At 36.0% G+C, this 144179-nt stretch overlaps 1 protein-coding gene across 1 annotated transcript; it reads left to right on the top strand.

Moving 5' to 3' along the window:
- Positions 1-14677: 14677 nt before the first annotated feature.
- Positions 14678-74820, top strand: LOC149560270 (uncharacterized). The gene is made up of 8 exons (XM_089824579.1): positions 14678-14941; positions 15025-15364; positions 52513-52572; positions 53346-53428; positions 53586-53650; positions 53767-53800; positions 54030-54100; positions 74374-74820. Exons 2-8 carry the CDS (start codon positions 15088-15090, stop codon positions 74462-74464), a joined length of 681 nt encoding a protein of 226 aa, XP_089680705.1. The 5' UTR covers positions 14678-14941; positions 15025-15087; the 3' UTR covers positions 74465-74820.
- Positions 74821-144179: the final 69359 nt, after the last annotated feature.

Raw genomic sequence — 144179 nt, forward strand, 5'->3', positions numbered from 1 at the left:
CGGTGGGTTTCGAACCAAGAAGTTAGTTTTTCGAAAAGGCATTTGTGAAAAGGTAAAGTGAGTCAGTGGGTCCCATCTTTCACTTGCAAAGCCAATTTTATATTTTCTGGAGGCTTAATGCAAAGTGATTAGGGCAGAGAAGGTAAAATGAGGGTACAAGTGAAAAACTAGAAATTGCCTTCTCCTCTGTAGGCTTTCTACCCTCGATAGCAATTTTTTGTAAGTAATAGAAAACAATTCCTGCAAGCATAATAATTATGTAAATTGATCATGGGGTGTTTTGCGAAAAATGTTTGAAGCAAATCGGTTGAGTTTGTGTAGGTATTTTAAATAGAATCCAGTCGGGCAGATTTCTTCCCATGGAGTACTCTATTTCTATTTCTTTGAAACAGGGTAAAAATGGGAAAGTAAGTCTGTAATTAAAGAAAGCTATCGTTGGGCCAACAGGAATAGTGAAAAGATAGGGAAAAATCTGTTAGAACCCTCACATTTACTAATTCAACGGATTTATTCTTAAATTTGCTCGTGTGGTGCGGATCACGAAAATCAATGGACAGATTAAGGGTTCTTATATAAAGACAAACATAAAAAAATTTCAAATTACCATTTTCTTTATTAAACTATTATGCCATTGTATTGAATAGTACTCTCAAAAAATTTCAGAGTTATAGGGTTTACTCTTGGCACTATTCGTAATTGTTGAGTTTCAGTTCGCCTCAATATCAGACAAGAGGGCCACAAGAATTTCTCGTTTTGATGGGCTAGGTGGAGTTAAGTCAACATGGAAAAATATCACAGACACTTCACTTTGTTTCTTTGACATGCAAGAGTTTCAAAGAAGACTAAGGATGGAGCCAATTAACCCCATAACGGAGAGACTTCAAGGAAGTGGATTAGTAGAGGCAGCTGAATTTTCAGTAGCAGTACAAGCTTCAGAGTTGATTATTGAATGCATAAATCATTACAATCTAGATACAAAACAAATCTTACTACTAGATCAAATAGTGCTAATCTCAATTGATAGGCAAGCAGTGGTGAATTGCCTACGAATTCTAGAATGAGAGGAGTTCTTTGAATTAACAATTGGAGGAGCTATGTCTAAATTATCTCAAAAGAAGATGGTGTCGTGAAAAGAGATCACGAGTTCTTGGTTCCAAAAGCCAAGGGGAGCTAAGAATAAGGTCCCTAAAACCCTTTTCGGTACTGATCTCAAGCCTGAGATCATGGACATTCTAGTCCTCTTGCATCGACTTAAAGGTGAGGTAGAAGCCTTTAATTTTGTAGAACAATATTTCTTTTTGGTGCAAATTATTTGGTCGAATACACAATATATTGATTGGGCATATGAGGTAAGTGAACATCTGTCTAGGGCTCTCAGTGTGGCTAAGTTCTACAATTCATTTTATATGGCTTCTTTCTTGATATATATGTTGGCTTCCCTAAAATTGTGGCCAGGAATTCCCAAATTAGAGAATTTCCCTAATGACATGAAAAGCTATGAATTTTATCCATGCCTACAATTGCAGAATAGTTATGTGGAGTATATCCGAGTAAATGATGCGTTCACAATGAGAATATCCAGGGAACTCCAAGGATGTCCAGAGCAGAGATTCAGTCTAGAAGCAATGGTGGTCATCAGTCAATTTGGTAGTTATTTCATTCAATTCTCATCTTTTTCTTATTTGTGTCTTGCAGCATTTGATGGATTTCCTCTAAAGCTACCTAGATACTCGAATGACATGATTGTACTAATTGAGATCATGAGGCAAGCTAAATACAGTGAAGGAGCTAGCTCGAGAGCACTCGAAGTGGCTCTTAAGATTCACTAATGTGCATGTTCCTAACCACGAAGAAATGATTCCAATTATAGTTGTTGCTAAAGCATATAGAGCGCAAACTGAAAAAGGAAAGAAGCTCAAGTGATTCAGTTGACTCCCCCTTTTCATTTTTTGTTGAAGTCTTTGCAAATTTTGTAAATTTTGTAATATGACAAACTGGCATCTTTCCATTTGTCATCCTCAGAAGATGAATTGATTAAAATTCCTATTGTAATGGTCATCTCTCAAACTCTATATGTATGAAGTTGAATGATTAATAAAAGGTTGACAAATTTTGGTATAGGATACTTGATGTTGCAAAGTCAATTGAAGAGTATTTTATGTCAATTATTTCCTATTCCAGTAAGTTGATAGTTGTTAATTAGTTGATTCTTTCTCTTAAACTAAGTTATAGTAGGAAGGAAAGGATTGTTCATTCCTTTGTTTTGAGGTTGTGAATAAGCCCAGTAGGATGTGCTGTGAAATATTTGGAGAATGACTCATTAGACCCTTTTTTATTATTCCATTTACATCTATGTTAATTGTTGTTATAGATTAGTTGAATGTTGAGTGTATGAATTCATAGGATTTGTGAGTTCTATCATTTGGTTCATAGACTATAAAGTTTACCCTGCCTGGATTAAGTTCTGCTTAGGTTTAATTCGGTTTTCCTCTTCTGCTCTCCGATTAAGAGCATACCCTATGTTAGTTTTAGGATCAAAACATAATTCATTGCATATTATTCCATAAGGGAGTTGTACCTACCAATTCAGAGAAAAGCCAATAATCAGAGAATGGCTTTTCAACTGTTGTAACTAGATATTGTTCACGATTTGGGCACTAAAAGTCATATTCTTAAGAAACAAGGAAAGAAAAATCTGTTTACCAACACTTAGAAAGGGGGTTGGGGGGCAAGTGGCTTAGCTTTGATGGGATGGTCTGGTTAGGTGGCTAAGTGAGGTTAGTATAGGTGAATGGGTTGGATTAGAGATAAAGGTTGGTCTTAGGGATGTTTTGGGAGTTTAGATATTTTATTAAATGATTTATTTAATAAAATGAGGGTATGGAATTAAATTAAATAGATTTGAGAATTTATTTAATTTAATAGAGGAATAGGGTTTTAATTGATAATTTGATTTTGGGTTATCATTTTATTTTATCAATTGGACTATAGTTAATTAATTAAATAAATAAACTAAGGAATGAAAATTAACTAATTAAATAATAAATATTCAACCAGTAATGTCCTAGGAGACAACTAAATACGATTACCTAGTGGTGTAATCAGATTTAGGTGTCTACACCTGAAAGCTCAGGACAACTCCAAAAAAGGGAGCAAATGTGCATGCACACTTCTTGGAAAGCTAGAAAGACCTGCTCTAATATGTATAAGTATTTACAATGCAAGAAATAGAACAAAGTAATTAACTAGCTTGTTGAAGTAGCTACCCCTCCTCACAAGTTGATTTCTCCTTCCATTCATGTGGGCAGCTAAAAACATCAACAAGCACAACAAACATGTTGTTGCATGGAGATCCTTCCCGCTACTAAAAACAATGAAGTTTTCCATCACTAGAGATGGATAGAAACCAATAGGAACTCAAACTTTTCTTGTTTAATAACAAAGAAACTAATAGGAACTCATCAATAGAGATAGACAAATAGGAAAACATAAATAAGTAGACATAGACATATATAAATCGAGTGAGGGAGAAAAAAGGGAGATACAACAAATATGAAGAACAAGAGAGGGAGATAAAGATTTATGAGAAGGGGAAGGGATAAAAGTATAGATATGAGTAAGAGAGTTAAGGAGATGCAGATACATATAGATGGGCATTACATAAATGGTTCGGTGGTCTTGTAACCACCTCCAAGAAAGGTACCTTGGCTATCTTCACCACTCAATAAGAATAATTTTTTTTAATGGTGCCAAGAGATGACTCTAGTTGGGTATGGAATGGGTTCCCTCGATTATTCTCTCCTACCATCTCTCTTATTCCCTCCCTCTCTCACACCCTCTCTCTCTTTTTGTATGAGTGGCCTTACTATGTACATTTCAATGATGTTCATTGTCAATATAAATAGGGGGGGAGTAGTAGGGAGGGAATGCCATACCCATCTGTCCTCATGTTTCTCATGAGCCACTTCCATGGGATACATTTGGTCATGGATTGGAGATTGTCAACTTAAAGGAATTTGTGGCTTAAATATGTGAGGAGAGAGAGAGAGAGAGAGAGAGAGAGAGAGAGAGAGAGAGAGAGAGAGAGAGAGAGAGAGAGAGAGAGAGAGAGAGAGAGAGAGAGAGAGAGAGAGAGCCTCAACCTTGTGTACTTAAGCCTTGCACCATCAACCCTAATCCTAAATCATACGTAGAGTGGGAGAGGGAGAGATATATAGGTGATGAGAGAGTAGAGGAGGAGAGGGGTAGGTTGAGGGAGAGGTAATTTTAGATGAAGCGATATAACTAGATGAGGGGTTGATAGAGAGACAAGAAGCCTATGAGGGGATGGAGCTATAGGATAGGTAAATAAGGAGAAAGAAGGTGATGTAGATGAGTAAGAGAATAAAGGAGAAGTGGATATGAATAGATAGAAGGCAAGAGTGAAACGGGGGAAAGAGGTGGGGAAGAAGGAGAGAGGGAAAGTTATTTGAGGAAGAGATATCACAACATTCATCTTCAAGTAAAAGAGATATGCATACCTCAACATGATTTCATTATGAATATGAAGGTCGGTATAAAATTAAATCTTGTAGCCACCCTACATATATCTCACCACTCTATCTCCTTATCTAGATCTCTCATGTCTCTCTCCCTATCAAACTTTTCTTGTTTAATAACAAAGAAACCAATAGGAACTCATCGTGAGAAATAGGTGGAACAAAAAACAATGTTCACTATAGAAGATAAAAATCTAGGATTGTATCATTGTTTAAACATGGATTATTTGCATGTAAGATATTAATGTTACCTTTAGAGTTTCCATATTATTTACCATGTTGTGATGTCAAATTATTAATATCTAGAAATAAAGATATACAATGAGTGTTACATGTAGAGATGAATCTCTTATGATAAGGGAAGAAATAGATTGAGACTATTATCCCCATTTATAGCATTTTTTCATTATTTCATTTATTATCGAAAGACCTCCTTAGAGAGCAAGCAAGTGATACCTCCTTTGAGCCAATGCAAAGCTTTCGTGATAAACCTATCTATGATGAAGACATGGATGCATGCTATTCACTTGAGAATCAACAAAATGATTCTAGACATACTTTTGAGAGAACTTTTACTCCCTTAGAAGATTCTTATGATGTTGTCTTACAAATTCTCCTTGCTATGAGCTCATCACATTGCCTAAATCCAACCCATATTGAAACCCATTCTTGGATATATATATAGTGCATTCTACTCAATTTCACTTAAGTGGGGGAGTTGGTGTAGTTAAATATTAACTAATTACCAGTTAATTAATCTCAATTAGGATAATTATTTGTATAGTAGTTCAAATATGATAAACATAGGAGTTTGTACCTATATTAAGTACATGGTGTAGGAGACTTCTATTTGATATGGGGATAGTTGTTATCATTCAAGACAAAGAGTTCTCTCTCTCCCCCAACTCTCTCCCATTACCCTTCTAGATACTCTCTTTTTCATCCTAGCTCCCTATGACCCCTTTTACACCATTTGAAAGAATAATGTATGTCTTAAGGTGTCCAAAGGCCCCTTAACACGTATATAATCATGTGAATGGGTTAAAAGAGATCATAAGGTACCTTATGACCCATTTTGACGTATTAGATCATATAATGTGCCTCTTAAGTGATCTTAGGACCCCTTAGCACATAAAATATGATTGAATTGGTCAAAGGGGGTCATAGTGGTTTGTTTAGCCTCATTTAACCCATTAAATCACATAATGTGTGTCCTAAGGGATCTAAGGACCCCTCAACACACATAATACAATCAAAATGTTTAAAAGGGGCCACAGGGGGGGAGAGTGAGAGAATGGGAGAAAGGTACTGGGAGAGAGAGAGAGAGGGAGAGGGAGAAATATGGGGGAGAATGATAGAGGGGGAAAGGTGGAGAATATAAAAGTAGAAATATTTATTTAAAATTAATTTTGTGTAGAAACAATTCTAAATTCTAATATTTATTAAAAATACATTTAAATATTAATTTTTTTACATTTTATTAAAAAAAAGATATAGAGAGGAGAACTGGGAGAAAGTGAGATAGTAGAAAATGATGAGAGATATAGATTGTGTGTGTGTGTGTGTGTGTGTGTGTGTGTGTGTGTGTGTGTGTGTATGAGAGAGAGAGAGAGAGAGAGAGAGAGAGAGAGAGAGAGAGAGAGAGAGAGATCTATACGGGGCACCTTATGTAGTTAATATAATATAGAGGCTGACCTTATGCATGATCAAGGATAATGAATTTTAAATAAATTTGAAAGTATTTGTGTAGTGAAAAGTGTAAGTATGGATGAAATAGAAGATGTATGACAATGTCCAAGAATAATGTATAAGATTAAGTGAATGAGTATGAGTGGAATCTATTATTGAGTCAAATGATGGGATATAGAAGAGCAAGATAGGTGTAAGTTTTTTTTGGGAGGGAGGTCTAGATGGAGGGAGATAAATATGGAGGGGGTAGATGGAGAAGGAAACTACATGGGTCTGTCCATCTCTTTCCCCCTTTCCTACTCTTTCCCTACTTTCCTTCTCTTCCTCTTCCCTGTCTCTTTCTCCCCCACTCCTTCTCCCCAACCTCCCTTCCTCTCTCATCCATCATCCTAAATCATACTCTCACTTTTATCTAAGATCCATTTCCCCTATTTCTTTCCTCCTCTCTCCCCTTCTCACTTTCTTCCCCCTTTCTCACTTTGTTCCTAATCTCCCCACCACTTTACTTTCTCTATCAACCAATTGTACCTTATATTGGCATAGATTATATATATATATAACTATTATGGGGGAGATAACCATGACCTTTTTTGACCCATTCAATCATATTATATGTGTAAGGGATCCTAAGATCATTGAAGAGACACATTATATGATCTAATGTGTCAAGATTGGTCATAAGGTACCTTATGACCTCTTTTAACCCATTCAAATGATTATATATGTGTTAAGGGGCCTTTGGATACCTTAAGACACACATGATGCTTTTGAATGGGTTAAAAGGGGTAATAAGATACCCTATGATTCCTTTTGACCCATTCAAACCATTATATGTGTGCTAATATGTTCTTAGACACTTTAAGACACGCATTATACTATCAAGTGGGTCAAAACAGGTCATAGGGTACCCTATGACCTCTTTTTACCTATTAGATCCATGATATGTGTGCTAAGGGGTTTGAGAACCCCTTAAGACACTTCAGAAGTTTTTAATTCTTCATTAGAGATAATAGATCTTCCTTCACTGGATCCATCAATCATTCTTTATTAGAAAATTTATCATTCTTCATTAATGTGAAAAAAAATTAAAATAAAAGTAATTATAAATAATGTTAGACATTATATAATGGTTAGATAGGGTTGTGGTTTGAGATTATTGTTTAGATTTTTTATAGGATTAGATTTTATACCATGGTTATGGTATACCTTCTGTCTAAGATTAGAGATTTAAGTTATGATAAGAATAATGTTAAGGTTTACAATAAGGATAAGGGTTTAAGGTTTATTGTTTTTGGTACACATATGATGAAGTATGTGACATATGATAAGGATGATAATTTGACCCCTTTTAACCCATTCGATGACAATATATGTCCATAGGGGTCCCATGACATATATTGCACATACCCACAACAAGACCTATTAGGACACATTAGAACATGTTAGAACCTAATATAGATTTTAGAGCTTATGGGTCTATAGTTTGGACATTAGGATTTAGGGTTGAAGGTTGAGGAAAAAGATATGGGAGAGAGGGAGCAAGATGGAGAGAGTGATGGAAGGGGAAAGAGAGAGAGAAAGTACGAGGGGGTATTGTAATTGAGAGAAATGGAGTGAGGAAGGGATATGAGGGAGAGAGGGGGAAGAGAGATGAGGAAAGGGAGAGAGGGGAAGGAACAAGAGGAAAGATGAAGATGAAGGAAATAGGGTATAGAGAGAGGGGGAAAGGGATAGAGGAAACTAAGGGAGGGGGGAAGAGAGAGTGTGAGAGGTGGGGGGGGGGGTGTGAGAAGATAGAGTAAGAGATCCCTTTCCCCTCTTTCTTTACCCATCTCTCACTTTCACCCCCATCATCCTACCCTACACTCACTCTTTCCTCGAAGGTATTTCTCGTGATTTGGGGCTTTCTCTTCTTTGGAACTTTCAACCAATGTCTTTAACTTGATCTCTTTATATTTATCATCTCTTTATTTTTATCTTTCCCTCTTTTTATTTGTATTTTGTCTATATCTTTCCATCTCTTTATTTGTATTTCTCTATATCTAAATATCTTTCCCTACATCTCTCTATCACTCCATAAATATCTTTATCTCTTCAGTATACTTTTCTATCTCTTTATATCATCCTCTCTCTCCTACTTTGTCTCATTTTCAATATATTAAGCTATCTTTCCCTTTATCCACCCCCATCTCCTCTCTCTCTCTCTCTCTCTCTCTCTCTCTCTCTCTCTCTCTCTCTCTCTCTCTCTCTCTCTCTCTCTCTAGATAAAATTATCAATAAATTTCTCATATTTATATATTCTTATTGTCTATTTCTAGATGCACTCAATGATAGGGTTTGGGGTTCAAGGTTGATGATAGGGCTTGGGGTTGAGAGTTCACTAATTCAAGATAGCATATAAATATTTCTCAATAGTAACACAAAGCCATCAAGACTTTGTATTTCAAATCCATAGGATGGTTATTCAAGACCTCTTTCTATTTTCAAGACCTCTTTCTCTTGTATTAAATGACAACATTCAACAATTTTGCCTACTTATTCAATAGAAAGGATGGCTAGGGAACCTTTCTTGGAGTCGGTTATGAGATATAGTTAGAAAAATGGGTATGTCATTCCCTCCATACTACTCCTCCCCTACTTCTATTCTCCACCTATTGATCATTCGTAGGGTCAGCCTCAATATTATGCCAATTACATAAGGTGTCCCCTATTAGACACACACATACACACCCTTCATATCTCTATCTGTCCTCATTTTCTACTATCTCACTCCCTTCCAATTCTCCTCTCTATCTCTTTTTTTAAAAATAAAATGTAAAAAATAATTAATATTTAAATGTATTTTTAATAAAGATTAGAATTTAGAATTGTTTCTACACAAATTTAAAATTTAAATATATACTCCTATTTTTATATTCTCCATATTTCCCCCTCTATCATTCTCCCCCACATCTCTCCCTCTCCCTCTCCCTCCCTCTCTCTCTCTCTCTCTCTCTCTCTCTCTCTCTCTCTCTCTCTCTCTCTCCCATTACCTTCTCCCCTTCTCTCACTCTCTCCCCCTATGACCCCTTTTAAACATTTTGATTGTATTATGTGAGCTAAGGGATCCTTAGATCCCTTAGGACACACATTATGTGTTTTAATGGGTTAAGGGAGGCTAAAGAAACCACTATGACCCCTTTTGACCCATTCAATCATATTATATGTACTAAGGGGTCCTAAGATCACCTAAGAGACACATTATATGATCTAATATGCCAAAATGGGTCGTAAGGTACCTTATGACCTCTTTTAACCCATTCAAATGCTTATATATGTGTTAAGGGGCTTTTGGACACCTTAAGACATACAATATACTTTCAAATGGGTTAAAATGGGTCATAGGGAGCTAGGATGAAAAAGAGAGTATCTAGAAGGGTAATGGAAGAGATTTGGGGAAGAGGGGGAACTCTTTGTCTTGAATGATAACAACTACCCCCTCATAAAATAGAACTCTCCTACACCATGTACTTAATATAGGTACAAACTCTTATGTGTATCATATTTGAACTACTATGAAATTAATTATCCCAATTAAGATTATTTAAATGGTAACTAGTTAATATTTAATTACACCAACTACCCCACTTGAGTGCAACTGAGTAGAATGCACAATATATATCCAAGAATGGGTTTCCATATGGGCTAGATTTAGGCATTGTGATGAGCTCATTAGCAAGGAGCATTGGTAAGACAACATCATAAGAATCTTCCAAGGGAGTAAATGTTCTCTCAAAAGTATGTCTAGAATCATTTTGTTGATTAAGTGAATAGCATGCATCCATGACTTCATCATAGATAGTTTTATCATGAAAGCTTTGCATAGGCTCAAAGGAGGCATCACTTGCTTGCTCTCTAAGGAGGTCTTTAGATCTAATAAATGAAATAATGAAAAAATGCTAGAAATGGGGATAATAGTCTCAATCTATTCCTTCCCTTATCATAAGAGATTCATCTCTATATGTAGCACTCATTGTATATCTTTATTTCTAGATATTATTGATAACTTGACATCACAACATGGTGAATAATATGGAAACTCTAAAGGTAACATTAATATCTTACACACAAATAATCCATGTTTAAACAATGATGCAATCCTAGATTTTGATCTTCTATAGTGAACATTGTTTTTTGTGTCACCTATTTCTCATGATGAGTTCCTATTGGTTTCTTTGTTATTAAACAAGAAAAGTTTGATAGGGAGAGAGACATGAGAGACCTAGATAGGGAGAGAGAGTGGTGAGATATATGTAGGGGGGCCAGAAGATTTAATTTTATACCAACCTCCATATTCACAATGAAATCATGTTGAGGTATCCATATCTCTTTTACTTGAAGATGAATGTTGTGATATCTCTTCCTCAAATAACTTTCCCTTTCTCCTTCTTCCCCACCTCTTTCCCTTGTTTCACTCTTGCCTTATATCTATCCACATCCACTTCTCCTTTATTATCTTACTCATCTACGTCACCTTTTTTCCCCTTATCTACCTATCCTGTAGCTCTATCCTCTTATAGGCTTCTTGTCTCCATATCAACCGCTCATCTAGTTATATCCCTTCATCTAAAATTACCTCTCCCTCAAACTACCCCTCTCCTCCTCTACTTCCTAATCACCCATATTCGAGGGGGTGGGTCTACTCGCATATTTAAGCCACAACTTCCTTCAAAGGGTGGTTGAGATGGGGAAAAATGAGAGAATGAGTGAGGTAAAAAGAATGGCAGGGCAAGGGAGAAATGACATATATTTTAGGGATTATGGTTATAGGGTTTAAAAGGTTTAGAGACGTGTGTGTGTGTATATATATATATATCTAATGCCTAAAACTTAAACCATAAAACCTAAAACTTAAAACTTAAATCTTATAACTATAAACCATAAATCCTTTCTCTTTTGGTCTTTTCCCCCTCTAATCCCCCTCTCCCACCACTATTTTCTTCTCTCCCCTATCTACTTACTCACTTTCTACTTTTATCTCCCTCCCTTTCCCCTTCTCTCTTTTTGCCCCTCACTTTCTCCCTATCTCCCTCTCCTTTGTCTTCCCCACCTCTCTCCTACTTTCTCCCTCTCAGCCCCCATTTATCTCCCTCTCTCCCCTCTCTCTCCTAGTCTCCGCCATCTCTTTCCCTTAACCCTAAATCCTGAAGGTCCTATGCCAAACCCAAAATTCTATAACCATAAAAATTAACCCTAAATCCTTTCTTTATTTCTCTCTTTCTCAACTCTCCCTCCCCCTTTCTCCCCCTCTCAATTTTTCATAATTCCCCCATCTCCTTCCACATTTTTCTTCTCTCCCCCTTAATTTTTAAGCCTTATGTAATCTTAGAACCCTAAAATCTATAAACATAACATCTTAACCCTGTACTAGCCCATAAACTCTAAATCCTTTCTTCTTTTCTCCCTCCTCCACCCCACTCGCCCTCTCATCCCTAAACAATAAACCCTAAAAAGGGAGAGACAATAAATATGGAGTGGAAGAAAGGGAGATAGAGATATACAGGAAAGGGGATATGTATATTCCTATCTCTTGTTATCTTCCTATAGAGGTAGAGCATGAATTAAAGATAATGACAAATGGGATAGACAAATATAAAGATGTAGAGAGAGAGAGGGGTAGGGGAGAGATGGGTAGATATATAAACAAAAAAGAAGTAGAGAAAGACAAATATAAATAGGGAGAGGGAGATGTTAAAAAAAGTGAGAGAATAAATATGAAGTTAAAGACAGGCAGAGATATTTTTGTGTGTGTGAGAGAGAGAGAGCTGAAAATATGCCTCATTATTATATTATACATATTATATACATTGATACATAATTATATCTAAATAAATTTATCATATATATGTATATTTATATATGGTAATATAAAATAGACATTAAAATATAAAATAATTTTGTATTATAATATACTATAATATTTATATTAGATTATTTAAAATTTTATATTAATCCTAACCTAAATTTGAACCATAAAAATAAGTCTTAATAGTAATCCCATGGCTAGTCCTAATCTCAACCCTAGAACAATGATGGAAACCCTAAAACTATATATTATTATTTGCATGAACATCATTGTCAAAAAAAACATTATTCTTGTCATAACCCTAAACTCTTATCTTAGCCAGAAGGTAAACCCTAACCATGGTGTAAAATCTAACCCTAAATTTTTTTTAAACAATAATCTTAAACCATAACCCTTTCCATATCTTATCCCTAATTCTGACCCTAACCTTTTTCGTATTCATATGCCAAACTCTTCACCTGACCATTATATAAAGTCTAACTTAATTTTGAATTATTTTGAATTTTAAATATTATTCACATTAATTACTTTTGTTTTATATTTAACGAAATACATATATATTTTCAAAAATATAATTAAACAAAATAACATAACAAAAACATCTCATACTATATATTACATTATATATTCCATATCTATATTTGTATATAAATAAATAAATAAATATAAAAATATAAAAAATTAAAAAATACTTAAAATGATAAAAATTGAACAAATAAAGTAAATTTTAAAAAATAAATATAAGAATGTTGAGTTAAAAAAAGTAATATGATAGATACATACAAAAATTGAAAATAAATAATACATACTATATTAATAAAAATAAAATTTCTTTTTAAAAAATTAGTCATATGTCAAACAAAAACAAAAATATATCAAAAGAGTGATAATCATTTAAAATTTAATCAAATGAATTATACCAAAACAATTAAAAACAATTTTGACAAAACGATATAACATTTTTTCATAAACTCTAACAAATCTTTCCATGGTCATCGTCACCGTTTCCATACTCATCCCCATTTACCTCCGTCTATAATGGAAAGTGATGGTAGCATGTATGGCTCATAGAAAAAATGTGGGATAAATAGGGGGAAGAGGCTTTTTGCTTCTTTGTTGGCTTTAAGAAAGCTTTCGTCACTGTCCCTAGGGATAAGTTATGGAATAGGATGGAAGAATTAGAGGTCCCAATAGAGTATAGAGCTATTGTTTATAAACTTTACGAACATGTTAAAACAAAAATCAGAACCAAAGTAGGCATGTCTGAACGCTTCGGTAGTGACATAGGGGTCAAACAGGGATGCTTGTTATCACCTACCTTGTTTGGCCTCTATATTGACAAGTTAGAGGAGTGGTTAAACAAAGCCAATGGAGAGGGAATTCAGTTGGTTGAATATGTGATCAAATTGCTTTTATATGCCGATGACCTCATTCTCATTACTAAAACAACACAAGGGCTGAGAGAACGTTTGAAGAACTTAGAAACTTTTTGCACGGAAGTAGGGATGGAGATCAACACTTCTAAGACCAAGATCATGGTCTTTTCCTCGAGGAAGAGAAAACAACAATGCACTTTCATATTTAATGACAAAGCGCTAGAAGTTGTAGAAGAATACAAGTATTTGGGGATAGATTTCAATTACCGGCTCAGTTGGGAAACATACAAATAAAAAAGGATACAAGGGGGATGAAAGACATCTTATCTTCTTCAAAATAGGTGCAGGACAATAGAGTTATGGGATTGGAAGACTAAGAAAACCCTCTTTGGGTTGCTGGTGATACCAGTTATTTTACATGGCAGTGAGGTATGGGGGAGCAGCGTATCAAACCATAAATAATGACAAATTGAAAGGATTCAGAAACATTTCATCACAACTAATCTCAAAATCAAATCCACAGTCCCATATGAGATTATTTTAGCGGAGGCAGGCATGTTCTTGGTGGAGGTCTCGACAATTGTTAGATTGCTGAGCTATCTAAAGAAGGTGAATAAAATGGATGCACATCATTGGTCTAGTAGGGTGGTTGACGGAGAATTGGCTCATTGAAAGAAGACATAGAAGAAACCAAATGATAAATGGTTTAATAAGTGGAACATTGACTACCAAGAATGCCCGAAAAATAATTCTGAAATTAAAAAATGGGTGGCAAGAAAAGTCAGATTTGTCATGTGAGCAAATTAATTATGTAGAAAAAAAACCTATTATGTCAAAGAATTTAATCCCACATGTGAACATGATGACAAAGAATATTTAGGAGCCGAGATTAAGAAAAGACAAAAATCTTAATCGCTCAATTAAGATCTGGTTCCCATCATTTCAGACGTGAAACTAGTAGATGAAAGGTTCCTAAAGAATAGTGGGAAGACAAAATTTGTAGATTTTGCAACGAGGGTGTGGTGGAAACAGAGTGGCACTATCTGAAAAATTGTATAACGTACGAAGACATTCGCAGCCAACACAAAGAAACATTAAAAGTGAACAACATAAAATACCTTTTCGAAAAACTAAGACTCCTCAAAGGAACCATTTTACTCATATAGATTCACAACAAAAGAGACACGCTGCACTATGAGTTATATGTGGGTCCCTGAACCTTGTTAAAAATCTTTCATTCATGCATTCATTCATGTTATTTTTGCTGTACGAAATGACCATCCGTGCAGCTTTTTGCGTCAGATGGCTCCGTGTTTTGGTGTTGAAAATATGGCGTTTTATTTTGCCGCGGAGCCATTGATCAACTTAGATTAAATGTGCACGATTGTTTTTTAAACTTGTCCGTTAACATGTATTCATCTTTTGTCTGTTAACATGTATTTATTTTCGTTGCCTGGTTCAGTCGAGAATTTCTCTGGGAGCTAAACATTAGGGTAAAAATTCTTATATTTCATTTTTTTTCTGGAATCTTAAGCTGCCATTAGAAAGGTATTAATTAATTGCCTTTATTCTTCAGGTTTTGTAATCTGAGGGATTAATATTGAGCAAATGGTTGTTTGTGAAAGGACTTAAAAGAAACATGGCAGGCAGAAGATGCATTGATCCGTTTCTTAAGTTAGAACTTTTTTCCAAAATGCCATCCATTTTACCTTATTCCAACATTCAGTTATCTCCTCTCCAAAATGTGATGAGGATGTTTACCGAACCCAGAATGAGATTAGGAGGAAACGTGAATTACAGAGTACAGTGCATGAGTTCGAAGATATCGGCAAGGTTAATGCAGGTGCACCAAGTGCTCGAAGAAGCTCAAGCACGAGCTGAACATGCAAATGAACCGGTGCCAAAATTGAGTTTAGGTACGTTAGATAACTCGATTTCACAGTAAGTTTATTTTAGGTTTGATCGAGTATTTAATTTTCTCTTTAAACATGTTAAACAGCCAGCGCCAGAAGTGATTCTGGGTAGTTTTAATTATTCTAGTCGACGGTACATTTTAAATTTGACCAATGTTTTACTCATTCTGTTGTGCTCTTTGTGAAGTAATGGAAAGGTTAAGCCCTAGTTTTCTAGGGCTTAAAGTGAGACACAATAGCGTACTATTAGGGGAACACAGAGAAATACTTTTTTCCATCTCACGTATATATTGTTCAATTTCTGTACCTAATTTAGGCCTCTTGATCAAATTTAGTAATATATGAACTTGCCACATAATTTACTCTAATTTGGCCGATGAATTGCATTGGAATTGTCTGTGGGACAGGTTGACCTTTTTTCTGCCTTACTTATGCTCAATGCAACCTCAAATCACGGTTTAGAATGTATTGCTTTTTGTATAATTTGTTTTTGGTAGATCCAGAATGATTTATGGTACTGGGCGAGAGGGAGCGCTACTATGTGTATCTTTCGTGAAATAATAGATTAGATATTTCAACTAAATAAAGTAAATTGCCTGGACTCATATGGGTAGCTTGCAAGACAACAATAATAACATTCCGAAAATGCCATAACACATTTTAATAATGTAACACCGTAAGTCCAAGATCTTCTGCTTAGTTTCTCCCCGAAGGACACTCTGAAATTAATTCAGAAGTTGACTCTGAGAAGATACGGGAGTGCTTTAGCAGGGAAATTCTCTAATGATGGATTATATTTTTATATGGATCATAATTTTATATTCCACTAATTTTGCTGCAACTTTTCAATAATAGTAGCTGCCATATGGCATTAAAATTTTCCAAACTTAAATGTGTGCGAAAGGATTTCAGTCATTGCTTGAACAAGCCTTCCAATATAAAATTTCTCTCCAATTTTCTTGCAAGGAAGTTCATTGTTTTTTCTGTAGCAGCTTGCACCAAATTTTTTCAAGACAGCAATCGCAATGAAATCCCAGAGTGGTAGCACATTCCGTTGAATCCTACCCATAGCCACTCTTTTGTTTTTCTCAGTTGTGCGGGACCGGGTACCGATACACATATCTACATACTGGGTACTCAGTGGAGAGCTTCATAGCTAACGACTTTGATTAAGATTTGTGGTTTTGTTTCAGTTTTTTGTTTGTGTATGAGCTTGCTGTTTTATCAAGCTTATTTCAAAATGTAATCACTGATCAGTTTGAAATTTTGATACAATGATTGTATGACATTTCAATTTGTGTACAGAATCGTCAAAGTTAATTTTAACAGTAAACTTTATCACTATTCTTGTTTTGAAAAGTTAATGTTCATATATTTCTAGATTTTCTATGAAATATTATATTATATATAGAAAAAAAAGTGATGTACCCAAGTTACCCATGTCTCCTTTTTGAAAAAAAAAAGCCATACCTATACTTATAATCATCTCTAATGTACCCAAGTACCCTCATCTCCATGCAGCCTTGTTTTTTCTCTACTGGAAATTCTTTCTTATTCATTTTTTTTGCATATACAGGATCTGATTCCTGCAAGCATTTATCTTGAGCTCCTAGCTTGTTAGGATTTTGATGTAGACAAGGATGTAATAATCCCCATTGGAGATGTCCAACCAAGCAACAAGAGTAAACAAAGGGAAGCAACAACACAAGGAATGAGAGAAACAACAAATTCAGTTGATTATATGCAGATCCAAGGCAATTTGCCTACAAAGATGCCAGGCAACAGGCCTACCCAGTTGCAGTCTTCAATTACAGACTAACTCCAATGCGCGATCAGAAATGCAGAAGAGCTTAACCTCTAGATCTTCCTATTATGTCACTACTTTGATACATCGTGAACATTACATACATAGCCATCATGAAATGTTGGTTGGCTCAGTAGAATCGCAATTTTCAATAATTAGGAAATGTGTTACACAAATAGGTCTGACCCTTAAAGATAAGAATCATAAGATTTGTTATCAAACCACAAAGTATATAAGGATGCGCAAGCCAAGATATAGATCCACACATGATCCGAGAATCGCTAAGAAAATTCGCAAATCATTGCGTGCAAAAGCAATCATCGCATAATCGAAATTTCGCACATCACTCAAGGAGCTAATGAAGAGCATGCTACTCAAGGATAAATGAATTGGAACTCGAAGGATACAAAACCATAAAATGTGTGATCATAGAATGATGATCTACGGTAGGGCTTCTTTGAGAAGCCATGATCACACACGCTGGAACACACAATCGAAGAATCACACACACAAACAAGTAGATAGGAAAACAAGAACAAAAATAGAAACAAAACATAATTGAATGATGCAAGATTGCAAAGAACCCAAGATGCTCCTGCATTAGGTGCTTGTTGCTATTAGAAAACTGATGTCCACATTAGAATCCCTGCACAACCTAAGTAAAACCAAAATGACCTAACTCAGACTGAGAAATCCAAGAATTGTTTTCACCTGGTTTATTTTTTTATTGAACTAAGTATTCCAAATAATCTTTTCCTATGGTACTCTTCCATTTGTGCTATCCAAAATCCTTTCAATCTCTGCTTCTTAGGATAATGTTGCTTTACAACTGAATCATCATCAGGTTCATGATACTCATACAAATTAGAAATGTTGAATATCGGTTGAATATCCATATCATCAGGCAACTCAACTTTCAAAGGATTACTAATGTCAAATTTCCTCAAGTTTCTACAAGGTCCAAATCTCTTCATCTTCAACTTGCTATATGTTCCAACAGGAAATCTGTTCTTCTTTAAATGAATCATAACTTCACCTAATGCAAAATTCTTACGTCTTGTATTTCAACCAGCTATATCCTTCTGTTTTTGATTACTATGCTATAAATTATACTTCATTTCATTATTCATGAAATTTGCAACCCTTTGCTTCAACACTTCTCTTCTCCCCTTGACCAAGACTCCTAAACATAGTAATCCCTCTAGGATGCATGCCAGTAACAATCTCAAAAAGTGATATCATATTTCCACAATCCATGATAATGAATTCTTGTTTTTGGGTTTGATTGTGTAACAATTTTTTACCATCAACCGTTCGGATCATACTACATGATTTGTCATCAAGATGCAAGAGAACCAAGGAAACCAAAAAGGTAGATTGCAGACCAAGCAAAGTATGTTTAAAAGCGGGATAAGAGAGTAGGATCTTCCTAGAACTTAATCCTTCTCTCTTTTATATCTTATGTTTAGGGAGTCATAACTCTTCACTACATGCCTCATGACCTTTCATCAAACTTAACTAGCTCATATATATATATATATATATATTTTCTTTTCTTAATATTTAATTATTATTAAATCCTATTTTTGAAAGGGGCTTTTCCTTGTCTTCGTATTCTCTTTTTCCCACTATAATGTAATTAAAGAGGAAATAGGCCTAAGATTCTTGTTTGCACATACGAGCTAGTGAACTTGTTTCTCTATATTGAAATACCATTAATCCTTCAATAGTCATATCACTTTTTTTTTGATTGGTGAAGCACAAGGATTTTGATCCTGGACCCATTGTAGGCGAGGCCACAAATAGGTGACTTCATCCTTGACATTAAGACTCAATCGTGTTGGTGTGTGTTTTATGACATAGACAACTGAGATGAAAATTCTAGGGGTATTTATCCTCTCTTGAACATAATCCTTTAATTTACTAAATAAACAAACTATGTGATCACAAAGACAACTCTAAGGTTCCAAATGCATGTGATTTTGCTATTCAAGATAGACTCACAAGGCAAGATGTTTATTGAAACCTCTTAGGGGACTTACGCTAGCTATTCGAGGATTTGTCAACTTTTTGGAGTTCAACACTTGCAAAGATTTCTAAAATAAAATGCAAAAGAAGAGGGTTTGAGCAGATCACTCTAACTCTAAATTAATTCTATAAACTGAACTTATAAAATCTGGAAACGAGGCTACAAAAGTGGAGTCTGAAACCTATCCTTGTTTTGCCAAATTCAAGAACTTCACAAGAATGGTGCACTCTTCTAAGGTATTCTAAGGAGTTTCACATCATAGACATTCATCACCATTCGAACAATGAATACAGTATTTGGAAGTTTAGTTTTTCTATCACAAATTCATACTAACATTGTGTTGATGTTAGTTTTGTACCACTAAATAACATATAGGAATTGAATACTTGATATGGAATATCAAACACTCAATCCTCTCTTGAAAAGTAAATATTCATGAAGAACATGAGAAAAACTCCCAAGGTTCCTTACACCTGTGGATACTAACTCAGTTATATTAATGTGATTTGCTAGTTAATCACGTAGGCGGGCTTATGTTGCTCTTTCAAAGATGTTGGACTTTTGCTGTTTTGGTGATGAAATCTAGCTTTGCAATATCTACTAGCGTCAAATAGTGTTGATGTTGATGAATGGGGGTATATCCACCAATAACACTCTGATTTTCTAACTTTTTTCTTGAATGAACTCCAAATACTGAACTACTTGCTGATTTACTTCTACTCCTATGAATGGAAAGATTAGCAAATGGACAGGGATCAAATCTGATGAAAGCTTACCAGTGGCGCTACCTCCATAGATACAATGATTCAAGGGAAAAAGGACTAGATTACCACGCAAGGCTTCCTAACAAGCCTCTAGGATGCTAGTGGCCTAGTTTATGGATCCCTATCTAATATCCACTAATATCACCGTACAACTATCCATCTATTCTTACTCTATACAACTTTCTTGAAATAAAATCTACTTTAACAACTTAAATGAAATTTAACTCTAACTATTGGAAGTAGAAACCATGCAATAACACCAAGTGTTCTTATCACCATGCAAGTCACAACAATGACAAGAGAAGCAATTTTGGTATTATCTTAAGCAACAATTTTCTTCAACCCTTTACAAATGAGAGCAAATGGCCTTATATAGGGGCCAAAATTACAACCAATGATCCAGATTAAGAGGCAAAATCAACGATTAGATCAAATCTCAGAAACCCTAGTTAGAGTTGCCACCCCATCGGCCAATGAGAAGATGCCACCTCATCAATAGACCAATGAAAAAAAAGGAAAAGTGGCAACCAATGAGAAGGCACCAAAATGGTAGCCAATCAGAATCAGATAGCTATCCTACCCAAGAAGAAAGGAGAATTTGCGACTTGGGCTTACATCAAATGATCCTCTAATATAATTCTACCCTTTTCTTTCATCTTTCTAGCCAAGGCAATGAACTTGGCTAGTTTTTCTTTGATTTCATGGGAGGGCAAGGCATGTTCTTCATCTTGAGCTCAGCTGAATTCATCATGTTGCTCGCTGCTTGTAGTGTCTTCTCATGATCCTTCTCATATTCTTTCGAAAATCCGATAAAGCCAATGAGGGAGGCAAGGGTGCTCAAATGCTTCTTCATGATGACAACCTTCCCCAATTCATCCAATCTCGATCCAAACTTTGTTTCATTGACGTCCTCCTCTTCGATATCTTCAAAATCAAGTGCAACCCCAATATCGCTCATCACGGTTGAAATGGAAGTGTCAACGCTTGGGTTGTGCTGTGCAATCTAATTTTGTATCTCCTCAAGTATCCTCAATTTGATGGTCAAGGCAACATACCAAGACTCCACCATACTCATTCCTCCATCCACCAACTTGGTTTTTTCCAAATATCTCTCGGGTAGCCCAATAAATGCTCGTAGCCTGAGAATGGCTAAATCCTTGACTGGAAGGAAATCCTTCCACTCCCCTTCAAATGTTATGAATTTGTCCCTAATAACCACCAATGACCCGAATGTTGAGATGAAGGAAGGCAAGACATTTCGCCCATCTTGAATTATATCATTGATCCAATCTTTGATTTCGTGCAGCTAAGCCGATATCTCTTCTATGTTGCTTCCATTGTCTTACAGAAGGGCTGCCTGCTGCAACTGTTGGATAGGTTGGCAATCTCTCTAATACTAGTTTTCAGCCTCCAACTTTACAATCCTCTCGTTTGCCTTCCTCAACCTTTCTCTAATTGAAACCATGCCTTCCTGGATATCCTCACACTCCATGTCATTTGTGATTCTTCCCAAGTTGTGCTCTACTATCTCATACTTCTGGGCTACAATCTCATCCATTGCCTTGCTAACCTTTGGTATAGCAATTTGAACTTTTCGGTGACCCTCATCATCGCTTCTAATTACTTTTGCCACCGTTTTTGCAATTTGTTTCTGTTTCTCACTATCTTCCTTTTCCACTAACCCTTGAATATCTTCAACTGTTCGGATAGTCACCACCTCGCCTCTTGGCATAAGCAGTTTCCTTAACCATAGTGGTGCAGTGCATCTCCCCAAATTCGGATTCGGTTCGACTAGCAAAACATAACCAATGGCCTTAGGCGCTTGGCTTACTTACTCAATATCAATTGGCCTATCTTCTTCTTCACTAGTGACTGTCATATCATCTCAATGTTGGTTCTTCAAGAGAGGAGAGTACTCGGTACTATCACTGTAATTACTTGATTCCGAATCAGAGATCAGCTCTACCGCGACCCTTTGTCCACTCATATTAACCCCTTGGCTCTTAGCCTCAATTATGCTCTCCCTTGACGGTGTTGCATTCTCTCTCTTTGTTGGAAGCTCTTATTGTTCTTTACTTTTCTTAACCTCCAAATTTCTCTTCTTGCTCTTAACTGCTCTTTGTTGTTGGCTACTGCCTCCACCTTTCTGTCCGACTGACTCTGTTGGACCTTCTTCCTCTGGTTTCATCTTCTCATGAGTAAGGCGTACCTTCCGACTTTGCAATTGCCTTAACTTCCCATTGTACCATGACTCAGTGTGCAGATCAACTGTCCTTGTAATTGCCTCTAAGGAAGGATTCTGATGATCATCCCAATCCACTGGACCCAACTCTGTTCCATCCACTGTATCATAATCTTCTCTTAGCACATTTTCATCATCTTCCAGTTGATCGGGAATATCAAGGCCTCTCCATTTGATTGCCCTTATCATGCCCATTGACAATCTTGAGAAAGCTAGCTTTCTTACATGAAAGGCATCCTGTGCATTGGCCCAAAAATCTTCAATAATAGGAATATGTTTGAATGTGTTTTCACGAGATGCCTTGGTAAGACCATTAGGATTGAATCCCTATCTTGCTCTATACCATTCTAGATGATACCATTCTAACTCCTAGCTGCAAAGGCGACAGGATTGGGGCAAGTATTATTGCCTATTCCAAATGAGAAGGTAATCCCTGTCTCACCTTTAAGTTTCATCATCTTGTCATAATGCTCAAGTTGCCTAACCAACTCCATCAAAACTATCTTGTCGGGTGGGTACCTTGGAAGTCTTTTGGGACAAAATGTACTTTCTGCTACTTTGATATATGTGAATTGTGAAAATTGGATGAACCAACTCCCATACTTCTTAACTTTTGCTTCCGCTTGCGATGAGAGCCTCCTAGCAGGTGTCCCTTGTAATATTCTTACTGTCTTCATGGCAAAGGCATCATAAAACATCTTATAATCTTTGGTGTTGTCCAAATGAAGTTGTGAATAACACTCATGCACCAAATATTGCCCCGGTCTATTGACAATCACCCCTAAGGTCTTAAGTCTAGGATTTCATATAGTCTCGCAATCAGATATAAAATATAGGATCCCATGTAGAATTGTTTTTGATTTTGCACTGTCCTGAGTTGCAACTCTAAATTTTCTCTTATAATTCTAGCCCAATCAAATTTTCTCTTTCCATTTTCAATTTCATCAATAAAATAGTACATCCAGCTCTCGAATTGCATACCTTGAGCCACGCCCATGATTCGGTTGAGAAGCACAATAAGGTCACCATATTTTGATTTGGAATCTGACTTGGTGAGCTTTGACGACTTGGTAACTCCCTTTTTGCCTTCGTCTAACCAATTCCGCTTTAGATGAATGAAGTAGGCCTCTTGATTATCCTGAAAGAACTTGGTTGTTTGATCCATCATTACCACTATCATGCCTTTATGATGGGGAATATTGAATACTTCTTCGACCACTTGTCCGTTGATGTTCGCCAACACTCTCTTCCCTTAATAAAAAATGATGGATTTGGTCACAATATCAAATTGGGATGCACACTTCATTACCAATTCTGGACAAGACAAGGTAGGAGGGAAAGGTGCCACGTGTACAATTCCGCTCTTGTAGATCTTCTTCACCATGGTAGATTGTCCTTCCTTCAATCTATCCTTCAACTGTACCATGTTCATCATGCCGATATTGGTATCACTTATTCGCCTCACTTTCGAGAAGAAGGTGGTCTTAGGCATCATGTCTTCCTTGTCCTTTTTGGTATTCGTTCCCTTTGGGTTATTGCTTGCACTAACATCCACCATCTTAAACACTTATTTCTGCCCCTTCGTTCTAAATGATATGGACTACACTTATCAATCTCCAAACTTCTTTCTATCGATGGAATCTAGCTTATTTTAGCCTCTCCAAATCCTATCTCTACACTTATCAATCTCCAAACTTCAATCCTTGGGGTGGGGCTACCACTTATTTTTGCCTCTTCGTTACCTTAGGATGGACTACACTTATATCTCTCAACTTCAATCCTAGGGTGGTTTAGCTTATTTTTGAGTAAATACATCTTTGCATTATCTCTGATTCAACATGGTATTGGTATTGGTTTAGCTCTCTATCTGGTAATGAGCCGGCAAATGATTGGGATCCCCATGAACACCCGACTCTCCAAATGTCCTATCATGAAATCTACACTTATATCTCCCAACTTCAGCCTATCAATGGAAATGATAAAGTGGTGGATGAATAGTGCAAGAAGGAAGATAAGGGAAACAAACCAAGCAAGAACAAGGAATAAAATCCGCCTTTAAAACCAATCTTCACCTCTAAAAATGAATTGGAATCTTACCTTAAATTTGCCTTCTACCAACAATTGGCCCTCTTCAAATTCAGATTTGCTCTCAAAAATTTCAATACTCCTCCAAAATGTGATGCCCTAGCAAATGAATTGCTTGCGAAAATCTGTTCCTTTCACCAAATTTTGACCTCCTTGCCAAAATTGCCCAACTTGAAGGAAAAATCGCTGCCCTAGGCCAGAAAAATTCTGCTCCAAATGAGAATTTCCTCCGTCTAAAATCACCCACACTTGCCAAAAAATCAGATCTCAAATCGCCTTGCCTCTTCACCAAATAAAATTGCCATAGCTGGAGGAAAAATTTGCTGCCAAAGAATGGAAAATCAGACCCCAAAATCGCTGCCAATCTTGCAAAAAAAATCAGATCTTCTCCTCCAAAAATCGCCCTAGGGCAGAAATCGCCCAACCAAGGAAGAAATTGCTGCCAAGGAGAAAAAAATCAGACTCCAAAAATTGCCTTAGGGCAGAAATTCATCCCTTTGGAAGAAAATCGCTCAAGCTCCAGCAAAGGAAGTGGAAAGAACGAGGAAATAAGAGGGGGGAAGCCCCTTCTTATATCCTCCAGTTGATCTCCAGAGTGGTCGGACATGCCTGGAGGGAAACAAAAAATTAAGTTAAACCCCCAAAGATGACCTAGTTTTAAATAAAACGTGAAAATAACCAAGCCCCATAGTGAAATTGGCCCATTTAATTGCTAGTTTGATTTGGAATTGCAAAATAGAAATAAGGTAAGCCTAGGATATGCCAAAATTTTATTTAACAACGTTTTGACCTAAGTTACTGGTTCGGGTTCGGTTCCAAGTTCAAAGTTCAAGAACCGGTTTGGAAGTTCGTCAAAATTTTGAAAGGGGTTTGGGTTCGTTAGTACAAAACGTATAAAAATTAAAAAAAATATATGTATATATACATATTTATGAAGTATAGTTAGAATTAGAATGTAGCATAGTAGAATAAACACATCTAAATAACAAAAACACCATAAACTTGTAATCATAGTGATCTTACCATCATATAGTCATAGTGCTCATACCATAAATTTTAATTTTTAAGCATAACAGAATTAAAAACCTCTTGTCTTAATATGGGAGGTATTGTGGATGAATTAAGCTATAATATGCTCAAAAAGAGAATAGATAAACTACACTATTGTCCTTAATCTTTTCCTTAATCTTTTGAATGAATGTAGTTAAATCTGAGTTCTCTCTTTGACAAACTTGCTTCAAACTTATAAATATCATACAAAAATAGCATATAACAAAGATAACATATTTTAAGTTTAATAGATGGTTTGCTTTCAGTTCCATGATAGAGCAGATGACAAAGAAAAGGATTCTAGAGTTTACTCAACGAAATAAACATGCATGCATTACAATCAATAGGGTAAGATCAGTAACCAGCATTGGAAATTTCAAATAATTGATATTGGATCCCTGAGAGTATTTGTAACTTGTAAGCATTCATTTATTCTTTAGTGGGGAATGCTTGAATCTTTAACACAACTTTCAAACAAGAGAGTCAAAATGTCCAAGCACATTTAATTAGATCATGCCAAGTGTACGTGCAGAATTCAATGTCTTCACCTAACTATTTTTCTCATTGGTTCATAAAAACGTTTTAATTTTCTTGTTCCTTCACAAGGTGGTGCCCAATTGTAATTGGCCAACATTTAATGCTTGTAGCTGTTAAGTAGATTAGGGCATTGTTGGATTAATCTTGGCCCTTGATTTTTAGTTAATCATGACCACTCATTGTATTTGGAACTACTATATAAGGCAAGGCATTACCATTCAGGCTTTTCATGAACTTTTATTAAAAACCCAAAACATTTTCAGCATCCGACTTTGAATTCCGGCGGGCATCCCCGCACTAAATAGCCTGTCAGCTAATTACTTGTTGGTGGTGAGGATTCGTGGTTCAGTAAGGATAACTGTTAACCATTGGTAACTGTGCACATTGTTGTTCATTCTCTATCTTTGTAGTTCGATCTCAGATGACAAGTCTTGGGATTTAATTTACCTATATTGTATGAAATCTTGGATGTAAACAGTAACTGTTCTGATTCACATCTGACAATTATATAGTAACAAGTTCATGGTAAAATACCATTTGCACATGTCATTTTAATCGTGCATCCCAACTTGGGTGAAATGAAGTGTGATTTTGGTAATATGCAGTTTTAGAATCCTGATTCATGGCCGCAATTTATGGCGATTTTTGCTTAAATCATATGAATCGCCGAGTTAGGCGATTTCTAGCGATTAATCGCTGGTCTGAGATACCGAGTCACCAAAACTTGGGAAGGTCGAATTGAATCATAAAATCGCCAGAATTTCCTGAATTGCTTCGATTTTGGGATCTCTAATACACACACACACACATACACACACATACAGATATATAGGTATATGTTATGCATACACAACACAATAAATGCTAAATGGTGAGATTGACAAGGTTGTCCTTTAAATTGGTAGAGGAAGATCACAATGAACACCCATGAATCTAGAATTGTTAGTTCTTTGCTTAGAACATGGATCAGAACACTAACCAAATGCAACGTGACCAAGGAAGATCAATTCTAACAATCCTATTGCATGACCTGATGACCAAGATACTTAGCTATGGATTCTTGCTCGCATGACATTTTTAACCTTCACCCATGCCTGTACCTTCCCTCCTTGATGATATTCTGTAAAGTTTCTTACCAGATTTCAATAAAAGGTTGACTGATGCACGATTTTGTTTGTAGGTTTAAGCACTAATGCCAATGAATTTGATTTGCTTCAAAATCTATATATATATTACCACAGAAATAACAAAGATGTTCTTGTACTTGTGATGCTTATGTTCCTTTGATATGCTTGCATTAATAGATTTCGATGCCTTGCAATATCAGGCAGATCAAGTATATATATAACAAGGAGAGGTGTGAGAGTGAACAGGCATGTCTCTGAATGGAGACATGACCATTCACTCACACCTATTCGGTGTTTGTTTGTCATACCCGTTTTGAGTTGGTTAGACTTAACACAAGTCTAAACACATAGTACTGATCATGATGAACTTGATTCATATGCAACCCGATAATGATATTTATGCAGATCGATAATGATCTTAAATCAAAGGGATCAGAATATGTTACGATCATGGCTGAGATATGATCGTAGATGAAATATATATACATTCATCGGTTTCAACTACATCGATCATTTGTAGAATGACATATGATGAGATTAAATATATATGTATGTATATGTATCAATATGTAAATCATACTGTTGATGTCAGTTTTGTACCACTACATAACATATAGCAATTGAACACTTGATATGGGATATCAAATTCTCAATTCCTCTTTTGAAAAGTTAATACTCATAAAGACATGAGAATAACTCCAATGTTACTTACACCTGTGGATACTAACTCAGTTATCGATGTGATTTGCTAGTAATCACATAGGTAGGCTTACGTTATTCATTCGAAGATAATTTGGTCTTTGGTGGAATGATGGTGATGGTGATGGTGATTCGGTGTGAATGCCAGATGATGTTGACGGAGAAGGTGATGAAGGGTGAATGTTCTTATGACTTACGCCTTTCTAACTTTCCTCTTCAAAACTCCAACTCCTAACTATTTGCTACTCTACTCTTACTCCTATGAATGGAAGATTGGCAAACGGACAGGGATCGAATCTAATGAAAGTTAACCGGCGGCTCCACCTCCATAGATGCAATGATTCAAAGGAAAATGAACTAGTTTACCACACAAGGCTTCCCAACAAGCTGCTAGGATGCTAGTGGCCTAGAATTGATCCCTATCAAACATCTACTAATGCTATTGTGCAACTATCCATCTACTTTACTCTTTACTTAACAACTTGAAATACAATCCACTTTAACAACTTGAAAAGAAATTTTACTCTTAACTATCTGGAAGTAGAAACCATGCAACAATACCAAAGGCTCTTAATCACCATGCAAGTCACAACAATGAGAAAGAAAAGCGATTTTTGGCATTATCTTATGCAACAATTTTCTCTGACCATTACAAATGAGAGCAAATGGCCTTATATAGAGGCCAAAATGTATAACCGACAATAGAGATAAAGAGGCAAAACCGACGATCCAGATTGAATTTTAGAAACCCTAATTAGGGTTGCCACCCCATCGGCCAATGAGAAGATGCCACCTCACCAATGGACCAATGAAAAAAGTGAAAAAGTAGCAACCAATGAGAAGGCACCAAAATGGTGGCCAATCAGAATTAGACACTTGTCCTATCCTAGAAGAAAGAGAAATTGCCACTTGGGCTTACATCAAATGATCTTCTAATATAAATCTCCCTTTTTCGTTCACTCTTTTAACTAAGGCAATGAACTTAGCTAGCCTTTGATTGACTTCCTCCATGGGAGGGCAAGGTGTATGTTTTATCTTGAGTTTAATCGATTTCATCATGCTGCCTGTTGCCTGTAGTGTCTTCTCATGGTCCTTCTCATACTCTTTTGCAAATCTGATAAAGGCATTGAGGGAGAAAGGGTGCCCAAATGTTCCTTCTTGATAGCAACCTTTCCTAACTCATCCAATCTTGACCCAAGTTTTGTCTCATCAATGCCCTCTTCTCTGATGTCTTCAAAATCAAGTGCCACCCCAACGTTGCTCATCATGGTTGAAATAGAAGTGTCGATGCTTGGGCTGTGATATGCAACTGCCTTCTGTATCTCCTCGAGTGTTCTCAATTTGGTAGTCAAGGCAACAAACCAAGACTCAACCATACTCAATCCTCTTTCATCAACCAACTTGGTCCTTTCCAAATATGCCTCCGATAGCCCAATGAACGCCTGTAGCCTGGGAATAGCTAAATCCTTGACTGGAAGGAAATCCTTCCACTCCTCTTCAAATACTCTGAACTTGTTTCTAACAGTCACTAATGATCGGAATGTCGAGACAAAGGAAGGCAAAAAATTTTGCCCATCTTGGATTGTATCATGGATCCAATCCCTGACTTCATGTAGCTGAGCCGATATCTCTTCTAGGTTGCTTCCACTGTCTTGAGGAAGGGCTTCCTGGTGCAACTGTTTGATAGGCTGGCAATCTCTCTAGTATTTGTTCTCGGCCTCCAACTTTATGATCCTTTCATTTGCCATCCTCAACCTTTCTCTGATTGAAGCTACACCCTCTTGGATCTCCTCACACTTCATGTCATTTGTGTTTCTTCCCAAATTATGCTCCGCTATCTCATATTCTTGGGCCAGAATCTCATCCAATGCCTTGTTGACTGTTGGTATAGCAATCTGAACCTTTCAATGACCATCATTGTCGCACCTGATTACCTTTGCCACCGTTTTTGCCATTTGTTTTTGGTTCTTGCTATCACCCTTTTCTATTAGTCCTTGGATGTCTTCAACTATTCGGGCAGTTACTACCTCACCCCTTGGCACAAGCATTTTCCTTAACCATATTGGTGTGGTGCATCTCCCCAAATCTGGATTCGGTTCATCTAACAGAGCATCACCAATGGCCTCGGGTGCCTGACTTACTGCCTCAATATCAATCGGTCCATCTCCTTCTTCACTAGTAACTGCCATGTCATCTCCACGTTGATTTTCTGAGAGAGGAGAGTACTCGGTGCTATTACTGTAACCACTTGACTCTAAATCAGAGCTCACTTCTACCGCAATCCTTTGTTCACTTGTGTTATCTTCTTGGCCTCTAGCCTCAATTATACTTTCCCTTAACAGTGCCACACACTGTCTCTTCGCTGGAGGTTCTAGATGTTCTTTGTTATTCTCAACCTCCAAAGCTTTCTTCTTGCTTCTAACTGTTTCTTGTTGTTGGCTATTTCCTTTACCCTTCTGTCCGACTGATTTTGCTGGACTTTCTTTTGGCTTCATCTTCTCATAAGTAAGGGGAATCCTTTGACTTTCTAGCTTCCTTAATCTTTCATTATACCATAACCCGGTATGCAAATCAACTACTCTTGTAACTGCCTCCAAGGAAGGATCCTAATGATCATTCCAATCTACTGGATTCAATTCTGTTCCTTCTACTGTATCATAATCTTCTCTCAACACATTTCCATCATCTTCTAGTTGATCGGGAATATCAAGGCCTCTCCATTTGATATCTCATCATGTCCACCATCAATCTTGAGAAAGCTAGCTTTCTCACATGAAAGGCATCCTTGGCATTGGCCCAAAAGTCTTCTATGGTGAGAATATGTTTAAATGCATTTCCGTGAGATAACTTAATAAGACTATTAGGATCGAATCCTTGCCTTGCTCTGTACCATCCTAGATGATACCATTCCAATTCCTTCTCCGCAGCTGCAAAGGCAACATGATTGGGGCAACTATCATTGCCAATTCCAAATGAGAAGGTAATCCCTAACTTACCCTCGAGTTTCATTATTTTGTCATAATGCTCAAGTTACCTTGTGAGTTCCATCAAAACTACCTTGTTGGGTGGGTACCTTGGAAGTCTCTTGGGACAAACTATACTCCCTGCTACTCTAATGTAGGTGAATTGCGAAAATTGGATAAACCAACTCCCATATTTCTTTATCTTTGCTTCTGCTTTCGATGAGAGTCGCCTAGCAGGTGTCCCTTGTAATATCCTTACTGTCTTCATGGCAAAGGCATCACAAAACATTTTGTAATCTTTGTTGTGCAAATGAAGCTGTGGATAGCATTCATGCACCAAATATTGTCCCGACCCACTGCAAATATCTCCTAAGGCCTTAAGTCCCAGACTCTTATACAATCTAGCAATTAGGTAAAATAGATAGGATCCCATGTAGAATTGCTTTTGGTTTTGTACGGTTCTAAGTTGCAACTCTAGATTCTCACTTATGATCTTAGCCCAATAAAATCTTCTTTTTCCTTTTTCAATTTCATCAATAAAGAAGCACATCTAGTTTTCGAATTGCATACCTTGTGCTAGGCCCATGATCCAGTTGAGAAGCACAATGAGATCGCCATATTCTAATTTGAAATTTGCCACTGTGAGCCTCGATGATCTGGTTACTCCTTTCTTTCCCTCATGTAGCCAATTCTATTTTAGATGCATGAAATAAACTTCTTGGTTATCTTGAAATGACTTGGCTGCCTGATCCATCATCGCCATTGTCATGTTCTTGTACTGGGGAATGTTAAATGCTTCTTCGATTACCTGTCCGCTAATGTTGGCCAACACTTTCTTCCCGTCATAAAAAATGATGGATTTACTGATTAGATCAAACCTAGATGCGCACTCCATAACCAATTCTGGACAAGGCAAGGTAGGAGGAAAAGCTGCTGTGTGTACAATCCCACTTTTGTATATTTTCTTTGCCATGGGGGATTGTCCTTCCTTTAGTTTGTCCTTTACCTGTATCATTTTTATTGTACAGTCATTGGTATCAGTTATTCGCCTCATTTTCGAGAAGAAAGTTGTTTTGGGCATCATATCCTTTTTGTCTTTCTTAGTTTTTGTTCCTGTAGGGTTTTTGATTGCACTAACATCTACCATCCTAAACACTTATTTCTGCCCCTTCGTTCTAAGTGATATGGACTACCCTTATTGATCTCCAACCTTTCTATCGATGGATTCTACACTTATTTCTGCCTCACCAAGTCTTATCACTGCACTTATCAATCTCCAATCTTCAACCTAGGATGAGACTAACACTTATTTCTGCCTTGCTATTACCTTAGGATGGACTACACTTATATCTCCCAACTTCAATTTAGGGTGGTCTCGCTTATTTTTGCCTCTTCAAATGTCCTATCATGGATTCTACCCTAATCAATCTCCAATCTTCAACCTAGGATGGGATGATGAAGTGGTGGAAGATGAATGCAAGAAGAACCAAGAGAAACAAAACTAGACAAGAACAAAAGAGCGAAATCTGCTTAAGGACCACTTTCAACTCTAAATGAATTGAATTTACCTTTACCAATGGCTGGGTCTTCTTTTGAATTTTGGATCGGATTTAAGAATTTCAAGCCCCTTGCAAATATTGATGCCCTAGATGAAGAAATCAGAATTCTGTCCACTTGAAATTGCCAATTCATGTGCCAAAAAATCAGACTTTATCACTTGTTTTCTTCACTAACAAAATCGTCCAATCTCTAGGAGAAAATCGCAACCTCTATTGAAAATCAAAATTTTGTCTTCCACAAAATTCGCCTTAGGGCAAGAAAAAATAATCAGATCTGCCTTCCAAAAGTTGCCAAGAATGGAAAATTCTGTCCTTAAACTAACTCGCCAAGCATGGAGGATGTTCTTCTAAATAAAATTTGCCAAATTTGGAAGAAAATCAGACTTAGACCATGATAAATCTGCCCTAGAAGAAATTTGCCAAGCAAGAAGAGTGCAGATCTGCTCTTATTAAATAAATCGCCAAGCATAAAGAGCAGCTCCAAGTTGCCTAAAAAAATTGCCAAACACAATGCCAATCTGCCCTTGCAAAAATCATCCAAGGAAGAAGAAATCTGCTCCTTTGCCAAAATCTCGCCAAACACAATGAAGAGGAAGATGGAGGAATGAGAAGATAAGGCGAAAGAGCTTTCTCTTATACCCATTTTACTTACTCTTCTTAGCTGGCCGACTTGCACCCTGGGAGCGAAAAAAACATTAATTAGAGCACAAATCTGGTCCCAATTAAATGTTTAGCCAAAAATTAATTTTGCCACAATGAGACTTGCATTTTTAAATTGCGGGTTAGACCAAAATTGCAAAAATAAAATAAATAAAGCCTTGGAGATGCTAAATGTTTCCATTTAATGACAATTTAGTAATTAAAATATCATTAAAAATCCGATTTGGCAAGCCAAGAGCAATTTTTTCAATTTTAAATTACTAATTTCTTTAAAGACTTAAAAATTTTAAGGCAAATTTAATCCATTTAATGCCAATTTTTGCAATTTAATCTAAATCTATTTTGCTATGCAATTTTAATTATTTTAACAAAAATAAAATCATTTCTCTAGAGTCTAAAATTGATTTTCTCATTTGATTTCACCATCACAAGATTAATTTTTTTCACTGAAAAAATTCAAGATTTTCCGAAAAACCCAAATCTAACAAAAATTCCATTTTTTGAAAATTACTCAAGTTTATACAATTATATCTAAATTAAAAAAAAAAAAATCGTCTAAGTACAAAATTTACAATTTCATTCTGCCAAGTGTTGTTCTTTGAAATTTGTTCGGCTCAAGGATAAAATTGGTCGTTCTGTAAAATCAAGCTTAAAACTGGGTGAAAATAAATTTAACCTCCTTCCTCTTGACCCGAAAGCGTCCAAGGCGTAAAATTTTCTAAAATCGGAACTTTTTGGACAACTTAAAAAAATTATTAAGGCGATAAAAAAAAGGGGGGTCCCCAAAATTTTTGGGGCGATGGTGTGAAAACCTCACAACACATATTGGTATATATATACATATGTATATAGATCTTTGATCATAGTCATTGTTTGACCGAAGCTACATGCTTTAACACTCCCTCTTAGCTGGGGAAGACAAAGTGCATATATATAAGTTCTCCTTATTTGAAAAGTGATATCACCTAGTTAGTGATATACTTAAGAAAATCAAGTCTCATGATATCTACCATAAGAGATTATGGTATATCAATGGATATTATGTCACATAATACCCACCATGATAAAATGAACATACCAATCTTCTACAAATATCACATCACATGATATCTATCAATATGCCCTTTTAACTATCATGACTTGTCCATGAATATCAAGTCACATGATAGTCATCATGATTGTAATCTAATCATTATAGAGTCGTTACCTTATAAGAGTCAACATTTCATTATAAAAGATTGTCACCTTTTAATAATGTACATAGAGTAGGCCCATAAGTCATAGAGTCACACATATGACAAAAGAGTTTATACTTTAAACATCTTTATTAAAAATAATACAAATTTACAAAGTTGAGAATCAATCTCATAAACCTACATTTCAACCATACCAAGTTTCTTTCTAGAATGATCAACCTTCACTTTAGGAAGAGGCTTGGTGAGAATGTCAGCTGTTTGATCACCTGTATTAATATATTACAACTGAATAGCTCTTCTTTCCACCATGTCTTTTACGTAGTGATAAGGAATTTCTATATGCTTGGATCTATCATGAATAATTGGATTCAAGGACAACTTGATACAACTTTGGTTATCATAGTGAGTAGTGGTAGGTTTCAGAGGCTCACAGAATAAACTAGAAAACAATTTTTGAAGCCACACTGCTTCACTTGTTCCCATTGCTGCTGCAATGTACTCTGCCTCGGTAGAACTTTGAGTGACTGAAGCTTGTTTCTTACCAATCCATGAGATCATAGCTGATCCTAAACTGAAACAACATCCTAATGTGCTTTTTTAGTCTCTTACACTTTTGGCCCACTCAAAATCAGTATATCCATGTAACTCCAAGATGGTATTCTCATATTTAAGCTCATACTCAATAGTGCCTTGAAGGTATCTTAATATATGCTTCAAAGCCACAAGACGTATTTCTCGAGGTTCACACATGAATTGATATAATGCATTCATTGCATAGCGAATATCTGATCAAGTATTCACAAGATACATTAGAGACCCAATTATTTGTCTGTATAAAGTGGGATCAATAAGTCTAGATTCAACACTTGCTTCCTTTAGCGTGTGTAAGTTGGTTTCCATAGGTGTTGACATAGGTTGACAACTCCACATTCCAAATCTTTTCAAAATATTGACAGTATACTTCTTTTGATGTAGGAAGATATTCCCAGACTTCTGATAAACTTCCAATCCAAGGAAGTAATGAAGAATCCCTAAGTCCTTCATGTCAAATTTAGAAGTCAATTCTTTCTTACACTGATTAATGAGATGGTCTTCTCCTGTAATTAGAAGGTCATCAACATAAAGGATTAGAATCAACATATCACCTTTAGTTATTTTAAAGTAAAGATTTGGATCAGCATCGTTCTTGGTGAATCCAAGACTTGGAAGATATTTAGAGTTCATATGAAAGAACCCAAAATTGGAATCAGATCGGAATCGACAAGGCCTACTCGAATCGTGAATCGCATATGAATTGCTTATGAATCGGCTACAAATCGGCAAGGTGAAAAAAGCCTTGAAATTCAAAGATTTTAAAATTGGTGATTTTTGGCAATTTTTTAGCAACTTGCCGATTTTGCCGATTTTTGGTATTTTTGACAAAAATCTCTGATTTAGGTGGTTCGGGCGATTTTTGTGCTTGGCACAAAAATCGGCGAGCTAATTCACCAACTCACCATGAATCGCATGCCTTAAGTTTGATCTTGAAATTGCGTGAATCGCCACGATTCACATTACTCTGGTCTATATAAAGCCTTTTTCAATTTACATACATAAGAGGCAACATCATGAGTCACAAATCCTTCTGGTTGTTCCAAGTATTCTTCTTCCTAAATCGTTCCATTTAGAAAAGCAATTTTTACATCCATTTGATGAATTTTCCAACCTTTAGTTGTTCCAATGGCTATTATAGTTCTAACTGAGGTATACCTGGCAACTGGTGCAAAAGTTTCTTCAAAGTCTATTCCTTCCTTTTGAGAGAATCCTCTAGCCACAAAACGAGCTTTATGCTTTTCAATACTACCATCTGCAACATACTTAACTTTGAAGAGCCATTTGGATGAAACAAAAGATTTTCGTCTAGGTCTAGGACCTATATCCCAAACATCATTTTTTAGTATCAACTGATATTTTTCCACCATTGCATCTTTCCAAACTTGATGTGTAAGAGCTTCTGAAGCATTAGAAGGTTCAGAGTTTGGAATCTCACACATGAATGCATTGTATGTTAATTTTCGAGGTCTTTTGCTTTCTCTGAATGTCCCTGAAGGTGTTGCAAATTCATCTCCTTCCTCTATAGTTTTTCTTGCCCAAAGTCGCCTTTTAGAATTATTGTCAAGACTCTCTTCTTGAGTCTCAAGAAGTATCTTATTTTCATTTGAAGTCTCTTCAGGGTACTCCCTCTGAATCTCAGGAGCAGGAGCCTCTTCTAGGGAACAGGATAAGTCATCCGTATCTAGTTCATTTGAAATTTTGGCTCTTTTGAAAGCAATATCTACTTCAAAGATGACATCTATGTTGAGTTCTATATGTTTCTATCCAGGGATGTAGATTTTGTAACCCTTTATTGTTTCACTAAAACCAATAAGAATTCCTTTCCTTCCAGTAGGTTTTAACTTTGTCCTTTTTTGCTTAGGTACATGAATATACATAGGATATCCAAATATCCTTAAATGGCTAATGTCAGGTTTCATTCTTGAAAATGCTTCTTCAAGAGTTTTGTTGTCCAAATGTGAGTGAGGACGTCTATTTTGAATATAGATTACTATATTAGATGCTTCAGACCTAAATGACATGCTCAAGTTTTGATCATATATAATAGCCCTAGCAGCTTCTACGATGGATCTATTTTTTCTTTCAGCAACTCCATTTTGTTGAGGGTTGTAGGGAACTGTAAACTCCCGCTTAATCTCAACAAGTTTGCAGAATTCTTTAAATATTGCAGAAGTGTATTCTTTCACATTATCTGTTCTAAGAATTTTAAATATTCTTTTTTGAGGAGCTTTTAGTGATAGTTTTAAATTCTTTAAATTTAGAAAGAATCTCTTCAGATTCTTTGGACTTAAGGAAGTATATCCATGTCTTCCTTGAAAATCATCAACAAATATCACATAGTACAAGAACCCTCCTATGGATGGTGTAGACATGGGTCCACATAGGTCATAGTGCACTAGTTCTAACACATCTTTAGTTTTGCTCAAACTATGAGGAAATGACTTTTTTGTGTTTTTCCCGAAGGCACAACCTTTGCAGGATTCATTGTGAATTTGACTTAATTTGGGCATTCCAGTGACCAACTTCCCCATAGATGTTAGAGCACGAAAGTTGATATGACCTAATCTTCTATGCTAGATTTCATTTGAATCTGAAGTCTCATGACAAGTGCAAGATTTGTCTTAGTGCAAAGCTCATATAATAGTCCTTGTCTTACTCCTATTGTTTGAGCCTTCTTTGTAGTTGAATTCTTTGCCCATGCTAGTACTTTGCCTTCCATGAATGTAATTCTATAGCCACCATCTTCAAGTGCTCATATAGATATTAAATTCCTTTTAATACCTGGTACATATAGAACTCCAGAAAGTTGAATAGATTTTCTGGATTTTAATTTGATGGTGTAGGTCCCAACTCCTTTTACAGAATGTGCAGAATCATCCCCAATTGTAACTTCTTCATCTATTTCTATTTGCATGCTTTCTAGGTTATCTTGATATCCAATGATGTGTCTTGAAGATCCACTGTCAATTATCCAAGTGTTGGACTTGGTTGATATTTGACTAGACAAGGCTGAGTAGAAGGCATATTTCTCATAATCTTGACCTTTGATTGATTTATCAGTTTTGGCAAATGATGCTTGAAGTTTTGATTGATCAGGACAATTTAGTGCATAATGTCCATATTGATCACATTTGAAACTTTGAATTTTAGACAAGTCTTTCTTCTATTTTGACTATCCTTTTCTATGAAAGTTTCTTTTCCTTTTTGTGTTCTTCGTCTTACCCTTCTTATGAGAGTTGGTGTTAAGAACATGAATGTCTTCATCTAAGGTTTTATGTTTTCCTTTAGTCATTAATCTTGACTCTTCTGGAAGACAATTAAATCTTAATTGATCTAGTTTTGGAATTTTAGATCTTTCACTTGTACAAATGACTCCCAAGAATTTGGTAGTCCTTCTAATGCTACTAGGGATAACTCTTGGTTGTCAATACCATAACTGATTGAAGATAGTTGATCTCTCAATTCTGTGATTCTCATGAAGAAGGCATTTACTGTTTCTCCTTTATTCATGCTAATATTATTCATTTGTCTTTTAAGAACAAGTTTTCTACCAGTGTTATTTACTATGAATGCATTTTCAAGAGCTTTAAATATGCAATATGCTGTTGCATGTTTTGCCACAATAGGCACTATGTGATCTCGAACAACATCCACTATTATTTCCATGGCCTTCTCATTATTCTCGATCCATAGAGTTTTCTTTGGATCATCTTTAGGTTCTTCCTTTTCTTCTTTTACAAAGTATTCTAATTTGTTCTCTTTTAATAGCATCATTATACGAATTTTCCAGTATTCAAAGTTGTCAACACTTGTAAGGTGGTGTTCGAATCTTAACATGTTTGTCATCTTGAAGAATAATGAGAGATTGCAACTTAATGTGAAATCTGATCTCTTAAACTTAATGAGATCTCTCCTTAACAACGCTCTGATACCATGTAAAGTTTCTTACCTGATTTCAATATAAGGCTAACTGATGCACGATTTTGTTTGCAAGTTTAAGCACTGATGCAAATGAATTTGATTGCTTCGGAATCTGTATATATTAACACAGAAATAACATAGATGTTCTTGTACTTGTAATGCTTACATTCCTTTGATATGCTTGCATTAATAGATTTCGATGCCTTGCAATATTGGGCAGATTGAGTATATATATAACAAGGAGGGGTGTGCGAGTGAATGGGCATGTCTCCGAATGGAGACATGACCATTCACAGTCACACCTATTCAGTGTTTGTTTGTCATACCCGTTTTGAGTTAGTTAGACTTAACACAAGTCTAAACATATATTACCTAAATTGCCGGTTCGGATTCTAGTTCGGATGTGGGTTTGACATTCGAGTTTGAAATTCGATCAAATTTTTTTGAGTTGGGTTCAGGTTCATTTTGGGTCTGTACAAGATTTAAAAATAAAAATTATATATATATATATATATATATATATATATATATATATGTAAAAATATGCTGCAGCAAACCAGTTCATACACAGTAATCTCTAAAGAAATTTAGCAAATTCAACCACCACATATATTAATGGTTTTGTTCGGATGGCATGACAAAATGTCAAAATACACCACCATATGAATGTTTCAATTCAAAAACTTTACAACAACAATGTCAACATTACCAATCAGTAATTAGTAATTAGTCATAGGCTTATGTGATCAAATATCAATGTATCATTAAAAACCATCAAAGAATTCATCATCATTAGGTAGTTGGTGATTGGAAGCACAATTAGTGTCACTAGAATCAACATTCTCAACCGTAGTCTCAGCCGTAGCCTCAGGATCACCATCTTCAACCGCACGTGCATCAAAGTGGACTTCTAACTCTGCGGCCTCTGGTTCAACATCCCATTGTTTTGTCTCCCTCTTTTTGTATGTATTCTCTTTGTGAATTGTGAGCCTCAAGTTGGAATGCACAAACACCAAGTTATCTGCTTTCTTGGAGTTTAGTTGGCTGCATTTTATTGAGTGGATGAAGGAGTATGTGCTCCAATTTCTTTTAGATGATGATGAACTAGCAACCTATTGAGATTTGCAAATTTACCAACAAGAAACTAGAAATTAGAATTTTGAATATTCACCAATAAGAAACTAGAAATCAGAATCTTAAGATTAAAAAACTTACTTGCAATAAAATTTTGATGGCAATGGGCTGCAAGTGTTGGTATTTTTGTCCATGGAAGTACCACCATTTATGAGCATCAACATTGTTCTTGTCTTCAAGAGTGTCAAGACCACAATAATCGGTGCTTGCAAAACTCATAATTCAGACTTCACTGCAGGCCGTAGGTGCTCAGGAAAAAATCTTCGAAGGGCTGTCTTGTACCCTTGAACAACTTCAGGATCTCTGTATGGGGGAACTCTAGTGGTACTCCTCTTGATGACCGATAGCTATAGAACCTGGGGCTCAATGCAAAGGCAAGGAGATGCAAAGGGGTAGTCATTTTGTTCCATCTCTCTACCATGATTACCTGTAGCTCCTTGAAGAACATTTCATCAGGATCTTGTGCTTTTTCATTTATGATATTTCTAATGTCCTCAATCATGGAGTCAATGCCATCATATAGCTCACCCAAGCAAGGCCTATCCATGCCAGTGTATCGAATCATGCTCAATATAGGCTCAGTGATCTTCAGAAGGTACTCAGCACAATCCCACCAAGATTCATTTAATATCAATCCCCTTATGGCAGTTGCCTTGGCACTATTAGGTTGCCTCTATACGCTCCAATTAGCACTAGTTACCATTCTAGTTAATGCTTCTTTAACCTTGATAAGGCACCTCAAAACAATAGTGTTCGAGGCAAAGCGGGTCTCAACAATCTATTTTAAAATAAATATAGTAATAGATTAAAAATTTGAAAACATAGAAAGTTTACTAAAGTGGCTAGATTTCTAAAACATGTTTAAATTTTAAACAATTCAATTTACCTTCAAGAGCTCCAATTTCAAGAATCGTTTGAATATGGCTTGTGTCATATGGTGGTTTGTGACAAACGTTTGGATCTCTTGTGCCTCTTCATACATTTTTTTATCCACTCAACCTTAGTGCCAATTTTTTGCAGCATTAGGTTGAGTAAGTACACCGCACAATGTGTCCAAAAAATGTGTTCATACCGCTCCTCAACCAAAATGCCGACAGCCTTACAATTCTTCACATTGTCAGTTATTACTTGAATAACATTTTGAGGGCCAACTTGCTTGATAGCTTGGATGAGAATGTTTGCAATGAAAGGGCCATTGTTTACCTCTCCTTCACAATCCATAACTTTTAGAAACATTGCACCTCTTGTAGACACTGCAAGAACATTCACTAAAGGACAGTTCCTTGCATCTTTCCATCCATCTAATACTATTGTCACACCTATTTCGACCAATCCATCCTTGATGGGCAACATGGCATTCTCTACACGGACCACCTCATCATCCAATAAAGTGGTGTATACCTTCTCATACCCAGGGCTCTTGAATCTATTTGGGGCCTCGTTAATTGCCCTCACCATGTATTGCCAATACTGAGCGAACAACATTAAATGACAATCCATTTGCATAAACGCATTTGGCTATGGCTTGATCAGCAATGTCTCTAGCTTCATTTTGGAATGATGATTCCAAGGGTCCCACTACTCTTTTACTTACAATTTGTTGTTGAGGAGGACGCAAGAATGGATGGCCCTCTGTAGGTGGTTCACTAGGAGTGGTAGTTGAAGACATAGATGATGTTTTTCTTTTTTTTAGAGGCCTACCACTTTCCAACGGATGTGAAGAATTTTCCCTCCCAACAGCTTCCTCTGCTTGCTTCTGTTCTTGAATATATTTGTTTACAATGTGATTTGGAAGAAATGTTTTAGGTAGCACTCCGTTTACTCTTGGCTTCCTGGTGCAAAATTTGATGCCTCTTTGAGGAATAAAGCACAAATGTGCTTTTACTCTACTGTAAGAGCTACTAAATTCTTTCTTGTAATGGCTACAAATCCACACATAACCTTCTCCACTCGGCATTGGTTGAATCATTTGAACACGTTTCCAAAGGAGGGAACATCTGTCGATTTTGAAGTGGGGGTTATTGGCTATAGAAGCACTGGCAGCCATGATAGAATCTACAAATAAATAAAAAAAGTTACAACGAGGAGATAATGCAATCACTTCAAATAGATAACAATGAGCAGAAATCGTCTAAAGACTAATACAAACAACAGTAATAGTGACCTCTCTAATACCTATATGCTATAGATAATGACAAGCACCTCAAATAGTCTAATAGATAACTGTTTCATTGAACACTAAATAGCAGAGAATTGAATAATCATAATTATAATATTATGATTATTAAATCCTTTGCTAATTAGTGTTTACTGTGATCATACATTTGAAGGCCTACATGATTATAATAAAATTTAAAAAAAAAAAAAAAAAAAAAAAAAAAACATTTGAATAGTACATACCTGTAGCAGTGTAGAGGCTGGCGACAAAAATGAGCCTTTGTAGGAAGCTTGCCAAATAACAAAGAAATACGGTGATTGACCCAAGGAAATATGGCTCAATTTGATAAAATGTGGATTTGCTAGACAAAGGAGTAGTAGTTCCTTCCAATGGGGACAAAGGAGTTGCAGGGAGTAGCAATTCCTTCCAATGGGGACAAAGGAGTAGCAGGGTTGCAATACGTGAAAATCAAAACCCTAAATTGCCGTTGTTGCTACCAAACGCGAGTCGTGGAATGCAAAAATGAAAAATCCCAAACGCGGGTTGTCTTATGCATCGTTTTAGGTTTTATCTTTCATTATGGCAAAGGTGAATAGTCAAAAAGATGACGTGGTTTGTAAATTTGTCTAAATTCGCTACGCATTCTTCTTGGGCTTCATTGACATCAATGACATTCGGTCAAAATTCCTACGCATTTGCCTAGGGTTTGAAAACATGAATTCACAAGGAATTTGGATAGCATTAGACGAATTCTCATCGACTTCAAATCCGAATGAATTGAATGTCGCATTTCGTGGTTTGTGAGTGAATTCAGTAACTTAGTATATTACTGATCATAATGAACTCGATTCATATACAGCCTGATAATGATATTTATACAGATCGATAATGATCTTAAATCAAAGGGATCAAAATATGTTATGATCATGGCTGAGATATGATCTTAGATAAAATATATATATGTTCATTGGTTTCAATTGCATCTATCATTTGCAGAATGACATATAATGAGATTATATATATATGTATGTATATATATCAGTATGTAAATCATATTGGTGTGTATATATATATATATATATATATATATATATATATATATACACACACGCACATATGCAAATAGATCTTTGATCACAATCATTGTCTGCTTGAAGCTACACGCTTTAACATATTCTCTCTGATACTCCTTTAATCCTCAAATACTTATAATACTTTATTCCATGCCTTTTTGACTATTCATTAAATTATAAAAAAATGTAATCATATTATATTATAATTTTTTTTCAGTATTTCTATTTATTATTAAATCTCATTTCAGAAAGGCTATATTATAGTCTGCCTTGCCCAAGATTGCTTCTCACTGAATTTTAATCTTGCCAACTAATTTGTTAGTGAAAATTGAGGTCCTAAACCACTTGTTGGAGTTCTAAAACTACCAAGCAATGAAAAAACTGATACCAAGATGCAAAGGAAAAATCTCAATCTAAGGGTTAGCTACTTCCTATATTCAACTGAGAATTCTTCATATCTGGACCCAACATTAACAGAATCACAAGGATTTTCTACACTTCAAGCTCTGCAGGGCTTAGGCGGGTGCACCTTAGGGGTGAAATGATTGGATGTTGATATTCTTTTCACAATTTACTCACTAATATTCTTTTTCTTCAAAAAATCGATCCCCTATAGCATAAAAGGTCACAATTCTTCTTGAATTTGCAAATAGCTCTTGATCACAACAGCTAACTATGACATACAGAGAACTATTCCAAATAAGTGCTGACCAACAGTTTTATCTTCAAACAGTAAAGTAAAAGTTGATTTGATTTTAATTTTATGCTTCATGCGACCCCATGATTTCTTCAATATGCAACTGAATAGATGATCAGTGCCCTATCCATTGGCATTCAGAGTCTACCCAGTAGAACTTTGACCTAATTAATTGCCTTACAATTAAATATATCAGCCAAAATTAACCCTAAACCCCATTCTTATAAATATCCTTCTTATATGACTAAAATCCTACCAATTTATTGAAGCATTTACTTAATTCCTTGAATTAAAAGCAACAACAAATTGATATACAACTTATCCTAGTTGCATTAAACTGCATGAACCTTGCTCATTCAATCCCAACATAACGAACACATAACAATGGAGACAAAATTTAGAGAAAACAGATATGGCAGAACATTCTTTTTGTATTAATTCTCCTTGAAAATCATACAATACTGGTATATACTCAGAAATACTTCAAGACATGAGAACTTATTATTCAATGTTCACTTGTATTCTCAGATATGCAGATGAATACATCACAAAAATTGACACAAAGATTGATTGGACCGAATGCAAAATAGCATAACTTTGAAACTTACATGGATTTCAGACTTGAACTCCACAAATTGGAAATCCTTTTATAGGAAGGATTGCAACAAGCTTCAGATGGGAGGACACATGTCAAAATCCTAATGGAAAGCAAAATACAAAGATATTTTCCATTTAGTTACATTCAAACATTCTTTATATCTGGATCAAAACTTTGGATGCAGTTGCAAAACTGGCAAATGGCACTTATTAGCAGGCATCCTTAGCATCTTTCTGTTGGTCTTTAAGCTCCTGTCGCTTTCTTTGCTTTATCTTAATTCCTTTTACCTCTAACTGCATCCCTGCATTGCCTAGTCACTATCAGTAGATGGTATAGCTTTCATATCAGCAATGACTTCCCAGATGGCAATGTTAGTGTCTACATTTGGCCATGTGGCATCCCCGATGATATCTAAATCACCAATGCTTTTGTTCCACTTAGTGTCAGTTATAGCTTTTAACTCTCCTGTGGCCTTATTAATATCCAATTCTATTTTAAACATAAAATCAATCATATCATAGACAGTTGTTACATCTGTCTCTAATCAAAACATAGTCCAAGAAGATGCAGAAGATGTTGGCATGAGCAAAAATGAGAAAATACCGAAATCTATTTTTTCGGTATTTTCTCAAAATCTATTTTTTTGGTATTTTCTATGTTCTAGTATTTTGCATTTTTGGAGGCCTCCGGGGCATTTTTGGGCTTCGGTAGGGCTAAGAAGTCGTAGCGCTACGCTTAAGACTTCGGACACAAAATGCAGAACTTTAGAAGATCTTTCCAGACATTCTGATGGTTTGTGTTTTCAAGCTACGAGTAGAAAGTTATGACTTCTACAAGTAGACGTAATTTTTAATATAGATTTTTGTAGCTTTTTTTAGTTGTTCGGATTTATTTTGTAATTAATTATCTTGTGGACCCTTCATTTTCATTTCCAAGGGATAGTGATGACCCTTGGGATCCATCATACTTGTATAAACTCTATTTTTGAATGGAATGGATCACTTTTGGCTTGCAAATCATCTATTGTGGCATTTCAATGGTTTTTCAATTAATTAACAATACTGCAGGTTCTACACCAGGTATTGTAATCTGAATTCTTAATTCAAATCAGTCTCACTATTGCAGTAGGTCACAAACCGTGGTTGCCTCAAATTATCCTCAAAAGTGGAGGACCACTCTTGCCATTCCTTGATCACTCCATCAGCATCTAGGATGGTAGGAATAAAATTTGGAATCCCTGCAGCAATTGCTTTCATCTTGCCTTGTATTGACTGCATTTTTCCTGAGAAAAAACCATGCAATTCTTTTACTTTACTAATCATCCTTCTGGCATTAATAATTACTGCCTTAGGTAGCTCCTTCTGGGGCAATAGGGGAACCAAATTATCAAAGAATTGTGTATATGGTCCCTATGTTGTGAACAAAGGGGATAGAAGGGCTAATGCTTTTGAGCACTGGAGCTCGGCTCCTTGCAGTGAGATATAACTGCTATGCTCATTTTGTGACCCAATTTGCAAAACACCTATCTTGTGCATCATCAAGCTCTGAATTGTCTTGATTTCCACTTCTTTGGCTCCATCCCATTCATCAATGTCCATCTGTTGGCTCCCTCCCACATTTGCTGCATCAACCTCTATTTGGACTGCTTGGTCCTTTAACTCTGTAACAAGTCTTGCAACATTTCTGAGGTTTTTTGTCTCTTCTTCTAGGGCAGCTACCCTCTGTTCTAGGACAAGTTCTTTTCAATTCTTAATGGATATGCTATATGTTTGAAACAATCATTCTTCTAGCATGTCCATTTTGCTATTCCCCATTAATGTTGCTGTATTCTGCAAATTATGTATCTAATCACTGGATACAATAGTAACATTCCAAAAAGTTGCATTACCTTGGGGAGATTCCTTTATTTCCATGAGAGCTGGCTTATTTCCCTCAGGAGCCAAGCTCCATATAGCCATGGTCTTGCTGTCAACGTTAAAACCAGAGCCCTGTAACTACCTAGCAATGTCGGTTTCTTCAAAGGACACTGACTTGTCCTGTTTCCTGATCTGATCTAACATGAAGGGTGAGTTGAGCTCCCATCTAGGAAAAAGAAGCATACCACTTCTAGCTACAAGCTTTCTAGCTTCCTCTACTGTGAGGCTTTCACTACTAGGATCATAATCCTGCAACCTCTGCACCAATTCTGCAGTTTTCTCAGGTGAGTCACCTGGTTGCAACTGTAAGGTAAGCTCATTCTGCTTAACCTCGTATAAGAAAGACTTGAATTCATCTGATTTGATGAATTCATTATCTTTCATGAGCTCTTGAGCTTGTATGATCCACTCATCTAACATCTGAATTTGCAATTCAGTCTTGTTTGAGATCCTTTCATGTTCCCCAGCCTGTTTTAACAAGAATTTGTGTCTTATTGTATGAAAGAATTTTGTTCCTTTTGGCAAAATTTGCAATGCCTTTCCTCTGACCCTGTCAGGGATCTCAATCATTTTTTGTTTCTTCCTTTCCTTTTCCCATGAAGAACTCTCTGGCTGGTCATCTTCAACCTCAATGTTTATAACATCCTCCTGTTGAGGGATCTGAGGCTCTGCTCTGTCTCTAATCTCAGCAAGCACCTGTGCCATTATCTGATCAAAATTGTCTCGGCACCTATTATATCTGTCTAAGTAGGCTGCCTCATGGTAGAAACCCTTAAATGATGGATCAATTGCCTTCATGGCTTCTCCAATCTTCATTATCCTACTCCATCTTTGGGTTCTATCTCTACATACCTCTGTCTTTAGACAATTCATGATGCTGTCCTCTTCCCAATTAGGTTTGCTGCTAGGGAGAGTATATTTTCTCATTTGTTTCAAAACATGCTTCACCAAATCATTTGGACCATAGGTTCTAGCAGGAGCTGAAGGAAGTTTGAATTCTCCCATACACTGGTCAATCTCCTCTATGGCATCTTTTCCTATCAGAAAGTCTCCTTTGTATTCCTTGCTACAAATGAGCCTCTCTTAACAGTAGGGCCTAGATACTCTTTATTCAACATAAGCATTTGCCAAAAGAATTCTAGTTGGTCTAATCTCTCAGGGATATATTTTGGTAATACATGTGGGGGTTGTGCACACCCAAAAACCCTTATAATTGAGAAATTTTCAAATAAAAACAAACTAGGCCAATCATGGCTGAGTACCTTATCCCAATTTGGGCAAGCAAATGGTCTAATTAGCATCCTTACACCTCTAGGTACTCTTTCAATTATATCTACTAGCATGTTTGTAATAGGGAAAACAAAATCATTGTAAAAAGCAATAACACTAGCATACGGATAAAACCTTTGCCAAAAGCAAGTTCACATCTGCACAGGCAGTTTCTCTCCATTATCTTCAGTGGCTTCAATGAAGTTCAAACTGATATGCCCTATGTTTCCGTACAGAATGATATGCATCAGCAGTGAGTAGTGGAAGAATCTGAAACTCCCAAGTTCTCCATTCTGAGCAGTCACTATCTCATCATGTATCCTATTGATGATATACTCCACAAAATCATACCCAACATTATGATTTGGATCTTGAATATCCAAAGCAATGATATATATGTAGATAGGGGCATAATTTGAGCCATTAATTCCTATCACCTTGTTTATCCCAAAAATTGTGTACCTGAAATACTTGCAGAAGAATTCAAGTGGCATCAGGCCCCCTACCTTCTTTGGCATTTCACCCTTCTCTAGCTTTGATTTAGGAATGTGCCTCTTCATGATGTTTCCAGTAAAGAAATTCTTGGAATTTTTAAAAGTTTCATTCATCTGCTCCTTTTCAATTGCCTTTGTCATAGGCCCTCCTAGGTCAAAAACCTCAGTGAAGGTCTCCCTATCCAATTTGCATAGGATACTCATATCCTTTCTGTGGAAAGCTTTAGTTGTTGGATTGTAGGATTTGACCAATGTCTTTATTAGATCAACATCCACTATGACTTCAGACATTATCAATTTTGCCATATTCCTAACCCACGAGTTACAAATAGGTGATTTTGCATACCTATTATGATGGAAATACCAGAAAAGTTAATTTCCATTTGTATTTGGTACAATGGCATCTCGGCAAAAGGAATATGCATCTCTAAAAACATGTGCATTCAAAGTTTGAACATGAGAAGACCTTGAAAGAAAATATACCCACTCTACATACATTGTTGCTAAACTTTGGCTTTGCTTGTTCAACGACTTGCGAAGATTCTTCCACATCAATTTGAGCTATGATCTTACCCTCTTCTTGTGCCATGACTTGTGCAAATTGATTCTTTACAATAAACTTTGTCAACTTCAACTTCTGAAAGCTTTGAAAATCTCTGTAAGCTTTGGAAATTTCTTAGCGCTCAAATTTTATCTCTGGATTATGCAAAAGACTGTAACTCAGAATGTCGTTATATCAACTTATTAATAGAGAAAAATCAATAGAGAAGTATTTATGTCTATTTATGTCAACGTGCGTGAAAAATCTCAATTTTTGTAAAAGTGGCAAAATCTTCTTGTACTACTAGCTTTTCCAAATTCTTTATGCACTTTTGACAGGGCATTGCTTTTAAGTCATAATGAGGCTTTTTAACAATCATTTTTTGTATTAAAACCTATCCTCGCGACCTTGCGACTCCCTTTGATTGCCATTTCGCAATCGTCATTTGCCTTAGCATTTAAACATTGATGACTAGGCGATCATAGCTTTACACCTCTTTTCGTTGCTTTGCAGTCTAATCGTTGCTTTTAGCTATTAATTGCATGACTGAGTGCCTTAAACATTTGACATTTCTTTGTGTTTAATCGCACGTTCGCTTCATTTCACTAACAATTATACTTATTGCTTGCGACCACGCGAATTCCTTTAGCAGTCATTAAGTTGCGGCTTCGCACACCTTTCAAGCTTTTAGGTTTTTACTCCTGCGACCATGCGATCAAAACATTACATGCAATGTAACCTCAAGACTTCTCCGGGTCATAGCTTGGTTTATCTAACAACAACTTTGCTTCGTGACTATGTGAGAAAAGGATATTTATGCTCTTTTCATCTAGTCGCCGCTTTGCAGTCTATCCTTACTAACACTACTTTAACATCGCAATTGCACGATCTACCAAGTTTTGCTTTGATCATAACTACTTCACTTGGTCACGGTTTAAATATTTCTTTTGATCCTTAATTGCGTGACCCCGCAAATGAGCACTTTAACCTGTTTCGCCACTTCGCAACTTGTCTCAAGTAGTTTCTTCTTATCACTGCAAAGGTGTGATCAGGTATGTCTTTCTCATAAGTTGACCGTATCACTATCTTGATTATCCTTATCTTCTTTGACATCGCGACTAAGCAATCAAACATTTCATGCACCTTGCAGTATTGATTGCCAGGTTGCAATTTGTTCCGTTGACTGCTTGGTTAACATCTCGACTACGCGATTTAACAATTTCTTAACACTTTTCGCCTGGTCGCGTTCTGGGAATTAGATATCTATCTTATACATGTGACTCAGTGAACGAATAACTTCTAGCTTCATAATCGCCTTTTGCTCAATCGCATTCCATTCTACTTAACATAACTGCCCTGACCATGCGACTGGGAATAATTTCAAGTATCTTAACTTGGTTGCTCCATCGCAGTCAAACCTTCTAACTATGTAATCAGCCCGGCAACCATGCCATTAAAGGTTCTTTACGAGCTTCTAACTATTTTGCTCAGTCGCTGTTATCCTTCAAACTTTACCTCTTGATGCCGCAATTGTGCAAACAAAAGCATTCGCCCAATCGCTGTTATACTTCTTTACATCTTTCTTATTCATGCAACCGCGCGATTGAGGCTTGATTAATTGTTTCAATCAGTTATGGTATAAAAGGCAAATGGGATTCTGACTGCTCCGACTGGGCAATCAAAGGAAACTTCACCGCTTTGCCGGGTCCCATCTTAAGAGGCCATTATATTATGATGAGCTTTGACTGGGTCGCACACTTAAAAACCTTCACGAGCTTACATTAAACTGTCAAAGTAATAAGATAAAATACAACCCTTTGAAACATTTGAAAATTTGAATCAGTTCAAAAAGGGCGCGGACTCAAACAAGGATTTTCTCACTCGGGCAAACGATTTTATAAAATTTCAAGGAAACCCTAAGTGCTAAGAAAGGGCTAATTTTATCAGATTTGGGGCTTGAACCAGAGGATTAAGCACATTACAGCAAAACCCTAACTACTGCAATTCAACACAATTTCACATTAGAAAACTATAATTTAGGCAAAGTGAAAATGAGGGTCAACACCACCCATTGGAGATCTGCAATCCTCAGATCCTCCTTGTAGTTAGCTTCTGCTGTGTTACCCTGATATAATATATGAATAAAAAATTCTGCACTATGGTGTTTCTTTAAATTACTAAATATCAATATGATTGTACACAGTCATACCAAGTCAACAATTCCCCCCCCAGTGCCGACAAAGCTTTCAGCACCCACTGAAGAGAGACTCAAACCCGCGACCCAAGGCTCTGATACCAATTGTTGGAATCATTTGCTGTTGTGCCAAAAGCTCAAATTACCAATGCCCGATACAAATGCTAGATATAACCTAACCCATGGGAGGCAGTTAAGCCATGTCACTAGTCCCCAATGAGCTGCTGACCACCATGTCAACAATAATGAGTTTGTAGTTGAGCTAAGTATGGATTTAATGGCTTAGTTACAGATTGGATATGCAAAACAATTGAAGGAAATGATTCCAAAGTGAAGAACTTGTCAAACAATTGAATGCAAAAATATCACATATGGAAAAAAATTAGCAGCTGAAAAGAACCGAGCCTTGAAAGCCTTGAACAAGAGACACTCTGGTGCCTTCTTAAAGAGGACAATGATATGCAAAATACAATTTTAAGATAGAAAATGCTGAAATGTAAAGATTGGGTGTCACGTGTAGATTTATATGCACAAATGTTGCTGAAAGAGGTCATAATTAACTGATCCTTGTAAAAGAAATATAAATGGCAAAAAAGATACATGGCTCAGGGTTTTCTGATTCTCTCAATGTATAGTTGAAGTACACAACAAATATTTTATTTATCTTAAAATAGCGTAACAAAAACTGTCCCAACTAAATTGATCCATAGAAGATGGACCTAAAGAGTTGAGACAACTCAAGCCACGATATGCTCCTACTTACACATGTTTACGGGCTTTGACCCTTGGAATGTCAGTTGAAATCTGGAAAGCTAAAGAGACAGTTTACCACTCAAAAAACAAGATTTGGATCAGTATTTGACAGAGTATGAAAATGATGCAACGTTGCCGCAGATGTCAAGTGAAATATAATTAAGACTAACACACCTGGGAAATTCAACAATAAAACAAATCTAGCAATTCAGAAGTTAAAGTCGAGTACTTCAGCCCTGTCTTCACCTCAGCTCAACAGTTAAAGAGAAGCCTTTGATGATGAATGCCTTAATGGAAACTCAGTACTAAACTCATAATTTGTGATTTTCATTGCCGTGCCTATATTTTACCTTTGTTTTCTCTTGGATTTTAATGTTAATTCCATAATTGTCATGGGCTCTTTGCAGAAGCTTACATTGTATGCTGCACACCTATTTTTAGGGAATAATCAGTCTGCTTTGGGATCCGACAATCTTCTTGGAGAAAACATTATATCTATCCTTGACTTCTTTTGGTTGAAGAATATCTTTTCAACAGTGGTCTATCTATTACTCTCACATTGAGCATATCGAATGTGTATGTGTACCCTAAATTTCAGTTCAACAATTAAAATTCTTCAAGAATGAATGCTTTAATGAATCAGTTTTAAACTTTATCCTATTTGAAAAATGGCCCAAGTGGACATAAAGGAGAGGGTGGTAAATACTTTTCAAATAAATGTACCGTTTCTAATGATAACAATTAATATGCATACACCAAAGACAAATTATTTAAATATGTGTTTTTTGATTGTTCTGCCTGTATATTCTCTTTGATCTTTATTTTATTCGTTACCAGTTGTCTTGGGTTCTTTATAGAAGTTTACATTGTATTTGGCACACCTCTGTTTTTAGGGTCTAATCAATCTGTTTTGGGTTCCAACAATCCCCTTTGAGATAACATTAATTTGTCCTCGATTTCATTTGGTTGAAGAATATCCTGGTAACAGTGGTCTATGTATCACTCTTTCACATTGAGCATATTGAATGTGTATATATTTCATTATTCTTAATGCTGAGGAAGCTAATATATTGTACATTGTGTATATCATACAGAACACGTGACAGTGGGTTTTGCAAGAAGTGGAGGAGCTGGTGGACAAAATGTTAATAAAGGTATACATATTAAATTATATTTTCCTCGTGAATAGACAAGAAATGCACAAGATCAGAATCTGCATAAGCAATTGTTGAACTTTGTAATATCCAGTAGCTGTTTATATTCAAGTTCAAGGTGATAGTACTTTCAAATTTCCTGTTTGGGCGAACAGTTGATTGCTAATTCACAAATAATAAAAAATTCTTGTAAAATAATATATGTCTTGGGTGCAATTAACTCGTTGATTTCTAACAGTTGGAACTGAAATGAACATATTTAATTTGTGACTTAATCAATGTCTCTTTGCTTTCAAAATGTCTATAGTTTATAAAGTTATAGCTATAGATTTTCTTTTGTATTAACATGTTAGATTATGAGAAATGTAATTTGAAGTGTTGCAGTTTACATGATGTTTTGAACCCCGATAAGTGATTTGTCATTGGATAACACTTGTGCACTTAGTTATTCCTATATAATTGCATTTCCCAAGAGAGAGCTTTGATTTTCTCAAACTGCACAAGTCTTCTTCATAAGTTTTCTGTAAAAACAAAATTAGGCTTCAAACTTTGTCCTTGTAGCTTAACAATTGTCGACTACTCACAAGATTCAAATCTGAAACTAATATATGACCAGTCCAATTTACATTTACATTTCCTGTCGTGCTACTGAACTGAAGTACTCTATAAGAGACAGAATGGAGTGGATGGATGCAATTAGCTCTGATTGTCTGAATTATGCTAGAATTAAACTATTTCAAAGGCTACCTTACATGCTACTTAAAATGTACTAGTGAGCACAAAGGTGGACATGCGGTTCAATGTCATGGGTGCTGGTTGGCTGCCTCTACGAATCAGAGAAAAAATATTGCAAATGGTCGGTGAGCTTTCTGGATGTAGGACCAATCTTCCTGTATTCTTATAAGAATGGTTTCATTTGAAATCAAAGAATACACTTTTCTGTCTAAATGTCTCATCTTTATTGCTTTTATAGCCCACGGACAAAATAATTAGTTTTCGATATTGTCAAACAGGAAAAGAATCGAATCAACAGCGAAGGAGAAATTGTTATTTCGTCCACCAAAACCCGGTCCCAGAAGTAATAATACACTCTTAGCTTCTGAGGTCCTTTACATCATCACTATTCATACTTTTGAAGAATTGTCATCAATTACCTGAGAATATTGACTTTTCTAAAATATCGTCAAATCACAGGGACAATATTAATGATGCACTGGGAAAACTTCAGGTATTATTATTTTGTTGAATGATTGGAGCTGGAATGTTCTTATTTTGAAATTACATAGATTTAAATAGTGTTGTTTCTAATGTGAATTGAATTTATTTTTTGAGCAAAACATAAGGTTGCTCTTGTTGCCATGTATTGTTGCTAGTTTGCACTATCAATGTACTTGAAGATTGACCCTTAGATGACTTTAACACTGGTTTTCTTATGAAGGAAGAATTTGTAATGACAGGCAATAATTGATGCTGCTGCTTATGTTCCACCAGCTCCAACAGAGGAGAAGATAAAAAAGATCACAAAATTGTAAGAGGCTTTTATTGTAATCAATTTGTTTTCTGTTGGTTCCATACATAATATTTTTAAAAATGCAGTCTTCATTAAATTGTTTTAAGACCCTTGCGAGTCTCATCTCTTTTACATTGGGGAACATCATTGATAGCTTTTGCTGCTTTGTCACATAGAGTTCAACTTTGCTCTCTTGCCTTAATTAAGCTTGCTCCCTAAAGTGAATGTCCAGATCCTTTCTATCAAACCTCTCTGTCAATATTTGGTTGAAGTCCTCTAAGGTAATAATTGAGTCACGTTCTTGGGTTACCATGCCATGGTACTACCACTAATGAGATCTCAGTCTAGTTTAAGTGTTGCAAATTTAATTGCTTCCTCCTCGTACATGGGGTTTAAGCTAAGTTACCAGATCCTCTCCAGAAACCCTCAAAGTCTGGTTCAATTCTGTATAAAATCTGGTCCTTGTCAAATTCTCTTGTAGAGCTACAAATTTGCTGCAAATTCTGTTAGAGGAACCCAGGCAGAAATTGCAGCGAATTTTGAAGAACTTGCTATCTAGACCTGGGCTGAATTTGGTCTTGGAACATTTTTCAAAACTTTTTAAAGTGTTTTTTTGTCCCCTAAGGTAATAGTTGAGCCACGATCTTGGGTTACCATGCCATGGTACTACTGCTAATGAGCACTCGCTCTAGTTAAAACTTAAAAAGTGTTGCAAACTTGATTGCTTCCTCCTCATACATGGGGTTAAGCTAAGTTAACAGTTTCTCTCCTGCAAACCTCAAGTCTGGTTCAATTTACAAAGTTTGGTCCTTGTCAAATTCTCTCCAAATTCTCTTGTAGAGCTACGAATTTGCTGCAAATTCTGTCAGAGGAACCCAGGCAAAATTTGCAGCAAATTTTGAAGAATTTGCTATTGAGACCTGGGCTGAATTTGGTCTTGGAACATTATTTTTAGGTTTTTTAAAGTGTTTTTTTGTCCTCCCAACCCTATTGTGACCACTAAAAAGATCAAAAAAGATTGTAATGTCATTTATGCATGTGTATGAAAATGAAAACTTTTGTCGAGAAAATGGGTAGTTAGATAGTTGGTCTACCCGAGGGAGTTACATGGATGCGACGGTTTGCCTCGCATCCCCTTGGGCACTATATGTATGCATTATTCCTTTTGATCAAGACATGGTTGTACGGAATACATTTGCGTATGTTAACCTATCAATGAATATAATACTATTGTGTTCTCTTTACATTATGTGTTAAATACTTTACTTCCTGTATGCAACTAATGTCTGTTACCCCACGAGGGTAAATATTTGGCGTCGTTTTCTATTCTAAATCTGGAAAGAGTGATGCAAACAATGGCATACAAAGAATAGAATAAATGGGAACACCTATCTCGGAGATTGTGAGAACTTACGACAACGGAGTGATCGAGCTGTATGAAGGGGAGCATGAACTGACGACAAATTTCCACATTTTGTTTAGAGCAAGTATTGAAACTTTTGTACAGAGAGAAGTCGTGCGTGAATAGGTTTTGGAGGACACCGTTTGGGACATGCTAAATGTGAGTCCCACTACAAAGCGGTTGTTGCATCAATTCCCTTGACTGTTGGCACAAACGTTCCTGGCATAGGCGAGGCAAATTGAGGAAGGCGAGAGAGAGGAGTGCAGGCAACAAACTCATGAACTTTCTGGAACGTAATCGTCGAGAATCAAAGGATCGTGATGAAACCTGATAGAGGTCTAACCCATGAGCCCTAGGCCGTGGGAATGTAAATAGAGTGAGTGAAAAGAGCACTGGAACTCTTTAATAGTTGCATAGACGACCCATGATGATGTACAAAGACTACATATAAATAGAAGTGTTCTTGTTATTTATAATGTGTTTTTAAGAATTGATGCCAAATCAATTGAATAAGAATAGAAATAGAAGGGAACAAAATGATGATGTCCATGTTGCACAGAAGGCTTTGATCCTCGCACAAGAAGTCGAGCGAAGGCAAAGGTTTAGGCAACTTGTTGACGGGTACCACAGTGGGGTGACGAGGTATGACCACAGTGCTAGAGGAGGTGCATTAAACAGTGAGCACGGTTCGTCTAACCATCTGTGACCGGGAAGTACAGAGGATTTACTAAAGGAGACATGACAAAGGTTGAATCTGATTTAGGAAATGAGGGATAACTTTCTAAATTTGCATACACTACAGGTAGAGAATCCAGACAAAAGTGAAGGAGCTAGTGTGGCTCAAGGTGCCAAAGGAGCACGAGCACAGGGTGACCAATTTGTCCCTCACACCGTACAAACAAGTACAGTTTGATAATTGAACAACCCTCTTTTCAAAACCTATCACACTACAGTGTAATGCACCGACACAGTCGACAACACCACCAGTAGTACAATGGGTGGCATAATCAATAGTCATGGCTAGGAACAAAAAAAATTGCCCAAGTTTACAGGCCAAGCAAAGGAAGATCTGGTACGACACTATCGTACATGTGAAACAATTTGGACCACTAATGGCGTCACTGATCAAGACAAGTGGATCAAATAGTTTCTTGCTGCATTAAGAGTAGGAGCCATTGGCTGGTGTTCCAATGTGGATAAAATTGGTTTGATAAGATGGGAGGTAGTGAAGAAAGAGTTCCAAATGGAACATAAACTACAAAGAGATGACAACGATATCCTTGCTGAGATATACAACACAAAACATGGGAAGAATGAGTTTGTCAAAGCCTACGGGAGATGACTAAAGGAATTAATGGGGAAAATGGAATATGCCTGATTGACGTACTAAAGAAGCGATGATTTGTCGAAGGACTAAAAACTTCCCTTAGGAAGAAGATGAAGATTAAACCACCGACATTGGACAATAATGCATATAACCATGCAATGGACGTGGAAAGCGAATGTAAGACTTCCAGGAAAATAAGTCCTTAGATGATGAGTCCTCGGAGGAAAGTAGTGAGGAGGAATCAAGTAAGAAAATACATGACTTACGAAAACACCTTGAGGATGATGAAGGAACTTAAGAAAATGAAAGGAGGATAAAGCAAAACCGAGGAGGATGAGGTGTGGTGTATGGATTGCAAGGAGGCCGGATACACAAAAGGGTCTTGTCTAAAGAAATCCTTTTTTGACATCTACCAGATTGGGAGACATTCCACCAAAGAATGCCTTTATAATCTGAGGGTTAGAAACCAACAAGTGTTGTTCACATAGGAGCAACCTTCCACATCTAGAGTCGACAGTAAACAAAATAATAATAATGCTGCATCATCTAGTGGCTACAAAAATAACCGACAAGGAGGCAGAGGAAATAAGAATAACAACAATCGCCCTCGGATCAAGTATGATGTGAAGGGAAGGCCAATGATTAAATGTAGAAATTGAAACTAGTGGGGACATTTTGCCTGGGATTGCCAAATGGAGGAAAATCCACATAAACTATGTAAGTGGTGCGGACCAGGGGACCACAAGGAGGCCAACTGCCCGAAGCCTAGTTGCAACCTCATTGATGTGGAAACAAGAGATACAGAGGAAGACATCCTAGCAATTACACAAGCACAAACAAAGAAGGCCACGTATCCTGACTCTCGTATGGAGAAACAAAGGGTACTTGAGGTGAAGGCCAAGATTGAGAAGGAAGTATAGGCCTGAAGGGACCTTAACGGTACCTTCGGTTTTTCTACTCGAACCAAACTAGAACAAAATATCTTGAGGCAGATGATGTAATTGGAGATATCAGTGAAAGTCCATGACCTATTGGAAACAACGCCACATTTAAAAGCGGCCTTGTTCAACAACCCAACCATCCCAACAAGTACATTGGGACAGATGGAGGTTCCTGACAGTTCCATAGCAGATCCATTGATACTTACAGTCAACATCGGATGAAACCTGACAGTAGTGGAGATGGACGTCTTGGGCACTATGTTGAAGCACACAATTGTTGATGGTGGGTTTGGGGTAAATGTCCCACCCTAAGAGACTTGAAAGAGTTTGGGCAAACCAACGCTCTGGCCACCAACCATCAACTTATTGGGGGCTGACCAACATGGCATCAAACCCCTCAGAACATTAATGAAACAAGAAGTAACGATCAGGACACAACTCTTCACTTTAGACTTTGTAGTAATCCCTCTCAAGTGGAAGGGATATGTCGCCATCCTCGGGAGAGGGTGGTTGGTGATGACTAAGGCAAATCATAATTTGAAGAAAATTATTTTGTCATTTGAGAAGGGGGGAAGAAAGTTTGTGATGGATCTCAAAACGCAATTGGTTGGAGAGGAAATGGCATCTTCCTCAGATTTAGGATCTGACGACGGAGGAGACGAAGGGCAAAGGAATATGGAGCCCAATGACGAAGGGTATTAGACTTGGAGGATGATACAGATTCTATGGATGGCCTATTCCATTGGCAAATGAATGATTACGAACTATTCCCTTCGTTGTGTAGTGTGCTCGAGATCGAGGAAGATTCAAACGAGTTCCCTTGGGAAGTCAAAGAATACAAGGAATGTGAGGCATGAGTCGAGGAGAGTCTTGCCCATCAGTTCTTTAAAGTTGAACTAATAGGATACAAAGAGGCGAAGCTAAAGGAGATAAATCTCGATGATAAGGATAACTCGAAAATCATCTTGATTGGGGATGACTGGAATCCGATATTAAAGATGACGACATTCAAAATTAAATGGAGTACAAAGACATCCTTGCTTGGACCTAAAAGGATTTGAGGGGTGTACCTCCTAAGTTATGTGTACATTGAATTCCTCTAGTTCCTGGAGCTCAACCTATGAGGAAAAGGCCGTACAAGATGAACAAGAATTATGTTACAAGGGTAGAAGCCGAAATTGAACGGATGTTGGAGGCACGTATTATCTTTCGGTTGGAGACGAGTGGGTTTCATCGATTGTGATCTCCTCAAAGAAGGAAGCAAACCAGATCTGCATTTGTTTAGATTTTTGATATCTCAATGCATTATTTTATTATTTATTTAGGTTAATGCATTATTTTATTATATTGCATTATGGTATCAGAGCTCGAGGAGATTCTCTACACATAGCCGTTCAAGACCGTTCATGCTTTAGCACCTCGACCCGAATCCGAGGAATTTGCAAAAATTGGGAGCGTCTAGAGCCATATTTGACCTCGCCATTGTGTCCGGAACATTGATCCGATGAAGATCGACTATAAACTCGACTATCTTTGGCCAAAGTTGATCGTGAGGCAAATTTTTTTTGCAAATTGGAACTTGGAGGCCCCGATTTGCAGTTTGGGTATGGTCATTTGCAGATCTATTCGATTTTTTTTTGGATTTATACTTTATTTCTCTGTATTTTCGGATAGATTTTTCTGAATTTTTTTTGTAGGTATCGGGTTGTCATATCCTGGCCCTGTGCAGGGGAAATTCCTTTTAATCCGCGGGCACCTTCAATTTTTCTGTGGGCTTCAACACATTATTTTGGCCTCAGGCCAGGGGGCCATACAATAGAGGCTGTACCACAAATTTGACTGCAATTATCGGCGAATTTTCGGCATAACCACCATCTACTGGCGGCGGCCAGCCTTTAATTCAGGCAAGTCTTACTGCTAATTGGCAGCTCAACTCATTTACCATCCGCGGGAATGTGTTTTTAAAGCCGTCCGCATCCAACCCTCCCACGCATGTGGGACAAAAGTTTGTAAATTTTCAGCATCGCAGACGTGACTTCCGACCGAGGTCAACAACAAATTTGGCAGCCTTCGAAACTCCGACGTCACGTTTTGAATTCGCTGGCAATCGCTGTTATAAATCTTAGCGACTGTTGAATTAATTCCTGGTGACAGCCTTTGTACCTTTCGGCAACAAAAAAAGTTCCGGCCCTCATGCGACAGTCTAGCCACTCTGCAACCTTTGACCATGTGGCAAAAACAGATTCGCCATTTTAGCACACAACACGCAGTGCTCGGCCAAATCAGCGACTGTCCAGTGCCACGCGGGCGAATCCAAATTAGGACACACAACAGTCAACCTGCGACATGTGGCCCAACCCCGCCACGTCACAAAGTGACATGTAAGTGTACCTGCCTCCGTCATCGTCCCAGTCAGTGACACGTGGTGTACACCTTAGCGCCACATCGGATCCTAGTTAGCTGCCACGTACTTGGGTGCGTCAGTTTTTGCTGTACGTCCATACAATTCCGTATTGCCACATTAGCTATTGACGATATCATCCGTACGACTGACGTCATCACGAGATAGGTTGCTAATGTCATCAATACACAATCCTAAATTTGACGACAGTTTGATCGTCATTTTAGAGCAAATTTGAATTGATGCGATGATTGTATGACCATCAAATTTAACCCCGTCCTTTGCTGATGTAACCTCTCTCCAGATTGATTTTTGATTTTGCAGTCTGACTTTGGGAGGCCATATCTCAGTCATCCAAACTCCAAATCAGGTGCAATTTTTTTTTGAAATTGGGTAGAATTTTCTAAACTTTTCAATGGTGCAGCTTTTTTCTAGTTTTGGTGCACGGATTTGTCAAAATTTGCATTTTTTGGCGATTGTACTTGCATAATCCTGCATTTTGCAACTTCAAACACTTTGTACGAGCACATCTAGAGTCGAAAACAAGTTCCACTTTTTTTTTGAAAGTGCGTTATTTTTCGTCTACTTTCCAGATCTGCAGTTAGATTGTAAGGTTGTGTGGACAAAAGTGTCACTTTCAGAAATAGAGCCTTTCTTTGCTTTGTATTACTTCAAAATTGTTGTACATTGTAAAGTTCTAGATCTATAATCTTTCAAAAGGTTGTAACAAGCAAAATCAAAAGTCCACGAAGGCCAAAATTGGCAAGTGGCCATTGTAATCGCACTACTTATAAAGTGCCAAAAGCATCTATTTTGGGGGGGTTTTTTGATTTAGTGAAAAGGGGGGGTGTTCTTGGTGTTGTGTTCTTTCTTTTCTGCAATTTTCTTTCATTTTTTGCATTATGGGAAATTTTAAGTTTCCAAAATTAACTCCACATAACTATGCTACTTGGTCTATCAAAATATGGTATCACTTAATGCATAATGGAGTTTCACAATATGTAGATGGTACTGTTCTTAAACCAGCAGGTGATAAAGTATCAACAAGTGATATTTCAGCTTGGGTAGCAATGGATAGGAAAGTCCTAGGTGATATATGTTTGAGGGTTGATGATAAGATCATGTATCAAATTAAGAAGTGTTCTACATCTAAGGAAGCTTGGGATACTCTCGAAAACCTATATGGTAAAGTGTTTGAAGAGGATGTTTTCAAAATTGAAGATGAGCTTGTCTCTTTAGATCCCAAGTCATTTGATTCTATACAAGATTTCATCATCAAGGTGAATGAACTAAGAACAAAGCTTACTGATTGTGGGGGTTCTATCAAAGATGACAGGTTGATCTATCTCATTCATAACACGTTGCCATTGGAGTATTCCACATTTGTTTTTTCTTTTAACACCTCAAAAACTACATTAGGGTCTGCTTATATGAAAGTCTCTTTTGATGAATATGCTGATCTATTGGATACAAAAGAAAAGAAGTAGAAATCAATGGGGATTCTCAAATCACCTAAGTCTAAAGCATTGGTGGCCAACAATGAGGGTTCTCAAAATTCAGTTGGACAGTCTTTAAATAAAGGAAAGGGTAGGAAAAAGAAGTGGAAGAACAAATCAAAGGATGCAAATAAGACAACACCACAATCCAATCAACAAGGCAAGTCCTCGAATTCCAACAAGAAGGGGGACAATAATAAGGGGAAGAAAAAGTGTGCTTATTGCAAGAAAATGGGTCATGAAGAACATGAGTGTTATCATAAAAAGATTGATGAGTTGACCAACATCATGTAGAGACATAATGTTCCATTGCCTAATGCTTATAAGGATAAAGGGTCTTCTTTAGATTCAAAGGGCAAAGGGCTAGCACTCATGGCAAATTTACATTCTTCAGAGGAATGGATACTTGATTCAGGTGCCTCCTATCATATGGGTTCTTCAAAGGAGGATTTTTCTTCATTGAAGCAGCCAAAGGTACCACACATCTCTTGTGTTTGCGTCCTCTTAATGCTATTTTGCTTCCAGCATTTGCATTACTCTCTTGGAGACTAACTCCATGATGCTATTTTGATTTTGTATCATTTGCATTCATAGTTTAGATATTTACTCTTTGCACTAGTTTTCTGGGTTATTAATCTTATCAGATTCTAACATGGTATCAGAGCTTTTCTATGTGCAAGAGTAGATTTTAGTTTCCTTATTTGAGAGATTCGGGGGGGGGCTAATAAACTTTATTGTAGTTTTTTGAAAAACAAAGTATGCTCTTCTCTTGCATCTTTGGATGATCCTGAGAATCAGAAAAGTTTTTACAAAAACAGTTTTTCTCTGGGGTTTCAATCTCAAATCTGACAACCAACTTGCATATTTGGAGTTTTCAATCAGTTTTACAGGTTCTAGCATGCCATTGATGGACTTAGGAAGCTGATCCAGCATTTGCATGTCATATTTTGGTTGCTGAGGTCGTTTTTTGATTTTTGGAGCCGTTTTTTTACTGTTAAAGGCATCTGATTTACACTACAGCAACATCTTCTATACATCAGCAAGAAAAACGCTTTCTGGGTTTTGTTTGCAGCCCTGAAAAACCATCTGGGTATTTTTTAGATTTTGCATGCAAATTGTATATTTTGCAGAATCGAGCATGCAAAGCTACAACCATACCCCTCTCCGTTGGTAGTCACAGATTTGAACGCAGTTTTCAAATGTCTCGTTCTTGCTCATACAGACTCCAATTTTGATGATTCTTGTTATGAACTTGGCTATTTTTTTGTGCTCTATCCACTAGTGGAGTTGTTTTTTGATTTTCATGCATGAATTCTTCAGAAATTGCAGATTCTCAGCCGTGACTGTGCACAATTCTCGTTTTGAAAACTTCGGAGGATCATAACTTTCTCATACGACCTCGTATCGAGGCGATTCTTTTTTTGAAAGTGCATGATTTTTCGAGTAGATCGCAGTGGTGCTATTTTTTTCCTTGGTTATTGTGCCCAAGTTTCACTTTTAGCATATGCTCTTCATGAGGAGGCCCTGTCAGTTTTTCTTCCGTAACTTGAGCATACGGACGTATTTTTTCGATCCAAAAAATGCGTCGGAAAGCTGGTTCTGAGATGGAGATGATGGTACAGGTTTTTTTGATTTTTGCTACAGTTTGGTTCCCTGTTTTGGCAGTCAAAGCCAGATGTTCTATTTTGCCTTCCGAGAGCCATATCTCGCTCATTCAGACTCTTTTCTGGGCTCGCCAGATATCGTTGGAAAGCTGGTTCTATGAGTTATTCAGTTGCAGAGGTCTTTTATCCAGATTTTGCTCTAGGTTCTTTCTCCTTCGAGTTTTGCACTTTCACACTCTGGCGGATTACTTGGATTCTATAGGTCCTGGAATCTCTTCTTCTGTTCTTTTGGCTCACTCTTCTTTCTGACTTCTGAGCATTGTATGATTCTATTCTGTTGCATTCTTTTTTCTATAAATGCACTAAGATAAAGTGCCTGCTTTTGCATATCTCGGATCTTGTACACCTTGTGTTTGTTTGTACTCGCACTCAGTTATAAAGTGCCATGGGGAGTCATGATGTTTTGCCATTTTGTGCTCATCCACCTTTGTCAAGTGAATTTTTCTTCCACGACATTAGCCCATGCAGTGTGTCGGTGACACCGCCCTTTATCCTGTGCTTGTACTTCTATTGCACTATTGGTGTTCCTGATTCTTCTTCTTGCAGATGTTTTTGGCATTGCATTTCAGTGTTCCTGTCACCCCTCTCCCTGTTCAACATTATGGGGGGGTTCACCTGTTGGCTCTATTGCTTCTTTGGTTCGGTTGAGTGATCTACGTATTCAGTTTTTGTTCCAATGTACTAGGTGGATGCAGTGGCTGGGCACCTATGCATTTCGGTGAGATGGTTCATCTACTATATAGACACTCATTCATTCCTACTTTTGGAGGTCACCTCTTCAGACTTTGTCTTCTCTACCTGGTCATGCACTATTTCAGTGGGGGTTCCAGCAGTTTCTCTGATAGTGTTTGCAGCTTCATGCTTCGAAGATGCTTCATGCTCTTTTTTGTTCCTCTCTTTGGGACATTTCCTAGATTGGAGGCTTAGTTTCCTTCATTTAGTTCTTTTTCTTGTATTGGGTACTTGATCAGGCCTTGTTGCCGGGACCCATTTTCCTGCTTTCATAGCTTTGCTAGGTTAGCTTCCTCCCAAGCTTCGCTTATGGGGGGGGTGTTAGTGTAATTTTTTATTTTTCCTATTTTGCTAGGTTTTTCCTACACTTTTAATAATCTCGCTTAGGTTAATAAAGCATGTCTTATTAGGTGAATGGTTGTGAGGTGTCACCTTCCTACATGTGAGCATCCATTAGCTATCTTGGGAAGATACTTTGCTATCTTTAGTCCGATAGATGGTTGCTCCTCATTGGTTGGTGTTGCCACCTCCTCCCTCTTCCTAGCCTATATAAGCATGCTACCTGGCTTGTATTTGGATCTCTTATTTTAGCATCCTCTTAATGCTATTTTGCTTCCAGCATTTGCATTACTCTCTTGGAGACTAACTCTATGATGTTATTTTGATTTTGTATCATTTGCATTCATAGTTTAGATATTTATTCTTTGCACTAGTTTTCTGGGTTATTAATCTTTTCAGATTCTAACAATTCTTCATCAGTTGCAGAGACAAACAGTTCTTTGAGACAGGTTCTTTAGTCAGTTGAGCAAGTTTCAGAGACATCACTTACCTATGAGATTCTTTCCACACACAGCAGAAGCGTCTCATTTGTACCCTTGGCCTTGTTTCTTCCTAAGGGGAGGAACACCATTCTGCAGTCTTGGATCAGCTTCTTCATTGGAGCAGTCATTGGCAGGCATTCTTCTTTGGGGGGGGAGCCTATTCTGTCTCTCGTCCTCTTCTCATTTTTCTCTTATGTATATACAGGATGTATGTCGTAATGGGGGGTTCTTGATTACTCCATCCATCCATACATCGTATGTGTTTTTTATCTTTTTTTTGGTGAGGGTTTTTCCCATGAGGTTTTCCCTCTTTCGCCGCTTTATGAGAGATTGCATATCATTATGTACATGGGTACCTAACATGGCCCAATAGTTGGGACTCATTATGCATTTCATCCTAGATTTCGTAAGCTTAAGGGCATTCCCCTAAGTTGCACTTAAGGGGGGGGGGGTTGGTGTAAATAAATATTTACTATTTACACGTAAGTTTACTTAGGTTAATGCATTATTTTATTATTTATTTAGGTGAGACACTTAGGAGTTTGTGTACTCTCATGAGTTGTCATGTTGACAACATAGAAGTACACAACTCTAATTTAGCACATGGTGTCTACAACACTGGAGTTTGCATCATTCACTGAGTTGTCATGTACACAACACAATTATTCGCACTCCTAATTTATCACATGTTGTCTACACCATTGATTTGTGTGATACACCATTGTAAGCGTATCCTCACATCATCACACTTTTGTGCTTAATAGAGGATAACCCATTTTTGGTGGACATGTGCCTGGTTGTATGACTTATCATGTTGTTGACTTCTATGCATTCTAGAAGCTCTCGAGAGGCTTTTATATACATGCACTCCTAGTGTACTTTCATATTGCATATTGAATGAATATATCGTCATTCTGATCATACTCTCTCTTTGGTCTATTGTTGTGCTTGTGTTTGAGTTCCTTGGTCTTGGGTGAATTCTACCCTAAGCCAAATTTTTACACATTCACTGACAACATTGTGGAGGAAGTAGTAGGCCATGAGATTACTCGTTTATGGATGGGTTTGTCGGGCATAACCAGATATCCATTGTAGAGGAAGACAAATTGAAAATGACCTTAGTGGAGGATGGCGTGTATGCATACAATAAGATGCCCTTCGGCCTTTGTAATGCGCCAACGACCTTCCAGCACGTCATTCTACACATCTTCGAGAAGATGTCCATTGGAAACTTTAAAGCATTCTTGGACGACTGGTCCATATTTAGTGGAGAGGATAAGCATATTGCTGCCTTAGGAGAGTGCATGGAATGGTGTCACTGAGCTCAATTGGCACTTAATCCAAAGAAGTGTCGGTTTATTGTGCCACAAGGGAAGTTGCTCGGGCACAATATGCCAAGTACGACTGAAAAACAGATCTTGATAAAGTGCGGGTGATGGTAGAGACAAAGGCTCCTATGGATGTTACAGGTGTCAAATCTTTCCTCGGCCATATCAAATACTACTGCTGGTTTATAAAGAACTTCGCACAAATTTCATTTCTGTTGGATAGGCTCACAAGGGGGAGTTGTACATTTGGGAGAAGGAACAAGGGGAGGCCTTCCAGGAACTGAAATCGAGGTTGCTAGGTGCTCCCATTTTAGTGTTCCCTAATTAGGATAATGAATTTCATGTGTACATGGACGCTTCAAATTACGTCATCAGGGCACCTTGGCTTAGGAAGATTCGCAAGGATTGGATCACCCAATATATTTTGCAAGTAGGTTGCTGTCAAATGCCGAGAAGAATTACAACATGACAGAACAGGAGGCCCTTGGAATGGTCTGTTGTATTAAAAAATTCAAGCACTACTTATTAGCGACACTATTCACTTTTTATGTGGACCACGAAGCCCTCATGTATCTAGTCAATAAACCCATTATTTAGGGAAGAGTGAGTTGATGGCTTTTCTTACTCAGATTTCATAGTCAAGATCATCGCATGACCATGATGTAGTCATATGATCGCCGACCTTCACGTATTAAGTTTGGTGAGCCACCTGTTGGAATAAATGACAACTTCCTAGACGTGCATTTGTTTCATATTGTCGTTCTCCTTAAGTGGTATACAAGTATAGGAGAGTATCTGTCTACAACCTAGTTTCCCCGAGACATGCCTCCAGGGGAACGAAGGAAGTTGGTCCTTAGGAGTAGGACTTTCCAACTAATAATGACTTGTTATATAAAATGGGTTCAAACCAATTGCTGAGGCAATGCGTGATGGAGGAAGAAGTACCAACTATGCTTCGGGAAGTCCACGAGGGACATACAGGAGGACATATGGGTCCCGATACGATAGCAAGGAAGGCACTATTAGCAGGCTTATGGTGGCCAATTTTGTACAATAATGTGATAGAATGGGTCATCGGATGTGATACTTGCCAACGAGTAGGAAAACCCCTTAAGCGAGACTTTATGCCACTTAAACCTTTGCATGCTCAAGAGCTATTTAAAAAATGGGGATTGGATTTTGCCAGACCTCTAAAGGCTAATTGTGCCTGATGATGTCAGTATATTGTAGTGGCCACTGAGTACTCAACAAAATGGGTTGAAGTAAGCAACTGCCAGATAACTCAAAACTAAGCACTGCAAAATTCATTTATGAACAAATAATAACAAGGTATGGCATCCCCATTCGGTTGACAAGTGACAGAGGTGGTTATTTTGTCAATCATGTCGTGAAACTCCTAACAACGAAATTCAAAATCTTCCATACACTGTTGAGTCCATATTAAAGGGTGATTGCTTGAAGGGTTGCCAAGCGAATTTGAGATGGAGATAACAATGGAGGCCAGGCAATGAATCAATATTGAGAACTAAACAAAGATTTGAAAATGCAAAGTGATTTGTACTTAACAGATCAAACTTGTTACTTTCTAAACATTGTGAACAATATTCGAGAAGTTGTTGATAATGACGTAAAATTATGGACACTCGATGGCAAAGAAATCCCTAACACAGTCAATGGATCAAAATTAAAAGTCTACCATCAAAGGCAAGGATGTTAGGATCACCCAAAAATGCATGAGTAATTTAGTATTAGGATATATTCCAGAAAAAAAAGATAGAAACAGAGCCACCTAACGGTGACTATCACCATCGGTGAAGTCACCGAATGGTGGGGGCATTGTTGGGAAAAGACTCTTGTGGAAAATTAAAAGCAAACTTGCAGATAAAAAAAACAGTTCCCTGTGGACACCAGTGAGTCATCACTGCGAGTAAAACAGACGCTCGCAAACATTCCAAATCCCCGTGGGAACCCAATGAAAATGCGTGGAGATATTTACAAGGCTGTAGACATATGTGAGGCCCGTGGGAATACAAGTAAATGCATGCACGAGAAACATTGGCACCGAGAGTAATGATATGGTTGTGGAGTAAAGATAATAGTAACAAGTGAAGTATTTAGTTGCTCACCGGACAAGGAGACTCTGTGAAAAGCAAGAGTCCGAGGACGAGCAAAGTCCCTAAGGACAAGTGCCGAAGAAGACATCAGAGAAGGCCGCAGAAAACATCAAGGACATTGAAGAAGGCTGACCATATAATTTTTGTGGACAAAGCACGAAGTTATAAAGATGGCTGTGGAAGACTAAGCAAACTTGTAGAGAAGCCAGGACCGCAGGCAAAAGAGGTATCAGGAGAGTGGGTTGCACTGAAAGTCGAGGAAACGTGGGCATTTTAGAGGGAACCTTGTGGAAATAAGGCGCACATTCTGGCCTAGCAACTTTAGGCATACATAGTCAACAACAAATTAGTAAGAACAGAGGAATAATCACAGTCACCATCCGCCATAGTTGATATTGGGAGTTGTGGGGATGATTGCATCTACGTATGGCAAGGAGAAGTGGCCTCCAAGCCTAACCGTTTTTTTTCATAACGCCAAAACAAGAAACGATTATTATGTATTCTGCAAGCAAGAGGAAGTGGAAGGCCCAACTAGAAGTAAAAGATTCAATTATGGAGAAGAAGATAAAAACCCTCCCTTTTGGAGTCAGGATATCAAGCCACACACAAGAGGCAACTCCCAGCATCAAGAAGATGAAAGTTCATCCCATGATCCAACAAACTCCTCAAAAAGAAGAAATTACACACCTCACAATTCAGTTTGAGGGACTTAACGGGCTTGCGTGCCGGCAATGGTGGCAAGAGACACCAGACACAGATATAGTAAAGAAGATATTGCAACGGGCACATGTGCATTCGGCAATTCAAATGCCGGTATTCTCTATTCGTCTGTTCGAGCATATCCTTTGATTATTGAAGCATACGACAACCATAGCAGGAGCAACTCATTTCAATATAGGAAGCATCCTATCACTGTCTCTTTCAGAGCCATATTTCACAAGGGTTTTTGGTATCCCAAGACGGGGCAGACGCAAAGTAGAAATAAAAAATCACAAGCTCTCACAGGAATGGAAAGAGCATTGGATCAAGTTGGTTTTTTGAGAACTCACTCCCATCGAGCTTCACTTCGTAGTAAAGGGCTCAAAGAGTAGAGGAATGAGACACGAGTTTAATAGGAAAGGGTCGTGGCGCTATATCCTCGACGTACTAAAGAGTCGACTGATAGGAGCAAGTCAGGCCTCGAATATTGCTCTACCCCAAATAGTTTTTATGAATGGTATCATGAATGGATTCATTTATGATTGGGCATCCTTGTTGGCCTATAGAATGTACGAGTTTATGACATTGCAACATCGTACTTTCTATATGCCACACCACACAATCAAGTTGTTCTTGGAAGTTGCACTTCACTAGATTCTTGCCGACGTGTTGGAGGTACTGCCCAAGGGCAAGTTGGCGCTAGGGGAGCCTCCGATATTTTACTGGCGACATTTGGACATCGACAAAATGACGACTGAGCATAAGAGGGTGAGACAGGAGTTGGACACAGTGAGTGCTTTGCAGGGGGACAACACTCTGGCAGAGGAGGACGAGGATGACGAGATGGAGGCGGTGTCGACACCTCGACCAATTTTCACACCCTCTATTTTACCATTTGGCCATATGAGAGCATCAGTTGATATGACGCCACTATTGGTGATGACTGCAAGGGTTTCCTTAGTTCTCGGGACCGAAGTAGTGGTGACAACACAAATAGTTCCTACAAAGATGGTGGAGACAGAGATGAGGAAATAAATTATAGAAGGGACATCCTTGGTGGAAGTCCTTGAGAAGGAGAGTCAGCTAGTACCTCAGGAAGGTGTTATGGCCCCAATTGTTTAGGATTAGGCCGATGCAGTTGTGGTTGATATAGCTCTAGCGGAAGGAGCAATAGATATGCATCGAGAGGGTGAGGCTATGGACATTCCAGATATAGAAGGGAGTACACTGGAACCCCAAGTCAGCTTGGAGATGATTGGTATGGAGGTCGTGGTAACTATTGATTCCACTTTATCGACTGGGCCAGTGCATATGGCACAACTAGAGGTAGTGGACGTCCAGGTGATGGACCGTGCCATCATGTTTTTATGGCAGCAGTTTCGACTTACCCCTACAGAAGTAGGACCCTCCATTTAGTCCCCAAGAAGGTAAGATGTCTTAGCTAAGACACCAACAATTGCAGCACCATAGGATGTGGGGACTCTTGAGGATGCGCTAGGTGATGAAGAGGTTGCATTGGATGTGGAAATGGAGGTGATAGGAGGAATGGAGGTAGATGCCAAGCAGGCAGAGGAGGACATGCTAGACTACGGTTCAAATATTGAGAGAACGATGACATACACTAAGACTCTAGAGGATGTGTTGGAGAAAGGTTTGGGTAATTGGTCAGATTGCAATGACTAGAATGAAGGAGTTGCAACTTGTCGTAGCTTACATCCAACAAGATGCTTCGAACGCTTTCGATCTTGTTTCGAGGGGCAAGGGTGGTCGACAATTGAGATGCTGGAAATGATGGCAGATTAAGCCACAAAACTAGAGTTGGGATCAGAGTTGGGACCGGGCAGTAGCACTATGGAGAGGCTTGCCTGCGATATAGTAGAGGTGTATAAAGGCGCCTACTATGCTCAGTGATGCACCAAGGCCCATAGAGTGGTGGCTGAGAGGCCCAAGGAGGTAGAGGCAACGTCTCGAGAGGAGTTAGCCAATTAGTTGGCTAAGCAACAAGGGGATCGGGCAACAGAGCGAGCAACGCTTACAGGATAAGGAAATGGCTGAAAAGGAGTTAGAGGTTGCTAGAGCCGAAGTGACGGCGAGTAGAGCGGCCTATGCACAAAAGGAAGCATAGGCTATGGAGGTGGCACTTTTGTTGAAGGAATCTGTGGAGATTAATTCGAGGATAGAAAAAGATTTATGCATTCACGTGAATCAAGTCTATGAACTACGGGGGATACTGGACATGTCAGGGATGCATCCTCCTTCCTCTTAGTTAATGTTTTTGGTGTACTTAGCAGTTGTCTCCAATTTTATAAGTTGTTAGGAGACGACCTTTTCTTTTGGAGTGGATGATGTTGTTGGGAAAATGGGTAATTAGACAATTGGTCTACTCGAGGCAGTTACACGGATGCGACGGTTTACCTCTCATCCCCTCGGACACTATATGTATGCATTATTCCTTTTGATGGGGACATGCTTGTACGGAATACTCTTGTATATGGTAACCTGTCAATGGATATAATACTATTTTGTTCTCTTTACACTGTGTTAAATATTTTACTTCATTTATGCAACTAATCTCTATTACCCTGCGAGGGTAAACAACTTGCTTATAAAGGAAATCGAAATTGACAATAGGTGACATCAAAATTGATGATTATAGAGGAATTTCTTTAAAAAGACATGATATCTTTGAATTCGGGACTTCAAATTTGTATCTCAACTGTTGATATAGCCTGGTTAGAAACGCTCTAACCAATACAATATAAAATTCAGATAACTACAGTTATCTTTTGACAATTCCTTTCATTCTCAAACTGTCCCCTTGATATGGAAACATTTTCCATGCATGTGACCAAACAAGTGTGTCAAGTTTTATGTATGGCTAAATAATGCAATTAGTGTTCTGTTGAACTGAAACATCGATTTGGTGGTGTATTTTGCTATGTTGCATATATATACACATGTATTTTAAAAAACTTATGTTTTTGTACGGATGAACCCAAAATGGATTCGAACCCAAGTTCAAATAAATTTAGATGAATTTCGGACCCAAATCTTGAACCCACATGCGTACTAGAATCCGAACTGGCAACCTAGCTATTAATGATAACCTGTTCTGTGTCTTCTCTCCTACTTCACTATCAACATATATAGCATAACCCTACAACCTTTATGCTCTTCTTTGTTATTGATGGCTATTTGATATGCTTGATCAAAACTTTGAAAGTTTGATATGCTTTTAAAATAAAATAAAGAAAAAATAGTAGAAATATATAAGAAAGAATGCAAAATTTAACAAACAAAATGCTCACATTTGTGAGCACATGATAGTACAAAAGTTGTAGCACTAAATAAAATTGGACAATCCTGTTAGTGGAAAAGGAATTGCAAGCAACCTTTATCTGTGATAAATGGCTATAATTCGAATTATATGTATGTTTTGTTTAAGGGCTATTTTTGAATCACAAATAGAATTATCAAGAGAAAAGAGCATGTTAAGCATTTATGCTTGTAAGAATCATATATAAGAATGCAAAATTTAGTAAACAGAATGCTCACGTGTGAGCATGTTGCACTAGATAAGTGGTCCATGTAAATGAAAATGGACAATCCTGTTAGTGGAAAATAAACCTCAAAAGTAAGTACCCTAATGTGATAAACATATACAACATAGCATTATATGTATGGTCTAATTTGTTTGGATCGAGTCCTCTTGTCTGCATTTGTAGGATTTTGTATGGATGCAACTATATAATATTTTAAATATTAGCCTAATCCTTGGTATACAATCAACGCTAGTATCTTGAGAGCTTGATTTAGAACAAAATTCCTAAGTTCCTGTGCAATGTTAACTGGAGTTGATGGTTTCAAAGTGCTTACTACTGTGAACTTTATTTTTATTCTAATGTGGGATTTAGATAATCTTCCAGTGTCTTATTTCATACATCATATAGCATCAATATCTCTAAATATTAGAAGAGACAGCTATTCTTGTAAGGTAGAATTAAACTAAGAAATATTTAAATCATACGATGGAATTAATTACTATTAGAAATGATGCCAAGGATATCCTATCTTGAAGGACACATCTGTTGATTTGGTGGTGTATTTTGCTATGTTGCATATATATACACATATATTTTAAAAAACTTATGTTTTTGTATGGATGAACCCAAAATGGATTCGAACCAAGTTCAAATAAATTTAGACGAATTTCGGACCCAAATCTTGAAGCCGCATGTGTACTAGAATCCGAACTGGCAACCTAGCTATTAATGATAACCTGTTCTGTGTCTTCTCTCCTACTTCACTATCAACATATATAGCATAACCCTACAACCTTTATGCTCTTCTTTGTTATTGATGGCTATTTGATATGCTTGATCAAAACTTTGAAAGTTTGATATGCTTTTAAAATAAAACAAAGAAAAAATAGTAGAAATATATAAGAAAGAATGCAAAATTTAACAAACAAAATGCTCACATTTGTGAGCACATGATAGTACAAAAGTTGTAGCACTAAATAAAATTGGACAATCCTGTTAGTGGAAAAGGAATTGCAAGCAACCTTTATGTGTGACAAATGGCTATAATCCGAATTATATGTATGTTTTGTTTAAGGGCTATTTTTGAATCACAAATAGAATTATCAAGAGAAAAGAGCATGTTAAGCATTTATGCTTGTAAGAATCATATATAAGAATGCAAAATTTAGTAAACAGAATGCTCACGTGTGAGCATGTTGCACTAGATAAGTGGTACATGTAAATGAAAATGGACAATCCTGTTAGTGGAAAATAAACCTCAAAAGTAAGTACCCTAATGTGATAAATGTATACAACATAGCATTATATGTATGGTCTAATTTGTTTGGATCGAGTCCTCTTGTCTGCATTTGTAGGATTTTGTATGGATGCAACTATATAATATTTTAAATATTGGCCTAATCCTTGGTATACAATCAGCGCTAGTATCTTGAGAGCTTGATTTAGAACAAAATTCCCAAGTTCCTGTGCAATGCTAACTGGAGTTGATGGTTTCAAAGTGCTTACTAGTGTGAACTTTATTTTTATTCTAATGTGGGATTTAGATAATCTTCCAGTGTCTTATTTCACACATCATATAGCATCAATATCTCTAAATATTAGAAGAGACAGCTATTCTTGTAAGGTAGAATTAAACTAAGAAATATTTAAATCGTACGATGGAATTAATTACTATTAGAAATGATGCCAAGGATATCCTATCTTGAAGGACATATCTGTTGCTTGCTTACTTTTACTGAAAAGTCATTCTGTTCTAATACATACAGCCTCCTGTCAAGTATACACATTTTGAAGAATATTGAAAGATGCATTTCTCTTTTGCAGGGCAGAAGTTGGTGAGCAGAAAAGATTGCAATCTAAAAAAGTGCTTTCTTTAAAGAAAACTGGAAGGAGAAACAAAGGTGGCTGGGATTGATGAAGCGTTGCTTTTGAACTGGAGAACCAGGCATCTTACACTTCTGCTTGCTCTGAAACAATATTAACAGTTTGAAATTTGAGAATAGTCCTTTGAAGATGAATTTTATGCTAGCAAATTTGTCAAAATCTGGCGCTGGATACAAAACCATTTTGGTTTGGATGATTCGGGGTTTATTTATTTATTAGATTCTTGTAAGTATTCTTGATGCGTAATGGCCACACCAGAAGAGCAATGCTGACAAATTGAAACTGAAAGATTTAAAATTAGTATATAGAGCTTGAAAAGGACTGGAGAAGGTTCCTCTAGAAAAAATGTAATTCCTGGTTTCAACCAATCAAAAAGTTTTTTAAAAATTTGTTACTCTCACTATTGACTTGGGCATTGCTATTTGGATAGAACATTGACAGGATGGAAGGTGCTGGACTGTCAAGTTATTATACAAGGACTTGTTAAAATCTAGGAGTGCATTGCCTAAAAGTTATTCACAACACTTGGTGATGCGAACATTTTCCTCTTAAAAGTACTTTTGCCTTCAGCAGAGTTCATAAAAGACTAATGCAAGTCTCTGAAATACCAGATAATGGTTTGTACATCAAAATGCCATTTTCTGTCACAGGTGAAGCTTTATAGCTTATAGAAAGCACTAATTTGTGAGATCAACTCTTGCTCACTATGCCTGGCATTATCACAGATGCCACAGGAACATGAGCCATAATTTAAATGCTGGAATAGTTTGCTATCTAAGAGGACAATTTCTCAGCTAACAATCTTAGAAGGTTTTTGCAACTACATTTAGTCTCAATGCAGTCCCAATGCATTTAATTAGTTTGAGGGCAGAGGAGGAATTATAAAATCTTGCTCACTTTGCTTGGCATTACCAATAGTCACCACAGTAACATGGCTCGTGTAAAGTCCTCTATCTTGCATGTCAATTTCTCAACTAACAAGCTTATATATGATACTGCAACAATGTTTTAGTATTCCCACAGCCTTAAGGTTTTTAATTATTTTGATTGCATAACAGGAGGGGTATTCATCATCCACTTGGATGCCTGAGTGACTTCTGATCATGGAGTACATTATCACTAAATTCAAATTGTTGTTTGAATCTTGCTAACCAGTGAAATCTAGTATTTGATTATTTGTTGAAAAATCAACCATTTGAACATAAAACCTGACAAATGACAAGCCAACTTTGTAGACCCTTTGCTAAATGCAGATTGATGAGATTGATTTATTAAGGACATAAATTGATTTCAACATGATACAATACTATTAGAGAATTTAAGCAGTCAAATCTCACTACTTAGGCATATGCAAATTGACTGATGCTCATTATACCACCTTGAAAATACGTTCTCAGCCCTAACTAATGCTCATCAGTCCACATTTATGGTGTGGTATGTTGAGAGTATCTTAGAGACAATGCAGAGATCTGATCAAGTTATGCTTGCTGCAAATGCGACCATCGAGTAGGCAGGTATTTAGACAGGAACCATTGTTCTTAAGAAACTAAGTGAAAATAAAGAGAGAGTAGTCTCTAAGGCCTACGAGGGTAAACACCACTGTGCTTTTGCATAAATGGGATTCAAATAAATATATGTCAATTGAAATGCGTACTATGGCTGAGCAGTTGGTGGAAGAATTTGAAAAGGCATTGGATTGTTTTCTATTGGACAAGTGATCAAGATGTAGATGATACAAGCTAAGATTGGCCTTCTGTATTTGTGAGCTATAAATCAACATTTTTCAGAACATACTGGATTCTCGTCACGTGGTTGTAGAAAAGTACAGCTTATAATGCGATGTTAAACTTCTCCTCCGAAGGTGAATTGGGGAAGTTACGAGCATATCGTTGGGAGGTTCTCACACCATTGCCCCAAAATTTTGGGGAACCCCTTTTTCGGTCACCTTGGTAAACTTTTTTTTTGAGTTGTCCAAAAAATTTTGATTTGATTTTTGAAAACTTCAAGTCTTGGATGCCTTCAGGTAAAAAGGAAGAGGGTTACATTTAATTTCACCTGGTTTCAACTTGATTTCCTAGAACGACCAATTTCATCTTTAGGCCGGACAAATTTCAAAAAACAACACTTGGTAGGATAAAGATGTAAATTTCGTATTTAGAGGATTATTTTGAAAATTTGGATGTACTTGTATAAATTTGAATAATTTTCAAAAAAATAAAATTTTGTTAGATTTAAGTTTTTTGAAAAATCTTGATTTTTTATTGGTGAGAAAATTAATTTTGTGATGATGAAATCAAATTGCAAAATCGTTTTTAGACTCCAGAGAAATGATTTTATTTGTGTTTAAAAATTAAAATGGCTTGGCAAAATCGATTTGAATTGAATTGCAAAAATTGGCATCAAATGGATTAAATTTGTTTTGAAATTTTTAAGTCCTTAATGAAATTAGTAATTTAATATTGAAAAAATGGATTTTGGCTATAGCCCAAATCCGATTTTTAATAATATATTAATTACTAAATCATCATTAAATGAAAACATTTAGTATCTTCAAGGCATTATTTAATTTATTTTTGCAATTTAGGTCTAATTGACAATTTAAAAAGGTAAATATCATTTTGGCAAAATTAATTTTGGGTTAAGCATTTAATTGGGGGCGAATTTTGTGCTCTAATTAATATTTTTTTTGCTCTTAGGGTCCTAGTCGGCTAGCTAAAAAGGGCAAGCAAGTGGGGTATAAGAGAACGCCCTTTCCCCTTTTCTCTTCACTTCTCATTCTTCCTCTTCATGGTGTTGGCAATTTTTGACTCGGAGCAGCTCTATATGCTTTGGCGAATTCTCTTAGAAGAGTAGATTTTCATTGCTAGGCAATTTTGCTTGCAATTTGTGGACATCTTTAGGCCTTGGCGATTTTTTTGTGGAGGCAGATTTTTGCATCGTTGGGTGATTTTTCTTCTTCTACGAGGGTTGCGATTTATGCCCTAGGTGACTTGAGGGGGGCAGATTTGAAACTTTTCATTGCTAGGCGATTTTTGCAAAGTCTGATTTTTGCTATGGAGCTATGATTTCTGACCTAATTTGGGCGATTTTATTTAGAGGAGGTTATTGTGATCAAAGGTTTGATTTTTTTGGGCAAATGGTGGATAGTTTCAAGGGATTAAAATTCTAATTTTTTCGGCTAGGGCATCAAGATTTGCAAGGGATTTGAAATTCTAAAGTCTGATCCTAAATTCTAAAAAAAAAACCTAGCTATAGGTAAAGGTAATTTCAAATCATTTAGAGTTGAAAGGGGTCCTTAAGCCGATTTCTCTCTTTTGCTCTTGTCTAGTTTTGTTTCCTTTGGTTCTTTTTGCATTTATCATCCACCACTTCATTAGCCCATCATAGGTTGAAGATTGAAGATTGATAAGGGTAGAATCCATGATAGGACATTTGAAAAGGCAAAAAATAAGCTAGACCAGTTTAGGTTGAAGTTGAGAGATAAAAGTGTAGGCCATCTTAAGGCAACGACGAGACAAAAATAAGTGGTAGTCCCACCCTTAAGTTGAAGATTGGAGATTGATAGGTGTAGTGATAGGACTTGGCGAGACAGAAATAAGTGTAGAATCTATTGATAGAAAGAAGGTTGAAGATCGATAAGGGTAGTCCATATCACTTAGAATGAAGGGGCAAAAATAAGTGTTTAGGATGGTAGATGTTAGTGCAAGCAAGAACCCTAAGGGAACAAATACTAAGAAAGACAAAGAGGATATGATGCCTAAAACAACTTTCTTCTCGAAAATGAGACGAATAATCGATACTAATGTTGGTACAATAAATATGATAGAGGTAAAAGACAGACTAAAGGAAGGACAATCCCCCTTGGCAAAGAAGATATAGAGAAGTGGAATTGTACACGCAACAACTTTTCCTCCTACCTTGCCTTGCCCATAATTGGTTATGGAATGCACATCCAGGTTTGATTTGATCAGTAAATCCATCACTTTTGATGAAGGGAAGAGGGTCTTGGACAACATTGGTAGACAAGCGATTGAAGAAACATTTAACATTCCCTAGTACAAGAGCATGACATCAGTGATGATGGATCAGGCAACCAAATCATTTCAGGATAGCCAAGAAGCTTATTTCACACTTCTAAAATATGATTGGCTACACGAGGAAAAGAAAGGAGTAACCAAATCATCAAGGCTTACAGTGGCGGACTTCAAATTAGAATATGGGGATCTCAACGTGCTTCTCACTCGGATCATGGGCCTAGCTCAAGGTATGCAATTCAAAAATTGGATGTACTTCTTTATTGATGAAATTGAAAAAGGAAAAAGTAGATTTGATTGGACAAGGATCATAAGCGAGAATCTAGAGTTGCAACTTAGAACCGTACAAAACCAAAAGCAATTCTACATGGGATCTTATCTGTTTTACCTAATTGTTGGATTGTATAAAAGTCTGGGACTTAGGGCCTTAGGAGAGGTTGGCAATGGGCCGGGCCAATATTTGGTGCATGAATGCTATCCATAGCTTCATTTGCACAACAAGGATTACAAAATGTTTTATGATGCCTTTGCCATGAAGACAGTAAGGGTATTACAAGGGACACGTGCTAAGAGACTTTCATCGGAAGCAGAAGCAAAGATAAAGAAGTATGGGAGTTGGTTCATCCAATTTCCACAATTTACATACATTAGAATAGCAGGAACCATAGTTTGTCCCAAGAGGCTTCAAAGATACCCACCCGACAAGGTAGTTTTGATGGAAGTGGCTAGGCAAGTTGAGCATTATGATAGAATAATGAGACTTGAAGGTGAGATAGGGATTACCTTCTCATTCAGAATTGGCAATGATAGTTGCCCCAAGCGGGTCACCTTTGTAGTGTCGGAGAAGGAATTGGAATGGTATCATCTAGGATGGTGCAGAGCAAGGCAAAGATTTGATCCTAATGGTCTTATTAAGGTATCTCACGGAAACACATTTAAACATGTTCCCACTATAGAAGACTTTTGGGCCAATGCCAAGGATGACTTTCATGGGAGAAAGCTAGCTTTCTCAAAATTATCAGTGAACATGATGAGAGATATCAAATGGAGAGGCCTTGATATTTCCAATCAACTAGAAGATGATGGAAATGTGTTGAGAGAAGATTATGATACAGGAGAAGGAACATAGTTGAATTTGGTAGATTGGGATGATCATCAAGATCTTTCCTTGGAGGCAGTTATAAGAGCAGTTGATTTGCATACCAAGTTGTGGTATAATGAAAGATTAAGGAAGCTACAGAGTCAAAGAATTCCCCTTATTTATTAGAAGATGAAGCCAAAAGACGGTCCAACAGAATCAATCAGATAGAAGGGTGAAGGAAGTAGTCGGCAATAAGAAGCAATTAGAAGCAAGGAGAGAGCTTTGGAGTTTGGAAAAAGCAAAGAACATCCTGAACCTCTAGCAAAGAGACAACATGCAACGCCGTCAAGAAAAAACATAATTGAGGCTAGAAGCCAAGAGGTCAATTCAAGTGATAAAGGGGCCGTGGTAGAGGTGAACTCATTCAGAATCAAGTGGTTACAGTGAGAGCACTGAGTACTTTCCTCTCTCAGAAAATCAACAAGGAAATGATATGACAGTTACTAGTGAAGAAGGAGATGGGCCGATTGATATTGAGGCAATAAATCAAGTGCTCATTGGTGATGCTTTGTTAGTTGAACCAATTCCAAATTTGGGGAGATGCACCACATTGCTATGGTTAAGGCAAATGCTTATGCCAAGAGGCGAGGTAGTTATTGTTCGAATAGTGGAAGACATCCAAGGATTAATAGAAAAGGGTGATAGTGAGAACCAAAAACAAATGACAAAAATAGTGGCAAAGGTAATTAGGAGCGACAATGATGGTCACCGAAAATTTTAGATTGCTATACCAACAGTCAACAAGGCATTGGATGAGATTGCGACCCAAGAATATGAGATAGTGGAACATAATTTTGGAAGGAACACAGATGATATGGAATGTGAAGAGATCCAGGAGGTATAGCTTCAATCAGAGAAAGGTTGAGGAAGGAAAATGAAAGGATGATAAAGTCGGAGGTCGAGAATAAATATTGGAGAGATTGCTAGCCTATCCAATAGTTGCACCAAGTAGCCCTTCCTGAAGACAGCGAGAGCAACCTAGAAGAGATATCGACTCAGCTACATGAAGTTAGGGATTGGATCCATGATACAATCCAAGATGGGCAAAATTTCTTGCCTTCCTTCATCTCGACATTTCGGTCATTAGTGACTGTTAGAGACAGATTCAGAGTATTTGAAGAGGAGTGGAACGATTTCCTTCCAGTCAAGGATTTAGCTATTCCTAGGCTACTAATGTTTGTTGGGCTACCATCGACATATTTGAAAGGGGCCAAGTTGGTGGATGAAAGAGGATTGAGTACAACTGAGTCTTGGTTTGTCGCCTTGACTACCAGATTGAGAACACTTGAGGAGATACAGAAGGCAGTTGCACAACACAACCCAAGCGTTGACACTTCCATTTCAACTATGATGAGCGATGTTGGGGTGGCACTTGATTTTGAAGATATTAGAGAAGAAGACATTGATGAGACAAGACTTGGATCAAGATTGGATGAGTTAGGAAAGGTTGCTATTAAGAAGAAACATTTGGGCACCCTTCCTCCCTCAATGCTTTTATCGAGTTTGCAAAAGAGTATGAGGAGGACTATGAGAAGAAACTACAGGCAACAAGCATCATGATGAAATTGGTTGAGCTCAAGATAAAGCATACACCTTGCCCTCCCATGGAAGAAGTCAATGAAAGGCTAGCTAGGTTCATTGGCTTGGCCAAAAGAATGAAAGAAAATGAGAGATTTATATTAGAAGATCATTTGATGTAAGCCCAAGTGGCAATTTCTCTTTCTTCTAAGGTAGGAAAAGTGTCTAATTCTGATTGGCCATCATTTTGGTGTCTTCTCATTGGTTGCGACTTTTTCATTTTTTTCATTGGTCCATTGACGAGGTGGCATCTTCTCATTGGTCGATGAGGATGGCAACCCTAATTAGGGTTTCTAGGATTCAATCTAGATCGTCAATTTTGCCTCTTTATCTCTACCGTCGGTTGTACATTTTAGCCTCTATATAAGGCCATTTGCTCTCAATTGTAATGGTCAGAGAAAATTGTTGCAAAAATAATGCCAAAATTTGCTATTTCTTTCTCATTGTTGTGACGTGCATGGTGATTAAGAGCCTTTGGTATTATTGCATGGTTTCTACTTCCAAATAGTGAGTAAAATTTCTTTTCAAGTTGTTAAAGTGGATTGCATTTCAAGTTGTTAAGTACGAGTAAAGTAGATGGATAGTTGCATGGTAGCGTTATTAGATGTTTGATAGGGATCAATACTAGGCCACTAGCATCTTAGCGGCTTGTTGGGAAGCCTTGTGTCGTAAACTAGTTCATTTTCCTTTGAATCATTGCATCTATGGAGGTGGAGCTGCAGGTTAACTTTCATTAGATTCGATCCCAGTCCATTTGCTGATCTTCCATACATAGGAGTAGGAGTAGAATAGCAAGTAGTTTAGGATTTAGAATTTTGAAGAAGACAGTTAGAAAGATACCAGTCATAAGAACATTCACCCTCCACCATCGTCACCTTCTCCATCAACACCATCTAGCATTCACACCGAATCACCATCTCCATCATTCCACTAAAGTCGAAATCATCCTCAAACAAACAACGTAAGGCCGCCTACGTGATTACCAAAACTACGTGATTACCAAAAAATCACATCGATATACCAAGTTAGTATCCACGAGTATAAGGGACATTGGAATTATTCTCATGTCTTCATGAGCATCAACTTTTCAAGAGAGGAATTGAGCACTTGATATTCCATATCAAGTGTTTAATTTTTAATATGTTATGTGCTATAAAAACTGACATCAACATTATCTAGCACTAGGAGGGCTTGAAAGTGTTTTGTTTAAGGACTTGTTGGCATTCAGCTATGGGGAAGAATGGAGCTTCCTATATCAAATCACCCTTGAGCAACTTGGAGAACACTTCAAGACCATATTGTAGTCAGTTTGTGCTCAACTGCTTGGGAGGAAAGTGAAAGTATTGGAGAGTATTTGGACACCGTTGACATATTGAATCAAGAAGAAAGGAAAGCACAAGCTATTGAAAGGAGAATTCAAAAGAGGTTGGAATGCCATAGAGAACTTGAAAGGAAGCTTGAAAGAGAAAGGGAAGCACGAAGACAAGCTCAAGCTACTGTTGAAGAAAACTCAAATAAGAGAGTCATTTGAGTTGTGATTATATTCAAGCTGGATAAAAAGATTGAGTCCTTTTCCCCCAAAAGGTTTGAGAAACTATAGGAGGCAAAGGATACTGAGAAATAGACCACACCAAGAAGAGGATTTACTTGTGTTAGAATTTCATAAGAAATCAAGGAACCCCTGGGCAGCTGATACCTCAAATTTAGCTAGCCCCTCAAGTAGTCAAACAATTCAAGGTCAAGTCAATCAACCAACAATGGCTCAACCACCATGGATTCAAAACAATGCCTCACCCATTTCATTCCAACAATACCATGATCTACTGAAGAATCCTACGGTATTCTGCTCCAAGTTCTTTGTTAATTACCCTAATCGTACGATAGAGGAGCAGATCAAAGTGTTTGAAGATGCATTGTGCAACAAGAGAATTCAATATGAAGATGTAGTGTGAAGGCTTTTCCCTTATTCATTGGGGGAAGAATCTTATTACTGGTTTGTCAATTTTCCAGCATCATCTATAACGGGATGGGTTCAGCTCAAAGAAGCCTTTATTGCAAAATTTGGCATGCCAACCACACCACTAGAATTACATAGAATGTTTGTGGACATTAGGAGACATGATAGGGAGTCAATAAGTTCCTTCAATGATCGTTTCCATAAGGCTTACACAAGATTGTGAGCCCCTTACACAATGACAGAGGCAAGTGCATTGCAAGCATACTACAGTGCCTTAGACAACTTGACAACTATGTTCACAAGGATAGTGAATCCTACTCCCACAACATTAACTGAGGCCTACACTAAAGCAATTGAAAAAGGGAAGCAATTGGACCAACAAGGAATGGAAACCCAAGTGCTAGGTATCCAAACAACTCAGTTCCAAAGCTTGCATACCAGGTACCCACAAATCAGTTGATGGTACATCCAGGGCCTCCATTGTCTCAAGCACCGCCATCAATGCCAATTTATCTACAAAGTGCAACTTCATCCACAAGAACTCAAGAAGAGAAGGATGAAATGAAGGAATTGATTGACCAAGTCAAGAAGCTATCTACGGAAGTCACCTATTTGAGATACCAAAACAATCTACTCCAAAGTTCCCATAGAAACAATCATGGAAATAATTATCAAAATCAAGGTGGAGGTTATCAAGGAGGGTATTAAAGAAATCATCAAGAAGGGGAATACCAAAGAAATTATCAAGACAAAGACTACCAAAGAAATAACCAAGGTGGCGGTTATCAAAGGAACTATCAAAACAATAACTATCAAGGTAACAATCAATCACAAGACCAAGGATACAACAATCAGTCTAACCAGAAGAGGACTTGGAACACAAGTCCAAACAATGGAAATGTGGTGTCGATAATCAAGCCTCGACGAATAGTAGGCCAGTGGACAGGATATTCTTAGCTTAGTCCACCATGTCTAAATATTGTAGATTTCACGAGACTGATCAACATTCAAAGTTAGGATGTGTAGAATTGAAGAGGGCATCTAACCTGTTTCAAAACATTATAGATGAGTCGAATAATTAGGAAGATGTTAAGGTTATGGGGTATGAGATTGTCCCATCCTTGGGATATGATCAGAGCTTGACTTTTGAGGAGTTTTCATTCCCACCAGAATTTGAAGCATATGAAGAACACCAAGGGAGATTTCCTCCTAAGTTAGCAAATGGGCTAGTTGATGAGGTAATGGATCAGAAAGGGTATAACAATGGGTCAATTTTTTCTTTTCCACTTTTAGGAGACATTGTTCTAGTTTAAGGAACAGGTGGGAACCAAACATTTCAACAACCAGTTAGCAATGCAAGGTTTTATCAGAGGAACAAGAGAAACAATGGAACCTTTACATCCTCCATACCCCCAAATAATTTCAATACGCCTCCACACCCCAATGCGAGTAATGTACAAAATACTTCCAGGGATGCACCTAAATACAGACAAAGGAGTCATAACAATGGAAATGGATAGCATAGTTTTCAACAAAGCACACAACAAAACAATCAAGGTACCCAAAGAGTACAAAATGTCAAGTCGACACAATAAGCAAATAGAGGAAGAACTGGAAACAATGCTATGAACAATGAGGAGTTGAAAAGATTAGGACAAAGTGTGACAGAGGAGATGAAGAAGGTCAAAATCAATCTCCCTTTGTTCGAATTATTGAAGGTAGTGGAGATTAGAGATATGTTCCTTGACAGTTTGAAAGATAACAAATCACAAGGGTCTCACACTCAAGGTGTACTAATATATACTCAAGGGAGGTCTCCTCCTAACTCGGTACATGTGATCCAAGATATTTTAGGAGGAAACATAAAAAATTCATCTCAAGAAGTTTCATATGGAAAGATAGGAAGCTCTACACAAGAGATTGCATATGGTGATATTGGTGAATTCAACAGACAACCAAGGCCTCAACCAGTTTATGTGGCTCAAGGTTCAACGTTGACGAAACAAAAAACTCAAAGGATTCAAGATCCGGTAAACAATAAGGAAAAGGTGAAGAAAGAAGAGTTAGCTCAACCAACAGATTTTAGAGTAAAGCCAAAGAAAGTATATAAGACACTCGTAGTGTATTATCAACGGAAAGATGAGCCAAGCCCATTCCTGCTATTATGAGGATATTTGGGAAGTTGCTTCACAATTGCTTGATAGATTCTGGAGCATCAAGTAACATCATGCCTTTGAACATTTGCATAAGTTTAGGAATCACACCTTTGGGGTCAAACAGAAAGGTTACCCAATTGGATAAAACAGAAGTGCTGGTAGTAGGTGAGCTACACAACATACACATGCAGTTGACATCTGATCCAAGAATGGAACACATGGTAGATATTTCAGTGGTAGATGTGGCCGATACCTATGGATTGATCCTAAGAACGGATTAGGCCAGAAGGTTGAATGGATACATGGCAATTGACTTCTCTCACATGTGGCTCCCATGGAAATGACTTGCCAACCAAATCAGAATCGATAGCACCCTGAGGTTGAAATTGATAGTTACAGAATATGGAGAACCAAATGAAATATTGTTTGTAGAAACAAATATGAGCAGCTATAGACCAAAGAAGGCAGAAGTGCTAACAATGAATATCATAAGTGAAGGAAGGGATTCCACTGAGATCTTGATTGAGTCAGATCCAGATGCTTCATTCGACGAGGGTGAAGGCATGTTCGAGAATTTTAAGAACTTTGTGACTATAACTATGTAGCAAGGAATGGATTTAGGTAACTGAATATTAGTGAGAGACTTATTATTACCCAACTGGTGCAGAATTCACAATGCATTCCATTCGAAGTTATCTTGTTCCTTGTGTATAGTTGCCTTAGAACAAGTGGAAAAGAGAATCCTAGTGGCTTTGAAACAAGATGATCAACATGAAAAATAGAGGGTTGAGACTCTACAAGTTGATGAAGTAGAAAGTAGCATGATGGGTGAAACAAAGAGCCAAATTATACCACCCAATGTGGAAATGAAGAGAGGTGATGAAATAGACGATTCGAAAAATTCCCAAAAGAAGTATCAAGAAAGTAATGGAGTATGGACTCTAAGGTTCGATGGTTCCAAAACTAAGCAAGGAGCTAGAGCCAGATTTGAGTTAGTCAGCCCAACAGGGGCAACATATTTGGAGGCACATAAATTGCAATTCCCATACACCAACAATATGGCAGAATACGAGGCTTTGATTTTAGGCTTGTTGCATGCTATCAAGAAAGGTGCCAAGATACTACATGTACTTGGAGACTCATATTTAGTAATAAAGAAGATAAAGAAGACGTTCGCCTACCATGACAAGAGATTGAAGAGATATAGAAACATAGTTTGGGATTTGATAGAGGACTTCGATGCCTTTAATATCAAGTTCAGCTATAGAGCAAACAATTAGGTGGAAAATGCCCTCGCACAAACTGCAAGCTCACTAGCACCAATTAATTTGGATGGCTTGAAGAAGTTTAGAGTTGAGTTGGCATCGGTCCTATCAGTACCAGACAATGTCAAGAATTTCTAGGTGTTTGAAGATGATAGACATATCCTCAAGTTCTTGACTAACTCAGATGTCTTCACAACACAAATCATTGATGGCGAAGTGGATGAAGAAGCAGAAATCAACGTAGGAGTGATGAGCTTAAAGACAAATACTATTCCAAAGGGAATGATTGAATTGGAAAGAATATTCAACATGGACTAGTTCCATAGATTGCAATATCAACCCACAGGAGGTGATAAATGTGAGAAGGTAAACTTGGGAATAGAAGATTGTCCCAAAATTGTCCACATTGGGAAAGTTTGCACACCTAAGGAGAAAGCGAATATATTGAGTTTGATGAGGGAATTTCTTGATGTGATTTCTTGGGGATATGAAGATTTGAAAACATATGATCTTGCCATCATTACAGACACAATTCCACTAAAGGAAGGGAGCAAGCTATTTAGGTAGCGACAAAGGCCAGTCAACCCTTTGTTAGAACCATTGATATTTCAAGAAGTGAAGAAGTTGTTAGATGCATGGATCATCTTCCTAGTGAGGCATTCAACGTGGGTCACCAATCTCGTCCCAGTCAGGAAGAAAAACAGAGAAATAAGGCTATTTATTGATTTCAAAAATTTGAATAGCGTATAAAAAATGGATAATTATCCATTGCCATCACTAGATGAGGTCTTGCAAATTGTAAATGGAGCTCAAATGATGTCATTTATAGATGGATACTTGGGGTATAATCAGGGGATTGTCAAGGAAGAAGACAGATTGAAAACAACTTTCACCATGAAGTGTGGAACGTTTGCATACAGAAGGATGCATTTTGGCCTGATCAATGTAGGTGCAACATTTCAAAGGGCTATGGATTATGCTTTCAAGGACTTAAAAGACAAATGCATTATCATTTACATGGATGACATAATAGTGTTTTTGAAGAATCACATTCTGGATCTAAGGAAAGTTTTCACGAGATGTAGAAGGTTCAGAGTTTCTTTGAATTCGAAGAAATGTATGTTTGGAGTTACCAAAGGAAAACTTTTGGGACATGTGATTTCAGAAAATGGCATCATGAGAGATCCAGAGAGAGTGCAAGCAATCTCAAAACTTGGTATACTAGCTAGCAAAAAGGAGCTCAAATCTTTCTTTGGAAAGATGAACTTTGTGAGGAAGTTCATATCTGCATTCGCTGAGATTGTAAAGCCAATGAATGACATGTTAAAGAAGGATGCAAAAATAATTGGACCCTAGTAGCGAAGAAGGCATTTGAAGAGATAAAACATGCTATTATCAATGCACCAGTTCTAGTAAGTCCGAATTATGAAAGGCCATTCAATATATATTCTTTCACCTCTAATCATGCATGTGCGACCATCTTAACACAAAGAATAAGGAAGTTGAAGAGCATCTGATCGCATTCATGAGTGCACCTTTCAGGGAGGCTGAATTGAACTACCCAAATGTGGAAAAACAAGCTTATGCCTTGGTGAAAGCAGTAAAGAAGTTCAAGCATTACATTTTGAGAAGCGAAGTACATGCAATTGTGCCTGACATAGTAGTGAAGACTCTTTTGATGCAAAGTGAACTTGGAGAAAGAAGAGACAAGTGGGTCGCCACTATCCAAGAATATGACATAGAGATTCAACTAATGAAATTGGTCAGAGGACAACAAATGGCGTAGACCATGGCATCAGAGGGGCCTGGACTTGTGCAACAAGTTTATGAATTAGAGGATGTACACCCCGACAAATGGTATCAGGACATAATCAACTACTTGTTAAATCACCGATGCCCTTCACATTTGAACCTAATGAAAAAGCGGGCATTGAGATTCAAGAGCAGAAGATATATGCTACAAGGAGTAGTGTTATACAAGAAAAATCACGAGGGGATTATTTGAGATGCATTGGAAAGGAAGAAGCCAGGAACATTTTAGAACATTTTCATGATAAATGGGGAACAAAACATGGATCAGATTTGGCCACAACACATTGGATACTAAGAGCCAGATACTACTAGCCAAATTTGTTCAAAGATGCTCACGAGCATGTAAAGACTTGTCATGTTTGCCAAACTGTGGCAAAGAGAGAAAGGAATCCAACAATGCCTTTACGACCAATTATTGAGGTGAGACCTTTCACGATGTGGGGACTTGACTTCGTTGGTCCTATCAATCCGCTTTTCTCAACACAACACAGGTATATTCTAACCACAACTGACTACTGTACTTGGTGGTCAGAAGCTCAGGCTTTCAAGAATTGCACTGTTGAGACTGTCATTAAATTCTTAGAGAAAAAGATCACTACCAGGTTTGGGTAAATGGGATTCAAATACAAATATATTTTAATTAGCTTATAACTAACTGCTACAAAAAATTGATGTTCAATACAAAAGATAGCTAGGAATTTAATTGCATCTGTCACGTCAAAGGATTTGTGGCGTACCTAAAATGCGTACTATGGCTAAGAAATTGGTGGAAGAATATGAAAAGGCATTGGATTGTTTTCTATTAGACAAGTGATCAAGATGTAGATGATACACGCTAAGATTGGCCTTCTGTATTTGTGAGCTATAAATCAACATTTTTGAGAACATACTGGATTCTCTTCATGTGGTTGTAGAAAAGTACAACTGATAATACGATGTTAAACTTCTCCTCCAAAGGTGAATTGGGGAAGTTACAAGCATATTGTTGTGAGGTTCTCACACCATCGCCCCAAAATTTTAGGGACCCCCTTTTTTGGTCACCTTGGCAATTTTTTTTTGAGTTCAAAAAAATTTTGATTTGATTTTCAAAAACTTGAAGTCTTGGACGCCTTCAGGCCAGAAGGAAGAGGGTTACATTTAATTTCACCTGGTTTCAACTTGATTTCCCAGAGCGACCAATTTCATCTTTAGGCCGGACAAATTTCAAAAAACAACACTTGGTAGGATAAAGATGTAAATTTTGTATTTAGACGATTATTTTGAAAATTTGGATGTACTTGTATAAATTTGAATAATTTTCAAAAAAATGAAATTTTGTTAGATTTAAGTTTTTTTGGAAAATCTTGATTTTTTTCAGTGAGAAAATTAATTTTGTGATGATGAAATCAAATTGCAAAATCAATTTTAGACTCCAGAGAAATGATTTTATTTGTGTTTAAAAATTAAAATGAATTAGCAAAATCGATTTGACTTGAATTGCAAAAATTGGCATCAAATGGATTAAATTTGCCTTGAAATTTTTAAGTCTTTAATGAAATTAGTAATTTAATATTGAAAAAATGGCTTTTGGCTAGCCAAATGCAATTTTTAATGATATACTAATTACTAAATCATCATTAAATGTAAACATTTAGCATCTTAAAGGCATTATTTACTTTTTTTTGCAATCTTTGTCTAATTGGCAATTTAAGAAGATAAATTTCATTTTGGCAAAATTAATTTTGGGCTAAGCATTTAATTGGGGGTGAGTTTTGTGTTCTAATTAATATATTTTTTGCTTCTAGGGTCCTAGTTGGCCAGCTAAAAAGGGCAAGCAAGTGGGGTATAAGAGGAAGCCCGTTTCCCTCTCCTCACTTCTCATTCCTCTTCTTCATGGTGTCCGTAATTTTTGACTTGGAGCAGCTCTATATGCTTTGGCGAATTCTCTTGGAAGAGGAGATTTTCATTGCTAGGTGATTTTGTTTGCAATTTGTGGACATTTCAAGCCTTGGGCAATTTTTTTGTGGAGGTAGATTTTTGCATTGTTGGGCGATTTTTCTCCTTCTATTAGGGCTGCGATTTATGCCCTAGGTGACTGGAGGGGGGCATATTTGAAACTTTTCATTGCTAGACAATTTTTGCAAAGTTTGATTTTTGCTAGGGAGCTATAATTTCTGCCCTAATTTGGGCAATTTTATTTGGAGGAGGTTATTGTGATCAAAGGTCTGATTTTTTTAGGCAAATGGTGGATAGTTTCAAGGGATTAAAATTTTGATTTTTCCGGCTAGGGCATCAAGATTTGCAAGGGATTTGAAATTCTTAAGTCTGATCCTAAACTCCAAAAAGACCTGACTAGTGGTAAAGGTAATTTCAAATCATTTAGAGTTGAAAGGGATCCTTAAGTGGATTTTTTTCTTTTGCTCTTTTCTAGTTTTGTTTCCCTTGGTTCTTCTTGCATTCATCATTCACCACTTCACCATTTCATCATAGGTTGAAGATTGGAGATTGGTAAGGGTAGAATCCATGATAGGACATTTGAAGAGGCAGAAATAAGTATCACCCTAGGTTGAAGTTGGGAGATATAAGTGTAGTCTAGCCTAAGGAAACGATGAGACATATATAAGTGGTAGTCCCACCCTTAGGTTGAAGACTGGAGATTGATAAGTGTAGTGATAGGACTTGGTGAGGCAAAAATAAGTGTAGAATCTATTGATAGAAAGAAGGTTGGAATTGATAAGGGTAGTCCATATCAATTAGAATGAAGGGGCAAAAATAAGTGTTTAGGATGATAGATGTTAATGCAAGCAAGAACCCTAAGAGAACAAATACTAAGAAAGAAAAAGAGGATATGATGCCCAAAATAACTTTCTTCTTGAAAATGAGGCGAATAATTGATACCAATGTCGGTACAGTAAATATGATAGAGGTAAAGGATAGACTAAAGGAAGGAAAATCCCCCTTGGCAAAGAAGATATACAGAAGTGGAATTGTACACACAATAGCTTTTCCTCCTATCTTGCCTTGTTTAGAATTGGTTGTGGAATGCGCATCTAGGTTTGATCTGATCAGTAAATCCATCATATTTGATGAAGGGAAGAGGGTGTTGGCCAACATTGGCGGACAAGCGATTGAAGAAACATTTAACATTCCCCATTACAAGAGCATGACAATGGTGATGATGGATCAAGCAGCCAAATCATTTTAGGATAACCAAGAAGCTTATTTCACACATCTAAAATAGGATTGGCTACACGAGGGAAAGAAAGGAGTAACCAAATCATCAAAGTTTACAGTGACAAACTTCAAATCAAAATATGGGGATCTCAATGTGCTTCTCAGTCGGATCATGGGCCTAGTTCAAGGTATGCAATTTGAAAACTAGATGTACTTCTTTATTGATGAAATTAAAAAAGGAAAAATAAGATTTGATTCGACTAGGATCATAAGCGAGAATCTAGAGTTGCAACTTAGAATTGTACAAAACCAAAAACAATTCTACATGGGATCCTATCTATTTTACCTAATTGCTAGATTGTATAAAATTTTGGGACTTAGGGCCTTAGGAGAGGTTGGCAATGGGCCAGGGAAATATTTGGTGCATGAATGCTATCCACAAATTCATTTGCACAACAACAAGGATTACAAAATGTTTTGTGATGCCTTTGCCATGAAGACAGAAAGGGTATTACAAGGGACACCTGCTAAGAGACTTTCATCGGAAGCAGAAGTGAAGATAAAGAAGTATGGGAGTTGGTTCATCCAATTTTCACAATTTACATACATTAGAATAGTAGGAAGCATAGTTTGTCCTGAGAGGCTTCCAGGATACCCACTCGACAAGGTAGTTTTGATGGAATTGGCTAGGCAACTTGAGCATTATGATAGAATAATGAGACTCAAAGGTAAGACAGGGATTACTTTCTCATTCAGAATTGGCAATGATAGTTGGCCCAAGTGGGTCGCCTTTGCAGTTGCGAAGAAGGAATTGGAATGGTATCATATAGGATGGTATAGAGCAAGGCAAAGATTCAATCCTAATGGTCTTATCAAGGTATCTCAAGGAAACACATTTAAACATGTTTCCACTATAGAAGACTTTTGGGCCAATGCCAGGGATGACTTTCATGTGAGAAAGCTAGCTTTATCAAGATTGTCAGTGAACATGTTGAGAGATATCAAATGGAGAGGCCTTGATATTCCCGATCAACTAGAAGATGATTGAAATGTGTTGAGAGAAGATTATGATACAATAGAAGGAACAGAGTTGAATCCGGTAGATTGAGATGATCATCAGGATCCTTCCTTGGAGGTAGTTACAAGAGTAGTTGATTTGCATACCGAGTCGTGGTATAATGAAAGATTAAAGAAGCTATAGAATCAAATGGTTCTCCTTACTTATGGGAAGATGAAACCAAAAGAGGGTCGAACATAATTAGTCGAATAGAAGGGTGAAGGAAGTAGCCAACAACAAGAAACAATTATAAGAAAGAAGAGAGCTTTGGAGGTTGAAAAAAGAAAAGAATATTCGAAACCTCCAGCAAGGAGACAACATGCAACACCATCAAGAGAAAGAATAATTGAGGCTAGAAGCTAAGAGGTCAATTCAAGTGATAAAGGGGCCATGATAGAGGTGAGCTCTAATTCAAAATCAAGTGGTTACAGTGGGAGCATCAAATACTCTTCTCTCTCAGAAAATCGACAAGGAAATGATATGACAGTTAATAGTGAAGAAGGAGATGGGCCGATTGATATTGAGGCAATAAGTCAAGCGCCCAAGGCCATTGGTGATACTTTTTTAGTTGAACCAAATCCAGATTTGGGGAGATGCACCACACCACTATGGTTAAGGAAAATGCTTATACCAAGAGGTGAGGTAGTTGCTGCCCAAACAATGGAAGACATCTAGGTATTAATAGAAAGGGTGATAATGAGAACAAAAAAATAAATAAAAAAATAGTGGAAAAGGTAATCAGGAGCAACAATGATGGTCATCAAAAAGTTTAGATTTCTATACCAAAAGTGAACAAGGCATTGGATGAGATTGCGACCCAAGAATATGAGATAGTGGAACATAATTTTGGAAGGAACACAAATGATATGGAATGTGAAGAGATCCAGGAAGGTATAGCTTCAATCAAAGAAAGGTTGAGGAAGGCAAATGAAAGGATGATAAAGTTGGAGGCCGAGAATAAATATTGGAGAGATTGCTAGCCTATCCAACAGTTGTACCAGAAAGCCCTTCGTCAAGACAGTGGGAGAAACCTAGAAGAGATATCGAATCAGCTACATGAAGTTAGGGATTGGATCCATGATACAATCCAAGATGGAAAAAATTTCTAGCCTTCCTTCATCTCAACATTCTAATCATTAGTGACTATTAGAGACAAATTCAGAGTATTTGAAGAGGAGTGGAAGGATTTCCTTCCAGTCAAGGATTTAGGTATTCCCAAGCTACAAGCGTTCGTTGGGCTACCATAGACATATTTGGAAAGGGCCAAGTTGGTGGATGAAAGAGGATTAAGTACGATTGAGTCTTGGTTTGTCGCCTTGACTACCAAATTGAGAACACTCGAGGAGATACAAAAGGAAATTGCACAACACAGCCCAAGTGTCGACACTTCCATTTCAACTATGATGAGCGATGTTGGGGTGGTACTTTATTTTGAAGGCATTGGAGAAGAAGACATTGATGAGACAAGACTTGGATCAAGATTGGATGAGTTAGGAAAGGTTTATATTAAGAAGAAACATTTGGGCACTCTTTCCTCCCTCAATGCCTTTATTAGATTTGCAAGAGAGTATGAGAAGGACCATAAGAAGACACTACAAGCAGCAAGTAGCATGATGAAATCGACTGAGCTCAAGATAAAGCATATAGCTTGCCCTCCCATGGAAGAAGTCAACGAAAGGCTAACTAAGTTCATTGGTTTAGCCAAAAGAATGAAAGAAAATGGAGATTTATATTAGAAGATCGTTTGATGTAAGCCCAAGTGGCAATTTCTCTTTCTTCTAGGGTAGGACAAGCATCTAATTTTGATTGGCCACCATTTTGGTGCCTTCTCATTGGTTGCTACTTTTCCACTTTTTTCATTGGTCCATTGATGAGGTGGCATCTTCTCATTGGTTGATGGGGTGGCAACCCGAATTAGAGTTTCTAGGATTCATTCTAGATTGTAAGTTTTGCCTCTTTATCTCTACCATTGGTTGTACATTTTGGCCTCTATATAAGGCCATTTTCTCTTATTTGTAATTGTCGGAGAAAATTGTTGCAAAGATAATGCCAAAATTCACTATTTCTTTCTCATTGTTGCGATTTGCATGGTGATTAAGAGCCTTTGGTATTATTGCGTGGTTTCTACTTCCAAATAGTGAGAGTAAATTTTTTTTTCAAGTTGTTAAAGTGGATTGCATTTCAAGTTGTTAAGTAAGAGTAAAGTAGATGGATAGTTGCATGGTAGCATTAGTAGATGTTTGATAGGGATCAATACTAGGCCACTAGCTTCGTAGTGGCTTGGTGGGAAGCCTTGTTTGGTAAACTAGTTCATTTTCCTTTGAATCATTGCATCTATGGAGGTGGAGCCACTGGTTAACTTTCATTAGATTCGATCTCAATCCATTTGCTAATCTTCCATCCATAGGAATAGGAGTAGAATAGAAAGTAGTTTAGGACTTAGAATTTTGAAGAAGAGAGTTAGAAAGGTACCAGTCATAAGAACATTCACCCTCCACCACTGCCACCTTCTCCATCAACACCATCTAGCATTCACTCCGAATCACCATCTCCATCATTCCACTAAAGTTCAAATCATCCTCAAACAAACAAGGTAAGGCCACCTACATGATTACCAAAAAATCACATTTATATATTGAGTTAGTATCCACAGGTGTAAGGAACATTGGAGTTATTCTCATGTCTTCATTAGCATCAAATTTTCAAGAGAGGAATTGAGGACTTGATATTCCATATCAAGTGTTTAATTGCTAATATGTTATGTGGTATAAACACTGACATCAACACATATAGGCCACGATATAATGAAGCTAACCACACCAAACTAGTACATTGAGAATAGTTAAATATCATAAATGTTACAAACAAGTGTATCAAACATAGTTAAAATACATAAATGCTATTTTTACGTAACAAGTGATATACAAAAAAAAGTTCAAATGATATAAATAAGTGTAAATGAAGGGGAGAATATTATGTGAGTTATTTTTCTTGCCAAGAAATATATTTTGAATCATTTAGTAATATGTTGGCATTGTTAACACACAATTGACTTCTTTTGGCTAAGAACAAATGGTAGTATCATTTTAAAACAATTTGTATCTCATCTCCTTAAATGGAGCAAGAACCTTGTCTTTCTATATTTCTCTATATATATTGCACATTATTATATGTTTAGATTGAATATAACATAAATATATAATTAAATAAAATATACAGTATTCTTAATGTTTTTGTTTGTTTTTTTGTTTTGGTTTGATTGGTGAGAGGCCAAGCCAAGATTAATTATCAATATCTGTTGTAATTTACTATTGTTATTATTTATTAATCTTAAGTGGACTCAAATCCAAGACCTCTCAGATAAGAGACTCTCAATTTACCATTGTGTTGTAGGTTCTTGCCTATTATTGCTAATTTTACTATTAATGGTTGTAAGTGAACTATTAATATGATGAAGTAATCCCAAACTATGGGGGTTTATTTGAGAAATGATTTATGTTCACAAATTTTTGGGACATAATCTATAAGATTAATAGAAACATGCTAAATATAACATACAATTGTACTTACAATAATGCTAGATAAATGTTATGAATTGAAATTAAAAATAAGAAATTGATATTAAAAATAAGATTTTGAAAGCATTTAACTTATAGGTGATTATTTATTCAAACTAGTAGGTTTTGATACCTTGTGTTAATGAGAATTAGAACTATAAATGTGTATAGCCAAATGTATTTTTGATAGTTTGCTTAAGAATTTCTATTAATACAATAGTAGAGTGAAATATTAAGGTATAATAGGTTTTTGTTTGCTCGAATAAAATTAATAAATAAAAATAGATCAATATAATTTATTTTAGGCTATATTTTTCAAATTGAAGTAAGTCCCCTATATAAAAATAGAGTTGCCATTAATAGTTGTGATCTTTAAAAAAATACAACTTAACTTCATTAACAAAGTAAAAAAAAAAACTTAATTTGACTCATTACATCTAACTATTTCTTCTATTGCCTCCAATATCAAGCATTTTTTTCAATTCTAGTTTAGATATTCCTAAACATCATGGTCACAAGTGTACATTTAGTGTTAGTTTTGGGGATTATGTTGGTATATTCAACAATTCTTTATTTATATTACTCTTATTTGTTACACATGTAACATTATATAACGAACCTACTCATTGGTGCTTCTCAAGATTGAGGTTTTTGGTCATTGGACTTTCACTATTGCTATTACTTGGGAATGCCATTTTTTTAGTTCTTATAATTTCCACTTGATACCGTTTGTTTAGTATTGTTATTATATTTTAGACATGATAGGCTCAAATCTTCATTATATGTATATTTTTCAATCTCTTCCATTTTTTCATTTTAAATACCACATTCTTGCTATCTTATTATTTTTTATACAAAAGTTTGTAATTTTTTAAGAATTTGAATTCATATTAAGTCCTTTTTTTGTTTACTTAAGAAATAGTCATTCAAATTCTATATTATCAAATAATTATCTTGGTATTTACATTTTTTTTTCTCTCATCACTTTTTATATCCTAGAAAAATCTTTAAGGGGTTATATTTTATTATTATTATTAATGGTTTGGAGCCACTATCAAAAAATGGGTTTGAATCCATATGCGAGGCTCACAACTTACCACTGTGTGTGGGGTGTAACGAAGGGGTTGTATTAATTTTACCCAAAACATCCTTTTAGATGAAATCATCCTTTCCTCATTAAATACTTATTTATTCATTAATAATTTGATGTATGCATGCAAATGTTAAATTCTTTTGTAAATACTAATCAGATATTAATGATTTTTCTCATAATGTCTTATTATTCAAGTCATAATATCATAAAATCTTTCAACAATTTTTAACTACAAAATGATTTTATCATTCAAACTTACTTTCTTACAATATTATAGGAAGATATTTACATTTTTTTATTATTATCCTTAATTATTATTATATTTCAAAGAATAATCCATACTAAGGATGGTTTTGATTACTTACCTTTTTTTTCCCTATCTGTTCATCATTAAATGTTATATTTTTCCACTTTTTGTGACAAGTTTATTCATCCAAGTGATTGGTATTTATTACAATGAAAAATATATGCAATAAAATTTGAGTTATTCTTGGTAATTGATGTCATTTCCCCCCTTGAATTTAGGTTTAGCTTGGGATACCTATATAATCGTTTTCATTAGTGATTCAAAATTTACCTTTGACCTAATAATCTAGTTGATATTAATATCAATTGAATGCATTACCGTCCATAAACTTATCAACCTTTTCTTTCTCCCTACCTTTGGCTCAATTTTCTATATATTCAACATGCTCTTTAAAAGCTATTGATATTAGTTGAATGTATATGTTAGAAACAATAGTCCACCAAGATAACTGGGGGGGGGGTGCGAATATCCAATAATTAAAACATTCATCCACCTTAAGTAATCTAACCATTCAACTAAAGTAAACAACAACCATACAAAGATGCACATGCACAATTACACCATATATGTTAACTAGAGAAACCGTTGATAAGAGGAAAAATCCTGGTGGAAATGATGCTCACAAGATGATGTACTAATATAAATATCCCTTGTTAGAGGATGGACCCTGTTAGGAGTCTATTACAACATTTAGTACATATGAGTCCCTATTAGGAGACTTTGAATCCTTATTAGAAGATTCCAACCTTGTTAGGAGTTGTGCCAACCTAGTTAGGAGTTGTAGAAGATAGAAGGGCCCACTATCCAAACAACTTATGGGGCAAGATCACCGAATTCACTGTCCAATTGATCTCTTAACTATTCCTTGCAGAATCATTTTTTGTACTGTACTTTAACTTCTTTCCTCTATCCTATCAACCAAACCAATGACTGTCTAACCTTGTAGACCAGGTCACAAACCTCAAATCCAAGTATCAAAGTTTGGATCACACAATAAAACCTTGACAACGAAGTTTCCTTCACATTTTCTCTACTCTACTTATCTTCACATTTCATTCTTCATGCTTCTTGCAATCATTCTTCCATCGATGCATAACAAAGGAAAATGTCCTTCCTTTATATCGAATCCATATAACAATTCCCTGAGTCAGCTATTACACATTCTCAATTAATTATTATAGGACCTCATTAAGAACATGTTACACTTAGCGATAACATTAATCTTCCACCTTGTAACTTGAATAACTTTTCATACATGCAATATTATGACGAGTGAGATTAGCTACGTCATCTCCAGAATGTCTTCTTCACATCTTTAACTTTAGCTTCACAGAATAACAACTCTGCTAAGAGATATAAGAAGTTTACTAGAACATGCCTCTATAAACTCTATCTCATAACAATCTCCACCAAAACTTGTAGACCTTCTTTTAGACTTAATATCTTGTGCTTTCGAGGTTAGCTACATATACTAGACACTTAGTAGTATCTCCCTTTAACCTCGCTTAGTGAAAGTACTCAATGATCTATCCATACCAACTTGATCTTTTCGTTGTTCTTTTGTCAGATACCACAAAAAATTGCTATGTTGACATCAATAACAAACACAGTCATGAATGTAATATATCATCATGATAATGATCTAATCATGTTTCTACAATACTCCCCCGTAGAAGTATCATCAAAATTCATGATTCCAACAATCTTCCCCTTTGGGATTGATGACAACATAGATGAAAAACATCTAGTTCCAAAAATACCAACTGCAAAAGACTGTTAAACTTTCTTTTCAAATCCTCTTCATCAATCATTCTTCCCATTGATATACCTCAATGTGCTCTATGCTGTACTTCTCCCAAACTATATTTCTTTCCAAACTATTTTTCATGCTATACTTCTCCCCCATTGACATCAATGTCAAAGGTTTTAGCAACCATCAATCTCTACAACAACTGTCTCTGACTAGCTCAAGTGTCAAAAGACACTATTAAAAAACAACATCCAACAGGAGTCCTAGATGAATTTGTTCATCACAAATACTCCCCCACACTAGAAGCATCAACATTCAATCCAAACAAATAATAGTGCTCTGTTACATTGGACTGATGCACTCTTACATCATCTACTTTGATGTAGGGAGGGGCATAACCCTTAGCATACCTTGCAAATACTCAAAAGTCTCTTTGGGAAGAGGCTTAGTGAAAATATCTACAATCTGTTCTTTGGTGTTTACATACTCCAATCTAATTTCCTTTCTTGCAACTTTCTCTCTCAAGATGTGATACTTGATAGAAATGTGCTTAGTCTTAGAGTGCAATACTGAATTCTTAGACATATTCACTGTGCTTATATTGTCACAATGTATGACAATAGGTTCACTAAATTCTATCCTTATATCCTTCAACATCTACTTCATCCAAACAACTTGATTACAATTTTTTACTATTGCAACATATTCTGCTTCTGCTGTACTTTGTGAGGTATAGTCCTACTTCTTGCTTAGCCAAGAAACCAATCTTCCTCCAAGAAAGAAGGCTCCACCACTGGTGCTCTTTTTTTCATCCATACTACCTACCCAATCAGCATTAGTATAAGCATATAAAGTAAAATCATTAGATCTGTCATACCACAATTTGAACTCTGGTGTTCCTTTTAGGTATCTAAATATCCTTTGACTGCTACATAATGTGCTTCTTTGCGATTTTCTTCAAATCTTGCAACAATTCCAACTACATTTGCTATATCCGGCCTTGTGTGAGTCAGATATTGCAATCCTCCAATCATAGATTTATACTTCTTCTTCTCAACATTAGGTGTCTCATCCTTTGTAGATAACTTGTGTCCAGTTACCATATGTGTTCCAATGGGTTTACATGTTTGCAAACAAAATTTTTTCAATAGATCTTTCAAATACTTAGTTTGTGAAATAAAGATTCATTCTTTGTCCTACACAATTTGTAATCCTAGAAAATGTTGTATTTCTCCTATCATGCTCATTTCAAATTCCTTCTTCATTTTTCTGCAAACTTGTCACTTTCATCATCATTTCCTCCAAATATGATATCATCAATAAATATTACCAAAATCAGCAATCCATCATCAATTTATTTCCAATATAGATTACTATGTGCCATACCTTTGTTATAACCAAGCTTAGTCAAATGCTTGTCCAACCTTGCATACCAATTTCTAGGTGCTTTCTTCAAGCCATGCAATGCTGTCTTCAATATTCATATTATGTCCTTGTCATCTATTAAAGGACAATCTTTAGGCTATTCTATGTATACCTCTTCTTCAAGTTCTCCATTCAGAAATGTTGACTTGACATCCATCTGCTATACTTTGGATTTCTTATATGCTGCATATGCTAAGAATAATCTTACTACTATTTTTGCCACAAGAGCATAGGTTTCATCATAGTCTATTCCTTCTTGTTGTGAGTAACCTTTACATACCAATCTTGATTTGTTCTTTACAACTTCACCTTCTTCATTCATCTTGTTCCTAAATACCCATTTTGTTCCTATCACATTCTTGTCTGCTGGTTTGGGGACCAATTCCCATGTCACATTCTTCACTATTTGATCCAATTCCTCTTTCATACCTTGCTTCCAATAGTCATCTTTATATGCTTCATCTATATTCTTTGGTTCAACTTGAGATATCAAACATAGTTCTTCATTGACTCTGCTTCTTGTCATCACACCTTTATCTCTACTTCCGATAATCTATTCGGGTGGATGATTCTTTATCATATTCTTACCAGAAGTAGGAGTTCTTATCTCAACTCTTAGCTCTGTTGAAGGTTACAAGTTTTGTTCCTACCTTAGCTCTCCTTCATTCTGAAAATGATTGTTAGTCTCAAAGAATACTTCATCATTCCTTGGTTTAGTAACAATATTCTCATCATCTAGATTGTAGTCAACTATTCCTTCTTGTATTCTGAATTTCTCATCAACTCTTACATTTGAACTTTTCATAATGGTCTTAGTTCTTAGATTATAACATTGATAGGCCTTTATTTTCAATGAATAACCAAGAAACATACCTTCATCACTTCTAGCATCAAACTTACCAATATCATCATCTCTTTTGATATAACATTTACTACTAAATTTTTTGAAATACATTATTGTAGGTGAGTGACCAAACCACAGTTCATAAGGGGTCTTGTTTGTGTCTTTCTTGATTTGCACTCTATTCATAGTGTAGACTGCAATATTCATAGCTTCTCTCCAAAACGTCTTGGTTACATCATTCTTAGCTAACATATCTCTTGCTGCTTTTGTTATTGACCTTTTTCTTCTCTTTGCAATGCCATTTTGTTCCGAGGTTCTGGGAGCTAAAAACTGTCTTTTGTTTCCATTAACTTCACAAAAGATGTTAAACTCATTTGAAGTAAATTATCCTCCTCTATCTAATCCTAAACATTTAATCTTCATACCTGATTCATTCTCAACTCTATTCTTGAATATCTTGAACTTATCAAATGCCTCAATTTTTTTTTTAAGAAACGCAACCCACATCATTCTAGAAAAGTCATCAACTAAAATCATGAAATACCTTTCACCATAGAATCCTTTAGTCTTCATAGGATGACTAAGATCTATATGTATAATCTCTAATTTTTCTATAGTAGTAAACTTCTTATTGGGAAAAGAAGTTCTATTATGCTTTGTCAATACACACTCCTTGCAAATTGTTTTAGTAGGCTTTACAATCTTAGGCAAATCTCTAACTGCAAACATACTACTAGTCTTTCCAATGCTATCAAAGTTTATATGACAAAATCTCTTATGCCATAACCAAATGTCATCTACCTTTGCAACCAAACATGTCATTTCAGTAGGGTTCAACTGAAATACATTACCTCTAGATCTGCTTCTTGTTCCAATTACCTTTCCATCTTTGTCTCTGATCATGCATGTCTTCTCTATGAACTGTATCTGATAACCCTTATCCACTAATTGTCCAACTCTCAAAAGATTGTGCTTCAAACCATGAACAACATATACATCCTCAGTGTTAGTCTTACCATCAAGAGTTATAGATCCAACACCTTTAACTTGACACATTGCATTGCTTCCAACTCTGACAATACCTCCATCATCACTTTTGAAGTCAACAAACTTGTTCATATCACTAGTCATATGATGTGAACAACCACTATCAATTATCCAATTAGATTTATTTTCAACCTCTGATACCAAAGCCATTTTCTTTGGACTTTCTTCTTTAATAGCTACAAATCCTATTTCATCATCACTAGCACTTACTGCTTGTTCATCAGAATCATCTTTTTTGTTTGCATACAAACACTATCTATCTCTTCTAGGTTTGAAATTTCCTATATATTTTTTCTCTCTTTTAGGACACTTAGATGCATAATGATCAAATTCATTATAAGTCCAACATTCAAAGATTTTCTTACAATCCTTCTCTTTTCTTACTAGAAGGGTTACTCCTATCTTTCTATCCTCATCAGATCTGCTACTACTAGAAAAGTCTCCTCTAACACTTTTGCTTCTTGATAAACTAGGTCGAATATTTAGAGCACTAAAAGTTGTTTCAATTCTGGTCAACTTTCTAGACTATCTAAGTTCATTCTAAACTGCTTCAAGTCTTCCAAGTAATGTTTCCTTTGTGAAATCTTTGCTACAAGAGATCAATAACTATATCATTTCAACTGCTGGCTTAAATGGTGGTGTTAAACTCTTCAATATCTTCCATATCACCTCATCATTTTTCTTGGTTCCTCCTTGAGATCTAATACCTATAGTAATTTCTAATATCCTGCCTACAAATGTTCTTATAGATTCATCTTCCATCATCTTAGCATCTTGAAATGCACAAATCCAACTTTGTAACCTCAATTTCCTAGAATGTTCATCTCCTTCAAAACTATTTTCTAATGTTTTTCAAATCATATTAGAAGTAATAAGTGACTTTACTCAGTTGTACTCAATTTCAAGTAGTGCAAACAATAGTGCTTCTCTAGCTCTCATGTTGCACATGAAAAGTTCCCTTTCTTCCTCAGTACAAGTTTCCAAATCTTTCTTAGCAATTATTCTCTTTTTTGATTATGTGAAGACCTAATATCATAGATCCATGCACATCAGATATGTCTTCATCTTTTCTTTCCAATTGTCATAATTTATTTCAACCTATCTCATTATACATCGTGTTCTAACAATCCCTAACCCTAAGCTATCTTATATAATCTATTCCCACTTTAGGTTTACAATATTTCTATCTAAATAAGGCACAATAAAATAAGAGTGGACTTCTCTAATTAGTCACCACAAACTAACAATCTCCCACTTGGGGACTAATCAAACTCCACCCTAGACAACGATCTCCCACTTGGAGACTAATTCTATAGCAATACTGCTACCACATTGGGCTCCCACTAGATAGAAGACTTTGCTATGTATTAAATCCATGATCATCAATTAAGAAGCTGAATAGAAGCTGAGCAAGAAACCAACTTCTCCTTGGGGATTGTCTTCGTGAACATGTTTGCAGGATTATCACTTATGTGAATCTTTTCAAGCCGTAATTGGACATCCTCCAAAATAGACAATATAAAATGGTACCTGAAAACTATGTGTTTTGTCCTTGAATGAAAAGCATAATTATATGCAAGATAAATAACACTTTGGCTATCACTGTACAATGGGTGATCTTCCTACCTCTAACCGAATTCCTTGAGAAAATATTATAACCAAATCATCTCCTTGCTAGCTTCAATAGCAGCTACATACTCAACTTCAGTGGTTGAAAGTGCATTAACCTTCTACAATCTAGAAATCCAACTGACTCCAGTACCCCCTATAGTAAAAACATACCCTGCAGTAATCCTCCTTGTATCAATGTCTCTTGCCAGATCAAACTCAACAAATCCACTCAGAGCAGATCTGGATCTTGTGAAACATAATACCTTTGTAGTAGTACCTCTCAAATATCAAAGTATCCATACGATAGCACTCCAATGTGTTGGATACAATTGATTGATTGTGTATTGTCTTTGATGTTACATAAATGTCATATCATTATTAGTTAGTGTATGCTGAGCTCACTCGAGCAGTGAAGACAGTTTTCTATGTCTACCAAGTATTCCTATATTTGCTAGTTTAGAAGGCAATATCTACCAAGTTCACTTGGGTGTCAAAGGAAAGTCTACAGAAGATGAGTGTTAACCGAGCTCACTCGGTTAATGAAAAAAAGTTGGATGGAACCAATGTTAATCGAACTCACTCAGTTACCAAAGGATCTTTGCGAGTTTGTAGTGTTAACCAAGCTTCTGTTGGTTAACATAGGAAATGATTTCTAAGTTAGTGTCTACCAAACTGGGTCGGCTAATGAAGGACTTTCTTGTTTTGGCATATTAAGCTTGATTGATTCATCTATTGGTTCTAGCCAAATGAGGTGATGAATATTAGTTATTCTAAGTTGTATATGAGCTGACTTAACAATATGAAAGATATAAGGTCAAGTTGTGGATTCAAAAAAGTGAGAAGTTATGAATGTATTAAAGATTTAATGATGAAGAGAGGAAGCAAATTCAAAGGATAAGCAAAATATGCTTATGGAGTAGAAAAGATATATTTGATCAAGAAGGATCATGTATAAGCTATAACATAGATCTGTAATCAGCAATTCAGTTGCCTTCAAATTAGGTCATCTCATTGTTACTCTCTAACCATTGTAGCAGTGATCTAAATCTCTTAACAGAGTTGGCTTAAAAACTATTTGTAAATCCTCTAACACGGTGGTAGTTCTATTGAATTGCCTTAAGATATCTAACAAGACCACTCCTAATAGGGCGATTAAATCCTTTAATAGGGTCACACCTAATAGTGTGTTTTGTAACTTTTAACAGGGTTGGCTCCTAACAGAGCTCACTTCAAAAGAGTGAAAACAATAACTAGTTGCAATTGGTGGTTTTTCCCAAAATAGATTTTCATGTTAAATCTTGGTGTCAAATGTGTTCATGCTATTTTCTTTTATGTGTTTTTAACTAAATTAAAGTAAGGGTAATCACAGATAACATTTAAAGATTTGCATAATTAGTACTTACCGAGTTACAACATTCTATGTGTGTTTACTGAGCATCAACAGTATTCAATTTTTAGATTTTATTTTGTACTAACATCTAAGGGAGCTAGGATTTATTTTAGTATTAAATAATTCACCCCTCCCCTCTCAGTTACTCTTATATTTCCAACACAATGTTCCATATCTGAATTACTCATATACCTATTGACAACTCCCACTGCATGAGCAATATCTGGCTGTGTGCATACCATTGCATACATTAGACTGCCAACTGCTGATGAATATGAGATGTTAGACATTTTATCTACCTCTTCCTATTCCTTCGGGCACATTTTCTTAGTTAATCTCAAATGACTAGCCAAAGTTGTACTGACTACTTTTGCATCCTAGATATTAAATCTTTTCAACAACTTCTTTATATATTCACTTTGGGACAAATTCAAGGTTCTATTTTTCTTGTCCCATGTGATCATCATAGCAAGGATTTTCTTAGCATCACCCAAATCCTTCATAGAAAATGATCTTTCTAATTTCTATTTAAGTTCATTTATTTGTTGTATATTAGACCCATCAACAAGCATGTCATCAACATAGAGTAGCAGAATAATGTAACTCCCATTAGCCAATCTCTTAAAATATACACAATGATTAGGATGACATATATGGTAACCTTATTCAGCCATTAAACTATCAAATTTTAAATACCATTGTTGGGGTGCCTGCTTTAGGCCATACAAACTCTTTCTTAACTTGCACACAAATTCTCCTTGCCCTTGACCTCATATCCCTCTGGTTGCTGGATGTAAATTTCCTCCTCCACATCTCCATGGAGAAAGGCTATTCTCACATTTAGCTGTTCAAGATGCAAGTCATTTGAAACAACAAGACTTAGTACAGTTCTAATTGAAGTCATTTTTACAACAGTGGAGAATATTTCATCAAAATCTATACCCTTTTTTTGTGCAAAACCTTTTACCACAAGTTTGGCCTTATACCTTTTCTTTCCTCCATCTTCCTCCTTCAGCCTATAAACCCATTTGTTAGGCAAGGATCTTTTTCCTTCAAGTAAAGGGACTAAGTCCCAAGTCTTATTTTTCAATAAGGAGTCCATATCCTCTTTCATGCCTAGTTCCCACTGTTGTCTGGCATTTACCTGTATTGCCTCTTTATACTTATCTGGTTCACTAAAATTAGTTAATAAAATAGAGTATAAAGAAGGAGAAAACATTTTAGGAGGTCTACTCAACTGAGTAGAATGTCTAACACTTATAGGAGTTTGTGGGATAACCTTTTTTTGCTGAGCATCAGATGCCAGTGGATTTTCTTTTTCAGGAGTCTCATCCAAAACCAAATTGTCTTCTTTGACCTGTTCATGCTTCTTTTCATGCAACTATTCTTTGTACATGACCTTCTCATTGAATATAACATATCTACTTCTAATTATTTTTAGATTTTCAAAATCCCATAACCGATAACCATAGTTATCTATTCCATATCCAATGAAGGTACATTTTTGAGATTTAGCATCAAGCTTGGTTCTATTTTCTTTATCGACATGGACAAAAGCTTCACAAAAAAAAGTTTTTAGAAATGAATAATTTGCCTTTTTTCTAGTCCATGCTTCCTCTGGAATACCACCATCCAAAGGAGTTGAAGGTCCTCTGTTTATCAAATACACATCAGTGTTTAAAGCATCAACCCAAAAATGAAGTGGTAGCCCAATATGCAATCTCATGCTCCTTGCATATTCCATGATTGTCCTATTTATCCTCTCGAACACACCATTTTCTTGTGAAGTTCTTGGAATAGTCTTCTACCTTCTGATACCATTAATAGAACAATAATATTCAAAGGACTTGCTACAATACTCACCTCCATTATTCGATTTGAGACACTTTAGCTTCTTTCTTGTCTTATTTTCAACCAAAGCTTTCCATTTCTTAAAAGTTTCAAAGACATCAAATTTTTGTTTCAGAAAATACACCCATGTCTTTTGAGTTGAGCCATCAATGAAAATAACATAGTAACGAAAGCCACCAAGAGATGATACCTGAGCTGGTCCTCACACATCCGAGTGCACTAGCTCCAACTTCCCACTCATCTCCTCTTTTCCAACTTTGAGAAATATGACTCTTCTCTATTTACCATAAACACAATTCTTACAAAACTCTAAATCAATATTTTTCAACCTTGGCAACAGATTCTTAGAGTGAAGGATTTTAATCCCTTTCTCATTCACGTGCTCAAGCCTACGGTGCCAAACAACTAAATCTGTTCTTCCAACATTTACAGTAGATTTCCATACATTATCAATATTAATAACAACTAAAGTGGAATAAGTGTTCCTAGTACACAAGTACAATGTGCCAAGTACAATGTGCCAACCTTTTCACCTTTAGCTACTACTAATGAACAATCTACATTTTCCATAACTAAAAATTCTGGCCATTGAATTTTTCAATCTTGAATTTGGAATCCTCCATTGCTCCCACTCAAATTTGAAAGTCCTATCAATATACAACAACAAACCTTGCTCTGATAACAATTGTTAGGAGTTAGGATTCAAAATATCCATAAAAACATACGAATAAATAGTTAAATGTAGAAACAAAAGAAGAAAACCATAAGAACATAGATAACACACAAATTTAACATGGTTCACCCAAAACCTAGGCTACATCCACCTACACAACCATCCAACCTTTCTTATTATCTTGTGATTATAGTACAAACCCTTACAACTCAATACTGTTGTAAGAACAACCTATCTTATTATACATCATGTTCTAACAATCCCTAACCCTAAGCTATCGTATATAATCTATTCCCACTTTAGGGTTACAATATGCCTATCTAAATAAGGCGTGATAAAATAGGAGCATACTTCTTTGATTAGTCACCACAAAATAACAATCTCCCACTTGGGGACTGATTAGACTCCACCCTAGATAATAATACTTCTTTGATCAGTCACCACAAACTAACACCAACCCTATTAGGAGTTGTGCCAACCTTGTTAAGAGTTGTACAAGATAGAAGGACCCACTATCCAAACAACTTCTAGGGTAAGATCACCAAACCCACTGTCCAATTGATCTCTTAACTATTCGTTGCAGAATAATTTCTGTACTATACTTTAACTTCTTTCCTCTATCCTGTCAACTAGACTAATCACTATCTAACCTTGTAGACTAGGTCACAGACCTCAGATCTAAGTATCAAACTTTGGATCACACAATAAAACCTCAACAACTAAGTTTCCTTCACATTCTCTCTGCTCTGCTTATCTTCACATTCTATTCTTCATGCTTCTTGCAATCATTCTTCCATCCATGCATAACAAATGGAAATTTCCTTCCTTTATACCAAATCCATAAAAAAATTCCCCGAGTTGGCTATTGCACCTTCTCAGTTAATTATTATAGGACCTTATTAACAACATGTTACATTTCCATTAATCTTCTACCCTTTAACTTGAATAACTTTTCATACATGTAATATTATGATGAGTGAGCTTAGCTACATCATCTCTAGAATGTGATCTTCACATCTTCAACTTTGACTTCACATAATAAAAACTTTTCTAAGAGATATAACAAGTTTACTAGAACATGCCTTTGTAAACTCTATATTAGAACAATCTCCATCAAAACTTGCATAACTTCTTGTAGACTTAATATATTATGCTTTCGAGGTTATTTTCATATACTAGACACTTAGTAATATCTCCATTTAACCTTTCTTAGTGAAAGTACTCAATGATCTATCTGTACCAACTTGATCTTTCTACTATTCTTTTTTCAGATACCACTAAAAACTGCTATGTTGACATCAATGACAAACATAGTCCTGAATGCAACATATCATCATGATCATGATCTAATCATGTTTCTATAATACTCCCCCATGGATGTATCATCAACATTCATGCTTCCAATAGTATATTCTTTTATAACTCCTTATAAACCTTCTTGTAAATGATTCTATTGGAGATTAGCTAGAAAATTGGAGAAAGGGACTTCATTGGATAAACCTTCTTGTAATTCACAACATATCTAAATGATGTAGGCCATATAACTAGGGTCCTTCATAGCATGTGCCTTATGTGCCAATATCAAACCTTGGAATAATAAACGTTTGCATAAAACAATATTTGATCATACTTGGATGAAGAGACTTAGCAATGTGGTAGAAAACATCAAACATCGCCTAGAGATTCCTCACCCTAAAGATTATATGACATGGTTGATAGGAAGTTTAAAATATACTAATGTTCCTAAAAGACTGATATTATATATAAAAATCAAAGAAGCTCTTGAGTGAGCTTGGCATGAGATGGAGAGGTTTCTTCACTTTCTATTACGATGTTATGATATTGTAGAGGACTTCAATAGCTGGCTTGAGGTATTTTTCAAGGAATCATGCATTAAGGTACCTCCAGAAGTGGATTGCGAGAATCGCGCTGAGCTTGAAATCTGTCTTCCATATCTTTGAAGGGCAACAAGAACTAAGAAAGGAAAATCTTCATAGGCTGCAAGAGATATTAGAAATCCTTCAATATATTCTAACTTGGATGAGGAGATAATTATAGTTAGGCTACAATTAAGCTAAGTCTTACACAATTGGATATTATCAATATATGGTTTGGTGTATAGCTTAGTGGCAAGTTGTGTTAAGATTATAGTCTCCTTCGGATTGAAGGTTTAGAATGTTATCTTAATATTAATATTGTTATATGTACTCGTAAAATAATATAAACATAAACATACACAAACACATGTTTACATACATACACATACACACACACACACACACACACACACATATTTATATATATTTATATACATATATATATACATATACATATGCATATACATACATACATACATACATACATATATATTATATATACATACATACATACATACATATATATATATGTATATATAGACATATATGTATATATATACATATACATATATATACATATATGTATATATAGACATATATATATATATATATACATATACATATATATATACATATACATATATATATATATATATATACATATACATATACATATATATATATATATACATATACATATACATATATATACATATACATATACATATATATATATATATATACATACATACATACACATATAAATATCTACTTAGATATACATATATACATACATACACATATAAATATCTACTTAGATATACATATATACATACACACACATATATTGATCTCCTCAAAATACATATATAAGATAAATCAGATTAATATTGGTAATCATGATGGTTATCGAATGAGTTATTGTAAGTCACCCTTCGGTGATTATTAGTTATGTAAAGTCCAACCACGAAGGGTCATGACTCCCCATGGCATCTGCTACGGGAGAGTCATGTCCCTCCATGGACATTGACTCCTATTGTATGTATTAATAAAATTTTGATGATTGCTGTAGAAGAGATTCAATTACAAGGCATTCTCGACTACCAATAGTCACATAAAGAAATAAAATCAAATACAATTTCATCATTGCATAAGTAAAACCAAATCTAGTTTAGCATATATTCTCAGTTTGAAATAATATATGTGATAGTCATCCAAATTTAAAATTGATATACAAGAGTTTTGATTTCCTCTACAAAGATTTGAATATATATTTTTAACATGGTATCAGAGCCTTGTTAGAGGAAAATCATTGGAAACAAATTGAAATAAGTTTTTCTCTTATTATATCAGTCAAAATAAATTAAGGCTATAATGGTGAATAGGATCAGAGTAGAAGATAGATTAGAAGGGGTTGGAAACTTCTCTTCATGGAAAATACAAATTATAGCCTTACTTGAAGAACTTGAATTAGAAACCTTACAAAAAAAGATCTAAAGATGCTTGAAGAAGAACCTGAAAGGACTACTTGGAATAGATGAAAGAGAAAGGCCAAGAAGATTATAATCGATGTTGTTAGAGATCATTTTCTTCCTTCAATAGAAAGATTTAAAAAAACTTATGAACTATTTAAAACCATAAAGGATACTTTTGAAATAAACAATGCAAGCATAATACTTATAGTAAAACAACAACTCATGAACATCAAAATAAATAAAGGAGAGCCAATAACATCTCACTACTTAAGAATTTTTGAAATAAAGGATCAAGTTGCCACCATCGGAAACAATGTAGATGACTCTAAAATTTCTCTAATTTCTCTAAGAGGACTACCTATATCATGGGAATCATTCATCCAATATGTAAGTCACCCTACACTTCCAAAATTTGATCAACTAAAGAAAAAATGCACTCAAGAGGAGTCACGACCAATATCAAGAGGAATCTACAAAAATAAGGAAGGAGAGATCCAAGCACTACATAAAAACTCAAGAAACAAAGGGAAGAAGAGGAAGTTCAAACCAAAGAGAGGAAATAATTCTTAAAACCACAACGAAAGAGATCAATCCAAAGTACAATGCTATCTGAACTGCCTCACAATAGGTGTTCCATAGTCATGCGCTAGGCCTGGCTTACGAATAATCTATTCAAGCTAAGGACTACTTTTCCCCTACCATGAGGTGCATTTAGATTGTCAACCCAAGGACGTATACTTGAAATGGTCGGCACAGTATGTGCACTAGGTACCTTGATGAGTCATTATGCTTGTGCTACAGGAAAGTAAAAATGCAAAGGAAGGAAACTACACTACTGCTATGGAAAGGAAAATACTAAATCTATGAATGTTGAAAACACAATGACAAGATAATAGAGATTCCATCTTGACTCATCTACTAGACTGTTCTCGCAGATGCTGCAGGAACGTTCATGAAGTGTGATGCTACAGGAAGGAATTAACTAGCTACGTCTTACTTAAAATACTGCTAATACTAGTAAAATGAATCTATTCTATCCTAATCTAATCCACCTTCCAAGTGGGCCCCCTTGGTTGGCTTCTCTAATCTACCAATGCAGGATAGAAGCTAAAAAGAACTAATTCATTTCATTAATCAGTCATTACATGATTCATAATTGTAAAACACAACTACAACAAACTGTGAATCAGTGTTCTCTCTTACTCAATAAAATTTATTAAAAACCAAAATTTCCACACAGGAGTCAATCCCGACATATATAGGGAATCTACTCTTTATTACATAATAGAAAAGTAACTGTCCTAAGTTCAGTCTGCAGGAGAGAATATAGGAGAACAACTGAAAGCGAAAAGGAAGGATAACAGAATTGAGGAAGGATAAAAGAAATGCATAGAAGGCAATGGCTCGTAAAAGCTCCTCCTTATTCGCTACCATGTTTCCTGGAGTGGTTATAACTTCCTTTTCGTGGTTGTTCCTTGATGCTCGTTTCTCCTTGAATGCTGTCGGCAACCAACTTCTGGATTCTTTCGCTCATCCTTTAATCCTTATCATCAAGTTAGTTATGATATAAGAAATATTTTCAAATAAACATCCATCAAACTAAATTCAAGCATAAGAACGCACATTTGGATATTTATATGAAATACTGAATATTAGATATAATTTAGGCAAAATATGACATAGTTTTTCTACCCCATAAATCATCAAAGGTTTATCAAACATAGGCTTGTAAGTGTTAAAACAAGGATAAACGAAGTATCACAAAGTATCTTAAACATAACAAAATAAAGGCATTTTTTAGACTCATCATCTGCGCCCTGCTAAACTAATGCTTGTCCTCAAGCATTACACTTCTTTGTCAAAGATCTGAGCTCCCCAACTTTTGTCTTTCCTTTTCTGCTGCTCTTGAAGGTGTAATAGAATCCTTTGGTCCTTTCCCATACTTATCTCCTATGGTCTTCCTGCAACTTATCAAGTTTGTCAGCATCAATATCATATAGGGGCCATAAAAGCATTGGAGGTTGCATGGTCAAAGGACACCATAGCTCTGGCCTTAGTTGCTTTCCCAGTTCTAAATATTTTGGAACTCTATATAGCGCTGCTTCCAAATTAATAGGACTGTGCGGCTTTGATTTCTTGAGAGAATCAAGTAACCGTGCCCATCTACTTCTTACTTTGATCATAGCCCTCTGAAATGCAAAGTAGGGCAAGTTTTCATATTTAGCATACACTTTGGCTCTAACAGAAAATACCTTATTTCTAACTTCTGGATTACTCTTCCCATAGGTTAATGTAAACCAGTCTTGAAGCATTTCTTCTAGTTGTTTACTTTCTGCCCTCAAGGGTAAAGGTTTTGTTCTCTCCTCATCTCTGTAATTAACCAATTGTCTGTCATAATTCAGCTCATTAGACATCCATGACATAAAAGATTTCAAATGCACATCTCCTATATAGAGCAAAGGATTCCACTTAGTTTTTGTAGGAATGACAAAATTATGAATATACAACTCACACAATAGATTTTGCTGCCATGGTGGTAAGGTTTGATACAACCCATAAAACTCTTGTGCGGTTTTGAATTCTGCATTTACATTTCTAAGGGTTAACATCAATTGAAACAAAAGATATTGTTCTTTCAAACAAAAAGCATATACTCGAGGAGGTGGTCTGCAAGCAAGAGCTTGATCAGCTAATTTAAGTGCATGTTCCATGCACTGTTTCTGTCTTTCTAGTTGTTCTTTCAATTCTTCAATCTCCTCATTTTGTGATGTTATGATCTTGCTCATTCTTTTCTTCTCCTCTTTCCATAGAGCTTCAACAAATAAATGATGTCCATATAATTGGAAAAGGAGTTTTTGCAAGGTGACGACATTGTTATCCTCTTCATAATCCTTTTTCTTTTTCTGTTCCTGCCATAGATGTTCTGCCAAACTATTGATCCATGTTGACTTAAATGGGACTAAGGCAGTATTCAAATCATGACATTCAGGAACTAATTCATTCTCATGGCTTGAAACACCTGGTAAATCCATTAAGGTTTCATTAATTTCTTGCTCACATGCTACAGGAGGATTACCAGAAGCTTTTGTCATCTCAGTGTGAAGGGGAGAATGGTCCAAAATTATCTGCATAAGAGACTTTGGAGCAGGTGCTATAGACAATATAGGATATTTAAAAATCTGCCCTCTCATTCTAGGGCTTCTCCGCAAAGGAGTCTCTTCTTGTACTACTATCTTTTGCCTACTTTTCTGTTTCGGTATCACTGCTGCAGGATTAATTTCTGCAGGAACCTTCTTTTTTTTCTTCTATTGCTTAATTGCAGGACTAGGTCTTTGTTGAGCAGCGGTTTTCTTTGGTGACTTCCGTTTCCTTTTAGCTTTACTAGTAGTGGGTTTAGGGATATCCTGTTTAGGTGGAGGCACATTCTCTTGAGTGGAGGCAAATTCTATTCAATCCCTTGTGCATTTTCTATTTCAGCTCCCTCAATATTTTGTTCTGCAAGCTCACTACTGGGAACTACATTTTCCTCACCTTGCCATTCACTAAGGTCAACTTGGGGTTTTAGGGTTTTAAATTTCACAAAGTCATCCCATGTCAAAGGGGATACATCCCTAAGAGACCTTTCTATTAACAACTTAATCAAGGCATGGTGAGTGACAGAATTATCTTTCCTTTTTTGAGTCTCTTCCGCACTAATATAGAGCATATTATACAAAAAATTTGGAAGATTCACAACAATATTGTGCCTTATACAACTAAGCAACTTAAAATGGTGTGCATGTAAGTGAGAAAATCTACCTTCACAAGTAAAATACCTGATGACATGCATTGCTAGGTCAGGGTATGGAGGTGGAAAAGACAATCTCTTGCACCCCTGCTTTGTAACATCCAATTGAGGGTCATGTGGGGAAGTGAACTGGGCCCTTACTGACCTAGCGTCATGCGAGCTTAGATAATGCTCTCCAACAAAAGGTAACCCTGTTACTTCTGCAATTCATTCTTCTATTGCAATTACTGTCAAACCTCACACAGAAGCTTCACCTTCATCAAATGCCCTGGTGAATTCTACAGCTGCTTCTTCATCATATGCTGTTAAATTCAAACAATAACCTAACCACCCGCATGCATTGAATCTTCTTATTGCTTCTACGTCAGAGAGCAAAAAAATGTGCTCAACGAGCTCTCTTTTCTGTAAACCTCCTCCCATTTCTTGATACTTCTTTTGCTACTCCATTTCTCTCTCCCTTTCTGAATGTAAACTTCAAGACTACGTTATTTCTCAGATGCTTCACCACTTCTTTTTGGGAACATTAATTGCCATAACCAATTGTTATGTGGCATAATTAAACTTTGGGTAAAAGTAAATCATGAATTTGCATGGAAATCGTCTAAAAACATGGTTCAAATGCCAAAATTTTAAAAATGGGTCACATCATGGCTTAGCATGAAAAATTTGGCATGAACAAGGAAAAAAAATTCATTCAGAAAGTGGGAGTACAACACTTGACATGGCATACTTATGGCAAAAAATTCTCATTAATAATGGGTAATGCCAAGATTTTAGAAAATCATCATAGTTAATCAGGCATGTCATTGGATAGTACGACACTCCCCTACCCCCTGCTAATTTTACGACAAGTGTCCTCACTTGTCAGACTAGTATGGGTGAGGGACTGGTATACGCCATAATTATAGAGACTATGCAGTATTATATATAATTAACAAAATTTGCAAACTTATAAATGAATAATAGTTTGAAAACATTTATACCTGCCAAGTGGATTGTCACATGCTCCAAAAAAAAGGTGACAGAAATAATGTAAACTACAACATCCATCAATATGTGCAGATTTGATTGAAAACACAAAAACTTAATTATGTAGAAAGTGAGTGGATGGAAGATTAAGAAATGGAGTGGGGTGGGTGGATGGAAGATTAAGATATGAATGGAAAGAAATATCATGAAAATAAAATGGACTTTATGCGAACATAAAGTTATTATTATGGACATGCAAATTAAAATTAATGTTGAAGAGGAGCAGGCGAAAGGTTTTCACCTTCTACTGCAGGAAGAGATACTTGAGTTGTTGTTGGATCCAGTTGTTTGAACTGTTGCATGAATTCGACTTTTGTTTGAGGCTATTTGTAAAGCTTAAGTCGATGACCGTTGATCAACATTTTGAAAGGCACATCATCAATTGTGGCTAGTTGAATTGTTCCATTGTCAAAGACATGGATGATTTGATATGGTCCTAACCATCGCGTCTACAGCTTCCCTGGCATATCCTTAAAGTGGGAATCATACAATAATGCCCAATCACCAGCTTTGAACTGTTTGTTGAGGATATGAGAATCATGCCAGTGTTTTCTCTATTTTTGCACCAGTTTAGTGTGTTCTAAAGCGGTCTTGCACATTTCATCCAAAGAATTAAGATGCAGGAGGCGTTCTCTTTGTGCTGCAGGAAGATCAATATCTAAGGTCAAGGCTGTTCTTAAAGTCTTGTGTTCAAATTCAATTGAAAGCATTGCCACTTTCCCATACAAAAGCTCAAATGGTGTGAATCCAGTAGTGGTTTTCCAAGTTTTTCTATAAGCCCAAACAACTTCTTGTAACCAGCTGGTCCAATCCAAATGGATTGTTTTAGTTAGAATATTTTCTAGCTCACAGTTGGTAACTTCTGCTTGTCCATTGGCTTGTGGATGATAAGGACTGGATCTGCGATGCCTGATGTTATACTGTTTCATCAACTCTGAAATCAGGTTGGAAGTAAATTGTGTGCCTTGATCAGTAACCAATTATTTAGGAACTCCATAGCTTGTAAAAATCTCTTCATACAGGAATTCGACAACTTTTTCATCATGGGCATGCTTCATAGCCTTAACCTCGACCCATTTGGTTAGGTAGTCAGTACAAACGAATATAAGACTTCCCATTGGATGGAGGATCAATAGGATCAATGAAGTCCATTCCATTTGTCAAATGGTGTTAACACCACTTGAGGATTCAAAGGCATTTCATCTGTTTTGGTTGGGCGACCCATTCTTTGGCATTGGTCACACTTCCTTGTATAATTGATTGCATCTTTATGAAGGGTAGGACAGTAATAACCAGTGGCTAAGATTTTGAAAGCTGTTCTTTTGGCTACAAAATGTCCTCCACAGGGCTCATTATGACAGCCATGCAAAATATCATATGTCTCATCTTCTCTTACACATCTGCGCATAACTTGATTGGGTCCAGTATAGAATAGAAAATTGTCTATCCATGAGAAATGGAAGCTTTTCTGTGTGAGCAGCTTTCTCTCCTTATAAGAAAAATGTGCTGGTGTCTTATTAGATGTAATATAGTTAGCAATATTTGCATACCATGGAACTTTAACAACAATATGAAACAAATGTTCATCTGGAAATGCATCATCTACCAGAGTAGTATCAGTATCATGATGATTGATTCTTGACAAATAATCAGCTATGACATTTGTTTTTCTAGGCTTATCCACTATGGTTATGTCAAATTCTTGTAGCAATAGTAACCATCTTGCTAACCTACCAGTTATAGCAGGTTTGTTCATGAGATATTTGATTTCTGCATGATCAGTATGAACATAGATAGGATAACCTGTGATGTAATGCCAAAATTTATTTAGAGCATAGACTACTGCTAACAATTCTTTTTTAGTCACTGTGTAATTCAGTTCTGGGCCATGAAGACTCTTATTGATATAATAAATGGCATTTTCAAGATTTGAGTGTTTCTGTGCTAAAACTGCACCTATGGCATAATCAGAAGCATCTGTATATATGTGAAAAGGTAGGTTCCAATCAGGGCCTTGTAAAATTGGGGCTGTGGTCAAAAGTTGCTTAAGCTGTAGGAAAGCTTTATCACACTCAGGTGTCCAATTGAATTCAGCTTCTTTGGTGAGCAACTTGTACAAGGCACTGGCTATTTCACTGAAGTCTTTTATAAAATGCCTGTAATATCCAACATGTCCCAGAAAAGATATGATATCTTTTAATTTAGTGGGTATGGGTAATGTTTGAATTACCTCAATTTTAGCCGGGTCTACTTGTATACCTGTAGTAGATATGAAATGACTGAGTACCACACCCTCTTGCATGAGCATGAAACACTTTTCACTATTTAGTGCCAAATTATGTTCTTGACATCTTACCAAAACTTTTTCAAGATTTATCATTGCTTCTTCAAAAGTAGCTCCAAATGTTGTAAAGTCATCCATATAGATTTCCATACAATCATGTGATATCTAAGCAAAAATACTAATTACAGCCTGTTGAAACATTGCAGGAGCGTTACAAAGACCAAATGGTAAAACAGAGTATGCAAAAGTACCCTATGGATAGGTAAATGTAGTTTTGTCTTGGTCTTCAGGAGCAATACTAATTTGATTATAGCCACTGTATCCATCTAAAAAGGAGAAGTACTTCTTTCCAGCTAGTGTATCCAAAACTTGATCTATGAAGGGTAAAGGAAAATGATCCTTTTTAGTAGCCTTATTCAACTCCCTATAATCTACAAAAATTTTCCATTTTCCTCCTTTCTTAAGTACTATAACCAGTGGTGATACCCATTTACTATTAGATATAGGATAGATAAAGCCAACATCAAGCAATTTCTGCAATTTTGTTTTGACTATTTCTCTGAGGCTTGGATTTATCCTCCTCTGAGGTTGATGAAGTGGTAGAAAACCTTCATTAATGTATATCCTATGGGTACACAGTGTAGGGCTTAATCCTTTCATATCACCATAATCCGAAGCAAAAGTCTTCTCATGCTTCTGAAGCAATTCTTTTAATTGTTCCATCTATACAGACGTCAATTTGGGGTTAACATGCAGTTTATGGCCTTTGCTCAGTTCAACAGGAATAGTGGATTCTGCCATAGCAATTCCAGAGATTGGGCTTCCTTCTAATTCATAGGGAAGTAGTGAACAAATATTTTCAGGTTCTTTAAGTAAATTACAACTTGTATCACACTCCTCATATGTAATCAATTCTAATACAGAGCTTTCAGACACATCTTTTCCTACCACACAAGTGTTGGTAAGGATGCTCTGGATTACTGAATCTTCTTCTTGCAACTTTAGAAAAGATTGCCTATGTAACATCATAAGTTGTACTATGGAATTTATCTCTTCTTCTTCATCTCCTAAATCTGGCCAAAAAGATGTAATCAAATCTGGTAATGGTTGTGCAAGGGGATATAGATCAAATTGCTTGGTTGCTTGGCCATTTGATATGGTCATATTCCCTGATTTGCAATTTATGTTTGCATCAGCTGTGGCCAACCATGGTCTACCTAGAATGACAGGATAGCCAGATAGGTTTACTTTAGGGGACAAAATCATGAAGTGCGTAGGATATTCTAGGGAATCTAAGGTCACAACAATATTTTCTATCATTCCATCAGGAATGACAGTGGAACTATCTGCAAGCTACATAATAGTTGGTGTGGACCTTAATCCTTCTATTTGTAACTTCTTCATGATTTTTTTAGTCATCACATTTATAGCAGCTCCCAAATATATTAAGGCATTTTTAACAAATTGACCATTTATGCTGACACTTACTACTAGACTCGCCGGGTCAGAATATTTTGGTGAAAGCACTCTTCCTAACATGATATCAACTAAGTGTCCAACAACATGAACTGTGGTAGGATCCTTCTTCTTCCTTCCAAGTTTCTTTAGACAAGCTTCCCTTATAGCTTTTCCATAAGCAGGAATGTCCTTAATAGCTTGAAACAAAGGTATTTGGACATGCATATTCTTCAACTAATTAACAATGTCAAAGGGTTGTTCCTTGCTTTGTTCAGGTTCCTTTTGTATTAGTTGGTCTGGAAAAGGAGACTCTACTGCTGGTTGAATTGGTATTGGTATGGTAACATTAGTTGGGTCAACAAGTTCATCAACCAAAGGTTCTGATGTTGTAGGAGAGTCTGATACTTCAGTTATAAGAGGTGGCTTTGGTGCTGGTAAGGTCGTTCCAGATCTCAAATGTATATCTGTGACATCTAGGGCATAAACAGGGTATTGCTGGGTATCAACACTATACATGGGCTGCTGTGGTTGACCATTTGGATTTGGCTGAGGCTATGCAGGTAGCTGTGTTTGCTTTTAAGGTCCACTATTTGCAAGTGGTGGCATTAAAGCAAGTTGTTGAGCTGGAGGGGGTAATTGTGGAACACCAGTATTTTGGTTAGGCCATTGTTGAGATCCCTTCCATTGGTTTGGAGATTGCCAATTCCCTTGGGGTGGTTGCCATTGGTTCTGCTAGTTTTGGGGCCATTGGTTATTCTGCTGGTTAGGCCAAGGTTGTTGGGAATTTTGAAACCATTGAGACTGTTGTGGGTTATTTTGCCCAGCATTATTCCAATTGGGTTGGTTTTGTGGAGGACCTTGGGTATTGCAGTTTTGCCATTGATTACCATATGAATTTGAATTTTGCAAGGGGTCTTGAGGCATACCTTGACATTGAGCCCATGGTCAGCATTGAGAAACAAAGAATACTTGCTCATCATCTCCATCTATTTTCACATATCTAGTTGGAAGATGCTGGTTCTCCATGCTTGCAACTAATTTACAGTGGCAATCCTTCTTTTGCTTTCGGCAATGAGGACAATACTCAGCTAGTTGTAACTCAGCCTCTGCTTGCTTCTTCTTTGCATTCATTATATCCATCTATGTAGTGACATCATTAATGATGTCTTATTTGAAATCTGACAACAAATTGGATATTTCAAGTTTTGAAATGCCTCGACTAATTCCTTTTGTAACCATAGAATGGAGTCCTCGACCTTTCTTCATGGTTGACCTTAAGTAGTTCTAACATATCTTTTTGAGGTCATCCCATTGAGCTTGATACATCTCCATCGGCCATCAGGTCCAATGCTTCCAAACAGTCTTCCATCACTCCTCTTAGAAAGACTAGTTTTTGGGAATCTTCAAACAATGTGTGCTGAGGATTCTTTTGTAGTGTATATAAAAATTGAGAAACATAGTCTTCTAACGTCTCTTCCTCATTCTGTGATATCCTAAAGATATCATCTCCTCTTGTGCCAGATGCTTTGCAATATTCTTTATATTTTTCCAAAAACAAGGCTTGCATTTCATCCCAATTCGCAGCTGCATTGGCTCCTAAGCCCATGAACCATCGTAAAGTTGATTCTTTCAATGTGGCTGGAAATAATTTAAGCTTATGGGCATCAGTGTTGTAGTCAAAACTATGACAAAGGATGTCGAACTCAAACAAGAAGGTATCAGGGTCTTCAGTTGCAAGGCCATAGAACTTCAGAAGAGCAGTGGGAGGTATATTCTTGAGATTGGCATTGGTTATGAGACTTGGAAGTGGAAATGGAAAAGTGGGTTGTGCCATGACTGGTGGGATTGGATTATGAGGTTGCTGCTGAAAAGGAATGTTAGGCACTGGATGATTAACAAATGGTGGATTCAAGGTAGTGTTATCAAGAAGACTGGTCACTATTTCAGTGAAAGGTTGGAGACCAGATATATCTAGGGATTCAGCTCTTGATGATGATACTGTGGGGAAAATAGGACTTGCATCTTCAAAGGTCAACTCAACTTCTTCTTCAAATTCTTCATTCAAATTAACAGATCCTTGTGAAAGAAATCTGCCATATTCATCTTGTCGTCTTCCTCTTCGATGCATGCAACTAAAATTTTCACACTGGTAAAAGAACTTAATCTAAAAACTATTACTCAAAAATGCTCCTAGCTTGACACCATCCCCGGCAACGGCACCAAAAATGAACCGCCTCATAATAGGTGTTCCATAGTCATGTGCTAGGCCTGGCTTAGGAATAATCTATTCAAGCTAAGGACTACTTTTCCCCTACCATGAGGTGCATTTAGATTGTCAACCGAAGGATGTATACTTGAAATGGTCGGCACAGTATGTGCACTAGGTACCTTGATGAGTCATTATGCTTGTGCTGCAAGAAAGTAAAAATGCAAAGGAAGGAAACTACACTATTGTTGTGGAAAGGAAAATACTGAATCTATGAATGTTGAAAACACAATGACAAGATAACAGAGATTCCATCTTGACTCATGCACTAGACTGTTCTCGTAGATGCTCCAAGAATGTTCATGAAGTGTGATGCTACAGGAAGGAATTAACTAGCTATGTCTTACTTAAAATACTGCTAATACTAGTAAAATGAATCTATTCTATCATAATCTAATCCACCTTCCAAGTGGGCCCCCTTGGTTGGCTTCTCTAATCTACCAACATAGGATAGAAGCTAAAGAGAACTAATTCATTTCATTAATCAGTCATTACATGATTTAGAATTGTAAAACACAACTGCAACAAACTGTGAATCAGTGTTCTCTCTTACTTGATAAAACTTATTAAAAACCAAAACATCCCACACAGGAGTTGATCCTGACATATATAGGGAATCTACTCTTTATTACATAACAAAAAAGTAACTGTCATAAGTTAAGTCTACAGGAGAGAATATAGGAGAACAACTGAAAGCGAAAAGGAAGGATAACAGAATTGAGGAGGGAGCAATGAAGTCTCAGCATCTTCTTGTTACAACGTAAATGCAGAGAAGGTAATGGCTTGTAAAAGCTCCTCCTTATTCGCTGCCATGTTTCCTGGAGTGGTTATAACTTCCTTTTCGTGGTTGTTCCTTGATGCTCGTTTCTCCTTGAATGCTGTCGGCAACCAACTTCTGGATTCTTTCGCTCATCCTTTAATCCTTATCATCAGGTTAGTTATGATATAAGACATATTTGCAAATAAACATCCATCAAACTAAATTCAAGCATAAGAACACACATTTGGATATTTATATGAAATACTGCATATTAGATATAATTTAGGCAAAAGATGACATAGTTTTTCTACCCCATAAATCATCAAAGGTTTATCAAACATAGGCTTATAAGTGTTAAAACAAGGGTAAACAGAGTATCACAAAGTATCTTAAACATAACAAAATAAAGGCATTTTTTAGACTCATCACTATCAATGTGATAATTTTGGTCACATTCGAAGATTTTGTCCAAAAAGGAAGGAAAATCAAGCTACCTTAGCTGAATCTCATGAATTGGAAAATCCTCTATTCTATTTAGCTTTGTCAAGTAAATCAAATACAAGTGATAATACTTGGATAATAGATATCAAAGCTTCAAGACATATAATTGGATTCAAAAATTAGTTTGAAACATTCAAAGAGTATTGCACAGAAGAAGTCACAATTGGAGACAATTCTACTTACCCAGTAAAATGAATTGGGACTTGCTCCTTACAAATAAAAATAAAAGAAACTCTTCAATTAAAAGATGTGCTATTTGTACCAGGGATAAAAAGAAATCTAATCTCTATTTTCAAGTCTAGCTGATCAAAGTACCATTTCACCTTCAATGAGGATAAAGTTTTACTATGGCCTAAAAACTCCAACATAAAGAATGCCATTAATGTAGGATCAAGATATGGAAGCCTATACAAATTAAGTACTAAAGAAAAAAAACAAGCTCTAAATCATGAAGTCCATAAATCAATTGAACTTTGGCATAGAAGATTAGTGAACCTTAGCTTTAGCACCCTTCATACCATAGGGAAACTCACTACAAGTATACTAAATCTAAATATGATCACACTAGTATTTGTAAAGGGTGTGCCTTAGGAAAAAGATAAAAATGGATATTTTTCTTTAAGTAAACACAAGTGTAAAATTGTACTAGAACTTTTTCACACTGATCTGTGTGGACCCATGTCAACACTGTCTCTAGGGGGATTATTGTACTATGTGACCTTCATTGATGATTACTATAGAAAAACATGGATATACTTTCTAAAACTTGATGAATCTAATGAAGTTTTAAAAAAGCTCAAAGAATTTAAAGCTCTAGTAGAAAATCATAAGTTGGAAAGAAAATGAAAACATTAAGACCAGATAATGGAGGTGAATACACATCTGACATCTTCACAGAATTCTATATTTCTATTGGGGTTAAGAGGGAGACTACAATACCTTATAATCCTCAACAAAATGGGGTTGTAGAAAGAAAAAAAATAGAACTATTATAGAAGTAGCAAAGGCCATGATTCATGACCAAAATCTCCCTATGTCTTTTTGAGCCGAAGCAACAAGTACAACTATATACATAAAAAAGAAAAGTCCTCATGTAACATTAGAAAATGTAACTCCCAAAGAAACCTTCATAAGGAACAAACCAGATCTTAGTCATCTAAGAATTTTTGGTTGTCCAATCTACATTCACATTCGCAAAGAGAAAAATCTCTAATTTAGAACCTTCCGAAAAGAAAGGCAAATTGGTTGGTTACAATGAAACAACTAAGGGATACAAAGTATATATTCCAGGACAAAAGTCTATTGAAATTAGTAGACATGTTTAGTTTGAAAAATATATCACTTTCAAAACATCCTTAAATAAAGAAGATGAGGAAATTGAGAATCAGAGGGAGTTCATCATAGAAGATGATTATAATATTGATAATTAGAGGGATAACAATATGGAAGATACTTCAATGAGAAATCTAAGGGAGAGTCTTTCAGAAGAACGAGACACATCTACACCTAATGCTAAGAATGATGAAGTTTTAAATCACAAGGAAAGACCACTATGGGCTAGGAAAATGATTGAAGAGAACAATATAGAACTAGATGGGATTTCTAGAGAAAATAAGAAAACAAGAAATAAAAATGTTATGTTTCCTTAAAAATAGAACTCACAAAAATAGATCCAACTAATGTTGAGGAGGCTTTAAAATTTCAAGCATGGAAATATGCAATGGTAGAATATATTAATCCATTCTAAAAAATGATGTCTGGGATATTGTACCCAGACCTAAAGACAAATTAGTTGTATTTTCAAAATGGTTGTTTAAAATTAAGCATGCTACACCTCAGTAAGAACGATAATTTCTATTGTTGCATCCAAAGGATGGAAAATACATCAAATAGATGTAAATATAAATTTTATAAATGACATCATTGAAGAAGAATTATATATAGAACAACCTAAAGGATTCACCACATATGACAGAAAGCTTTATGCATGAAAACTAAAAAAAGCTCTCTATGGCTTTAAGCAAGCCCCGAGGGCTTGGTATGAGAGTATAGACAACTATCTCTCCAAGTTAGGATACTCTAAAAATGAAGTTGATCCTAACATATACTTCAAAATATCTAATGAAAACATGTTGATTCTTGTTCTTTATGTTGATGATTTATTGATAACAAGTGTAAACCACCTTATAGCCAAATGCAAACAAGATCTCATAGCTGAATTTGACATGAAGGGTCTTAGACTTGTACATTAATTTTTAGTTTTGAAGTGAGGAAGAAAGAAAGAAATTTTCCTAAACTAAGGAAAATACACTACTTATATATTGAGTAAATTAAGGATGATGGATTGTGAGCCTCTTTCAACTCTAATGGAAACTAACCTTCATAAGCTTAAAAGTGAAGAAGTAGATTTAGAACCTATAGAACCTACTCACTATCATCAAATTGTTGGATCTCTTATGTACCTAGTAAATACACGACCATATATCTACTATGCAACAAATGTGTTAAGTCATTTCATATGTGAACCCATGAAGATTCATCTAATAGCTGCCATGCATATTTTAAGATATCTATGAGGAATGATTGGAATCAAACTAAAGTATACAAATACAAAGTTACAACTTCAAGGGTATTCTGATTCATACTAGGTAGGAAGTTCTATTGATCATAAGAGTACTACAAGATGCTATTTTAGTCTTGGATCAACTATGGTATCTTGGTTTAGTAGAAAATAGTTTCTCAGAGCTTCACTAAAGCTTAATATATGGCTGCATCTATGAGAGAACATGAAACAATATGGTTAAGGAAACTTTTATTTGGACTATTTGGAAAATCACTAAAACCCACCATAATCTAATGTGACAATCAAAGTTGCATTAAACTATCTGTTAACCTAGTTTTCCATAACAGGTCCAAGCACATAGAAATTCCTTACCATTATGTAAGGGACAAGGTGGATAGAGATGTTATCAAATTATTCTACATTATCATTGAATAACAAAATGCAAACATTTTCACTAAGCCTCTTGTAGAGTCAAAAATTGAGTACTCCAAGAACAAACTTGGTATGATTAAATTCTAAACTGAGATTAAAATCTCATATTATATAAATTATTCATGAATATTTAGTAAAATCAATATTGCAATATTGTGGATGTATTGTGGCATTAAATATGATGATTTTTAATGTGGATATGGTCGCTATTATAAGGTGATGATCTTATCAATAGTTTGACCTATTATCATGTGTCAATAAATTGATTAAAACACTAGATGAAAGATGTATCAAGGTTGACTACATTAAGATGAAGTCTCACTATGTTATCACTAGATGTATTTCTAAACTAGTTAGAGATTGTGATAACTATTGTGTTATAATTGAGGTAGACTGAATGCCTTGTTAACCTCAATTGGTTCTAGCACACTCTTAAGTTTGCACTTTCGGTCCTCTGTTTGTCTAAGAGGGAGTGTTAAGATTATAGTCTCCTTTAGATTGAAGGTTCAAAATATTGTTATATGTACTTGTGAAATAATACATACATACATACATACAGATCTCCTCAAAATACATATATAAGATAAATCAAATTAATATTGGTAATCATGATGGTTATTGAATATTGTAAGTAAGCCTTCGATGATTATTAGTTATGTAGAGTGAAGCCACAGAGGGTCATGAATCCCCATGGAATATGCCACGAGAGAGTCATGTCCCTCCATGGACATTGAATCCCATCATATGTATTAATAGAACTTCAATGATTATTGTAGAAGAGAATCAATTACAAGGCACTCTCAACTACCAACAATCACATAAAGAAATCAAAACAAATACAACTCAGTCATTGCATAAGTTAAATCAAATCTAGTTTAGCATATATTCTTAGTTTGAAATAATATTTGTGACAATCATCCATATATCAAACTGATATATAAGAGTTCTGATTTCCTCTATAAAGATATGAATATATATTTTTAACAAGTTGTAGTCTCTCTCTCTTTCAACAATTTTTTTTGTCTAGCCTTTTTTCTTTAGGGTTTAGCTTATGTTGTCTCAGCTAGTTTTTTGAGATGTTTTTCCTCTTTTTTTTATCTCCTTAACTTGATTCTCAATGTCTTCTTTATCTCAATGTCTTGTTGTCTAGGTGTTATGTTTGTCTCTTTTCCAAAATATACTTTAAATTTTTAATCAATTAGTATACATAATAGATATCTTGAACTTGAAGGAATTTATAATTAACATGTAAATGTCATATGATGAATATAAAAAGAATTTATTATGATCTTTTGAGTTCAACTTGAAAGCATATTAGAATAGAGGCTTAAAATCTATTATATTTGGTTAGGTAGCTCTCAGATATAAGGAAGATTATGATGGCTAGGAGGAATGACACACTTCTTGGTTTGTAGATTCATAATTGATAAAAAATAATATTATTAAAATCTCTTTAAAAAATACAACATTTCCCATAATTTGGAGAGTCTATGTTCTATTTGATGGCTTAGTAACTCAAAGGAGGTCACATAATTAGGGCCAAAGACACAATTAACTATCAAACCACCTTGCAGAGTGAACACAATGGAAGAAAAATATAGAGAACAACACCAAAGAGAGAGAAAAAAATATCTTATTGATTCATCAAATGATCTGCAAACATGCCTAGTTCTAAGGCCTTATGGGTTGCAAACAACAAAATGATTTATAAGTTACGAAATCAAGTTCCATAATCTCACCATCAATCTAGCTCTATATGTCCCTCCTTTTTACTCCTAAAAAATCCCTCTAACCTAAGCCTAGACACCTTTATATACACTTGCCAAAATGATTTATAAAAGATTCTAGATCTTCACATTAGAGAAGGCCAACCACATAAAGGTCAACACACATCCCAATGTATGATGCTCACATTAAATACACAACTTAAAATAAATGAAGAATTCATATCACAAAAGAACCACCACATAGAAAAACTCAATTGAAGAAAGACCTAGCCACGATCGAGCATTTGGAAAAATGATGACAGATTAGACTTGATTAAAATAGCACTCAACGAATATTGGTGCTCAACACAGACTAGAGCTTAGCCAACACTAAATTCACACTCAATCAATACTAGAGCTCAACCAATACTAAACTTGAACTTAGTCAGAATTTCAATTTGACCAATATTTGAACTCGACAAAGTAAAAAAGACAAGTAGGATAGCAAAGCAACCCAACATGCTCCTATATCAAACAACTAGGGTTGAAAGAAATGATTCTCTTGAATCATGAAGGTGTCACAATCCAAGCTAAATCTAACTCAGCTTGAGAAATCCATATACCATCTTCACTTGGTCTGTTCTTCCACTTTACCGAATACTCACGGTAATCTTTGTCTCTTGTACTCTTTCTAACTCTCTGGTCCAATATCTATTCTATCCCTTCAATCTAATTCTTAAGATAATCACTTGGTATAAAAAATTCATCATCTACCTCATTATACTCATATAAATCAACAACATTGAATATGGGAGTTATATCCATGTCATTATGTAACTCAACTTGATATGCATTATCACTATCAATCTTCCTCAAGATTTTGCAAGGATGAAACTTCTTCATTTTGCAACCTACTGTATATACCAATAGGAAATCTACTTCTTTTCAAATGAACTAACACCTCATCTCCAACTTCAAAAACATGATGTCTTCTAGATTTGTTTGCACTCTCCTTATACTTCTTCTTACTTTGTTCTAAACTTGATTTCACTTCGTCATGCAAAGACTTCATAACATCAGCAAACACTTCTCCTTCAACACTCTTCTCTTCACCAAAAATATCCCTCAAATATGATATACTTTTTGGAAATATATGAGGAGTAACTGAGAAGGGAGGGGTGAATTAGTTACTACTAAAATAAATCCCAATTCTCTTAGATGTTAGTACAAAATAAAAATTGAAAATTGAATATTGTTGAAGCTCGATAAACACACATAGAATGCTATAACTCGATAATAATTGAATTAGCTCGATAAGTGATTAACATATAAACTTTTAGATGTTGTCTATGATTACCATTACTTTAAATTATTTGGAAACATATAACAAAAAATAGCATGAACATAGTAGACACCAAGATTTAACATGGATACCCAATTTGGGAAAAACTACCAATTGCAACTAGTTAGTACTTTTCACTCTTCTGAAGTGAGCCCTGTTAGGAGCCAACCCTATTAAAGGTTACAAAACACACTATTAGGTGTGATCCTGTTAAAGGATTTAATCACCCTATTAGGAGTGGCCTTGTTAGAGGTCTTGAGACAATTCAATAGAACTGCCACCTTGTTATCTAGGATTTGCAAATGGCTGTTAGGGAAATTCTATTAAGAGATTTAGATCACTGATACAATTTTTAGAGAGCAACAATGAGATGACCTAATTTGATTGCAACTGATTTGCTGATTACAAATCTTTGTTCTAGCTTATAGTTGATCCTCTCTAATTGAATATAGCTTTGTTGCTCCACAAGGATATTCTGCTTATCCTTCAAATTCGCTTCCTCTGCTTATCATTAGATCTTCAATAAAATCTTCATGCCTTGCATACTCATGCTTTGAAATTACAACTTGACCTTATACGAATAACTTCTACTTTGTCAAGTTGACTCAAATACAACTTAAAATAATCAATATTCATCACCTTAGTCAGTTGGAATTAATACAAAAATCAATTAAGCTTAATATGCCAAAATAAGAAAATCCTTTGTTAGCTGACCTAACTTGGTGGACACTAAATCAAAAATAATTTCCTTTGTTAACCAACAGAAGCTCAGTTAACACTACAAACTTAAGAAAATCCTTTGGCAACCAAGTGATCTCAGTTAGCACTAGTTCCATCCAACTTTCCTTTGTTAACCGAGTGAGCTTGGTTAACACTCACTTTTTGCAACTTTCCTTTGATGCCCAAGTGCACTTAGTAGATACTGCCTTCTAAACTAGGAAAACACAGGAACGCTTAGTGGATAGTGAAAGCTGTCTTAATTGCCTGTGTGAACTTGACATATAATGACTAATAGTAATTATGACATTTGTGTAACATCAAAGAAAACACACAATTAATTAATTGTATCCAAAAATTTCCCTCTTTAGCATTGATGGAAACACAACATGTCATAGCACAATGAAATTTTTGAATTTAGACTTGAGAACTCCCTCTGTTAGTATGAGCTCTTCCATTCACTGGATTCTATCTGCAACAACTGTTACCAAGTTTCTTCAGAACATTCTCCCTCTTTCAACAAACTTCTTCTTTGAAAAACTTCTCCCTCCTTGGTTCCTTAATTTATTTTGGTTCCAAAAATTTCTCAGAGATATGATAGTAAACTTCTCCCTCTTTGACATCACATGCCAAAGATAACAATTCTATAAATACCAATGTACCTTAAGTACTAAGTACTAATTCATCTACAATATGCCCTTATTAATTTTGCATCAACTGATTGATCTTCAACAGGTTCTGGTTGATGCATTCAATGAACTTCATTTAGTGAATTTCAGATAGGGGAATGGCCCCTAGCTTACCTCTTAGATACAAAAATGCATCCTTAGGTATTGGCTTGGTGAATATGTCTGCAATCTATTCCTTTGTATTCACATATTCCAATATAACTTCTTTATCCTACACTAATTCTCTTAAGTTATATTTTATTGCAATGTGCCTTATTTTGGAACACATTACTAGATTCTTTGATATGTTGATTGAACTAGTGTTATCATAGTATATGACTACTAGATCTTTTATCTCTACCTTCATTCCTTCCAATAATTGTTTGAACCAAATAATGTTAGAACAATTAACTACTATTGCTACATATTCTACCTCTACTGTGGATTGAGATGTACAATTTTCCTTCTTGCTTGTCCAAGATACTAGTCTTTTACCAAGAAAGAATGCTCCACCATTAGTGCTTTTTTTCTCATCAAAACCTCCTACCCAATCAACATCAGTAAATACTTTCAGGTCCAAATTGCCTCCAATTTTGTATCATAAACCATAGTCTTCAGTACCTTTTGGATATCTCATGATTCTCTTGATTTCCATCATGTGATTTTCCTTGGGATTTGCTGAGAATCTTGCCACTATTCCAACTGATAGAGAAATATAAGGTCTTGTGTGCACTACATACTACAATTTTGCAATCATTTATCTATATGTGGTCTTATCTACTTCTTTGGAATCATCCTTTTTGGAGATCTTATGTCCAATAGATAGGTGTTTTAGCTGGTCTTGAATCTTTCATTCCAATTTTTTTCAATATCTCCTTGATATACTTAGTTGAGTGATGTAGATACCATTTTTGTTTTGTTGTATCTGCAATCCAACAAAGAATTTTATCTCACCAAACATGAACATATCAAATTCTTTACTCATTTCTTCTAAAAATGCTTTGCACAAGTCATCATTTCCTATAAATAGAGTATCATCAACAAATATTTCTACCAACACAATCTTCTTGTCTGGTCCTTCCTTAATATATAGAGTAGTGTGATCATTTTTCCTTTGAAAACTAATCTGTACCAAGTAATTATGAAGTCTTTCATACCAAGCTTTTTGAGCTTGCTTGAGACCATATAATGCTTTCTATAACTTTCAAACCATGTCTCTTTTGTTAGGATCTACAAAACCTTCTAGTTGTTCAATTTAGACTTCTTCATTGAGAATTCCATTCAAGAATGCAAATTTGACATCCATTTGATATACTTTAAGTCCTCTATGTGCTGCATATGCTAGTAAGATTCTAACACTTTCTAATCTTGCCACAGGAGAAAAAGTCTCACCATAGTCAATATCTTCTTCTTGAGAATAACCTTTGTACACCAATCTTGCTTTATTTCTTGAAACTTTTCCATCTTCATTTAGCTTATTTGTAAATACCCACTTTGTACAAATTACATTTTTATCCTTGGGTCTAGGAACAAGAGTCAAAGTTTTGTTCTTTTCTATCTATTCTATTTCTTCATTCATTGCTTCAATCCAACTTTCATTTTCTAGAGCATTCTTAACACTTCTAGGTTCAAATTCAGTAAGTAAACATGTACCTTTTAATTTTCTTCTTGTCATTGTTCCATTTGATTTCTCTCTAATGATCTAATCAGGTGCATGATGCCTTCTGACATATCTTGCTAACATAGGCTCTTTGGGCTTTGAATGAGTTCCACCATCTTCATTTTGAATTTTAATTTCAAGCTTGGGTCCTTTAGACTATAGCTTGGGTTGCATTGTCTACAACTTGGTAACTATTGGGGTTTCAGGGGACTTGGGAGATGAAGCTTCTTTTCTATCATATAGATTTGGTAGAGTATCAGGTTCATAGTAAACAAATCTTTTGTAATCTTCTGGCTCCTTGTTGCTTTCTTCTTCACTCTTTTCTAAAAATGCATCAATTCTAACATGTGCACTTTCTATAATTTTGTGAGCAAAAAAATTCAAACATCTGTATGCTTTACTTCTTTAGGAGTATCCTAGAAATATGCTTTCATCACCTTTTACATAAAAATTTTCTTTTCTAGATTCTTTTAATACATAACATTTGCTTCCATCTACTTTCAAGTAACTTACATTAGGTTTGTAGCCATACCATAGCTGATAAGGTGTTTTGTTTGAATCTTTCTTCAACTAAATTCTATTCAAGGTATGAACTGTAGTGTTGATAGCTTCCTTCTAGTATTTGAGAGCAACATCTTTTTGATCATTAGGGGATCTATTTCTTCTTTCAGCTATACCATTCTGCTATTGTGTACCAAGGGCTAATACTTGTCTTTTAATTCCTCTTTCAATGCAAATATTATTGAATTCATGGGAGATAAATTCACCACCTTTGTCTAATCTTAGGCATTTCAACCTTTTTCTAGTTTCCTTTTCTACTCTTTCCAGATACCACTTGAATTTTTGAAAGGCTTCTAATTTTTTTTTTAGATACATTATTGTCATTCTAGAATAATCATCAAAAAAATGAATGAAGAAATTTTCTCCACTATATCTTTCTATTCCAATAGGTCCACATAAATTTGTATGAATAATTTCCAAGACTTATTTTGACTGATAGTCTTTTCTTTTGAAGCTAGTCTTTCCCATCTTACCAATTTGGCAGTTCTTGCATAGACCCATGTTAGGCTTCTTCAAACTAGGAATACCTCTTACTCTTCTATGTTTGCTTATCTTAACCAAATTATCAAAATTCACATGACATCCCCTTTTGTGCCATAACCAACTTTCCTCTACTTGAACAATAAAATATGAACAATCACTGAGATCAAGATAAAACATATTACCTTTTGTTTGCTTGTTAGATCCAACCAAATTTCCTTTTCCATCTAGTGGTTTGGCTTGTCCATTCATGAATTCCACCTTGAATCCAATGTTATTCAGTTGTGCCACACTTAGTAGATTATGCTTTAGTCATTCAACCCAATAAGCATTGCCACATACAAGTTCTTTAGTCAACAAGATACATCCTTTTCCTTTTATATTACAAGGTTCATTTTTTCTAAATCTCACACTGCCTCCATCATAATATTCCATGTGCTCAATTTTTTTTTTGTCACTAGTCATATGATGTGAGTAGCCACTATCAATAATCCATATATCATTTTTGCTAACATGAGAGATAAGTTCCATCTTATCTCCTTCATCATCAGATTCATCTTTCATAGCAATATATACAATTTTATCTTCACTGTTATGAGAGTCTTTAGCTATAAAACAAGATTTATTACCTTTGTCCTCGAAGTTCTTGTAGTTCTTGGAGTCCTTCTTTCATTTATGCTTATTTATTTTCTTTTCATCTTTGAATTCTTTATTTTGACACCTAGCAAAAATGTGACCAACTTCTTCACAATAAAAACATATCAGAGGAACTTTACCTTTGTATATTCCTCTTACTTTGGAATACTTCCTTGCAAGTAGGGCTTCAACAATTTCAAGATCATTGTTTGAACTTTCTTCTTATGTTCCATCTTCTTCACTTCCTGATAGACTAGACTTTGATTTATTACCCTTTTCTTTGAGTGAGAGTTTAGCTTTAAATGTAGATTCAATATTCTTTGAAGTAGGAACATAGTTATCATAGTTGTCTAATTCAAAATCTTTCAATCTTCCAACTAGAGCATCCAATCCTAATTTTTTATTTGGATCACATCTCATTTCTTGAATAGTAGACACTCTAATTGCATAAATAGGAAGAAGAGTTCTGAGCACTTTACTTACAACGGTTTCCTCCTTAATGTCTCCTCTAGATGTTTTTATGGCACTTATACTGGCCTTGATCCTTTCCACATATTTTGCAATGTTTTCATTAAATTTTCCTCTAAGGCTTTCTACTTTGGCTCTTCTTACATTGTCATCTCCTCCATAGATATCTTTCAGTTTTTTCCACATTTCATAAGTAGTTTTGCAATCCTTTACCTCATCAAATTCTGCACAACTTAGAGCATATGCAATATCAATCATCATGATATTATGATTCTTCTTTTCAACAATATCTTTAACTGAGAATGTTCCAGTGGGAGTCTTCTATTCAACATCAAGATACTTGCAACCTAAATCATTGATGGTAGCTAGATGTAGCCTCATAAGTCCTTTCCATGCTGCAAAGTTGTCTTTGTTCAGCTTGGGAATCTTTCTTTTGTAAGATATCCTGATCTTTAGCTTAGGTCCTTGAAACCTTCTCTGCAAGCATCAAAAGCTTTTATACCAATTGTTGGAAATATAAGAGGAGTAACTGAGAGGGGAGGGGTGAATCAGTTACTACTAAAGTAAATTTTAGATCCCTTAGATGTCAGTACAAAATAAAAACTAAAAATTGAATATTGCTAAAGCTTGGTAAACACATACAAAATGCTATAACTCAGTAATAACTAAATTAGCTCGGTAAGTACTTAACATATAAAATTTTAGATGTTGTCTATGATTACTATTAATTTAACTAAGTTACAAACATTTAACAAAAAATAGCATGAACACAATAGACACCGAGATTTAACATGGAAACCCAATTTGGGAAAAACCACCAATTGCAACTAGTTACTATTTTTCACTCTTCTGAAGTGAGCTCTGTTAGGAGCCAACCCTGTTAAAGGTTACAAAACACACTATTAGGTGTGACCTTGTTAGAGGATTTAATCACCCTGTTAGGAGTGGCCTCATTAGAGGTCTTGAGATAATTCAATAGAATTTCCATCTTGTTAGAGGATTTAAAAATGGTTGTTAAGCCAAATCTGTTAAAAGATTTAGATCACTACTATAATAGTTAGAGAGTAACAATGAGATGACCTAATTTGAATGCAACTAATTTTCTGATTGTAGATCTCTATTCTAACTTGTACTTGATCCTTCTTGATTGAATATAGCTTTTTTGCTCCATAAGGATGTTCTACTTATCCTTCAAATTCACTTCCTCTTCTTATCATTAGATCTTCAATAACATCTTCATGCCTTGCATACTCATGCTTTGAAATCAAAACTTGACTTTATACTTATATCTTCCACTTTGTCAAGTTCACTCAAATACAAGTTAGAATAATTAATATTCATCACTTAGTCAACTAGAATTACTAGATAAATCAGTTAAGCTTAATATTCTAAAATAAGAAAATCCTTTGTTAGCCAACCCAACTCAGTGGACATTGACTCAAATTTTTTTTTTCTTTGTTAACTAACAGAAGCTCGATTAACACTAAAAACTTATGAAAATCTTTTGGTAACCAAGTGAGCTTGGTTAGCACTAGTTGCATCCAACTATCCTTTTTTAACCTAGTGAGCTCAGTTAACACTCACTTTCTACAACTTTCCTTTGATGCTCAAGTGAATTCGGTAGATACTGCCTTTTGAACTAGGCAAACACAGGAATGCTCAGTGGACACTGAAAGCTATTTTCATTTCCTAAGTGAGCTCAGCATATACTGACTAATAATGTGTAACTTCAAAGACAACACACAATTAATCAATTGTATCCAAAAATACCTCTAGGTTGCATTCCAATAACAATCTAAAATGGTGTTTTCTTAGTACTCCTATTCACAAAATTATTATATGTAAACTTGTACCAATACCATATCCCAATTACTCAATTTATCCCCAACTAAGCATCCCAATAAATTACCCAAGATTCTATTCAAAACCTCTATTTGCCTATCTGTATGTGGATGGAATGTAGAACTAAAATTTAACTTAGTATCCATTTTCTTCCTCAAAGTCTTCTAGAAATAACCAAAAAACTTGTTGTTTCGATCAAGATCACGCTTCTCAGCAACCCATGCAATCTAAAACTGCTTTGAAGAAAATATCTACAACATGAACTACATTAGATGTCTTCTTACATGGTATGAAATGTTTCATCTTAGAAAATCTATTAGCAATAACAAATATGGAATCATACCTTCTTGTTTTCTTAGGCAAGCCAAGAACAAAATCCATATTAAGGTCACTCCAAGGTTTCTCAGGAAAAAAAATAGGTGTATACATGCTTCTTTTTCAACTTGAAAAATCTTGAAACTCTTTACAAACTTCTAAACATTTTTATACATATGTGGCCAATAATACTTGTCCTTAAGAAAACTCAATGTCTTATCAATACCAAAGTGTCAAACCAATCCACCACAATACTTTTCTTAATCAAATTAATTATCATAGAACTTATTGGTATACATAACTAAATCCCTTTGAATAACATACCTTCTTGAATAAAATACTCATAATACTTGGGTTGATTTGATAGATTCAGTGCTCTGCACTCTCTCCACACCTTAGAAAAATTAGGATCAATATTATACAACTCATCTCATCAAAGACAAGAACTTCAACCTTCATCTTAGTTAACAAAGAATGTGTTTTCCTCAATGCATCTACAACTTGATTAGTGACTCTAATTTTATGCTTTATAAAAAATGTGAAACTCTGCAAGTACTCAACCCACTTTATATGTCTCTAATTCAACTTATGTTGACTTTCCAAGTACTATAAATCCTTATGATCAATATACAACACATATTATTTAGGAAGAAAATAATGTCTCCACTTCAAATCTTGAACAATAGCATGGAACTCTTGATCACACACAAAATATTTTCTCTTAGCATCATTTAACATCTTTTTGAGATTATGTGTATTGCACAAATTGCCATAATATTGGTATATTGTATTGTTTTATTTTATTATGTACAGTTTTGCACCTAGGAGAACCTAGATGGACATGCAATATGGAGAGATTCCCATGGGATATTCTTTATGAGTTGTATTATAATACTATGGTAATATTTGATGTAATTATATAATATTGGGAAAAATATTGAATGTCCAATATTAAATGTGGGTCAATGTGGGTTAGGTAACACATGGTTTATGTAATACCACTTGGTGATTTTATGGGGATTGCTACTATTTAAGAAGCCACAAGGGTAGTTGTAGAGACAAGACAAAAGGCAAAAAAGGTGAAAAGGAAAGTCGAGCAAGACAAGGCTTGACAGGTTAGCCAAGGGAGAATTTGTGAAGGCTGGAAGCATGGCATGAGATGTGTGGGATCATGCTTGTTCACATGGATTTATTTATTGTGGCTATGGATTTGAAAGCTTCTATAGTTGTATTTCAATAATTTTTTGCTAAATAATACATGGAGATGGATGCTTTTAGAGGCTGGGTTTTTCCCTCAATGAGGGTTTTCTAGGTTATTTCTTGTGTCACATTTTTTTGGAGGTATGTTATCTATTCTCTTGTATGTGGATTTCAATTGCATATTTATTTCAGATTATTATGGGTTATGTGAAAATGGTTATATTTATGTTGCAAGTTTCCTTACAAGTGGTATCAAATGTATAGTTTTGTTGTTGTAACCCTAGATTGAATCCATGGGAATGCATGAATAAATGAAAGAACTGACAAGATATATGGGTTTTGTAGTTTGTTTATTACAAATCTGAGGGTTGTGGATTTATTGTTATGATGAGACGTTGAAAGATTTTGGGAATGTGAGATTTTTGGTCAAAAGGGTTTTTTGGACATTTCATTTAAATGAGGGTTTTAAGGGGGAGCTTGCAGAAATGACCTCCTAGGTAAAAATAGATCTCACCATTGAATTTGGATTGGCCTTTCCATAAATTTTGATATATAATATGCCTTAGTTTGGTTATGCTGAGAGAAAATGCAAAGCTTTTTTAGTTTCTTCCTGTGATGACCATCAAATTTAATCCTGTCAAAATTTTCATCACAAAAAAAAATGTAGTGAAAATGGTAAAAATATTGTCTTGGTAAAATGACTATAACTTTCAGTGAGGATATCATATTTTAGATTTTTTATACTCATTGTAAAACTAATTCAGAGCACTACAACTTGGTGCACGTTTGGTTCTATGATTTTGATATTTTTTCAAGTTTTATGAGCTTGGAATTTAGATGTTGTTTATTTTGAGAAAATATTTTGGCATAACTTGGGCATACAGAGTCAAATTTTGGACTTTGATTAGTCAACAAAAATCTCTTGGAGAGCTCTACACATTGGTTTAGATTTATTTGGTGTAGGTTTACCATTATTTATTTCATGATATATTGATCTAAATAGTTTATGATATTTATTGACTATGGTAACATTGTGAGTTAATGACATTGTATGTTTTGGACCTTTGGAGATTTGATGTCATTGTATACTTAGCTTATATTTCAGATTGGTCTCATGATGATATGGTTATTAGTGTTTGATTTGAATATGTATGATGACTTGTTGGGTTTATGAGTTGTGTAGTGTTGTAAGTGGTCTATATTTACAAGTTGCATTTATGGCTTGGATATGGGTTGTCTTTTCCCATTGACCTTTCATTATTGATACATATTTAGATTAGTGGTTTGGTTTTGGGTTTTCTATGCTCTTAGTCACATGGTTTTCTGATTTGTCTTCATGTAAAAGGAATGAGATGTTGTTACCAGGTACAATCATGGTGGAGAATTATGGTTGACTATTTTATGCTGACAGGTTGGAAACTTTGAGAGTTAGTTGCTCGATTCATAGATGTGATTACATCCTTGATTTTTATTAGTTTGGCTTCCTAATTTGGTTATGGCAATATACCTTTTTGGTTGAGGATCATGGTTATTTGGTTTCTTTTGAGGAGCTCAATGATGTGTGTTAGCCTCAGATTGGTTTTGACAATTGAGTGTCAACACACTTAACCAATTCTCAAGACGATGTTGAGTATAATACAGAAGCTAAGCTACAGTGTGTGTCAAGCCAGAGAATTCAATAGGTGTCGAGTAAACTTCAGGTGCAGAGCGAAGTTCAAGTGTTGAGTCACTATAGATGCTGAGTGATCTATAGGTGCCGAGAAAAGTATAGATGTTGAGTGAGACAGAATTGCTATAGGAGTTGAGTGAGCCAATTTTCCTATACATGCCAAGCATCAACAACTAGTAAGTGCCGAGTAACACAGAATCAACATATGAGTTTGTATCTTCACAAATTCAGATGTAAATCATTTTTGGAGCCAATATGGGATGAATCTTGAAGGATCTTGAAGATAAGATTGAATCTTTTGCATTACCTATGTAATCAACATGCAACCAATAAGAAAAATGGAAGAGGCATGCAACTAATAGAAAAAGTGCAAGAAATGAGTGAGAATGAAGATTTAATATTGATCATAGGTTCATGCCTAACCCTAAGTCTTCAAAATCTTTAAAAGGAGGAAAAAACCCCATTATGAAAGAGAGGATGCGTGAGAGAGAAGTGTATGGGTGAATTATAGCGAAGTGCAAAAGGGTGAAAAGACTTAGTGAAGAACAGAGTACCGTTGTAGAATCTAGTTGATGAAGAAGATAGTATCAAAACTTCGAAGAGTGACATATTAGATCAAACAAGGATCAAAGTAGACATAGTAGAACAAGGATCTATAATCATCAATAGAGGATTGTAGGTTATCAGGTCAAGACTTTCTAATACTCTCTAGCAATTGTAATAGATATGAAAATCCTATGGACTTAGGTTGGCTTAGTAGCCATTTGTAAATCCTTTAACAGGGTGGCATTCCAAGTGAATGTACGAAAGTCCTTTAACCAGACCTACTTTTAGTAGGGTAGTTAAATCCTTTAACTAGGTCACTTTTAATAGAGTGTAAAGTCTTTAATAGGACAAGCCTTTCACAGGGAAAACCATTGGAAGTGGTCAAATTTTAAGACCTTGAACAATTACACATTGTTGCAGTGATATTTTGTGGGTGTCATCCCCACCCTAGTTTTACCTTCTCACTTTGGAGGGTTTCTAGGTTACCAAATTTTGTGTGTTATCTATTTTCATGCATGTCTTTACTTTCATTTTTATTAGATGAATTAGATGCATGTGGATGATATCAATTAAAAGGATTTGAAAAGGTTAAAGTTAGTTACTTTTGATTCACACCCCCCCCCTCTTAGAAGTAAATCTTCCCACTTGTTAATTCCAACAATTGGTATCAGAGTTGAGTTCTCACAAGAAGGAGTCTTACAACTTGGAGAAAAGATCTGGAAATGGAAGTCTACAAACTTGGGAAGATCATAGAGAATCAGACAATTGACATACAACTTGCTTTACATGCTTTGGAAGAAGTTAGAGGAGAACTAAGAAAATCCTTAAAGAGAGGAAAAGAGATTGCCATAGCTGAGAATGATACACAATACAAGGAGATTGACACCTGAAATCTATTTTCAATGGAGATTCCAAAGAGTTTGATGCAACAATAAGAGACCTGATGGAGAAGAATAAAGCTCAAGTAGAAGAAATCAGAACACTCAAGCTTGAACAAGAATCACAAGCCATGATGCTTTGTGAAGTGACTAAATGGAAGAAAAGAGCCATTGAAGACAAGGTTGTGCTAGAAGAAGACAAGAGAAACCTTGCCAATAGACTAGAAGAAAAGTCAATTGAGCTTGCAAGGATTTAAAACATGCAGCTAGACACCCTGAGTCAGATGATGAATACACATCATGAACTAAATGTCAAGGACATTGAGATCTCTACACTGAAGATGCAAAATGAAAAACTACAAAATGACCTAAAAAGAGAAAAGGAGATTGTAGAGAGCTTCGACAAACCTAATGAGGCCATCAAGTACTTTAAGCAGCTATTGAAATCACCAAGGGCTAGTAATGATGCTTCAAGACTAGGATACACCAGGATTAAACAAGGAGAGTCATCCAAGACTACAAAAGAAAAGAATAACAAAGGTAAGAACACTAAACCTACTTGTCATTTACGTGGTAAAAAAGGACATACCTCTAATGTGTGCAGGAACAAGAATTCCCATCAGCATGACAAACCTAAAGATACAAGTCATTGTCACAAGTGCAAAAAGAAAGGACATCAAGCACATAATTAGAGGACTAGGACTATCAAAACACCAAAATTTGAAGGTCACTGCTACAATTGCAAGAATTATGGACATAGAGCTTTTGAGTGTAGATCAAAGCCTATGTGGACATCAAATTAGGCAGCAAGGGAAGGTAACCATGGACATCACTACAATTGGGACTACAACACCAAGTATAGCTATCATTACTATAAGGAATATGGACACATTCCTAAAAATTGCATAAGGACACATTTTAGAGGGAACTACAATAGATGGAAGAGCCAAACCACATGTTTTAGTTGCTTGAAAATCGGTCATATCAGCAGGAATTTCCCAACAAAGTCAAAGGCACCCAACTCAAAGAATGAAAAAGGCAAAGAGAAGGTAGATGTTGAACACATCAAAGGAGAAATGAATAAGACATGGAAGAAGAAAGATGGGTGTAGCACATTAGATGAAGGGATCACTTCACCTAATAGGTCAAGTGGTCACACTTCATCAAATTAAGCGAGAGAAGGCATGGGGGATTGATTTACAAAGTTTTATCATACATCAGTTCCTAAAAAAGAAAGTACTAAAAAAAATAGATCAACATGAACAAAAATGCAAAATCAAAATTTCAAGATTTTGCAAGTGTTGCTGAGTTTCCCTCAGAAGCTGAGTAAAATTCCAATACATGCAGAGTTGATTGTGAAAATAGTAGGAGCTGAGTTGGTAGAGGAAGGTGAGTGAAAAAGAAATCTTAGTGGAAGTTGAGTAAGAAATACTCCTATGGATGTTGAGTATTGAAAAGACAATGCAAGTCGAGTAATGCAAGAATCCTTTAGAAGTCGAGTGGACAGCTATAAAAGCACTAAGCATTAAATGCGATGAAAATAGGGTATATTATCATGTTTTAAATCATTTTTCCCTCATTACAAACAAAGAGAAAAGAAAAGAAAGAGCATAGAGTGATTTTATATTAGAGATTCTAGTGTTTAAACAAGATTTCAATAGCATCACAACATGATTTCATCAATCTTGAGGTATTTTTGTCTGTGCCGACTTATGCAGTTTAATACTTTCTTCATGTTAAAACCATAGAATTGCAAAAATGGCTTCTAACTCTAGGAAAACTTAGGAGAAGGAACCTTTTGAAGTCCAACTAGTGTCAAATGAGGTCAAACAACTTGATTTCTACCCAATCCCAGAGGTAGCTTATAAGAATGACCCAACTAGAGCCCTATCCACCATACCCCCTAAGGTTGTAATGGTTCAAGATGTAATGAGATCTTATAATTGTAAGATTGGAGCCATAGGTGACATGAAAATGAGAGAAGCCTATGAAAAACTATGTGATAATGGAGTTTTGAAAGAAGAGTTTTAGATTTTTGAAAGGAAGGGTTTGACATGAGCCCTCAAATTCCCCACCATTTTCAGAACTAAATGGATCATAATAGTACTCAAATGAATACATGATGGAAGATTATGGTTGGAAGACAAACCAATAAAAATCACTAAGAGAATTGTAAATAAAGTGATAGGGTACCCAACCCTAGATTGATCGAAGACCCTTAGAAGTGATTCTAAGGAGATAATTAAGAAAAACACTGGTGCTAAGTGGAATAAGAGAGGGATGACAATTGATACCATCCAAGACCCTCTTGTTTATTTCTCTATTAGGGTGATCACAGATAAGTTCTACCAATCTAGTAGACTCAATAGTGTATCCTACATTGCAATGGATGTAGGATACAAATTGATGAAGAAGGATCATACTTGTGATCTTGCCGAACTGTAACTGCAACATATAAATGAGAATCTAGTAGCAATAAGAAGAACCAATGGAGTCCAATGTAAATTTGGTGCCATTTTGATTTGTATATTCTTTTATGTTTAGAATGAATTTTCTTCTTTTGGTAAAGTAGCCTGGAAAACTAATAAGTCAATCATAGCTCAAGTTAATGAATACATAGAGCAGATGGGAGCTAATTTTAAGACCTTGATGACTAGCTATTTTAAAGACTTCAAGAAGTCAATGAAGTAAAGGCTAAGGATTCCAATGTCATTAGTGGAGAAATATGTAAATGAAGTATGTTTTGTGAGATGGATAAGACCTCTTGGGTATGAAATAAACATAGATGAAGCATCAAAAACAATAACTACATTATTAGTAGAGGAAATAGACAAGGAAGCACCACATTTTGGAACTTATGATGTGGTGAGATCAAAAGTGGACATGGAGTTAAAGACTGCCTCCACTTTGAAAAAGAAGGATAAG

This window comes from Cupressus sempervirens, chromosome 4 (assembly GCF_028749045.1).
Source record: "Cupressus sempervirens isolate cs-2001-9-10 chromosome 4, ASM2874904v1, whole genome shotgun sequence".
NCBI classification, from domain to species: domain Eukaryota; kingdom Viridiplantae; phylum Streptophyta; class Pinopsida; order Cupressales; family Cupressaceae; genus Cupressus; species Cupressus sempervirens.

Coding starts and splice junctions, on each gene's coding strand:
- LOC149560270 (XM_089824579.1), top strand. CDS start 15,088: ATGGCAGGCAGAAGATGCATTGATCCGTTTCTTAAGTTAGAACTTTTT. Junction 15,365..52,512: donor GGTGCCAAAATTGAGTTTAG/GTACGTTAGATA, acceptor TATATCATACAG/AACACGTGACAGTGGGTTTT. Junction 52,573..53,345: donor TGGACAAAATGTTAATAAAG/GTATACATATTA, acceptor AAAATGTACTAG/TGAGCACAAAGGTGGACATG.